Genomic DNA, 136,734 nt, shown 5'->3' with positions numbered 1-136,734 from the left:
GTAAGCCTGATGTGGGCTGTAAACCTGATGTGGGCTGTAAACCTGATGTGGGCTGTAAACCAGAATATTCCTAACGCCACTGTGTTACATGCTGACCAAACCGGCCACGTTACGGGCGCGAGCGTTGCAAAATAAATATACACCGTAGGAGGCTGCTGAAAGAAGAACGGCTCATAATATTGGTTGGAACGGAGGAAATGGAATCAAAACACCTGATGTATTTGATACCATTCCACTCTAGTCTTTACCATGAGCCCATTCTCCCCAATTAAGGTGCCACCAACCTCCTGTGATTTACACATATTCAATAATTTCATCCAAACTGCTAGCGGGCATCTGCGTAGCCAGGTGCTAAAATAGAACTTGGTTATATGAGCCCGTTCTATTTTAGACGTTTGACTCGCTGTAAGTACTACCTCTCTTATATACTCATTCATTTTTACGAGGATATACCCATGTGGATGATTGAAAGATGTACAAGGTCAACACTCCAGTCCCGTTGGTAGCGGTAAATGCACCTTAAATTTGGTTGCCAACCACCATATAAAATCCAAAGATGAAGAAGAGATTAACCAAAGAAAACAAACTAGGTTTCCCTTTTTATCTGTGGATTAATTGTCAAAGTAGAGAACACACAATTTTCTATGACTCAAAATTACAAAGCACCATATGCATTTTAGGTAAAAAAAAAAAAAAAAAAAAAAACACCCAGTGTTTCTCCCAGGACAAATTAGCTAGCAACAGCAAGATAGCTAAATGGCCATGAATGTTAATTTACCACTGACAAGTATGGACCCGTGTAGGCACGGGCCCAGTGTTAAATTGAACACTGTCAGTGTTGATTTAACACTGGAGAATTTGCTAGGTCTATGCTTTAAATTACATTACTAATAAAATATGATAAGAACTTTGAGAATACTGTGACTCACCTTACTGTAGGCCTATTAGGATATCTGGATTTATGGGAGAGACAGAACTCCCCAAAAATTTAACACAGATAATTTAGTAGATATCAACTCAAACATAGATTTAAAGAAACATTTAATGTCATTTGTACAAATTATATTAGCGAGTGGTTCCTAATCCGTGACCAGATCTTTTTTCGATGGCTCCGTATCCGTGAGTGTGCATTAAAAAAATGTAAGGAAGGAATTTTGAAATGCTTTATACTTTAACTTTTGATACTTATGTATATTTACTTTTGATATATAAGTATATTTAAAACCAAATACTATTAGGCTTTTACTCAAGTAATATTTTTACTGGGTGACTTTCACCTGAGTCATTTTCTATTAAAAATGTATCTTGACTTTTACCCAAGTTTGACAATTGGGTACTTTTTCCACCACTGCCTGTTTGAGATTACCATGAATTGTTTGAAGTTTAACGTTTGATTCGTTACGTTAAATAATTCAGTAATGTCTCGAAGAAATGATGGTAATCATCTGTTTTTATCACCAGAAAGAAACTGCTAGCCATTGGTTTCTAACAGCTGAGAACGGCTAGCTAACTGGCAAGCACAAAAACACTTTGGGAAACACAAAAACTTTGGGAACACAGACCCCTAGAAATCGTCTTGTGGCGAAAGTAAGAACTGCCGAAAATGCACAGCAAAGTGGAGAAAAATGAAAGTTTTTAAAAAAGTTGTATTTATAGTGGAATACTAACACAAAATAAACATGACACCGTTTGTAAACGATAACACTGGAAGTGAATGCTGGAATTAGACAATTAACTATGCAAATTTGCAAAAATTGTGCGCATTAAGGAGATAGATGCCCGGCTCAAATAGAAGCATGTTCTAATAAAAGGCAGTTGTGTTCAGTGATTTAAGAAAATAAACACCCCAGCTATTAATGGAAGTTTAATGGTTTCTCATACAATTATATTTTGTTTTAGTCAATGACAATATATGTTGCAATGTAAATGTAACAGTATAACTTTAAACCGTCCCCTCGCCCATACCCGGGCTCGAACCAGGGACCCTCTGCACACTTCAACAACAGTCACCCACGAAGCATCGTTACCCATCGCTCCATAAAAGCCGCGGCCCTTGCAGAGCAAGGGGAACCACTACTTCAAGGTCTCAGAGCAAGTGACGTCACCGGTTGAAACACTATTTAGCGCGCACCACCAACTAAGCTAGCGTTTCACATCCGTTACATAAATACCTGCGTCATTGCATGCTAGTGCATCAATGCTTTGCTTTTTTGCATAGGAAACATCAAGCTTGTGAAGGAGGGATACACAATTATGATAGCTAGTGACTGAGGATGAAAAACCTGCTGACCAGGAGATGTCCTTGTATACCTATATTTACATCAAATGCACTTGATTTCTCATCAGTACTGTGTGAATTACAAGCCCATTCAATCTAATTTGGGGCATCTATAATAATTTGTAATTGTTTATACTCCATAGGGGTGTACTTCAAATCATTTGTCTTCATGAATGGTTTCATGTGTGCTTGAAACCATGCTTGGTTGCATACCCCATCTTAAAATGTAAGAAGGCATTTGATATCACAAAGCAGTCTGTATTTCCATTTGTCCTGGATTGTCATTTCTTATTTAGTTAGCCCCACCTCACCCAAGAAATACAAATCCGTTGACAGAGAAAATACATAGATGTGTCTAACAGATCCATAAGTGTTCTCCAAAATGTCAATATACGTAAATCACGTGCAATAGTAATAGTTTACACCAGTGCAGCAAGTTAGTGGACTCTATTAAGTACTGTTGAAATCAAATTGATCTGTGGGGATACATTGACACCTACTAGCGGTCGTATGGTTAATTTCTCCCTAACTATAATTTCACTGTTTGTTTTGATTGGGTAGGTCCCTGAAAACGGTCTCTTCTTTGTTGTGCAATAACTACAAGCCAAATGTCAGAGAAATTGTGGACTAAATATGCAATATATTGAGAAATATTTCTTATTGTTATCCGATACCTGTGTATGTGCAGGAATGTTTGCGTCCCATAGGTTGCAATTTGGTTGTAATGTTGACACATCACCAGAGACGATCTACCATCTTGGACAACACTGGTCCTACCATGCATGCAAAGCTAGTTAACTGGTATACCTTCTTAGCTAACTTAGCTAGCTCATCAAACAGTATTTTATGTGCACGATGGCACTTAGAGCCTTGACTCTCATATGGACCTTACTGCCACTACCGGTCGTCTAGCTAGCCACGTAGCCACCAGGGTTGCATCGGTTTCCAATGGACTTGAATACAGCTTGCTAGCTAACACTAGCATCACTAGCATGCTAACGTTAGCTAGTTAATGACGATAAACCTTCGTCATGGGTCCGCAAATCAAGCAAATGGTACTGAACTCATGACAAAAATCATTGACATTGTAGTGGTTTTGTTTTTTCTTAGTGACATTGCGAATACCATATTTTTGCAATTTAATAACTAGCCATGTATCTAATCTGGGTTCGGCATGAGAAAATGAATGAGACATACTGCGAGAATTTGCGCACTCACGGATACGGAGCCTCAGAAATAAAAGATCCGCTCACGGATTAGGAGCCACTCCCAATATATTAAGATACATCAGTGATTTCAAAAGACTTAAAAGGCATTTCTCCACCTTGTTTTGATTTAAGGAAATCTAGGCAAAGAAGGACATCGATCAGTCTTTCTAAAATACCAGTCCAGTGTGTGTGTCCATAAATTAATAGCCATCGCTATGGTCACTCCTTCCTTTTGTGCTTCCATCCAGTCAGAATCAGCTGGAAGAGCATGCCACAAAGACAATGCTCTCTCTCTTCCCATCGTCACCGAAGCCATTCAAACGCACTCTGTTGTCAGACTTCCACAGCGAATAGAACTCTGCCAGGTCTCCAAAATTCCAGTCAACCAGAACTCGAGGCATGTGACGATGTAGTTTCTCTCGTGTTCCACAGGTGGCAAAGCTAGTACCAAGAGTCTTTTTTTAACTTCAATTAAATAAATAGCTTTAAAAAACGGTATATTTCTTAGTTAATATACTGTATATTTGCTCTGTAGTTATCTATATACAAAATCATCTACTTGAATTGATTCATGAAATCAAAAAGCAGTGTCGTTAAATATTAGAATCAAATACAGTGTCTGTTAGATAATGAATTGTAACAACAAGGTACTAAAATGGGGAGTTTTTTTCGTATTGAGTCGGCCATGGTACTGTAGATGTAGCTGTTTTCTGGTAAGCTAGGCAAAGATCTTAGCAATGAACTCACGGAACCTCTTTGCGTACTGCTCAGGGTGAACGGTGGAGATTTCTGCTCCAGACTAGGAATCACAAAAACACAACATGTCAAATACAGATATTGATAAATCAACAACTAACTTTTCAGATAGAAAACATCTTGAAAAACAATTGAAAAATGTGGGTATTTCCTACCCCCTAAAAGTTTCCAAAGTACAGTTCAGAATTTATACTCAACTCGATTGCAAGCATGCACGCATCCGTGTGTCACTCACCCCATGTTTGACGGTCTTGGCAGCATGAGCGGCTTTCTTCTTGGTGTCATAGTGAGTCAGGACGTCAATCAGACCCATGAAGTACACCTCCCTCTGGGGTGCACCTACAGCAGCAAGACAAGGCTATCACACAGTGGATAGACCATCACTCCCCCACTGACTGCGAGGTATACATGTACTGTATTGTATACGGCTTAATATAGTATGAGACCAATCCTAACTGTATTTGGATGCATATGATACAAATATCACACAAATCTCTCATTGACACATTGATGCAGTATCAAGTAAGTAAGTCATGGGTATCTCAGGTTAGGATTGTGCCCACAAGTTCATTATTCCTCATCATCACTGTGTCTAAAGGATAATCAACAGGAGTCTATGCGTTCTAAATAATGAACGACGTAGAAGGATCTGCATAGAGCCACAAGTTAGCTAGCAGCATACCACCCTGAATCCTACTGCTGGCTTGCTTCTGAAGCTAAGCAGGGTTAGTCCTGGTCAGTCCCTGGATGGGAAACCAGCTGCTGCTGGAAGTGGTGTTAGGGGGCCAGTAGGAGGCACTCTTTCCTCTGGTCAAAAAAATGCCCCTTGGCAGTGACTGCCCTGTGTAGGGTGATGTCTTTCAGATGGGATGTTAAATGGGTGTCCTGACTCTCTGAGGTCATTAAAGAACCCATGGCACTTACTGTAAGAGTAGGGGTGTTAACCCCAGTGTCCTGGCTAAATTCCCAAGCTGTCCATCATGGTCACCTAATCATCCCCAGCTTACAATTGTCTCATTCATCCCCCTACTCTCCCCTGTAACTATTCCCCAGGTCGTTGCTGTAAATGAGAACGTGTTCTCAGTCAACTTACCTGGTAAAATAAAAAAGTTGATTATACCATGGCTATAATATAACACATTTGCCGGGCAATTCCTACAATGCGGTGGCATTTGGACCTCAAATTTAGGAAGAAAGAATACAAAAATATCAGAAAAACATATTGGTCAAGCTCAGGCGGTGAACATTTGAACAGGATTTTAACTTCTCTATCAAACATATTTAGCCTAACAGGGTGGACATTTATGAGTGGGACATACAGACTAACAACATGAAAAATAGATACAACTAAATGTTTCTAGTTATCTAGCTTTGCACCATAGTTTTCCCACCAAAGAAATTATGACACTTCTTGAATGTGGTGCCATTGTAGGAAAAGGTCGTTTTCTCAGACACAAGAGGCATGTGGCAGGGTCTACAGTCAATCACGGACTACAGGAAGAAATCCAGCCCAGTCACGGACCAGGATGTCTTGCTCCCAGGCAGACTAAATAACTTTTTTGCCCGCTTTGAGGACAATACAGTGCCACTGACACGGCCTGCAACGAAAACATGCGGTCTCTCCTTCACTGCAGCCGAGGTGAGTAAGACATTTAAACGTGTTAACCCTCGCAAGGCTGCAGGCCCAGACAGCATCCCCAGCCACGCCCTCAGAGCATGCGCAGACCAGCTGGCCGGTGTGTTTACGGACATATTCAATCAATCCCTATACCAGTCTGCTGTTCCCACATGCTTCAAGAGGGCCACCATTGTTCCTGTTCCCAAGAAAGCTAAGGTAACTGAGCTAAACGACTACCGCCCCGTAGCACTCACTTCCGTCATCATGAAGTGCTTTGAGAGACTAGTCAAGGACCATATCACCTCCACCCTACCTGACACCCTAGACCCACTCCAATTTGCTCACCGCCCAAATAGGTCCACAGACGATGCAATCTCAACCACACTGCACACTGCCCTAACCCATCTGGACAAGAGGAATTCCTATGTGAGAATGCAGTTCATCGACTACAGCTCGGCATTCAACACCATAGTACCCTCCAAGCTCGTCATCAAGCTCGAGACCCTGGGTCTCGACCCCGCCCTGTGCAACTGGGTACTGGACTTCCTGACGGGCCGCCCCCAGGTGGTGAGGGTAGGCAACAACATCTCCTCCCCGCTGATCCTCAACACTGGGGCCCCACAAGGGTGCGTTCTGAGCCCTCTCCTGTACTCCCTGTTCACCCACGACTGCGTGTCCACGCACGCCTCCAACTCAATCATCAAGTTTGCGGACGACATAACAGTGGTAGGCTTGATTACCAACAATGACGAGACGGCCTACAGGGAGGAGGTGAGGGCCCTCGGAGTGTAGTGTCAGGAAAATAACCTCACACTCAACGTCAACAAAACTAAGGAGATGATTGTGGACTTCAGGAAAGAGCAGAGGGAACACCCCCCTATCCACATCGATGGAACAGTAGTGGAGAGGGTAGTAAGTTTTAAGTTCCTCGGCATACACATCACAGACAAACTGAATTGGTCCACTCACACAGACAGCATCGTGAAGAAGGCGCAGCAGCGCCTCTTCAACCTCAGGAGGCTGAAGAAATTTGGCTTGTCACCAAAAGCACTCACAAACTTCTACAGATGCACAATCGAGAGCATCCTGGCGGGCTGTATCACCGCCTGGTACGGCAACTGCTCCGCCCTCAACCGTAAGGCTCTCCAAAGGGTAGTGAGGTCTGCACAACGCATCACCGGGGGCAAACTACCTGCCCTCCAGGACACCTACACCACCCGATGTTACAGGAAGGCCATAAAGATCATCAAGGACATCAACCACCCGAGCCACTGCCTGTTCACCCCGCTATCATCCAGAAGGCGAGGTCAGTACAGGTGCATCAAAGCTGGGACCGAGAGACTGAATAACAGCTTCTATCTCAAGGCCATCAGACTGTTAAACAGCCACCACTAACATTGAGTGGCTGCTGCCAACACACTGACACTGACTCAACTCCAGCCACTTTAATAATGGGAATTGATGGAAAATGATGTAAATATATCACTAGCCACTTTAAACAATGCTACCTTATATAATGTTACTTACCCTACATTATTCATCTCATATGCATACGTATATACTGTACGACTGCATCCTTATGTAATACATGTATCACTAGCCACTTTAACTATGCCACTTTGTTTACATACTCATCTCATATGTATATACTGTACTCGATACCATCTACTGTATCTTGCCTATGCTGCTCTGTACCATCACTCATTCATATATCCTTATGTACATATTCTTTATCCCCTTACACTGTGTATAAGACAGTAGTTTTGGAATTGTTAGTTAGATTACTTGTTGGTTATCACTGCATTGTCGGAACTAGAAGCACAAGCATTTCGCTACACTCGCATTAACATCTGCTAACCATGTGTATGTGACAAATAAAATTTGATTTGAAAATTACAACAAACTTACAGGGTGATAAGTGATATCAGAGAGATACAGAAAATCTGAAATAAAATAATAAATACAATAATCATAAAAAACACTAATGACGAAAAAGACTAACTAGGACTATAAAATAATGAAGAAAGATTTGAAACATTTTATTTTATGGCTTATATTTCTTGTAGAAGTAAATAACATCTGGAGACATGGCAAAAATGCCTACATTCACTGACAAAAAGTGTTTAAAATGCAGAAAATTCCCTTTCAGGATCCATATTTTGGTGTTAAGGTAAAGAACACCTGATCTTATATTTAAAGCCTTTTGGCATCCAAATTTGACCCTGCCGCTAGAAATGTGAAGTAGCTAGCAAGTTTACTAGATAGCGACAGTAGTTAGTAACCAAACAGACTTGCTAGTTTAGCTAACCGAATTATCACTCCTAGTTTGCTATTATTAAAATCTAAATCAACAAGGCCAGTAATGTTTTCAATTTGATTTTTGCTTTCAAAAGCACCTCAAACATTGAACATAAGAATGAACTAGTGTCACTGAATTCTACCATGCAAATATACTGTGTGTTATTTAAGTGCTAATGCCCGAGAAGCCAGTGTTTTTAGGATATATTGGCACAGGTTTTGTTAGGCCCGAGACAAAATCGGCAATATATCCTCCAAACACCAGCTTCGAGGGCATTATCACTTTTATACAACGGATTCCCAACATATTCAAATAATGATTGACATATTTTCATTAAAAACGTTATATTGATTAATTTATTCATACTCTTTCATCCTTCCACAAGATATAGTCCCAACACAAATCTAGGGTTGCTACCCAAGCCAGCTGGTCATTTGTTCTATCAGTTCGGTTTCCAGAGACGCGACCCAGTCGTTCAGTCTTTTTGTTCTCCATCTACGGACGCGACCCAGTCGTTCGTTCTAAATGTTCTATTGCCATACTGGCTGGCAACGTTCTTATCCCATGCTTGCTAGCCAACTTACAGTCACGTCAAACAGTGCAGCCAGAATAACAACAACAGCTGCATTTGCATTTGTTTAAGCTGTTTTCTAGTGACATCTATTTAGATACATCCATAAGAATGAGCAAATGAGGTATGTTTTCACCTGGCATAGAACATGTGCTCTCTAACACAGTTAACACAATCACTTCAAACTGAAGCAGGAAAGTCTGCAAACTTTGTTTCTTTTTACCTTTTTTCAATTGACATCTTTGTATACATCCATAAAAATGATGCCAGCTGATTCATTATTTCAACTGGCTGAGAAACGGTGCCTGCCTGTCTGTATCTTCCCGACACGTTCATTACTATGGGATGGCTAGAGATCGAATTTGATTACTGAAACAATGTTGCAAATGTCAGAGAGACAGACAGCAAGGTTTATACAAATGTCCACTGTTGAAAACTAAATGTTAGTCTAAAAGAAATGTGAGATAATGTCTAGATACGTTTTAAAGTGATGATCAAGTTTAGAAATGGTCTGGCTTGGCTGATGAGACAATGGATTGCGCAGTCAGATGGAACAGAATAAATAGGCATTTAATGTCATAGATGTAGCCGGTGGTAACTCATGGTATAGACACCGGCTAGAATGAGGTTAACCAATCAGCATTAGAACCACTATTTGTATAAAAGGAAATAATGCCCTTCAAGCGAATCAGAATCAACTATTCAACAATGCCATGGTTTATATCAATGTATCCAATAGTTAGATCATCAATGACCATACAAAACATTAAAAAATCCTCTTTGAATCATTGTTCTGATCAGCTACAAAATTCACTTGTTGGGGCTCAGAACTAAATAGAACGTAATTTGTCATCCTAGCAATATGCCTAAAAATCAGCCATCTTGGTCAGGAAAACTTTAATTCTAGAAGTTAATTATAGGATCTCTATGGGGACTCACCCACAGCACTCTGAATGGCGTAGACGTCTACATAAGGGTCAAACTCCCCAGGCCCCAGGGGTTTAAAGGAGTTCATGTAGCCAGCGATGCCCTCAGGGGAGGTGCCATAGGAGCCCACAGCAGGAGCAGGAGTCAGGCTGTTCTCCTCCTCCTCCTCGTCCTCCGAATCATAATCATCATACGACTCCTCCTCCATCTCCTCCTCCTCCACCCGGCCCACATCGTGGATCCCCAGCAGCAGGCTGTAGTCCATGATCCTCAGATGCACCAGGAACTGGAGAGAGAAAAAGAGCGAGAGAGAAAGGGTGACAGACACACACAGAAGAAAAGACAAACATAGTACAGTTAGCCAATTACAACAGTCACATTTGTCTGTTCATCTTTCCTCCCTCTCAACCCACACTGTGGCATCCCTCTCAGCCAGCTACTCTGCACTGATGCATATTGTACTGCTGTGCAAATGATGCTGTGCCATGTCTTGGACACTCACCTCCACATCTCTATTGAGCTTGTCCATGATCCTCTCCTTCTCCTCCTCACTCACATAAACCTTCTGCATGTTATTCCTGAAGTCCACATCTTTGTACGTGGGCAACTCTTTCTCCTGAAAACACAACGAGAAAGAGGGGAGAGGGAGCAAGTCAATAAGAGAACCAATTTGGATCTACATGTTGATCAATTTCAAAATATCCCACAACTCCCTTTTGAAAATAAATCCATTTGCTATGATCTTACCTTTTCCTTTAAACTCGCTTCACGGGACACCAGAGACCCCTGATAAAAGAACACATTCTGTTTACAAACCTGCCTGTTACCAATTATCCTGCCGAGGGCGCTGTAGGACTATTTTCCAGCTTGTGTTACTTGTTTATGTCTGGCTGACACCGCAGAGACTGGCTCGCTGCAATTATTAGTGGCTATTTACTTGTTTCCTATTTACTATCTATTTGATACTTGTTACTGTGTTATAACCTTCACCATCTACTGGTCGATTACAGTCATTGTTGTGCCTTACTTTGTAATAGCCTACTATATCTATTATCATATACAGTTATTAGCTATGGTTGCTATTGCTCATCACTGCAATGTATTATCATATACAGTCCTTCATATTGAGCTATTCCAGTTCTATGCCATTACAGTGTTGAAGCTCATTCATACCCATTTGTAACTCTGCTATAGTCATTGTAGCCTATATGTTTATATTCATTATTCCCTTTCTGTACCTTTCAGAACCAACCCCATGTACCTATGTTCTAGTGTGTGTAAATGAAGTTACCCTGTGTGTGTGTGTGTAACTTTGTGAGGCTGCCTTATTCTCTAACCAGGGGCGGAGAGCCGGGTTGCTTTCTTTCACTGCAAGTAATTACATCTATGGTGGAACTAAGCAAAACTACTGTGGACAGAATGGGTAACGACACCAGTATACCATCTAGTGGTCCGTCTGTGTGAGAGCACAATCTCAATATAAGCACATTATTGTAATTAGACTAACTTTATCCTGAGCCCAAACCAGTAACATACCTCATATCCACAACATGGAACATCATAGAACTGATGATGAGTGACCGGAATATATGGGCTAAATGTTGTTACATAATTTGAAAAAACCCAAATGTGGTTGCACTCAAAATATCCTAATCATGATGTATTGAAAAAGTGTATAGGACTTTCTTTATGACTACTGCTGATGCAAAAAGCTATTTTATAAAATAATGTGATTGATTGATACCTTAAGGTCGTACTTCCTGTGAACGTTGAGCCTGTGGCTGAACATGTTCCTCATAACGATGAGGTAGGTGTCCTCACTCTCCACGGTCACCCGGTACATGGCCAGAAACTGAGGCAGCAGCGTGCTGCCGTGACACGTCACTATGTGCTGGCAGAGAGGGAGAAGCAGGGACGATGTGGGTGAGGTGATCAAGAGCTTAATAAAGTATGCAGTTATTTTATTTAAGTGTGATGCTGCATCTGTATTTGAGATTGCTTCTCAACTCCAGTACAGGACGTGCAGAGCATTGTTCCAGGACTACCTTGCCTGATGACTCCTTGCTTTCCCCAGTCCAGCTGGCCGTGCTGCTGCTCCAGTTTCAACTGTTCTGCCTGCGGCTTTGGAACCCTGACCTGTTCACCGGACGTGCTACCTGTCCCAGACCTGCTGTTTTCAACTCTCTAGAGACAGCAGGAGCGGTAGAGATACTCTGAATGATCAGCTATGAAAAGCCAACTGACATTTACTCCTGAGGTGCTGACCTGTTGCACCCTTGACAACTACTGTGATTATTATTATTTCACCATGCTGGCCATCTATGAACATTTGAACATCTTGGTCATGTTGTTATAATCTCCACCCGGCACAGCCAGAAGAGGACTGGCCACCCCTCATAGCCTGGTTCCTCTCTAGGTTTCTTCCTAGGTTCTGGCTTGCTGTTTGGGGTTTTAGGCTGGGTTTCTGCACAACACTTTTGAGATATCAGCTGATGTAAGAAGGGCTTAATCAATAAATTCAATGATTGAAATAATCACTAATTGAATCAGCTGCATAGCATGTTAGCAGACACGCATAGAATTCAAGTCCTTGTGCTAATGCTAGTTAGCATTGGCTCGCAAAACTACATCCAACTTTCTTCTTACTGGACACAAAGACATAAAAATGGTATCCACGAGTTCATCTGACCGGGGGAGTAGATAAAGGGCCTCATTGCCGAAATATCACTTTTAATGCTGAGTTGGAACAAAAGCTTAAAACACCCATCTCCAGAGTCTCCAGGACCAGCTTTGCACTCTCACTGTTGCACAGTTGTGTACTAAAAGGAATAGGTTGCCAGATGGGAATAGGGTGTCAGTGTTGTTACCTGGTGATATTCAGATAGGATGTTGTGCATGTCCTCCACTTCCTCACTGGAGATCTGTTTGAGTTTCAGGGTGCGATCATATGATGTCAGCAGCAGCCCCACTCCGTGACCATCCCCGTCCTTCACCGGAGGGCTGCGTGCCAGAGAAGCCTTGGTATCAGAGGGGATATGGAGTTAAGAGAAGTGCAACAGCCACCAATAATATCTTCCTTTGGTTTTGTTATGGAAAACATTTTAAATCTCGGTACATAAAGGGTATGGTTAACCACAAAATCTAACTTTGACAGATGTTTTCATGACTGAAACATAAATGAATGTGGAGTTTGTTTTTCTAACACAGCATCAAAACAGATGGTAGATGCATCTCTTAGAAGAAAATTGGGATATGACTGATTAAACGGACATCGGACCAGTAAAATTCCATCACCTTTGAATGGCAACTCTCCCCCAAAATCACACGAGTCCCTATTAATGCCACATAACCTGTGACAATGAAAATCGACAGACACCACTATGTGAGAACATGCAGTGAACACACAGGCCTTACCTACCAACCAATCCATGCAAATATTATGCCAACCTCATGCAAATTATTTAAAACTGCCCCATTCAATCCTACCCCCTTTCTAGTAGGCCATCAAAGCCACAGAGCTTATAAAGACTCACCATGTTGGCCTGTGTGTGGGTATTCATACCTGATAATCCAGATCCTCGATTCCAAAGCGCTCTCGGAGATTGCGGAACACCTGTGGACAATACTCTTTGAACTTGAAATGTCCTGGAAGATTCTCTCTGTAGAGAAACAAATAAGAGATCAAAAGTGTAAATATTGATGTTTATTACAGCTTTATATTATTTTGGGGGATTTCCGATCATACAAGTAGAACGAATGGGGATGCCTCTTCTACTCATTCTAATTCTAAGGGTTTTATAAGGTTAGGCCTATATGAATTCAACATTCACAAACATAAGGACTATAATTCTACATCTTGTAGACAAACATGAGAAACACCAGAACCAGACTTCAACTTAATGACCTGATGCACTACACCTATTAACCACGAGGACATGGATATCATTTGGCCTCTATTCTGCATGTTGTTTTGCATCTCCCTCTTTCCCTCTCCTCTCCCTACTTGAGGCAGGAATTTCACACTTCATTGTTCAGAAACGGGACAACACGCTTCTAATCATTCTCCCAAGTGCTTTCAGCTGTGTACTACAACTTAGGGAGGAAAGCAGAGAAGAGAACAGACTGTAAATACAAGGATCGGAATGTGCAACTTGTACAACTGAGCTCAATAACTGATTAATATTATGAATAGTGTATTGAAGAATAATCTGAGGACAAGCTCAAATCAATTATATTGTTGCAACCACCACCGTGTAATAACCATTTTGGATGAGTAGGATTTGCAGTCCACGGGCTACTGTAAAAATAGCATTGCAATAATAATTGGATTAATAATAGAGGACGGCATTTCTGAGGACATCTGATTGATATTACGATATCTGAACCACTGTGCCTATCATTCCAAAATGATTTCAAAGGACTTTCTCATTCTTGTGCAAATGAAAAAGAATCCAAACAAAGTAAAGTGGGAGCAATCCTTCACCAGGGCCTGAATTCCTGACCAGATTAAAGGATTGGAAAACTCTACCAAATCTCATTGAGGTTTAAACAGTTTACAGTCTCTGCCTAAGAAACATGCAGGACCCCACTGTACAATAACAACACAAAATGAAACATCAGAGCAGCCAATCTCTGGCCTTTGACAAATACAAGAATACACTTTATTTTTATTAGACTCATCTCTGTCACTTCTGTGTGTGTGTCTCTCACACACACACACACACTCTGTGTCCGATTCCTTTCACATTCCTTTCAGTGGACATGTCATCGTGAGTCTAATTGCGCTGTCTACTTAGCCATTGAGCGTCATGGTGTTTGTGTGAGCTGAGCTGCACCGAGAGATTAAACAATCTCTGCTCTGGTCCACACACAGAACATTTCTTTCTCTTTTAGAATAGTATGAGCACTTTACTGTAAATCCTCCTTCTTAAAAACCTGCAAGACTCCAAAGCTCTCAATAATGCTTTAGGTAGCAGTGTTTCCCACAAACACTCCCTCTCACATCTCTGCACAGAATGCAGCTTCATAGGTAGTGCTCGCCTTTGACATTCAGATAAACATAGGTTTGTCTATCTTCTAATATGCAATTATTGCGAGAACAGAAAATTGGTTTGTGGCAAAGATCAGGGCCGGTTCCAGGCATAAGCAACATAAACAATCTCTTAGGTCCACGTTGCGGCCGGGGGCCCTCGACCAATTTTTTTTTAAACATGTTTTTTTTTTTTAGGAACTCAGTCGGGGTCTCATCTTACTAAGAATAGTAGAATAAACCGTGAATAGAATAGTAGAATAGTAGAATAAACCGAATAAACCGAAATTCCAAAATTTGGTTGTGCGTCACTAGTTTCTCTCTTGTTATGTCAGTCACTGGCTGTCACTCAATTAGCCATGTCAGCAAACAATGTTTAGACTGGTAGTTATCTACATTTGTAGTAAATATGACCGAAAACCGACTGAACAAGCAGCACACGTGCTCCAGGGGGCTCCCATTGATTTTGTTCATCATTTTCACTCAGATATCATAATAACATGGCACAAGACTCTACAAAATTTGTAGAATTGCAGGAAATTAGCTTTAAAAATGCAAAAATGTATCCCACATCATGGCAAAATTGGTATATTTGCAGGAAATTAGCAGTAACTGCAATTGTATGCTCTCTGCCCCTTGGCAAAATGTGTATAATTGGGTAAAAACTTGAGGTCCAATGCTTCTGTTTTTTATTTATTTTTAATCTCACTATCAAATAATTTCAGGGTAACTATTAAGTACCTTACTGTGATTCTTTTTACCATTTTAATTTAAAACATTGAAAAAAGCTTAGTAAAAGTCATTGAGAGCATCCTGATTGTTGCATCACTGCCTGGTATGGCAACTGCTCGGCCTCTGACCCGCAAGACTCTAGAGGGTAGTGCGTACAGCCCAATACATCACCGGAGCCAAGCTTCCTCCCATCCAGGACCTCTATACCAGGCGGTGTCAGGGGAAGGTCCTAAAAATTGTCAAAGACTCCAGCCACCCTAATCATAGACTGTTTTCTCTGCTAACGCACGGAAAGCGGTACCAGAGCGCCAAGTCATTGTCCAAGAGGCTTCTAAACAGCTTCTACCCCTAAGCCATAAGACTCCTGAACATCTAATCAAATGGCTACACATACTTTACCACCACAGACAGCTGCTGGCACTAAGACCACACTCAGTCAGCTGTATAAGGAAATAAACCAACAGGAAACCACTCACCCAGAGGGAGCATCCTAGTGGCCGGAGACATAATGCAGGGAAACTTAAATCAGTTCTACCAAATTTCTATCAACATGTTAAATGTGCAACCAGAATAAAAAAATCTAGATCACCTGTACTCCACACACAGAGATGCGTACAAAGCTCTCCCTCGCCCTCCTTTTGGTAAATCCGACCACAATTCTATCCTCCTGATTCCTGCTTACAAGCAAACATTAAAGCAGGAAGCACCAGTAACTCGGTCTATAAAAAAAAAGTGGTCAGATGAAGCAGACGCAGGACTGTTTTGCTATCACAGACTGGAACATGTTCTGGGATTCTTCCAAATCAAATCAAATTTTATTTGTCACATACACATGGTTAGCAGATGTTAATGCGAGTGTAGCGAAATGCTTGTGCTTCTAGTTCCGACAATGCAGTAATAACGAACAAGTAATCTAACTAACAATTCCAAAAAAAACTACTGTCTTATACACAGTGTAAGGGGATAAAGAATATGAATATAATACATAAGGATATATGAATGAGTGATGGTACAGAGCAGCATAGGCAAGATACAGTAGATGATATCGAGTACAGTATATACATATGAGATGAGTATGTAAACCAAGTGGCATAGTTAAAGTGGCTAGTGATACATGTATTACATAAGGATGCAGTCGATGATATAGAGTACAGTATCTACGTATGCATATGAGATGAATAATGTAGGGTAAGTAACATTATATAAGGTAGCATTGTTTAAAGTGGCTAGTGATATATTTACATCATTTCCCATCAATTCCCATGATTAAAGTGGCTGGAGTAGAGTCAGTGTCATTGACAGTGTGTTGGCAGTAGCCACTCAATGTTAGTGGTGGCTGTTTAACAGTCTGATGGCCTTGAGATAGAAGCTGTTTTTCAGTCTCTCGGTCCCAGCTTTGATGCACCTGTACTGACCTCGCCTTCTGGATGACAGCGGGGTGAACAGGCAGTGGCTCGGGTGGTTGATGTCCTTGATGATCTTTATGGCCTTCCTGTAGCATCGGGTGGTGTAGGTGTCCTGGAGGGCAGGTAGTTTGCCCCCGGTGATGCGTTGTGCAGACCTCACTACCCTCTGGAGAGCCTTACGGTTGAGGGCGGTGCAGTTGCCATACCAGGCGGTGATACAGCCCGCCAGGATGCTCTCGATTGTGCATCTGTAGAAGTTTGTGAGTGCTTTTGGTGACAAGCCAAATTTCTTCAGCCTCCTGAGGTTGAAGAGGCGCTGCTGCGCCTTCCTCACGATGCTGTCTGTGTGAGTGGACCAATTCAGTTTGTCTGTGATGTGTATGCCGAGGAACTTAAAACTTGCTACCCTCTCCACTACTGTTCCATCGATGTGGATGGGGGGGGTGTTCCCTCTGCTGTTTCCTGAAGTCCACAATCATCTCCTTAGTTTTGTTGACGTTGAGTGTGAGGTTATTTTCCTGACACCACACTCCGAGGGCCCTCACCTCCTCCCTGTAGGCCGTCTCGTCGTTGTTGGTAATCAAGCCTACCACTGTTGTGTCGTCCGCAAACTTGATGATTGAGTTGGAGGCGTGCGTGGCCACGCAGTCGTGGGTGAACAGGGAGTACAGGAGAGGGCTCAGAACGCACCCTTGTGGGGCCCCAGTGTTGAGGATCAGCGGGGAGGAGATGTTGTTGCCTACCCTCACCACCTGGGGGCGGCCCGTCAGGAAGTCCAGTACCCAGTTGCACAGGGCGGGGTCGAGACCCAGGGTCTCGAGCTTGATGACGAGCTTGGAGGGTACTATGGTGTTGAATGCCGAGCTGTAGTCGATGAACAGCATTCTCACATAGGTATTCCTCTTGTCCAGATGGGTTAGGGCAGTGTGCAGTGTGGTTGAGATTGCATCGTCTGTGGACCTATTTGGGCGGTAAGCAAATTGGAGTGGATCTAGGGTGTCAGGTAGGGTGGAGGTGATATGGTCCTTGACTAGTCTCTCAAAGCACTTCATGATGACGGATGTGAGTGCTACGGGGCGGTAGTCGTTTAGCTCAGTTACCTTAGCTTTCTTGGGAACAGGAACAATGGTGGCCCTCTTGAAGCATGTGGGAACAGCAGACTGGTATAGGGATTGATTGAATATGTCCGTAAACACACCGGCCAGCTGGTCTGCGCATGCTCTGAGGGCGCGGCTGGGGATGCCGTCTGGGCCTGCAGCCTTGCGAGGGTTAACACGTTTAAATGTCTTACTCACCTCGGCTGCAGTGAAGGAGAGACCGCATGTTTTCGTTGCAGGCCGTGTCAGTGGCACTGTATTGTCCTCAAAGCGGGCAAAAAAGTTATTTAGTCTGCCTGGGAGCAAGACATCCTGGTCCGTGACTGGGCTGGGTTTCTTCCTGTAGTCCGTGATTGACTGTAGACCCTGCCACATGCCTCTTGTGTCTGAGCCGTTGAATTGAGATTCTACACCAAGGGACTTGACGCTCTTCTTCCGATGGCATTGAGGAGTACACAACATCAGACCTTTAAACAGGTTACACAAGGCCAGAAGGATTACCAGGTCGTGTACTCCAGGCATGTGCTGACCAACTGACATTTTTTCTTTTCTTTGTGTGTGAATTTTTACCCCTTTTTTCTCCCCAATTTCGTGGTATACAATTGTTAGTAGCTACTATCTTGTCTCATTGCTGCAACTCCCGTACGGGCTCGGGAGAGACGAAGGTTGAAAGTCATGCGTCCTCCGATACACAACCCAACCAAACCGCACTGCTTCTTAACACAGCGCTCATCCAACCCGGAAGCCAGCCGCACCAATGTGTCGGATGCCAGCCGCACCAATAGCATTCTCACATAAGTGTTCCTTTTGTCCAGGTGGGAAAGGGCAGTGTTGAGCGCAATAGAGATTGCATCATCTGTGGATCTGTTTGGGCGGTATGCAAATGGGAGTGGGTCTAGGGTTTCTGGGATAATGGTGTTGATGTGAGCCATGACCAACCTTTCAAAGCACTTCATGGCTACGGACGTGAGTGCTTTGGGTCTGTAGTCATTTAGGCAGGTTGCCTTTGTGTTCTTGTGCACAGGGACTATGGTGGTCTGCCTGACTATGGTGGTCTGCTGATCCTCAACACTGGAGCTCCACAGAGGTGCGTGCTCAGTCCCCTCCTGTACTCCCTGTTCACCCACGACTACATAGCCAGGCACGACTCCAACACCATCATTAAGTTTGCAGATGACACAACAGTGGTAGGCCTGATCAACGACAACGACGAGACAGCCTATAAGGAGGAGGTCAGAGACCTGGCCAGGTGGTGCCAGAATAACAACCTATCCCTCAACGTAACTAAGACTAAGGAGATGATTGTGGACTACAGGAAAAGGAGGACCGAGCATGCCCCCATTCTCATCGATGGGGCTGTAGTGGAGCAGGTTGAGAGCGTCAAGTCCCTTGGTGTCCACATCAACAACAAACTAGAATGGTCCAAACACAACAAGACAGTTGTGAAGAAAGGCACAACATAGCCTATTCCCCCTCAGGAAATTAAAAAGATTTGGCATGGGTCCCGAGATCCTCAAAAGGTTCTACAGTTGCAACATCGAGAGCATGGTCGCATCACTGCCTGGTACTGCAATTGCTCGGCCTCCGACCGCAAGACACTACAGAGGGTAGTGCGTACGGCCCAGTACATCACTGGGGCTAAGCTGCCTGGCATCCAGGACCTCTACACCAGGCGGTGTCAGAGGACGGCCCTAAATATTGTGAAAGATCCCAGCCACCCCAGTCATAGACTGTACTCTCTACTACTGCATGGCAAACGGTACCGGAGTGCCAAGTCTAGGACAAAAAGGCTTCTCAACAGTTTCTACCCCCAAGCCATAAGACTCCTGAACAGGTAATCAAATGGCTAGCCCCACTATTGTTATTTACTGCTGCTCTTTATTTGTTATTCTCATCTCTTACTTTTTGGGGGTATTTTCTTAAAACTGCATTGTTGGTTTAGGGCTTGTAAGTAAGCATTTCACTGTAATTTCACTACACCTGTTGTGTTTGGCGCATGTGACAAATACAATTTGATTTGATTTGAATTTCTCAAGCAAGAATTTTGCTAGGACTGTCTGGGAGTGGTCTGCATGGGGAGGGGAAAACTGAAAATTAGCTATTGTTGTCAGAGAGGTTTGGAACTCTTATTGGTCTATTAACTAATTTACCGCATGGTGCTGTCATAATGGAAGGCCAATAATCCATCCCACCAAAACAGGCTGACATTTCAGCTGGTCTTTTCAAACAGCTGTTACACTAATAGGCCATTATCATCATGTTCTCAGTTACACAGTATTATTCCAACCTCAGTGTGTAAAATAACATTTTTGATTGAGGTAGGCCTTTAAAACAACACCATTCACTCTACGCCCCATGGAAAAATGTGTACAATTCAAGGAAATGAGCTTTAAAACTAAAAGGGCCACCAAATCTTGCTTAGGGCCCCCGAAAGGCTAGAGCCTGCCCTGGCAGAGATTGTGTGACAAATTTGGAACAATTGAGTCAAGAAGGGGATTTATAAATCAGATGACATGATTAACTCTCCACTTGAGCAAGGATCAATATATCTATTTTTTACAGAGTTGTATGGAGTCTAGTAAAGTAGCCTACTTGTTGAAGAGATGGTTGTTGACTTTGATCTTGGTATTGGCTTTGAAGTCATCAGGAAGCAGCATGACGGGGACAGGCACCTGGACCAGGTCATTAATCTGCAGATAGTGGATACGTTACACTGTTAGAACACACACAATAATAATAATAATAATAATAATAATAAATAATAATAACAACATCAACAAAAACATTGATTTAATCGACGTACCGAGTGATTGACTCCCCACATAAGGACGCTTAGAATAGGGTCACTGGCTCGAAACACCTCCACTTTCTGCTGTACAAAATGTTTCTTCTTTGTCTTCGTTTTGGGAGCCAGGATACTCAAAGGGCTCGAACTGGCACCCGGAGAAGCCATTGCGCGCTTAAAGTACAATAAACAATAGTCTGAGTTGGCTGCAATGAAGAGCAGCGGACAAAAAAAAAGTTGTTGATTTTGTTTACATGAATTCACCTTTGGTTTGGTGTTGTTATTCGGTCCCAAGTTTGTTACGCTGCCACGACAAACTCCTTCAATGACTCCCTGGTTTTATTATTTTCTTTTGCCTTCTTACGTGTCTCTGTTGCCCCAATAGTCGCCGAAAAACAAACTCAGATCACATTATTAAAGACACTCGCCATCATCTAGCATCACCTACCCAGTGCCCAGTTGACAGGTGCGCAACGATTTCAGCGCTCGCACACTCCGCCCACAAATGCAGCAACATCAAATCTAATTTTATTCGTCACATGCCTCGTAAACAACAGGTGTGGACTAACAGTGAAAAGTTTGTTTTACGGGAACTTCCCAACCATGCAGAGAGAAGGAAACTAGAGAATGTAAAACAAGCAATAATACATGTAATAATAGATACACCATGAGTAACAATAACTTGGATACAAGGGGTAGCCGTACCGAGTTGATGTTTCAAAACAAATTATTGCAAAAAGTTTCACTACAGATAGTCAAGGTAGCCATTTGACTAATAACTATTTAGCAGTCTTATTGCTTGGGGGTTGAAGCTGTTCAGGGTCCTGTTAGTTCCATACTTGGTGCAGTCTATGACTTGGGCGCTGGAGTTTTTATTTTATTTTTAATTTAGGGCCTTCCTCTGACACCGCCTGGCAGGGAGCTCCTTCCCAGTGATGCCAAGTAGTTGCCATACCAAGCGGTGATGCAGCCAGTCATGGTACAGCTGTATAACTTTTATTTAGATTTTTTTATCCTTTATTTAACTGTTTTACTTTCTTTTTTGAGGATCTGATGGCCCATGCCAAATCTTTTGAGCCTCCTGAGGAGGATGAGGAGTTGTTGTGCCCTCTTCGCGACTGTGTTGGTGTGTTTGGACCATTCTAGATCCTTAGTGATGTGGACACCGAGGAACTTGAAGCTCTCAACCCGCTCCACTGCAGCCCCGGGGCGTGCTCGGCCCTCCATTTCCTGTAGTCCACAATCAGCTCCTTTGTCTTGCTGACGTTGAGGGAGAGGTTGTTGAACATCTTGGCCATGTTCTGTTATAATCTCCACCCGGCACAGCCAGAAGAGGACTGGCCACCCCACATAGCCTGGTTCCTCTCTAGGTTTCTTCCTAGGTTTTGGCCTTTCTAGGGAGTTTTTCCTAGCCACTGTGCTTCTACACCTGCATTGCTTGCTGTTTGGGGTTTTAGTCTGGGTTTCTGTACAGCACTTTGAGATATTAGCTGATGTACGAAGGGCTATATAAATACATTTGATTTGATTTGATTTGTCATGGCACCACACTGCCCTCCTCCCTATATGCTTCCTCATCATCAACTTTGAACAGGGAATACAGGATGAGACCAAGCAGGCACCCCTGAGGGGCCCCCTTGTTGAAGGTCAGTGTGGCAGATGTTTTGTTGGCTACCCTCACCACCTGGTGGCTTCCTGTCCAGGATCCAGTTGTAGAGGGAGGTGTTCAGTCCCAAGTTCCTTAGCTTAGTGATGAGCTTGGAGGGCACCATTGTTGTTTAACGCTGAGCTGTAGTCAATGAACAGCATTCTCACATAGGTGTTCCTTTTGTCCATGTGGGAAAGGGCCGTGTGGAGTGCAATAGAGATTGCGACATCTGTGGATCTGTTGGTGCTCTATGCAAATTGGAGTGGCTCCAGGGTGTCTGGGATGATGGTGTTGATGTGAGCCATGACCAGAATTTGAAAGCATTTCATGGCTACAGATCAGATGTGAGTGCTACAGGGCGATAGTCATTCAGACAGGTTACCTTTGCGTTCTTGGGCACAGCGACTGGTGGTCTGCTTGAATCAGACTGGGTAAGGGAGAGGAGGAAAATGTCAGTAAAGACACTTGCCATCTGGTCAGCACGTGCTCTGAGTACGCGTCCTGGTCATCCGTATGGCCCTGTGGCTTTGTGAATGAGCCGGTGTAGTAGGATTCGATCTCAGTCCTCTATTGAAGCTTTTCCTGTTTGAATGTTCGACAGAGGGTGTCCCGCACAGGAGGTTGGTGGCACCTTAATTGGGTAGGATAGGCTCGTGGTAATAGCTGGAGTGGAATTGTACCAAATACAGCAAAAACATGGTTTACGTGTGTTACATGCCATTCCATTCACTCCATCCCAGCCAATATTTATGAGCCACCCTCCCCTCAGCAGCCTCCACTGGTGTCCCGCTCAGTGTGGATGTTGGCTGTAATCCATGACTTCTGGTTGGGGTATATACAGTGGGGAGAACGTGTATTTGATACACTGCTGATTTTGCAGGTTTTCCTACTTACAAAGCATGTAGAGGTCTGTAATTTCTTATCATAGGTACACTTCAACTGTGAGAGCCAGAATCTAAAACAAAAATCCAGAAAATCACATTGTATTCCGTCTCTCACAGTTGAAGAGTACCAATGATAAAAATTACAGACCTCTACATGCTTTATAAGTAGGAAAACCTGCAAAATCGGCAGTGTATCAAATGCTTGTTCTCCCCACTGTACGTACGATCACTGTGGGGACGTCGTCGACGATGCACTTATTAATGAAGCCGGTGACTGATGTGGTAAATTCCTCGATGCGTCCCAGAATATATTAGTCTGTGCTAGCGAAACAGTCCTGCAGCTTAGCATCTGCTTCATCGGACCACTGCCGTATTGAGCGTGCCACTGGTACTTCCTGTTTGAGTTTCTGCTTGGAAGGTGGAATCAGGAGGATAGAGTATGGTCAGATTTGCCAAAAGGATGGCGAGGGAGAGCTTTGTATGCGACTCTGTGTATGGAGTAATGGTGATCTCGCTTTTTCGCCTCTAGTTGCACAGGTGACATGCTGGTAGAAATCAGTTAAAACGGATTTTAGTTCTCCTGCATTAAAATCCCTGGCCACCAGGAGTGCCGCCTCTGGGTGAGCTATTTCTTATTTAGTTATGGCCCTATACAGTTCATTGAGTGTGGTCTTAGTGCCAGCATCGGTTTGTGGCAGTAAATAGACAGCTAAGAAAATGATAGATATATTATAGATACTCTCTTGATGAATAGTATGGTCTACAGATTATCATGAGGTATTCTAACGCAGGCGGGCAGAACCTCGAGACTTCCTTAATATTAGAGATTGCGAACCAGCTGTTGTTAACAAAGATACACACACCACCCCCCTTGAGCTTACCCGACGCTGCAGTTCTGTCCTGCCGATGTATAGAAAAACCAGCTAGAATATGATCAAGTTTCCGAGAAGCATAGGATATTACAGTTCTTTAGGTCCCATCTTCAGGTCTCCAGTGATTTGTATATTTGCCAATAGAACAGATGGTTGTGGCTGTTTATTTTCTCCTCTGCGTAGTTTCATCAGGGTACCCGCACGTTGTCCTCTATTTCTCTTCCACCTGTCGGGGATTGGGCCTGGTCTGGGGTGAGCAGTATGTCCTGTGCCGCCAACTTGTTGAAATATAAATCTTCATACAAATTGAGGTTAGTGATCGCTGTTCTGATGTCCAGAAGCTTTTTAAGGTTATAGGAAACAATGGGCAGAAACATTATGTACAAGAGGTGTTAAGATCAGCGCAAACAAAACACACAAAACCGCAGAATTGGTCAGGATCCCGAAAAATGGCCTCTATACATTCCAGAGCCATTGAATATCAAAACAATCAACTTCTCATTCAACTACCTTAGATTTGTACATAATGAGTCCGTAACAATTGTTTGATATTGTTGACCTATTTTTAGATTATCATAGAATACTAGAATATGGTTCAAATGTAATTACTTCAATGAGACTTATATACAGTAGATTCCCAAAAATACAAACATTTGTTTTGTGACATTTAATTCTAATTTCCCCTTTATTCCAGAATGGAGTAGAGTTACATGAGTTCAGGTCGTCCTTTTTCAATCTCCTAATAACATTTAAATGACTAAAACAAAGCAGTCTTTGTGTGTGTGTGTGTTTGCATGTGTGTGTGTTTGCATGTGTGTGTGTATGTAAAGTCACAAATACCAACTAATTCACTTAACATTCCTGTCTCCTGCTGTTTGAAAAATGTGTTGTGTATCTTTTTATAAGACTCAGATTGTGCTTTTGGAAGATGAAGAACATAAAAATAAAAAAAACACACTTTGAACTTTTAAGAGCAAACTAACTCCAAACCTCTTTGGCTTTAGATATTGTCATGGTAACTGAGAGCCAGTCCTGTTCTAAATCTTCCTGGTCATATGAGAACGATTTCTGGATTAAGGGCACACTGGCCAGCCATTACAGCAATCGCAAGGTTATTTTCAATCACAAACAGGTTTTTGTTAAACTGTAGACCACATGCTGTTATTCCAGGCTGTTATGAGGCTCACATGAAACCTCTAAAACATATATTATACAGCAGGTAAGTATCTTCACCAGACATCTGGGAAAGATACCCATCAACATAAATGTGCTTCCAGTGTGTTTCCACTCAGAGGCTTTTATTGATAAAATGTCACATTTACTTAAGTATAAAAGATTGTCAACATAAATAATTACATCAATAAAATATGTTCAGCAGGTACAGTACAAAATACAATGTTTTGTCATGCCCAATAGAAGACAAAAAAGCACTTAAATAAAATGTACAATTTGTTATAAAAAATACATACTGAGAATTAAATAATACATCAGGTTTTAATTTATATATGTATATAAAAAGACTATATCTTATACTCTAAAAACATGTCTGCTCAGCTATAATGTCAGTAAAAAGATTGGAGGTGCTCCAGTAGTTCTTGGTCCTGGAGTTTGAAAATCAGAATGTCAGATTTAAGTGCATAGTTTCAGAACTATAAGAGCGACAGTGGTAACATCATCAGAGACAATCGTCATCACTAGGCCTAGACACCTCAAACTCAACTCTGGACTTCGAAGCAAGTTCCACTGCATTTTTTAATTGTTCCCCTATAATCAAGGATTGATTTAGACCTGGGACACCAGGTGTGTGCAATTAATTATCAGGTAGAACAGAAAACCAGCAGGCTGTCGACCTCGTAGGGTAAGAGTTGAGTACCCTGGCCTAGACTGTCATGGGACGCAGCGGGTGAATGGGATTGGGGATGTAGTCTACTACAGGTCTACCCACTTTGAGTTAGGTTATAAAATGAACTCACAACTCTGCATATTTATAACACAGAGTACAGATATTGAAACTAAAAAGTGCAATAATTCCATACCCATCCAGTCTAAACTCAGGTGAAGCCTACTTAGTAAATAATCTCTCTGGTTTGAACTGTATCACAACTCATCACTAGAGGGTGCTGTGAGACCAAACTAACAGGGATGGATAAAGCGAATGACCTGCCCGAGAAATACAATTGGAAAAATGTGCTTGTAGGTAGTAGGGAATGCATCTGAAATGGCACCCTATTCCCTACAAAGGGTGCCATTTGGGATGCAGTTGGGTGAATTTTGCATGTATTGGCCATTTAGTGTCCAGCACTTTGGGCAGCTCTTCTGTTCTTCTTCTATCCTCCTCTTTTCTCCTCATCTTGCTTTTCCTCTCGATCCTCACCCATTGGTCAATATTCCAGACTTCAGGGTGTGTTGGACTGGGCAGTGCCCTCTCATACATTGTCACAGATCAGGGTGCCCTCTGGACTTGTATGTGATGATGTTGGCATGCCACTCTCATTCACACACCAGCAGTGACCGCGGTGCATGCCCCGAGACGACCGACACTGCCACACAGAGATAAAGCCTATTAGAGATGTGCAGTTTTGTATGGGACACAACAACGACACTCAAACACATACACACAAACATTTCTGACCAGGCATTGACTATCGAGTCCAGCCTGCAACTCAAGATTGAGTTGGTCCACTGATCTCCTACTCAGGCAAGGTTACTCATCATGCAAGCATAGTTTGGCGAACCACCTCTGCTATACATGCATAAACCAGTCTGCTTCTAAACATACCTGTTTCTTTCTGAAGAAACCACGCTTGTCACAGTTGGGCATATAGATATCGCCACGGTCTGACTGGAAGACCACGGGCTCAAGACCTTTAAGTACAGTGTTCAGCAGCCTACGACACGGAGCCTAGAGAGAGAAGGAGAGAGAAAGATGGAGAGAGAGAGCGGGTTTTCGTTATTAAAACCCCCGCCACTATTTCAGGTGCATGTTTTATTTTCTTTCAATTCTGTCGCTCAACACAGTCCTCCACACATTTGGAAGCACAACATGTCCTCATTATGAAATGTCTTAAGGAAAGGATTTTACCTTCTCCAGGTCTTCAGTCAGTGTCAGGTGTGTGGCTGGAAAAAATACATGACAACAACTTTAGCATAGTAATGGATTACATTACCACAGTAACTGATTACTGAAATATCTGATGAATGCAGTGGCAGAGACAAACCAGTAGGTAGAGTCACATATCATGTTCACAGATTGGCATTAACAGGTTGTTGAGTAAAATTTCCAGCTGCTGGTGATTTGAGGTCAACATGACATAATTGGGATTATTTAAGAGAAGAACATTTCCCACACACAAAACAATTTAATTCCTGGTGGAGTCTGAGCATAGATTTATTTGAAAGAAATCCTAAGTCTTGTGGCTGAGTTTGGAGCACTGCATACTGATCTTGGCTCTGTCTCCAATGTAAACTACTGTCAGTGCCAATTGTGTGCTCCATTACGACCTAGCTGTATTTCTTACTTCTGATGAAGCTACACATTTTCCACTTCCACAGGCCAATACAATCTCACAATCGGGACCTTTCTTATCACAACAAAGTCATCAGAGCAACGTTTATTTATTTATCTAAGATATGGCGTCATATCCATATCCTGACAAGGATCAACTCTGGGCCCTTGTTATACAGCCCATAACTAGGTCAAGTGAACTATCTGCAAAAGCTAAATTTAGTATTGATTTTAGTTATAGTTTACAGTACCTCCTCCTCCACCCCACCAGATGTAACTGAGTGGCGTCTCCCTCTGTGCTGTAGTAGGTGTCTTACCTTTTGGCTGGGGACTCTCAGAAGGGCTGGGTTCACTGGTGTTGCCGCAGACTCCCCTGCCCTGCAGAAGGGCCTGGAGGGGGCTGGGGTCTCCCAGTGGTGGGGCGCAGCGGAGTCCTCGGGCACAGCTCAGGGTGTAGACCCCACAGGGCTCCCCCAGGAACAGGACAGTGGTGCTGAGCTCCCCAGACTGTTGCCTCTGGTTGGGGGCCCTAGCCCCCTGTAAGCCCTTACTGGAGGGACTCCTTCCTCTGAGAGGGGGCAGCCGGGAGGCTAGCGTCCACGGGCTGGAGAGGGCAAGCTGGAGGAAGAGCAGGGCCAGAAGGTCAGGGTACAGAAGCATGTTTCCCTCAAAATACACGTGGTCCACCAACAAAAGTTAAGTAATAGTCCAGGAGGTTCCTATTTGTTTCAATGCCAGATATTCAATGTCAGGGTAGGCTGTTGTCTGAGGTTTGTTCTTATTCAGCTCAGTTCCAGTTGTTGGTTGGGAGAAGCGAGGCAGAGTGGATAGGAATCCCCTCCAGCTACAACAGAGCGATAATGAAGCAGACAGACACCACGGACAGCGGCTTTTAAAGAGCCAAAAGGTGGAGGGAGAGGGAGGGGGAAGGAAAGAGGGAGAGAGGAATATTAGTCTCCCCTCTCATTTCCAGATTGCTGAGCACACCCCCACTTCCCCTTGTCTCTGACACACACACCTTTCCTTTACCAGTGCCTGCTGGTGAAATAGGGTTAGCCGTAACCCCATCATGAATGTGTCATTATTGCTGTTTCAAATTCGGCATTATTGTTTTTCCACCGGGAATATATTTGATTTATGTGTTTTACAAGTAAGCATTACTGACACATTTAAAATGACAGGCTGGTGAGGAGAACATTTGTTTATAGAAAACATATATGTTTGATTAAGTGTCCTCTTCTGTGTATACAAACTGAGAATAACCCTTGTACATACTTCACCTGTGCTTTGATGGTTATTGATGAAGAAGCCTGATAATGAATTTGGACAGGTTCCAACAGCAATCTTGTTAAACCGTTGCATCAGGCACTGGTCTAAATCCTATTCCTTTACTGTACTTTACGACTGCACACCTGAGCTGTTTAAAATGTGGGCTACCGTCTTTGGAACTTTGGAATGTACAGTCAAACACCAAAGGAATTCTAATCAAGGCATTAGTCACTCACATCCAAAGTTTAATGACCCCATTAAATGGAATGTTTGCATTTGCAGTTGCCATGGCTTAGCTTAAAATAACAAATAATGAACACAAAAGAGTAGCTTGATGACGTAAAAGTGCACGTTCAGACTTTGATCAGAGAGACATTGACGGAGAGGGTGCCGGAGTGCCACTTAACATAGGGGACTTTGGCTGACTAAGCCAAACATGATTCATTCTTCCATGACAGGAAATGCATTCCTCTGCGTGTGTGTGTGTGTGTGTGTGTGTGTGTGTGTGTGTGTGTCATGATAATGGACTGGTGAAGAATTTTGTAGGAGGACCACCTCTTTAAAAATGACTTATTTTAGAAAAATTAAGGGGAAAAACACTGCTGTTTAATGCTGAAGCCAATCTGGCAACGAATGTGTAAAAGCAAGAAACATTTGCTGTCAGTCCTGTATTCCCAGTTCACGATCCGAACGCTGTTCGGTTCAAATGTTTCACAATCCAGATGTATTTTTATGTATTTTTTTTTTAGCTATGGAAGCCCTCCCTTTCCACACCTAACAATTAGTAACCCACCCCAAAACTCAGGATTCATCCTTCTAAAAAAAAAAGACACGGCTCCGCCCCATAATTAGGCTCCTTTATTATTTTACTGTCATCTCAAATTCTATCTTGCTCACTCACACACAAGTTTAATTTATATCCTGTCAAGTGTCGCCAACTCAATTGAGATAATAATGCTCTTTGAAAAATAGCCTATAGCCTAAAATAAACAGCTACAGTAGAGTACTTTATAGATTGCCGGAAACAAATGTTATTGGTATCATGATGTCATTAGAACGCGCCATTTGCACTAAGCGGAATTTGTTTTGATGGAGCTGGAGAGCACGTACGGGAAATTTGTAAACAACAAGGAATTTGGCCACAGATGAAAGACAGTAGCTTAACAATAAGGTGTGCAACTTTTAGTCGGTGTGTGTTTTATAAATAAACAAAAAGTTACCGGACGTGTGAGAGGATGTCCTGCGTACGGACAGAACTCTTCCTCACTGTATGTGTGGTTGAGAAGTGCTTGATGTGGATAGCTAGCTAACGTTAACCTACGGCTACAGTAGCTAACAGTATTTATTTCCCTGCAGGTGTTGGCAGCTGGAGCTAGATAGCTGGCTAGTTCGCTCTAGACTAGTAACATTTGATATGTTCTTAAATTGCTAACTAACTAGGTATATTGTGTATTAATTAGGTAATACGCCGAACATTACATGTTATTATTTGACACCCTCGTACAAGCTACTTTGGGCATTTTTATATATATTTTTAGTTTGATTTAGATCCAACTGAACCGAACAAATGCAAAACCGACATCCTAGTTCATAACTATTCAGCCTGCTATTCATATGCAGCTGCCACTTCAAAAACGTATATGAGAGTAGGGTAGAGGATCAACACCTCAACGTTCCTGTTTCTGTCCTCAGGTAAGCGATGGACGACATCAACCTCCATTACCGTTTTCTGAACTGGAGACGGAGGATCCGGGAGATTCGCGAGGTAGGGGCTGTGCGGTACCGTGAGCGGTTCAAGAGGATGCTGAGAGACGGAGACGTGCTAAGGTGGGGATGAAAACTGTCAAGTGTAGGATGATGAATGAGGGATTGAATTTTATTTATTTATTTTCCAGAAGGAATATCAGTTGTGGTAAGTCAGATAAGATCAAGATACATAGTGTATAAACATATAAACAGCAACATTCATACATAATAATATATAATGACACTAGCCAAAACAGTGTTCCTCTATCCTGGTTCTGGGCAGGGAATGTAAAGAGACGGAACAGTCAGAGCCTGGTTTCCCAACAATGGCAGAAGATGTAAAATGCATTTCCAAAAACACCACGCAGAGAGAACGGTCGCTAAGTGCGTTGTTGGAGCATGTGTTGATACTGATAGAATCGAAAGAAAGGGAGCGCTGCTCCCGGATCAGCTTTATCCATTAAAATCTTACCTTAACATTCACAATACTGAAAACGGATCAGCTCCTATTACAACTTACAGCTGCAAATATTGAGGCGGCTTATTCTAATGCTTAACCAATGCAAATTCACTAAATCACCAATTTGGCACATCATTGCACACATGTTAGGCCAGTGATTCCCAACCAGAGGTACTAGGACCCCTGGGGGTACATGAGAAGACTCATGAGACTATAGGCTTACTGGTAAAATGCACATGAGAGGCTACTTTTACCAGAGCGAAATTCAGTTGGTAGTACAGCATATATATTGAGACAAATATATATATATATTTATATATATATATAGAGAGAGAGGAATTAGACAGTATCCTATAAGTAGTATATATAATTCGATTGAACATGAAACATATTTCAATATGATTGAAATAGGCCTATAGCCTACTGTTTAAATGCAGTCATCTTGGTTTTTATTTGAAGCATCTTTTTATACGTCCCTTGTTTGTATCATTTGCAAAGACATTGGCAGCTGTTTATTTATTGTCAACTTTGTTCTGAAGTTAGCAGCGGTCAAAGAGAGATAGAATCACATGGTGTATCAATGTTTAGCAGAGATCGTCTGTGTATAAAGGCAAAAAAGCATTTAACGACGCACTTAGCTGTTCTACGAGTTGTCTGAGGCAGGCTTTAGATTAAGAGTTATTTCAAGTGCAACGTTAATAACAATGGTTTTGGGAATAAGCTCAGAGATTTAACAATGCTCCTACGAAGGTTCTACCGATTAACTTATCCTGAAGATGCTTTTTGGAAACCGGGCCCAGATCAGTCAGTCAGACACAATTTACTCACAATGAATCACGGCCCTAATATTCTCAAACACAGCCACCCTGTGGCCCTGTCCACAGAACCAAGGAATGTAAAGAGAAAGCACAGTCAGATGCGTCATAATATCTCTATCCTTGGTTCTGGGGACCCACAGGCATGGTGGCCTTCTTCGAGAACATCAAATCTTTGATGCAATGTGGGTAAATTGTGACTGACTGATCTGCAAATAATGATAGGTAGTTATTATTCAAGGTGAATTGTAGATCAGGCAGTCGATGACTGCAAGGCAGTCGAAGCCAAACAAGCCCACTGTGAGTGAAGTCTTTTGTTGCAGCCAAGTAGTAACACCGGATTCAAGTCCTTGATGAGCTGACTCAGGTGTGTTCGTTTGTACTGGGTCCTAGGCTGTATCCTCAAAGCATCTCATAAAATGTCCTAGGAATCCTGTTAAAACCTATTTTAAGACTTAAAAAGCTCCCAGCTCAGAGTAGGTTGATGTTAAGACACTGCTCAGACATACTCTTAACCAGGAGTAAAATCAACTCATAAAAGTTTATCTCAGCTGGTAATCACAATCACGGCAGTTTGAGGTACAGCAAAGGAAAGATAGTGATGACACTTATTGACATTGTTGCAAATGATGGGGAATAACCATCATAACCATGAGGCATCGCCAGCTGTGAATGGGACTGTACATCAAATGTTGAAATGGTAAAACATTTGATATCATTTTTGCCTGACACGATCACTTTGCCTAGGCCTACTATTAATTGCTTAATATATATATATGGCATATATATATATATATATATATATTTTAACAAATTCTGATGGTTGTTAGAAGCAGAATTTTAACAATATCGTTATATCAACACACTCGCAATCCCGTTTAACATCTCTAAATAGCTTTTACAAAGTAGGTATCAAGTCACTCGACAATAATGTTGCATACAACATTGTATACTTTTGAAAAGTCTATCATTTTCATTGAAAACAATCAAAGTTAACATAAGCCAGCTCTTCCCACACCTTACACTTGCTTACAGCTGCACTACACATTTCTCATCCCTACACATTTCTCATCCCTGGATTGAGGTACGTTTTCCAAGCCATATCTTGCGCCGGCTCCGCAGTTTCTTAATACATTTTTTGGGTTAACTGTAGCCAAGCATAAGGTGTCGGATCAGCTGGCTAAAACCCTAGATGCTTTCAATTGCCAAATTTATATGCGTGCAGAATAGATCTGTTCTATGCGAGCTATTTCTATGTTTCCCATTCTTTTGTTTTTGAGTCTTTTACTTTCGGTTTTGTACACCAGCTTCAAACAGCTGAAACAACAATATTTTTGGTTATGGAAAATATATTTCAGAGCTGTTTAGATGGTATAATGGTATACTAGCTTCTTTTGTCACATAAACTGAAATTAGGCGAACTATTAGAGTATTAGCAAACAGGAAATGGCAGAGCGATTTTTGCATAGTGCAACTTTAACAACTGCAATTTCTTGTGGTGCAGGAACCACTGACTCACTGCATTTTTCTATTATCAAGACACCTGCTGGTAATTCTTAACTGGTTAGGACAGCTCATGAGGTCTCCTAAATATATGTTGACAAGGAGGGACTAAAGAGGCTTCATGCATAGTTTTCCATTTTTACCCATAAGAGTAGGAGTAAAATGTATATTCTCAGCACTTATGACTCATTTTCTACTTGCTTTGTGGATACGACCCCTAGATTGTTTACTTTTAGACTCATACTGTCTTTCACACTGTCCTCCTAGCCTCTCACTGTCTTGGATGACCAGTACCATCCACAAGTTAAAGAACTACTGTATGCTGTGTAGCATACGCTTGTATGTTCGTTGCATACTTTCAAATACTTTTGCAAATACGATACGATTAATATAAAGTAATTTCTGAAATTCTTTTACAGTTACCAAGGGAACTCGGATGAGGTTGGCTGCTACGTGGCTCCAAGGCCGTTATCCAAAGGAAACTGCTACTTTGAGGTAAGCTCCAATACAGATTTAGTTAGGTATCCCTGACTCAGGCATTGGTGGTCTTGTAGTTAATTTTCGTCCATTTATTTAACATTACCAAGCTATTAATCAAAATTGACAGACATATCACACAAGTTGTCAAGTCAAGATGTCTCTTGCCTCTATTGTGTTCCCACACTGTTGTACCCTGTTGTTCCCACACTGTTGCCTACTGTCGTATAGGCGAGTCTTTTGACAGTTCAAGTCAAGAGCATCGTAATTCTGAGCCCATCGCCAGTCACACCCTGTAGATTAACTGCTGTCTGCCCTCAGAGAACTGCACAGCTGCTAAATTTAGCTGACACATTTAAGTAAAAATAGTTTTCAGACCAACCCAAACTGTTATTTTTGGACCCTTCTTTTTTTTAAACAAATGATCTGACAAATGGATCAAACATGGTCGTTTTTCCAGTGTAAAAGTATGCAGTGTGTAACATAACTCCCCAGTTATTCACCAGTACCTTTTTTTAATAGGAGTCCCTCCAGACTAAATCATAAAGACAGCAGACTCGTAAAAAAGCATCCTGGGTTTTGGTAAAGCTCAGGAAAGGAGGACTTGGCTGTACATTCTGGGATAGGGAGAGGTCTGGTTCTGGTGTTTAGTGTTGGCTTCCTGAGCCTACTGTATGCTATGCCAGGACAGTGAGTGGGTAAGTAGAGTGATTCCTGAAGGAGTCCTGCTGGTGTCCATATGTGAGTCCCAAATGGCACACTATTCCCTTTATAATGCACTACTTTTGACCAGTGCCCATAGTAGTCCACTATATAGGGGAATAGCGTGCCATTTGGGATGCACACTATGGCGTTGGAGGATTGACTGGGCAGACATAATGAGTGTCTGACTGAACGCCCGCGCCTGCTTTAACTTTCATGGAAGGGAAATCATATCCCGCTTTTCATTAACGGACACACCTTAGAGTGAATTAAACACAACCTTGTTTATGGAAACAGAAGACTGAAGCCATGCAATTCTTTTTCTTATTGTCTTATCTACTTTTTGACACATGAACTGAAATATTCCCGTTTTCAGGATGATCATTGCCAAAACTCAGATTTTATTAATCAATCATGTAACTGCAAGTTACATGGTTCTTATATGAAAATGTTTGGTTTTTCAGGCTTAGACCATTTAGCAGTGGGCAGGGGGGGCTTTCCCAACCACCTATCAGTCAGTTGTCACCTCAGTCGATCATCAGCAGACCTGTGTCCATCTCAGTTCAAGTGTCTTTATGTCCCAAATGGCACCCTATTCCTTTTAGAGTGCACAACTTTTGACTAGGGCCCATAGGTGCCATTTGTGACGCAGCCCATACCAGTCTGACTGAGGATTAAGGAGCTCTGAAAGGGATTAAGAATGTGATACAGAGAAACAGACTACTGCGTATTCCAGGGGCCGTGCTAGTGAGGTCATGGGGAAGGACTTAATGCTTTCCCCTTTTCAGCGCTCTCGATCTTTCAGTGTTCTGATTGCACTCCTTCTACTTAAGCGGCCCTCAGGTATGATGTCATAATTAATTGCTGTCGGTAGGAAAGTGTGTAGTTGCAGGTGCTCGTGAACAGCTGTCTGACTGCCACCCCCACAGGGAAATATGAACTTTTAAGCATGTTAGGACCTCTTGCTCATGCTATGGTTTTTAAGTGAAGTGGTCTGTGATGTTTTCAGGTGACCATCGTTGACACAGGAGTGAGGGGGATGATTGCTGTTGGCCTGGTGCCTCAATACTACAAGCTGGACCATCAGCCTGGCTGGCTCCCGCACTCAGTGGCCTACCACGCTGATGATGGCAAGTAAGTTAATTGAATTGAACTTTAATTGATGTTCGACAAATCAGACTCGCGATGCATGTGGCAAGAACAAGAGACTATCACAGACTACAAAGGCAAATCCAGCTGTGTGGTGCCCATCGAAGCCTCCCTACCAGACGAGCTTAACATATTCTACCCTTGATTCGGAAGACTCGCTGCTCCGGATGACCAGTGCTTTTGCTCTGAGGCTGACGTGAGGAAAACTCCCAAAATAGTTAATATTCACAAAGCTGCCGGCCCAGATGGCACCCCTGGCCGCATCCTCAGAGTGTGTGCTGGACACCACCCTCTGCAACTGGATCCTGGACCTCCTCATGGGCAGACCAAAGGCTGTGAGGATTGGCAACAACACCTCCTCCACACTGACTCTTAACAGAGGGGCCCCCCAGGGGTGTGTCCCCAGGCCTCTACTATTATTATTATTATTATTATACCTTTATTTCAACAAGGAACACAGACTGAGACCAATGTCTCTTTTACAGCTGGGCCCTGCGTATACATGTTTACACATACAGTTTAGGTACAATGATTTAAAAAACTAAACAAGACAAACAAAACGATCACAGATAATAAAAAATACAGCAACAGTTTTCATTTACACACAGGTTATTCTACTAACAGCACAAGAACTTGCATTACCCGAAACAGTTACAAGCAATACAAAAATAAATGCTCCAATAAATATTTAAAATGAGCAAGGGGGACAAGAGTCTCAAGTTTAAGTCAAGTCTGCAGGATATTCCATAGGCAAGGAGCGTAACAGGAAAAGGCAGCCATCCCCAACTCTGTGGAAATCACATGGGCCTCAAGTGTAATCCATGCTTGAGACCTGGTTTTAGGAATTCTAATTCTAATATATCTTTTCACCCACGACTGCGTGGCTTTGCACGACACCAACTCCATCATCAAGTTTGCTGACAACACAACTGTTGTAGGCCTGATAACCAACTATGACGAGTCAGCCTATAGGGAGCAGGTAAGTGAACTGGCATTGTGGTACCTCTCCCCCAATGGCATCAAAACAAAGGAGCTGATTGTTGACTTCAGGAAGCAGAGGAGGGAACATGCTCCAATCCACATCAACGGGACTGTAGTAGAGAGAGTTAACAGTTAAGTTCCTCGGCGTCCACATCACCGAGGACTTGTCATGGACCAACAACCCCACCAGTCTTGTCAAGAGGGTGCAACAGCGTCTCTAAGAAATTTGGAATGTCACCCTGGGTCCTGTCCAAATACTAACTCTGCAGCATCGAGAGCGTCCTGACTGATTGCATCACGGCCTGATATGGGAATTGCATTGTCCATGACTGCAAGACCCTCTTGCGGGTGGTGAAGACGGCACAGTACATCACTGGGGCCCTGCTCCCACCCACCATGCTCCCGGGCTCCCAAGTGGTGCGGTGGTCTAAGACACTGCATCTCAGTGCAAGAGGCGTCACTGCAGTACCTGGTTCGAATCCAGGCTGCATCACATCCGACCGTGATTGGGAGTCCCATAGGGCTGCGCACAATTGACTCTGCGTCGTCCGGGTTTGGCTGGGGTAGGTCGTCATTGTAAATAAGAATGTGTTCTTAACTGACTTGCCTAGTTAAATAAAGGTTAAATAAATAAACAATCCAGGACATCTACCTGAAACGGTGCCTGGGGAAGGCCCGCAGCATCATCTAGGACCCCACACACCCCCGCCACGAGCTGTTTTCTCCCTTATCGTTGGGCAGATGGTATCAGAGCATGAGGTCTGATATAAACAGGCTCAGAGATAGTTTTTATCTACAAGCCATCAGACTGCTGAACACTTGAACTGGACTGACCACCTACTCTGCTTCTCCGCACTGAGCCATTTATTTATGTTTGTATTTATGTTTGTCCCCCATTATGAAACCGGGAAGGGACTATGGATCTGTCTTCGTTTGTAATTTGTATTAGTCACACTCACACACACACACATTCAAACCCCTTCCCCAAAACACGTGTAAAAGCTACACACGCATCATTACTGCAGCTACGGGAAGGGACAGACTCTTATTATGATTGGTAAATACTGACAGCACTGGGTCGAGTTTGAACAAAGTTTTGAAAAGTTTTGAATGAAGCTATAGTAATTAACTGAAATGTGTTAGTTACCGATATCTATTGGCCCATTCTGGGGCACTTTTCAGTTTGCATTTTCGAGAAGGAAGAATGCATTAGAGATAATTTCTAAAAATTTGGTTTTGAATGTTCTAGCATCAGTTTGGGAATAGAGAAATAGGCCAATGTTCCTCAACAGATTTATTTTGAACGGGCCACAGCACCACTTTACGAACATTCAACCTAAGTTGAGAAACACTGCTTGGTAGAGCTGGGCGGCAATACAGACAAAAATCCATATCGCAATAAATTGCTTGAATTGATGCGATAACGATAAATAGAACGATACGTTTGTAACATTAATGTGCACCACTTTTTTTTATCCTTTAAACTACTAATACTAAATACATACTAATACTTAATTATGGTTATAACTATCAATTGTCCCATTAACAATCACACATTTAGCTAACTTATTTCATTTCAAACTTCACATTTCTCTAGTGTAGGCTACTTATGGTGATGACAATATTAGCAAAATGCCTGCGATAAGTGATTGGTATGGTCGGTGTCGATCATTTTTGGTTTATCGTCTCAGTTCTACTACTTTGTCTACTGTTGTGAAGGTTGAAGTATGTGAGACCTACAGGTAACTGCCAAAATAAAGGAAGGAAACAAATCATGGATACAAAGTATATTGAAAGCAGGTGCATCCACACAGGTGTGGTTCCTGAGTTAATTAAGCAATAAAACATCCCATCGTGCTTAGGGTCATGTATAAAATGCCAGTTGCCAATTATTTTGGCTACCATGGCTAGAAGAAGAGATTTCGGTGACATTGAAAGATGGGTTCAAAGGAGAATAGGAAGTTTAAAGTGTGTGTGTGTGTGTGTGTGTGTTTCTGTCTCAGTCACCAGATCTCAACCCAATTGAACACTTATGGGAGATTCTGGAATGGCGCCTGAGATAGCATTTTCCACTGCCATCAACAAAACACAAAATTATGGAATTTCTTGTGGAAGAATGGTGTCAAGTCCCTCCAGTAGAGCATCAGATACTTGTAGAATTCATGCCAAGGCACATTGAAGCTGTTCTGGCGGCCCGTGGTGGGCCAACCCCCTAGACACTTTATGTTGGTGTTTCCTTTAGTAGTCTGCCAGCTATTGCTCAGCCAGCACGCTCACATCTCACCTCTCTGCCATTCAACAGGCTGTACAATGGGAACACTGTTGGACAGCAATTTGGGCCCAAATGTAACCGTGGCGATCGTATCGGCTGTGGGATCTACCTAGAGTCGTTGGAGGATGGACGAACAACAGTCCTCTTCACCAAGAACGGAAAAGAAGTAAGCTAAGCTCTTAGTCTTATTCTCTTCCACACACCTGTAGGCCTACAACATACAATCAAGATATTGCTGTAATTGGAGAAACATTACCCTACTTTCGTCTGGTATTTATATTTTCTATGATATGTAACGCCTCCATATGCCATGAATGCAGATTGGGCCACAGAGATTGAGTCTTAATTTCGTAGTCTTACTCGTGAGACCTTGTGTGCAGTCAGGATCAAGGCTTTGGTCTTAGACTGGGTCTAGTACTCAATGGTCCTGGACTGGTTCAGACTCCATCTATCTGTCACCCATCGGACATAGTAACATTGTGTTTGCGTCCAGGTGGGCACGGTCGTGGTCCCAGGGTCTCCAGAGGCACTCTACCCTGCTGTGGGGATGCACTCCTTGGGGGAGGAGGTGCAGCTGGATCTGCAGGCTGAGTGGGGGATGGAGGAGGACGGACTAATGATGGTTGACAGCCACGAGGACGAGTGGGGGCGTCTCCATGACGTCAGGGTCACCGGGACGGTAAGGACCTGGTCTTGCCTGTTGTCTTCTAGGCTACATACTGAATTAATGTTATTCACATGATCTTCTTGTAGTGATTATGTTACACCTCATCTTCTCAACATACATATTATTTAAATTGTGTATGACTATGAATAAACAACCTTTGTATGAAGAAAGAGAGGGTATGATTACGTTCCAATGTCCATACCAGCATACCACTTAGAATTAGTGATGTCACGGTACCAGAATATTTACTGGTAACAAGGTTTAGTATCATGATACTCGCTACCATCACGGTACCTGATATCATAACGATATCACTTCAAAATGGCACTTGATCCAGACGGATCTTTTGAGTTCAATATCATGACATTTTAAATGTTTGAAGTCCATTTTTCAGAGACAGCCATGTATGCATTAATGAATCAATTATACAATCATGCAATCAATTTGACTTTGCTTTTAGCAATCTAACTACAGTGCCTTCAGAAAGTATTCACACCTCTTTTTCCACATCTGTGAACGACCATCTCGATTCGGTCCTATGTAGCAACGTTTTCAATGGTATTTTTGACATTGGATAAAAGTAGAGACTCAGAGCTAGAAAATGGTACATCATACACGGCAGTTGAGGAACAACGGGAAAGTAATTCTGCTTTGAAAGTTGCTAAACGTGTAACCCCACTTTTGAGAAAATGGCCCTTGAATGTTTTGGTATACCTACTGGAGAGCTCTTCTACACCCATTCAGCATCATTCACACCCTCTTAAGCCCCAACCATCTTTTTAATGATTCACATGTGAGGCCATGCGCTAAACAGAGTAAGGTAGTGTAGTAAACAACCAAAGATGTCAAGACTAAAAGTGGTGAAAGTAGAAGCAAAAATACACGTTATCTAGTCTTTGGCCTATATCCTAATCTGACTTTGGTGCAGGTCATGTTGTTCATCACACTACCGTCTCTGGTAAACACACTATATGAAATAAAATCAAAGTTTATTTGTCAGATGCAGGATACAGAAGATGTAAATGGTACAGTGAAATGGTTACTTGCATAGTAGCAATATCACAAATAGAAAGTGTCCAGATAAATATTTTATAAATATTTTATAAATATTAGTTGTCTAAATTGATGGGTCATGTGAAAGAAATGCTATAACCACCTCGCAGCCACATCTAACTAAGTGGATGGGTCATTATTGTGGATGGGTCACCATGTACACATGTTCATGAAATACAATTGATGACTGTAATCACCCCCGGACACACCCGGCTAACTTGGTGGGTTTTGTAATCATCTGTCAAATAGTATTTTTTTAGACCTGTAGCTAGCTAGCTAGCTAGCTAAACAATGAACCTAATGGTGCTTTCAAAACAACTGGGAACTTGGAAAAATACAAGGTCAAATCATGAAATCAGTGGTTTTCGGGTCAGAAAGTCGGGGCTCCCAAATTGGAATGCTGAGTTGTTTGACTGTTCAAAACAAATTTTTAGTTGGAGCTAGTTTTTTTTCTTGAGTTTCCAGTTGTCTTAAAAGCACTGACGTTGGAAGTCAGTTCCCAGTTGTTTTGAATGTGGCAATAATCCCAACCCATACTACTAGCAATACAAACTGACTGTCATAGCTGGCCATCATGCATGAATCTGTAGGTAGCTAAAGCTAACCAACTAGGTTCAATGTTAGCTAGCTAACATTAGGCAATAACTAGCAATGATTTCTGAGATACAAATAATATTACTACACATTTCATACACAGAAATTTAACTAGCGAGCCAGCCAGCTAACGTTAGCTAGCTAGCTAACAGTATGCTTTAACTTATAATGAAAACAACATTCTGACAGAATTCAAAATGTTTAATATCTGAAAATGTAGCTAGCTAGACTCTCTTACCTGTATACATGGATGGATGCTTCTCCCTCTCTGTCACGGATGCCAAGGTTGCCCTTAGTTTGAAGATGTAATCCGTAGATACGTGTTTTATACAACAGCCTTCTATGTGTTCTCTTTGACTCCCTATGCATATTTGCCATCAAATGCCAGAATTGTATCCCTCCTTCACTTTCATACTCTGCTTTCATCGGGCATTCCACTGATTTCAAAGCATGGTCAACTTCTTCCGTGACAACAACACTGTTGTTCGCTATTTCTGAAGACTCTACAATGTCTGGTTCAATGAAGATGTTTTGACCTAAATCAGGAATTTCCCCATTGTACTGTTCATTTTTGGAATCGGAGAGAGTCAGCATGGCACGATCGTCCTCCAGAAAGTGGAGAGCATTAGCAACACTTTTGGAGTTCTTCATGATATCTTTCAAAAAAGATGCGGTAGAAAGTATTACCTACACATACTGAGCAGCTCATGTTATATAAAGAAACATACTGCATGGCAGACCAATCCGAACTCATCTTTCAGCATGTCCAGCCCATCCATTATCTCAGCCAATCACGGCTAGCGGGAAGTCCGTCTTTTTCCATGGCTAACCAAATAATTGACATTTTTTTGTCATATTTACAGATGGCATACAAGTGTGTCACTAAGGTACATGAAAGTTCACATGTTCTAGAAGGCATTTGTGTTTACGTTCAAATGCCTCTCCTGTGAAGTAGTGACGTGCAACATACGCCTTGTCCTGAAACGAGTCACATTTTGGTATGTTGCAGCCTGAATTTAAAATGGATTAAGTTTGTTGTATCACTGGCCTATACACAATACCCCATAATGTCAAAGTGGAAATACGTTTTTCAACATATTTGCAAATTGATAAAAACTGAAAAGTCTTGGGTCAATAAGTATTTAATCCCTTTGTTATGGCAAGCCTAATAAATTCAGGAGTAAAAATGTGTTTAACAAGTCACATAAGTTACATGCAATTATAGTGTTTAACATGATTTTTGAATAACTACCTCATCTCTGTACCCCACACAATTATTTGTAAGGTCCCTTAGTCAAGCAGTGAATTTCAAACACAGATTCAACCACAAAGACCAGGGATGTTTTCCAATGCCTTGCAAAGAAGGGCACCTAATGGTAGATGGATAAAAAAAGCAGACATTGAATACCCCTTTGAGCATGGTAAAGTTATTAATTAAGCCTTGGGTGTATAAATACACCCAGTTACAACAAAGATACAGGCGTCCTTCCTAACTTAGTTGCCGAGAGGAAGGAAACCGCTCAGGGATTTCACCATGACGGCCAATGGTGACTTTAAAACAAGAGTTTAATGGCTGTGATAGGAGAAAACTGAGGATGGATCAACAACATTGTAGTTACTCCCCAATACTAACTTAATTGACAGAGTGAAAAGATGTAAGCCTGTACAGAATATAAATATTCCAAAACATGCAACCTGTTTGCAAAAAGGGCATTAAAGTAATATTGCAAAAAAATGTGTCAAAGCAATTAACTTGATGTCCCAAATACAAAGTGTTATGTTTGGGGCAAATCCAATACAACATATTGCTGAGTACCACTCTCCATATTTTCAAGCATAGTGGTGGCTGCATCATGTTATGGGTATTAGGCTTGGGCGGTATCCAGATTTTCATATTGCCATATGGGATTTACAGTTTTACCGACATTATAGAATTTGCACAAACTAATAGTGAATCACATAGACACTTAGCTAAATGCCAATGAGCAAAAATTAACATAAATGAATTGCAAAAACAGGAAAATCCAGCTCATAAAGTTTTAGAAGCATAGCTAGTAGCTACCGAATGTCATTTTCTGTGAGTGTGGATATTTATAAGTGAAAGTGAACGAGAGAAATTGTGCAAATGAACAAAGTTGTCATGCATGCTTTTCTGAAGGAAGAGCAGCATGTGTACATGGGAAACGAACAGAGAAAAAAAACGTTAGTAGAAAGCGCAGGGGGAAAATAACTCATTGCGGAAAGCCATTATAAGATAACTGATGGCAAACATTTAGTAGTGAATTGTATATAAGTGTAACTTCATTACCTCATGTGCGCCACACAACAGAGACTCACCGATAGATATAGAACGCTATGGACTCACCAGCTCCGGTTGTGCTATTTACGAACAAACACGTGACTGGCGTAAATGATGTGACAGGTGAAATGAAAAACACAATCTGCTAAGGTATTACACGAGTTGACTGCAGGTAATAACTAAAACATTTGCAATCAATATTCAAATGTATTGGAAAAACTTTGGGGGGAAAAAATAGTTTTGACGACGTTGGAAAAACATTTTGTGGCTGTTTTCAAATACCTCGGTATATGGTATATATGTTAATAGAAGGAAAACGACCAAAAAATCAATCAAACAACTTTTCTGTTAAAAAAATAAAAAATAACAATACAACATCTGATCCCTACACAGGCTCAAGAGGAACCTTGGAGTGTGGGTCTTCCGGCGCCAAACATTTCTGCCGCAGCCACAATAATGTCCAGTTTTTTTTCAACTTCTTTGAGACTTGTGCCGTACAGTTTATAACTGTGACAATGAACGCAACAAAATCCATCTTTTTAACACACAGGGTATCTTTTGTCTGGCAGCAAACATTTACTACAGGCTGTGGCGTATCCACTACCATATTTTCACTAGCATCACTTATTTTCTCAATTCTTTTAATCGCCTCCACATTGGAGATTAGATTTTAAAATAGTATTTATGCGTATTGGGTCCGGGTGGGAAAGACCCAGGTCCATTTCGGAACGGGTCCAACTTTTTGAACCTGTGAAGACCTCTAGGCTAGAGCTAGCAATGAGTAAGTGGAACATGCTCAGTGCTATAAGGGGACATCAGCTGCTCTGGCAGACAGACTCGATCCGCTCAATCAGTAAAGATCTGAGACACATACTGTATGAAAGAAGTACCAAAAGTTTTAAAAAATTATAGCACTGAACCGTTTTTTTTCAGTATCTAAAAAGTACAGAAGTTTCGGTTTAACTTACAACACTACTTAGAAAGCATGCCCAGTTCATTGCTTTATTCAAGTAGTATGCCATTGTTGATATCGGAAGATTTTCCTTATGTGTTTGTATCTGTCTCTGTTTCAGTCTGTGTGTCTCTGTGTGTTTGAGTGTTTATGTGTGTGTTGGTAACTGCTGAGTGGAGACCTGCCTGGTGGTGTTGCCAATGGCATGCTTGCTGAAGGCTGCAGTGTCTCATCTGTCTGGCCCCTCTGGTTCTGTGAAAGCAGCCTTCATACTGTAGCTACACCTGGGATTATGTTAACACACCTGTAGATTACTACTGTCTGTTTAAATAGGAAAACTGATGTGGGTGGCCTGGAATGCTTGCTGCTTCAGAAGGAACTTTGACATGAGAGCAAGGAGTCTTCCTCTGTTGACTGAACCCTTTACCATGTCCTTCAGAACCAAGAGAAACGTTGTGGGTTGTCAAGGTGTGACCTAATTGTGCACATTGTTTCATCATTGTTTTCTTATCATTGACACTAATAAGTGATTAATGGTGTTTAGTGTGGTTGTTTAGTGTTCACTTTGGGTGCCTGGTAACAGCAGGGCTGGAGGTTTTGTGGTTAGGTTGACAGACTGTTAAAGATTTCCCTGGAAAACCACAACATTTTCTCATATCATTAGGATGTCTTCCTCATATCATTGGGATGGTTACTTTGCTTTTTGAGAAGAAGTGGAGTGGCTGGCAATAGGTATTTTCCCTTAACTCACGTAAAGGGATAGTTCACTCCAAAATCAGCGTGGACTCCACATTTTGAGGTTTGAAAATGTCAGAAAATGAACTTGAAGCTCTATGACCAGAATAACAATGTAAAACAAGTCAGTGGAAATCTAAGTAGCATAATAACAAAATAGAGATATCTTCTGCATCGGATGCGCCACAATCCACTGTATCTGCCGATGTCGCACTTCCGCATTTGCGGTGAAATGCGACAGAGCGGTGTCAAACTATGAGACATGCCAAAAATCGAGATTCTCACGAACATGTACATGTCAGTTGTTTTGCTCTAGTGCGCCCACAGGTCTCACAAGACTCGTCTGAAGGTCCCCGGTACCAGTTGAAAGAATGAATGGAAGTACAGTTGAAGTCGGAAGTTTACATACACTTGGGAGTCCTTAAAACTCGTTTTTCAACCGCTCCACAAATTTCTTGTAAACAACTATAGTTTTGGCAAGTCGGTTAGGACATCTACTTTGTGCATGACACAAGGATTTTTTCCAACAATTGTCTCCAGACAGATTATTTCACTCTTATCACAATTCCAGTTAGTCAGAAGTTTACATACACTAAGTTGATGGGGCCTTTAAACTGTTTGGAAAATTCCAGAAAATGATGTCATGGCTTTAGAAGCTTCTGATGGGCTGATTGACATCATTTGAATCAATTGGAGGTGTACCTGTGGATGTATTTCAAGGCCTACCTTCAAACTCAGTGCCTCTTTGCTTGACATCATGGAAAATCAAAAGAAATCAGCCAAGACCTCATGTGGATATATTGAAGCAACATCTCAAGACATCAGTCAGGAAGTTAAAGCTTGGTCACAAATGGGTCTTCCAAATGGACAATGACCCCAAGCATACTTCCAAAGTTGTGGCAAAATGGCTTAAGCATAACAAAGTCAAGGTATTGGAGTGTCCATCACACAGCCCTGACCTCAATTCTATGGAAAATTAGTGGGCAGGAGGAATTGGCCAAAATTCACCCAACGTATTGTGGGAAGGTTGTGGAAGGCTACCCAAAACATTTGACCCAAGTTAAACTATTTAAAGGCAATGCTACCAAATACTAATTGAGTTTATGTAAACTTCTGACCCACTGTGAACGTGATGAAGGAAATTAAAGCTGAAATAAATCATTCTCGCTATTATTATTTTGACATTTCACATTCTTAAAATAAAGTGGTGATCCTAACTGACCTAAGAAAGGACATTTTTACTAGGATTAAATGTCAGGAATCGTGAAAAACTGAGATGTATGTAAACTTCCAACTTCAACTGTATATAAGGAGATAGTTTAGACACTTCCTTTAGATTTTTTGGGGGGGGACTATCTGTTGTTCCATGTAGTGAATATGTTATTCAATGCATTTGTATGAGCTAATAGCAGTAAGGCCAAATACACATTTTCATCAAATAATACATTTCAAAAAAGTTGTTTGATACTTCAAGGGGTCTTAAAATTCCAAATTAAATAGCAGTTATCCTTGTTATGACCTCCTTAAAACAATTCCATATAGCTTAGTGGAACCACCACCCCTGGCTTAGCCAGGGCTTAGATTGTAATGGGTTAAACAAGACTGATTTCTTTAGCACACTAGTTCAAGGGAGTCATTCTAATTTGGTGAAACGTATATCAGTTCTCTGAATTGGCCTTCCCTATCCTTTCCTCTCTCATTCTCTCTCTACCTTACTCTTTTCCTGCCATGTCGGACGTGGTTCCAGGAATCAGTGAATCTGACACCAATGCAACAGAGCATGCAGGGATACAGTAACAGTACAGGGGGGGCCATTCACTGCAGATTCAGTGTGTTGGTAGAACGCAGGGCTGGAAAAGCTGCCCTCATTCAACACAGTCTATAAATAGACAAACTACTCAGAAAAAAAGATCTGAGGATTACCTGTTGACGAACAATAGGGGTTTGCTGTTGTTTTCTTTCGCTAAGTTTTACTACAGAGTGAGGAAAATAATGAGGCGGGAAATGCAGGCTATGAGTAAGGCTGTGACGGTCATGTAATTTTGGATGACGGTAATTGGCCAGCCAAATGACCTCGGTCATCGTAATAACCGTTCGAATAGCAAAAATAATGCCTGTTCACCCCGCTATCATCCAGAAGGCGAGGTCAATACAGGTGCATCAAAGCAGGGACCGAGATACTAAAAAACATCTATCTCAAGGCCATCAGACTGTTAAACAGCCACCACTAACATTGAGTGGTTGCTGCCAACATACTGACTCAACTCCAGCCACTTTAATAATGTAAAAATTGACGTAAAAATGTATCACTAGCCACTTTAAACAATGCCACTTAATATAATGTTTACATACCCTACATTACTCATCTCATATGTACAGTGGGGCAAAAAAGTATTTGGTCAGCTACCAATTGTGCAAGTTCTCCCACTTAAAAAGATGAGAGAGGCCTGTAATTTTCATCATAGGTACACTTTAACTATGACAGACAAAATGAGGAAAAAAATCCAGAAAATCACATTGTAGGATTTTTAATGAATTTATTTGTAAAATATGGTGGAAAATACGTATTTGGTCACCTACAAACAAGCAAGATTTCTGGCTCTCACAGACCTGTAACTTCTTCTTGAAGAGGCTCCTCTGTCCTCTACTCGTTACCTGTATTAATGGCACCTGTTTGAACTTGTTATCAGTATAAAAGACACCTGTCCACAACCTCAAACAGTCACACTCCAAACTCCACTATGGCCAAGACCAAAGAGCTGTCAACGGACACCAGAAACATAATTGTAGACCTGCACCAGGCTTGGAAGACTGAATCTGCAATAGGTAAGCAGCTTGGTTTGAAGAAATCAACTGTGGGAGCAATTATTAGGAAATGGAAGACATACAAGACCACTGATAATCTCCCTCGATCTGGGGCTCCACGCAAGATCTCACCCCAGCAACAGTGTGTGAAAACCTTGTGAAGACTTACAGAAAACATTTGACCTCTGTCATTGCCAACAAAGGGTATATAACAAAGTATTGAGATAAACTTTTGTTATTGACCAAATACGTATTTTCCACCATAATTTGCAAATAAATTCATTAAAAATCCTACAATGTGATTTTCTGGATTTTTTTTCTCATTTTGTCTGTCATAGTTGAAGTGTACCTATGAAGGAAATTACAGGCCTCTCTCATCTTTTTAAGTGGGAGAACTTGCACAATTGGTGGCTGACTAAATACTTTTTTGCCCCACTGTATATACTGTACCCTATACCATCTACTGCATCTTGCCATCTTTATGTAATACATGTATCACTGGCCACATTAAACAATGCCACTTTTATGTTTACATACCTTACATTACTCATCTCATATGTATATACTGTACTATATACCATCTACCGCATCTTGCCTATGCCGTAATGTACCATCATTCATTCATATATTTTTTATGTACATATTCTTCATCCCTTTACACTTGTGTGTATAAGGTAGTTGTTGTGGAATTGTTAGGTTAGATTACTCGTTGGTTATTACTGCATTGTCTGGACTAGAAGCACAAGCATTTCGCTACACTCGCATTAACATCTGCTAACCATGTGTATGCAACATAAAATTTGATTTGATTTGAATACATTTTTGTCACATGTTCTCCTCTTCTCCGCTCCTGACTGCATGTGCTGCCATAAAAAATCAAACGAAAAGACCCCATTGAAGTCAGTGATGTTATATTTGGCGGATTGGCAGCCATTGCGAGTGTACCCATAGGACTAAAGTAGGAAGTAAAAGCAAGAAGTGTAACCATCAATAAGTGCTGTGATTTGTGGATTCAACACAACTGACATTACAAGCCACATCAGTTAACATCATTTGAATGAACATTCTACATTTCAGCAAGGAACAACAAAGTGTCATCACATTGTTAAGAGTCCATGTTACCGCAGAAACGGACTCAACCACACGAATGCACACCGTCCCGTCTTTAGTCAGTTACACGTAAAAAAATGAATATATAGTACCAGTCAAAAATTTGGACACAATCAAGGGTTTTTCTTATTTTTTAAAATATTTCTACATTGTAGAATAATAGTGAAGACATAAAAACTTTGAAATAACACATATGGAATCATGTAGTAACCAAAAAATCTAAATACATTTAATATTTTAGATTCTTCAAAGTAGCCACCCTTTATGTGATGACAGCTTTGAACACTCTTGGCATTCTCTCAACCAGCTTGGCATTTTTTCCCAACAAGAATTTCCCAATTTTTTCTTGAAGGAGTTCCCACATATACTGAGCACTTGTTGTAGGCTTTTCCTTCACTCTGCTGTCCAACTCATCCCAAACCATCTCAATTGGGTTATGGTCAGGTGATTGTGGAGGCCAGGTCATCTGATGCAGCACTCCATCACTCTCCTTCTTGGTCAAATAGCCCTTACACAGCCTGGAGGTGTGTTGTGTCATTGTCCTGTCGAAAGAAAAAAGAGAGTCCCACTAAGCGCAAACCAGATGGGATGGCATATCGCTGCAGAATGCTGTGGTAGCCATGCTGGTTAAGTGTGCCTTGAATTCTAAATAAATCACAGACGGTGTCACCAGCAATCACCTCCTCCTCCAGGCTTTACGGTGGGAACCACACATGCGGAGATCATCAGTTCACCTACTCTGTGTCTCACAAAGACACGACGGTTGGAACCAAAAATCTCAAATTTGGACTCATCTGATGAAAGGACAGATTTCCACCGGTCTAATGTCCATTGCTTGTGTTTCTTGGCCAAAGCAGGTCTCTTCTTATTGGTGTACTTTAGTAGTGGTTTCTTTGCAGCAATTCGACCATGAAGGCCTAAAACACACAGTCTCCTCGGAACAGTTGATGTTGAGATATGTCTATTACTTTAACTCTGTGAAGCATTACTTTGGGCTGTGATTTCTGAGGCTGGTAACTCTATTGAACTTATCCTCTGTAGCAGAGGTAACTCTGGGTCTTCGTTTCCTGTGGCGGTGCTCATGAGAGCCAGTTTCATCATAGCGCTTGAAGAAACGTTTAAAGTTCTTGACATTTTCCAGATTGACTAACCTTAATGTCTTAAAGTAATGATGGACTGTCACTTCTTTTTGCTTATTTGAACTTTTCTTACCATAATATGGACTTGATATTTTACCAAATAGGGCCATCTTCTGTATACCACCCCTACCTTGTCACAACACTGATTGGTTCAAACGCATTAAGAAGGAAATAAATTCCACAAATTAACTTTTTACAGGCCACATGCGTTAATTGAAATGCATTCCAGGTGCATACCTCATGAAGCTGGTTGAGAGAATGCCAAGAGTGTGCAAAGCTGTCATCAAGGCAACGGGTGGCTACATTGAATGATCTCAAATTTAAAATATATTTTGATTTAACACTTTTTGTTGTTACTACATGATTTCATATGATATATTTCATAGTTTTGATGTCTTCAGTATTATTCCACAATGTAGAAAATAGTAAAAATAAAGAAAAACCCTTGAATGAGTAGGTGTGTCCAAACTTTTGACTGGTACTGTATATATACAGTGCATTCGGAAAGTATTCAGACCCCTTGACATTTTCCAAATTTTTGTTACGCCACAGCCTTATTCGAAAATGTATTAAATCGTTTTTTGTGTGAAATTCTGCCTATTTACTCAGTACTTTGTTGAAGCACCTTCTGCAGCGATTACAGCCTTGGGTATTCTTGGGTATGCCGCTACAAGCGTGGCACACCTGTATTTTGAGAGTTTCTCCCCTTCATCTCTACCTCGGCTAACATTTAACCCCGCACATTGACTCGGTACCGCTACCCCCTGTATATAGCCTCATTATTGTTATTTTATTGTGTTACAAAAAAAACATTTTTTTTTAAACTTTAGTTTATTTAGTAAATATTTTCATAACTCTATTTTCTTAAAACTGCATTGTTGGTTAAGGGCTTGTAAGTAAGCATTTCATGGTAAGGTCTACACCGGTTGTATTTCACGCATGTGACAAATACAATTTGATTTGATCCTCTCAAGCTCTGTCAAGTTGGATGGGGAGCGTCGCTGCCCAGCTATTTCAGGTCTCTCCAGAGATGTTCGATCGGGTTCAAGTCCGGGCTATGTCTGAGCCATTCAAGCACTCTGGAGTAGGTTTTCATCAAGGATCTCTCAGTACATTGCTCCATTCAACTTTGCCTCAATCCTGACTAGTCTCCCAGTCCCTGCTGCTAAAAAATACCCCCACAGCATGATGATACCACGACCAGGCTTCACCGTAGGGATGGTGCCAGGGTTCCTCTATACGTGAGGCTTGGCATTCAGGCCAAAGTGCTCAATCTTGGTTTCATCGTGGTCTGAGTCCTTTAGGTGCCTTTTGACAAACTCCAAGTGGGCTGTCACATGCTTTTTACTTAGGAGTGGCTTCTGTCTGGCTACTCTACCATAAAGGCCTGATTGGTGGAGTGCTGCAGAGATGGTTGTCCTTCTGGAAGGTTCTCCCATCTCCACAGAGGATCTCTGGAGCTCTGTCAGAGTGACCTTCGGGTTCTTGGTCACCTCCCTGACCAAGGCCCTTCTCCCACGATTCCTCAGTTTGCCCGGGAGGCAAGCTCTAGGAAGAATCTTGGTGGTTCCAAACTTCTTCCATTTAAGAATGATGGAAGCCACTGTAATGCTGTAGTAATGTTTTGGTTACCCTTCCCCAGATCTGTGCCTAGACACAATCCTGTGTCAGAGCTCTATGGACAATTCCTTCGACAACCCATGGCTTGGTTTTTGCTCTGTTTTATTTAATTTAATCCATTTTAGAATAAGGCTGTAACGTAACTAAAAGTCAAGAGGTCTGAATACTTTCCGAATGCGCTGTATATATGGTTATTTAAATTTGTTAATGGTTATTTTATTTTCATGGCTGGCTTCATCCATAACCTTAGGCAACATGGTAATACGTAATTGTGCCAGTCCTAGCTAAGAGACGGACATGGCAGGAGTCACGTAGTAGGGACAGACACCTGTATAAGTTGGAGCATGTAGCCAGCCTACTGTATATTAACTGTACAGTACTTGAGTGAGACTGTGTCAGAAATACTGTAATGTTTAATGGTGTGAATTTCTGTTGTTTTTGGATACTGTTGGTATAAGAAAGAAGGGATGCCATGGGGGTGTGATTTTCGCTTCGTGGTCATTTTTCATGTCTCATACACACTCAACAGGCTACTTCTCTCGGCAGCCCTGTTTCTCCCCTTTTTCTGTCTGTCTGTCTGTCTGTCTGTCTGTCTGTCTGTCTGTCTCCCCACCCGTCTTTCTGTCTGTCTGTCTCCCCACCTGTCTTTCTGTCTGTCTCTCTCCCGCTCTCCCTTTCCTGTCTTGATTTCTCACCCTCTTTAGGTCTCTTTGTCTTTTGTTCTGATGGAGATTTATGATGGGGGTTGCCTGTCTGGCAGTATCCGTGGTGAGGCACGCTGTAGGGTTGGTGTCTGACTCAGTAGGGAGACACACCATACCTGCTTTAGCATGGGTAGGGGTGGTTGTGCAGGGTTAGGGCGTGCAGCTGAAAGGCCCTGGGACAGGCAAGGCAAACCTACATACCTCTTTCACTTTTAATTATAACCCACATCCCCAAATACGCCCCAATACTGCATCACTAGGGCTGTGACAATACCAGTATGGCAATATTTTTTTCCATGGCAAAAATGAAAACACGAAGCAGATCAAACTCTTTGGTCTTTTAAAATCCTGCTGTATGTCAAATATTGTGTGCTATAGCTTGGAAAGTAAATAAATGTGACTCTGAATGACATGACATCATAATGATGTTTGTTTCCAATATTAGGGCCGTTTTCCTAAAGAAGTCAAATCCGCTTTGTGTTTTGTTTCCTTGCCACAATACAAACCATATCGCAATACAGGTATTGACCCAGCACTACGTGTCACAGCAACACCCCAAAAACCATCCGTGCATCCAGTCGCTGTCCCAAACCCCTTATCCACTCCACATTGACCCTGGCAAGGGGCAATCCCAGCCACACCACTCACACACTTCCAAAATGTGGAGACAGCAGCCAGGGCCTTTTTTGGCAGGCTAAATCCAAAGCCAGGACAGGAAAAGGGTGATTCCATGCCAGTATAGCCCAAAACATTTTGGGTAACTCAGATTGTTCTGGCAATTCTCACATAGAAAATGAATTGGGAGGAAGGAGGTTTTACATACTTTTTACATTTGGATCACAAACAATTTGTGAGATAATCATTATGAAAGTGGCCATTTTAGGCCTTTTTTTAAAACAGGCCCTTTGATCCATGAACAGTACATGATACATACAACATATTATATCATTATACTCCTTATTGTGTGCTCAAACATATGAAGTATATCTAGATTCTGAAATACAATTTTTCACATACATAAAAAATATGAATATCTCAGATGTACCCTTTTTGATTTGGCCTGTTTTCAGACATATTTTTTGGAACAATATACTCTTTAAACTTGTTTTTTTTTAAGCCCCTAAACCTTGCATGTGCCAGATTTCCCACAATGGTTGGTATTTAACAAATTTGAACTTGACGGGAAAGTATGAGTATCTCCACGCACGTCTCTGACCATGCGTACGCAAACCTTGTAGAATGGTATTGCAAGCAAATATGGTTATTTTGTGGAAATGGAGGTGTTTGTTGACGGGATTGATTCATAACAATGGTATTGAAAACCATGCGTTTGCAGTTATTGAGGAGATCGCATAACTGGGCATGCAGGCCTAATATGTTTTTCATACGTTTCCTGTAGTTCTTGACCAGGTTTGCACACACTGCAGCAGGGATTTTGGCCCACTCCTCCATACAGACCTTCTCCAGATTCTTCAGGTTTCGGAGCTGTCGCTGGGCAATACGGACTTTCAGCTCCCTCCAAAGATTTTCTATTGGGTTCAGGTCTAGAGACTGGCTTGGCCACTCCAGGACCTTGAGATGCTTATTACGGAGCCACTCCTTAGTTGCCTTGGCTGTGTGTTTCGGGTCGTTGTCATGCTGGAAGACCCAGCCACGACCCATCTTCAATGCTCTTACTGAGGGATTACAATGCTCTTACCAAGATCTCGCGATACATGGCCCCATCCATCCTCCCCTCAATACAGTGCAGTCGTCCTGTCCCCTTTGCAGAAAAGCATCCCCAAAGAATGATGTTTCCACCTCCATGCTTCACGGTTGGGATGGTGTTCTTCGGGTTGTACTCACCCTTCTTCTTCCTCCAAACACGGCGAGTGGAGTTTAGACCAAAAAGCTATTTTTGTCTCATCAGACCACATGATCTTCTCCCATTGCTCCTCTGGATCATCCAGATGGTCATTGGCAAACTTCAGACGGGCCTGGACATGCGCTGGCTTGAGCAGGGGGACCTTGCGTGCGCTGCAGGATTTTAATCCATGATGGCGTAGTGTGTTACTAATGGTTTTCTTTGAAACTGTGGTCCCAGCTTTCTTCAGGTCATTGACCAGGTCCTGCCGTGTAGTTCTGGGTTGATCCCTCACATTCCTCATGATCATTGATGCCCCACGAGGTGAGATCTTGCATGGAGCCCCAGACCGAGGGTGATTGACTGTCATCTTGAACTTCTTCCATTTTCTAATAATTGCGCCAACAGATGCCTTCTCACCAAGCTGCTTGCCTATTGTCCTGTAGCCCATCCCAGCCTTGTGCTTGTCTACAATTTTATGCCTGATGTCCTTACACAGCTCTCTGGTCTTGGCCATTGTGGAGAGGTTGGAGTCTGTTTGATTGAGTGTGTGGACAGGTGTCTTTTATACAGGTAACGAGTTCAAACAGGTGCAGTTGATACAGGTAATGAGTGGAGAACAGGAGGGTTTCTTAAAGAAAAACGAACAGGTCTGTGAGAGCCGGAATTCTTACTGGTTGGTAGGTGATCAAATACTTATGTCATGCAATAAAATGCAAATTAATTACTTAAAAATCATACAATGTGATTTTCTGGATTTGTGTTTTAGATTTTGTCTCTCACAGATGACATATGAAGTGTACCTATGATAAAAATGACTGACCTCTACATGCTTTGTAAGTAGGAAAACCTGCAAAATCGGCAGTGTATCAAATACTTGTTCTCCCCACTGTATTTGGACGGCACTGTAACTTCAAAATTGTCAGAGAGCCCACTCTGGTAATGTTACATACAGTCAGGTACAAATTTTGAGCAAAAAATACTGTATAAAATAAATAACACAAATACTGAGCAATTAAAGTGCCTTCAGAAAGTATTCACACCCCTTGACTTTTTCCACATTTAGTTGTGTTATAGCCTGAATTTAAAATGGATTCAATTGAGATTTATTTGTCACTGGCCTACACACAATACCCCATAATGTCAATGTTTCTTTTTTTCTTTTTACAAATTAATAAAAAATGACAAGTTGAAATGTCTTGAGTCAATAAGTATTCAACCCCTTTCTTATGGCAAACCTAAATAAGTTCAGGAGTAAAAATGGGCGTAACAAGTCACAAAATAAGTTGCATGGGCCCAATGTGTGCAATAATAGTGTTAAACATGATTTTTGAAGGACTACCTCATCTCTGTACCCCACACATACAATTATCTGTAAGGTCCTTTAGTCAAGCAATACATTTAAAACACAGATTCAACCACAAAGACCAGGGAGGTTTTCACTTATTGGTAGATGGGTAAAAAATAAAAAGTAGTCAATACATTTTTTGTCCTGAATACAAAGTGTTACGTTATGGCAAATCCAATACAACACATTACTCAGTACCATGCTCCATATTTTCAAGCATAGTGGAGGCTGCATCATGTTATGGATATGCTTGTAATAGTTTTGTAAACAGAACTTCCAGGAGGCAGTCAGCTGTTGCGTACTTTAGTAGCTCAAGTAGCTATCTTGCTTGCTCATTTGCAAAGCATCATCATAACACTTGCGAATTAAATGTTTTCGGGCGGCAACAATATTTTTGGGGAATTCTGTCTTCCCTTGGCATTCATAAGTACACGGCACTGTTCGGCATGCAACATTAGATCAATGACTGTCAACACAATTACATTCTTAGTTTGACATTGAAGGAGAGACGTAGTTGTCACAAAATATGAGGTATTTTTTCGTAAGGTAGAAAGAAATTTGAGCAACAACAAAACTATTTTTGGCCAGACTTTTTGGCTATTGAATTCAATGCTTCGGGTGGCAACAATGTCATACTCTTTTTGTCCAGACAGCATCAGATACTTGGGCTACACATACTGAGACAGGGGGTTCTGTTGCGCTCACTCGGATGCTTTCTCCGGTGAGATACATTCAGCCACTTGCGAATTGAAGGATAATTATGAAACAGAGAGACAAAAGATACATTATTTTATGCGTTGTTTTATTTGTATGTATTTGGGGGGCTGGCTTCCCTTGGCATCCATAATTACACGCCACTGTTCGGCATTCAAAATTTGATCAATGACTGTCAACACAATTACATGCTTAGTTTGACACTGAAGGTGAGTTGTCACAAAAGATGAGAGGTATTTTCGGAATGTAGGAAGAAAGTAATTTGAGCAGCAATAAAACGTTTAACAGGCGATTCGTAACGTTTGAATCAATTTCCTAAACGGTGCGTTCTAATGTTGGATCGGGCCCTGTGGTCCGATGAACTTATATCTCAAGCATTTGAATCGTTACGTCCCTAATAACTCACTATATGGATTAATTTATTTCATAGTCATTTTTGCTAATCTTTATTAAGGATGTCAATCATTTCTGGCCCCACTGTATAGGTATAAAAAGAGCCTAAAAATACAATTTTCATCATGTTAAAAAAAGAAATGGGTGATACAAATGTAAAAAGCATGTCAAACGTCCTTCCTTCCAATTAAGTTTCTATATGATAACTGACAGAACAATCTGTGATACCAAAAATATTTAAGGCTATCCTGGTGTGGAATTGCTCTAAAAATGGATCCTGGCATCTGATCTTAAAGCAGGATCTCACACCTTGTGAAGTATAGTGGGGACCATGATTTGTAGCCATATTCATGCTAGGGTTGGAACTCTGTGACTGTTTGCAGTGCTTGCCCGTGTGACTGGGGGTCTTTGGCTGGATGGCTGCCTATTCTGCATCCAGCCTATGTGTAATGTGTATTGCATATGTGTGTACGTGTTGGCTCCAGCGTAGCAAAGTACTGGGGTTAAGGCTAAAACCTGCCTAGAGCGTTTAAAACAATTATTGTATTAAGAGGTGTTGACTTACCCGAGGAATGAAGGTGTCGACACAGGGCTGCATGGTTATGTTTTGCTCAGATGATGAAACCGTCTCCCACATAACATTTCTGCTGTGGCAGCCTGCAAAGGTAGCCTAGATGGTGGCTTGACATTAACTTTTTTTTAGCTACTCGTCCTTTGGACAAGTAGGATCAATTTTGTACTTGTCCTATAAAAGAAAAGGTGTGTAACACCATGGGCCAAAAAGGTGACTGTAAATTGTGTTGTATGATTCAAGGAACCACTTCACGGCAGGTAACCTAGCGGTTCAGGGTGTTGGGCCAGTAACTGAAAGGTCGCTGGTTCGAATCCCCAAAACTATGTGACAGATCTGTGCCCTTGAGCAAGGCACTTAACCCTAACATCCTGTAAGTCACTCTGCTAAATGACAAAAATGTCAAACAATTAGTATTGAATAAAGGAGAATCTCAGCTTTCCAACTGTGTTAGAATTATTTCTCAACACCCAATTTTGAGTGGTTGAGATACGGTTTTACAACCGGAGTATGTAGCATCGGTTTCATCAACTGCGCACCCTTATCAACTCAGTGTCGGCTATTTGCAGTTTTACACGAGTGCCGGTGGAAAGTTATTTTAGAAAATCGTACTTGACAATGCATTAATACATGCTATTAGGTAAACAGTTAACTAGCGAGATAACCTGCCAAACTACACTATGTTTTGGATTGGCAATCTAGTTAATCTGTTGTAGGCTATATCATTATTTTAGCTGCTGTGCAATGTCTCTCTCTCTCCTCTGACAACTGCCCACTCACACTGGCTATAACTGGGCAAATAACTCAATAATTAGACATCAATATCCAGAAATGTGTACATGCAGCTAGGCTCGCGTTGATCTAAAAAAAAACGCATTTCGCGACTGCATGATTGAAACGGTTTCTGCCTGTCAATGCAGGCCTACAATAAGATATTGGGAAGACCGTGCGTAACACATTGCACAGTGGAAACGGATCAATTTCTGATCAGGTTCTGAGCCGAATTGTTTGATTGTGTGATTGTCCATTCAGACAACTTAAATCTATAATCTGCTTGTCCGACAATTTTCTTTATTTTCCCCGGGCAAGCGGACATGCGTTAATGTCGAGTCCTGCCTGCCATCTCCATCTCTTCATTGTCTCCAACCCCACACCTACCCTCAGGATGAGCTTATTTGCTCTGGTAATGACTGGGTGTTCACTACGGACTGGAGTGATCAGTCAAGCTGACGTGCTAAGAGACATATTTATGGGAACTCCTTAGAAACCTGGACAGAGCAGGTGTTACAGGCACGACATGTACCTACACTCGGAGAGAGAGAGAAATAGCATGGAGGACAACAAAAATCAGATTCCACTCTGCAGAGCCATGGGTAAACTTGCAGCATTTCTTGGTCATTCTCTAATGCTAGAGATGCTTCTACCTGTCATGATGCCTATGACCTTAGGGGGATCTGCTCTAATCTGCTCTAATCTTTGCTCATTGTTTCAACAGGAATGTTATTTTCCATCAAAAAATGTCATCTGAAAGCTGTGCCCGTACCAGGTTCATAGTGCTTTATTCTTATTTTTTATACATGTGTGGTTGGTTCCATTTAAATGTGCATTGGAATAACTATTGAAATTACACAAAATGTTGGATAAGCTATTTGCAGTGAGTCATGATTAAAGTTTACCAAGGTCAGCCCTGCCACTGCAGACAAATTGACACAGATAGATAAGTAAACGGCCATCTCACTGCACCTGTTGCTGGGGCAGCGAGCAGGTCCAAAAAAAGAATCCCTTTACCTTGCCTTACCGACATCCCTTTATATACACACACGCACACGCACACGCACACACACACATCATGAGGATCAGAGAGAGAGAGATTTAGGGATGTCATCACACCCACCGGATCCTGCTGACTGCCACAGGGAGAGCCAGCTACGGTAAATCAGTGACCACACACACTATTACTCAGCATCAGGAAGGTGTCATTAGACTGTACCTAGGAGCCCTATTTGGTCTTCAAAGACGCAGGCATGATAGATGGAAAAAACCATCACAACCATCAATATTGTATTTTTCTTTTTTATTCAAAGTTCAGGAGGTCAAGGTGAAAGGGGGAGGAATAGGAAGAGAAAAGTGAAAGGCCAAAAAAGAGCTATCTGGTAAAACGGTAATTGCTCTACAGAGAGGAAAGAGAAAATGTGGCGTTGACAGATTGTCGTGAAGTAATAATAATGATAATTATTTTTTCCCTGCGTTTTATTTACAGTACTTGTCTGCTCTCTTTGCTAGTCAGGGCAGAGGGAAAGGGTCACACAGTGTTCCTGGCATAAATCACACACACACACACACATACCATGTACGTTAATCCTTTTACACCTCACAAGCACACATGTCACGGCTGTTCTTGTCAAATTGTTATTTTTCCTCCCTCTTGATATGAAGTATTTGTTTGAGGTGGGAACCATGGTTCTCTGGCAGACCTAAAGCATGTCTAGAGAGTCGGGCCTACCCATGACTGATTCAGGTCACATTGGAGTAATTATCAGTTATATATGCTGAATGTAGTTAGCGAACGACAAGGAAACTAAGCTATTACAGGATATGAGGTCATGAGGCAGATAGACTACCTGATTGAATTGTGTTGATATGACCGGGACCTCAGTGTGACCTCGGATAAATGTTTGTTTATGCTTGTTTTGTACTCTATCAATGAGATGAGTACCTCAGTCACCTTTGACCTCATAGCTCCTCTGTTTTGTCATCTGGACTGGTAAGTGGTTGTTTTCTTTATGGCCACCACATGTTCGCTAGTCGACCATTTCATTCGTCACATTAGCTTTAACCTGCGAACACTTTCCTGGACAATTACAGTACTCTACTTTCTACGCTGATGTGTTCCTGTCAGCCCTACAGATTCTGATCAAGTCACGCCAGAGGGCTCCAGGCCCACAAGTCTGGTTGCAATCAGAGAGACTTTCTTATGTTTGAGAGGGTTTTACCTGGTGGGCCTTATGCCTGTTCCAATTGGATTGTCTTTATGATAAATGGTTATAAAAAGCACTTTAGGATGAGTCAAGCGGAACTGTTAAATTTAATAGATAGTCGAAAAGATTCTCATGTCTCTCACCCTCATGACCTGGCCCTTAAAAGCCTTCAAGAGCCCATGGCCCCATCAACCTCTCCTGCTGAAATATTCCTATGTGATAAAATTAAATCAAATGTTATTTGTCACATGCGCCGAATACAACCGGTGTAGACCTTACAGTGAAATGTTTACTTACAAGTCCTTAACAAACAATTCAGGTTTAACAAAAATAAGTGTGAAGTAAAAAATAGAGAAATAAAAAATACAAGTTTTAAAAAATTCAAGAGCAGCAATCAGAGTCAATGGGTACCGGTACAGAGTCAATGTGTGGGGACACCGGTTAGTCGAGGGCATATGTGAGGGTATATGTGTGAGTGTGTCTGTACATGTCTGTCTGATTCTGTGGTTTTATAAACACCACAGAGAGAAGATCTATTGTTACCTAAATCCTAAATTCGGCCAAGGTACAAATGTTACATTCACCCTGAAAACTGTTTTGAGGTATTGTCTTCATTATAACTGAGCATAGTTTAAGGTAATTATTACAACTCTATATCCTGGTTGTTTTTCTTTCTTCCTCAGATTAAATGAGAATAAACACATAGATTGCAGACCAATATTTACAAGTTTGTAATTTTGAGTCAAGAGTGTGTTTTTACCTTTCAGTAGAAAAGGACAGAGGGAAAGGGTCACACACAGTGCATCCTGGCACAAATCACACACACACACACACACACACACCCATACCAGGGCAGCAGGTTGGGCCAGTAACCGAAAGGTTTCTAGATCGAATCCCCGAGCTGTAAGGTAAAAATCTGTCGTTCTGTCCCTGAACAAGGCAGTTAACCCACTGTTCCTAGGCCGTCACTGTCAATAAGATTTTTTTTTCTTAACAGACTTAGTTAAATAAAGGTTCAATTAAACTTTTTAAAATTAAAATATCTTAAATTGTCTATTGTTCTTGTCCTGGGGTTTTGTGTGTTGAGGAGAACGTGCTTATTCTCTTCATCCCGGGCCTGTATCATTAATTATGTTAAATGGTACTGAATGTACTTTGTTGAGCTAGTGGGTTTGTGCAATGTTAATTTCAATGAGTTTATTTATTTGTAGATACAGTATTTGCCTTATTGTGATGTGCGATGCCATCCTCCTCCTCAGTTGCTGGAGTACGTGGGTAAAGGGAAGAGCATTGTGGATGTGGGTTTGGCCCAATCCCGTCTACCACTCAACACACGCTGCCACTACTACGAACTGGAGATCACCGACGCAGGAGAGAAGTGCTACATCGCCCTGGGACTAGCACGCAGGGTATGTATCCTTATCATAGTTTTATTTTTATGTCTTTTCTTGGCAGTAAAGAGCAAAAGGGAAGTAAGGAAGAGAAATGGTGTGCTAGAACGGCAGACATCATCTGGATTCGAACCCATTCCAGAGTACTGGCATACATGTGTGCTCTGAAGGCAGCGGCAGTAACCGCTAGATCACCTCAGGCCACTTCCTCATACATTATCATCATCATTGTCATCATTCATTGCTATTATCACTAGTCATTATCACCAGCATAATGAACATCAAGAACACTATTATTATCATCATTAGCCAGCCTATAATGAGTCTATCAGAGTTTGTGAAACATGTTATACTTCCATAGCATTCTACGGTTCTTAATACAGAAATATCTACTTTACATAAGTATTCACACCCTTGAGTCAATACATGTTAAAATCACCTTTGGAAGCGATTACAGCTTTCTGGGTAAGTCTAAGAGCTTTGCACACCAGGATTGTACAATATTTATACAAAAACTCTTCAAGCTCTGTCAAGTTGTTTTTTGATCAGTCATTTTCAAGTCTTGACATAGATTTTGAAGTCGATTTAAGTCAAAACTGTAACTAGGCCTCTCAAGAACATTCAATGTTTTCTTAGTAAGCAACTCCAGTGTATATTTGGTCTTGTATTTGAGTTTATTGTCCTGCTGAAAGGTAAATTCATCTCTCAGTGTCTGGTGGAATGTAGACTGAACTAGGTTTTCCTCTAGGATTTTGCCTGTGCTTAGTTCCATTCAGTTTCTTTTTTATCCTGAAAAACAAACATAACACTTTGTATTCAGAACAAAAAGTAAATTGTTGTGCAATATTATTTGCAGTATTACTTTAGTGCTTGTTGCAAACAGGATGCCTTGGAATATTTTTTATTCTGTATAGGCTTCCTTTTTTTTTACTCTGTCTATTAGGTTAGTATTGTGGAGTACCTACAATGGTCTTGAGCCATCATCAGTTTTCTCCTATAACTGTTTTAAAGTCACCATTGGCTTCATGGTGAAATCCCTTAGCTGTTTCCTTCCTCGCCGGCAACTGAGTTAGGAAGGACACCTGTATATGTGTAGTGACTGGGTGTACCATCCAAGGCTTAATTAATAACTTTACCATGCTCAAAGGGATATTTAATGTCTGATTTTTTATCTACCAATCTACCAATAGGTGACCTTCTTTGCGAGGCATTGGAACACCTCCCTGGTCTTTGTGGTTGAAGCTGTGTTTGAAATGTACTGCTCGACTGAGGGACCTTATAGATAATTGTATGTGTGGGGTACAGAGATAAGGTAGTCATTCAAAAAGTCATGTTAGACACTATAATTGCACACAGAGTCCATGCAATTTATTATGTGACTTGTTAGGCACATTTTTACTTCTAAACGTATTTAGGCTTGCCATGAAAAAGGGGTTGAATACTTATTGACATTTCAGCCTTTCATTTTTAATACATTTGTGAACATTTATAAAACATAATTCCACTTTGACATCATGGGGTATTGTGTGTAGGCCAGTGACAGAAAATCTAAATTCAAACAAAATGTGGAGAAAGTCCAGGGGTATGAATACTTTCCTAAGGCACTGTGTGAGCCCCCCCCCCACACATCTGTTGTACAAATTCTGGATGTGCATTTGAAGATATTTGCAGGCCTCAATCCCAAAGGAATGGGTACCAACTGAAAAGATGGAATTAGGCTAGATGCCAATTAAACCTTAATTTTGGGGTGAAAAGGAGGTTAAAGGAAAGGCAGGGGTAGGTTAGTTGTTTAACCAGTCAGTGTCTTTGGTCAAATGTTGCTGTCATGTTGCTTATCTCGTTAGCCAAGCCATGATGATCCTATCCTCTTTCAACTATTTCTCCTCCGCTTCAGTACCTAAAGTGGGGCAAAAAAGTATTTAATCAGCCACCAATTGTGCAAGTTCTCCCACTTAAAAAGATGAGAGAGGCCTGTAATTTTCATCATAGGTACACTTCAACTATGACAGACAAAATGAGAAGAAAAAAAATCCAGAAAATCACATTGTAGGATTTTTAATGAATTTATTTGCAAATTATGGTGGAAAATAAGTATTTGGTCAATAACAAAAGTTTCTCAATACGTTTTCTGTAAGTCTTCACAAGGTTTTCACACACTGTTGCTGGTATTTTGGCCCATTCCTCCATGCAGATCTCCTCTAGAGCAGTGATGTTTTGGGGCTGTTAATGGGCAACACGGACTTTCAACTCCCTCCAAAGATTTTCTATGGGGTTGAGATCTGGAGACTGGCTAGGCCACTCCAGGACCTTGAAATGCTTCTTACGAAGCCACTCCTTCGTTGCCCGGGCGGTGTGTTTGGGATCATTGTCAAGCTGAAAGACCCAGCCACTTTTCATCTTCAATGCCCTTGCTGATGGAAGGAGGTTTTCACTCAAAATCTCACGATACATGGCCCCATTCATTCTTTCCTTTACACGGATAAGTCGTCCTGGTCCCTTTGCAGAAAAACAGCCCCAAAGCATGATGTTTCCACCCCCATGCTTCACAGTAGGTATGGTGTTCTTTGGATGCAACTCAGCATTCTTTGTCCTCCAAACACGACGAGTTGAGTTTTTACCAAAAAGTTATATTTTGGTTTCATCTGACCATATGACATTCTTCCAATCTTCTTCTGGATCATCCAAATGCTCTCTAGCAAACTTCAGACGGGCCTGGACATGTACTGGCTTAAGCAGGGGGACATGTCTGGCACTGCAGGATTTGAGTCCCTGGCGGCGTAGTGTGTTACTGATGGTAGGCTTTGTTACTTTGGTCCCAGCTCTCTGCAGGTCATTCACTAGGTCCCCCTGTGTGGTTCTGGGATTTTTGCTCACCATTCTTGTGATCATTTTGACCCCCTGTGCGTGGAGCCCCAGATCGAGGGAGATTATCAGTGGTCTTGTATCTCTTCCATTTCCTAATAATTGCTCCCACAGTTGATTTCTTCAAACCAAGCTGCTTACCTATTGCAGATTCAGTCTTCCCAGCCTGGTGCAGGTCTACAATTTTGTTTCTGGTGTCCTTTGACAGCTCTTTGGTCTTGGCCATAGTGGAGTTTGGAGTGTAACTGTTTGAGGTTGTGGACAGGTGTCTTTTATACTGATAACAAGTTCAAACAGGTGCCATTAATACAGGTAACGAGTGGAGGACAGAGGAGCCTCTTAAAGAAGAAGTTACAGGTCTGTGAGAGCCATAAATCTTGCTTGTTTGTAGGTGACCAAATACTTATTTTCCGCCATAATTTGCAAATTAAATTCATTCAAAATCCTACAATGTGATTTGTTGGATTTTTTTTCTAATTTTGTCTGTCATAGTTGAAGTGTACCTATGATGAAAATTACAGGCCTCTCTCATCTTTTTAAGTGGGAGAACTTGCACAATTGGTGGCTGACTAAATACTTTTTTGCCCCACTGTACTTCCACCCCATTCCGAGCGATGGATGATGGAAAGGGGAAAGTGAACAACAAATAAATAATGTGTCATTTGAACCCCTCATTTGGTTTTCCACAGAAAACACAGGCTGTTCCATTTACATGCTAACCCACCGTGCTAACATGACAGCAACACTGATTGAAGTGGAGTGTGGGAAATGTGCTGTATCGGACCAAGTCTCCACCTCACAAGATTAGACACTTATCTACCCTTTTTCTTTTTTCTTTCTCTTTTTCTCTGTTCTCTCTAATTATCCATGTATCTCAGCTTTTTTCTTCTTCTGTTACTCAAGGCATGCATTGTTTATTTCACTATTTCCAACTGAATGACAACTTTCACGGTGTGACAGTTTTCTAACCATGGCTATTTAGCCGCTAGGTAGCTGGGCATTTTTGTCTGTTGAGGTGGTTACCACTGAGTTTCACCATAAAAAGCAAAGTATGCAGCAAGTGTTTGCGTCCTCTGGGTTAGAAAGATCAAGTTGATAATATCATAGAAAATTCTTAAGTTAATATCCTAAATTAATTAATTCGGTCCCTTTCCAACGGTGTGTCTCTCTTTGTAATGTTATTACAGCGTTTATCTCCATATTGTGGAAATATCATCTGCCAGGCCGTTAAGAGTGGGCTTGTGTAATGACTGTCTGCTCAACACAGAGATACCTGAACTTGTTATGACATCAGAGATTTAATCAACATGGAGATCTTCACATCCTGTTTAATGTAAATTAATGTCTTCCTACTTCAGATATGTCAGTTATTTGATCAGATAAGAGAACCTGGAAATAAGAGCCCTTAGATACTGCTGGATTCTTGTGGAACTTTTTTTGACTGCATCTGGATCTCCCATTCTTGCAACATCATGAAGAGTTTCAAATAGGTTACAGTTCAAATAGCCCTCCCCATTTCAGAAAACAAAGGAGAGTAGGGCTGCTCAACAACAAATGTCAGGAATTCCATAATAGGGCTTACCCAGGAAAAACCACAAATTACTTACTCAGAGGAGAAACGTCAGGATATCTGTGCTTCATCAGAATATGGAACAAAGCCTGAGGGTAAGAAGTAAATCTCAGTCTGTTTTTTTGAGTGCTCCAACTCCTGTTTGTCATGAATTAGTCATTTTGGAAGTTTGTTCCATGTGTGTTGTAAGGATGTGTTGTACCCAGACAATGACAATGACTGTAAATCATCCATTGGGTGTTGCGGCAAAACCATCCTGATGTTACGTTTGGCCATCTCATCTACCTTTGATCAAGTCCACACCCTGAGAAATGCCAGAGCAATGTTCATGTGGACGAGGGCAAAAGAATAGAGCTCTGTGATTTCACTGATTAGTTTTCCTAGGAAATGTTTTCTGGCGCAGTTTGCTGTTCTGGTGGGGGATCTTAAATCTATCAGTCTGACAGAGGTGGACGTCATCCCCGTTCAGAAACCATTTACATTTTAGTAATTTAGCAGACTTTAATTTCCAGGACAACTTGCAGTAGTGCATTTGGAAAATATTCAGACCCCTTGACTTTTTCCACATTTGGATAAATTATAGCTTTATTCTAAAATTGATTAAATAAATAATAAATCCTCATCAATATACACACAAAACCCCATAATGACATAGTGAAAACAGGTTTTTACAAATTTTTGCAAATTTACTAAAAACAGAAATACCTTATTTAAATACAGTAAGTATTCAGACCCTTTGTTATGAGACTCGAAATTGAGCTCGGAAGCATCCTGTTTCCATTGATCATCCTTGAGATGATTCTAGAACTTGATTGGAGAGTCCAGCATTGGTAAATTCAATTGATTGGACATGATTTGGAAAGGCACACACATATCTATATAAGGTCCCACAGTTGACAGTGCATGTCAGAGCAAAACCAAGCCGAAGGAATTGTCCGTAGAGCTCCGAGACAGGATTGTATCGAGACACAGATCTGGGGAAGGGTACTAAAACATTTCTGCAGCATTGAATGTTTGGAACCACCACGACTCTTCCTAGAGTTGGCCGCTTGGCTAAACTGAGCAATCGGGGGAGAAGGGCCTTGGTCAGGGAGGTGGCCAAGGCTCTGACAGAGCTCTAGAGTTCCTCTGTGGAGATGGGAGAAACTTCCAGACGGACAACCATCTCTGTATCACTCCACCAATCAGGCCACTCCTCAGTAAAAGGCACATGAAATCCCACTTGGAGTTTGCCAGAAGGCACCTAAAGGAGGTGTGATGGTGTGGGGGTGCTTTGCTGGTGACATTGTCAGTGATTTATTTAGAATTCAATGCACACTTAACCAGCATGGCTACCACAGTGTTATGCATTCAGCATTCTGCAGCGATACGCCATCCCATCTGCTTTGCACTTAGTGGGACTATCATTTGATTTTCAACAGGACAATGACCCAACACACCTCCAGATTGTGTAGGGGCTATTTGATCGAGAAGGAGAGTGATGGAGTACTGAATCAGATTACCTGGCCTCTACAATCACCCGACCTCAACCCAGTTGAGATGGTTTGGGATGAGTTGGACTGCAGAGTGAAGGAAAAGCATCCAACAAGTGCTCAGCATATGTGGGAACTCCTTCAAGACTGTTGGAAAAGTATTCCAGGTGAAGCTGGTTGAGAGAATCCCAAGAGTGTACAAAGCTGTCATCAAGGCAAATGGTGGCTACTTTGAAGAATCTAAAATATATTTTGTTTTGTTAAACTATTTTTTTGTTAACCACATGATTCCATATGTGTTATTTCATAGTTTTGATGTCTTCACTATTATTCTACAATTTAGAAAATAGTAAAACAAATAAAAACCCTTGAATGTGTCACTCCCTGACCATAGAGAGCCCTTGGTGTTGTAGGTCAAGGTGTGACTAGGGGGGAGTTCTAGTTTTCCTATTTCTATGTTGGTGTACTTGTATGGTTCCCAATTAGAGGCAGCTGATTATCTTTGTCTCTAATTGGGGGTCATACTTAAGTTCTCCATTGTTCCCACCTGGGTTGTGGGATATTGTTTGTGCGTGTGCACTACGTAAATCACGTTTTGATGCTTGTTTATGGTTTTTGTTTGAAAGTTTCACTTCAATTAAAGATATGGAACTCAACATACGTTGCGCATTGGTCCGACCTTTTCAACAACCGTGACAGAATGAGTAGGCGTGTCCAAACTTTGACTGGTACTGTATTTGTAATAAATTAGCCAACATTTCTAAAAACCTGTTTTTGCTTTGTCATTATGGAGTACTGTGTGTAGATTGATGAGGGGAAAAAAACAATTTAATATGTTTTAGAATAAGGCTGTAACGTAAGAAAATGTGGAAGAATTTTACATTTTTGATATTGGTCCCCTGTAGTAATTGAACCCACAACCCTGGCGTTGCAAGCACCATTCTTTGTCAACTGTGTCATATGGGCCCACTTCTGGTAAAGGCAGATCATTGACAACTTTGCCTCCTCTTTTTATTAGAGAATGACGGGATGGTGTGATACGCATTCCTGTGTCACTCTCTCTGTCCCTCTGATTCTCTGTGAAGATTCTGTTGATTTGCACTTGCGCAAGGATAAGACTGTCTGCTAACTACATGATAAAAAAAATTATATTTTTAATCCCTTGGATCATAATCTCACTCAATCTTCTCTTCCTCCCATCTCTCCATTTCTCTATCTTTTTCCCTCAACCTTCCATTGCCTCACCTGTCCATCTCCATACGTCTCCACTATTTTACCCTCTCTTTATCAACTGTCCTCTCCCCCCTGTGTCTATCTTTCCATCTCTACCAGTAAAGCCCTTGGCACAAAAGCAGCTCTCTTCTCATTCTTCGCAATAAGAGTTAGCATTAGTCATTACTTAGTGGCTCCACAGTACGTCTTTGTTAGTGTGTGTTACAGTGAACAATACCAGCATAGAGGATAGGGCTGTTAGCTCCGGTGTCGCCATCCCCAGGTGAGGTTACCCACTGTGTTAAAGATTAGCATCTGAGTGTTTTGAGAAAGCTGTTTTATCAATGGATAGTGGTTTCTGTTAACGCTTATTTAAAAAAAAAAAAGTGTTTTCAGAGTTGCAGTGACTCATCAAAGTGTTTTATGGCTGCAAATCCAGACCCTTTTAATGGCTATCTGTATCAAAATATATTGCAGAGATAGAGGTGGAGTAGAGTGGGATGGGGGAAGAACTAGAAAGAATGAAGTGTTTCAACCTAATCTAAATGTTCTTATCGGTCCTGTATGAGGACATCCTTTGTATGGGCTGATGGACAGGGTGCACCCTGGGACTGGGAAAGACTGTGCCCCATTAAGTGTGACTCATCCTCAGATCTTATCAGAAACAACACTTAGCCTCTGTAGGGATTTCTGTTAAATCACCTGGGGGCTCAATGGAGCATTTGCAGGAAACTGAATCAATGAATCACACACACACACTATTAATCAGTATCAGGAAGGTGTCATTAGACATACAGTACGCATACATAGTATGAGGGTCGTTCCACCTCAAAAAGCGCAAGAAAGATTTCAACACCCACCATCTCAGATTGTTCTGAAATTGTTTCTGTAGTTAGTAACATATGATTAGCATTCTTGAAACATTTTGTTTACATTTTATTTTCTGAGAAATTAAGCTATCCAATGGCATCCATTTTAATATATTGGATACAGATAATTGTTACTCCCTGACCTTAGAGAGCTTTTTATGTCTTTTGATTTGGTCAGGGTGGGATTTGGGTGGGCATTCTATGTTAATTTTTATATGTTTTTGCCGGGTATGGTTATCCATCAGGGACAGCTGTCTATCGTTGTCTCTGATTGGGAACCATACTTAGGTAGCCTTTTCCCACCTGTGTTTTGTGGGTAGTTTTCTGTTTTGTGTCTGCACCAGACAGAACTGTTTTGTTTTTGTTCCATTTTGTTATTTTGTCTCAGTGTTCAGTTTAAATTATCATTAACACGTACCACGCGGCGCTTTGGTCCACTCCTTCTTCATGCAACGACGAGCGTGACAATATTCAATAAATATAGTACCCAAGATCTGATTTGGACCAAACTTCTTCCTACCAATGAATAAGACATAAGGAATCCCCCCCCAACAATTCAAAATCCACCTACGGAATCCCCACACCCCATGCCAATCCCACCCCAACAAACAGTATATAATATCAGTTCTCTGTTTTGACAAGTAGTATGAAGCTGTGGCTTGGAGTATTGCTTCGCCATACTATGTCATGAATCTGGAGACATTTTTTTCCCCAGCTCAGAAAAATTAGTAATTGAAGTCACTTGCATTATTTACCATAAAGTAGTGTGAATGTACCAGGTTTTGACCACTAAATGCCACTGATCTTACTATACCGCCACACTCTTTTGTCCATTTTGCTGGTCTCTTATGTTTATGAAATAGATCACAACATTTCCTTTGCAACTTGGGCAGAAAACCAATAGATTTGTCTAATTATTGAAAGAGCTTGTGGTCGTCCTCACAATTCAAGCCAGTCCTCCATTCAAGCAAATCAGTTTGTCTTTTACGCTTTATCTGTGTCCAGGAAATGGCCCCTTGGGTGTGTTTAGTTTAATATAACAGAATACACCCCTGATCACATGCAAACACAGTTCACTTTCATAGCAGCCACATACAAAAAGCACAATCCCTTTGCTTGTTGTAATTCCTTCTCGCATCTACGTGCTCTCCTTCTCTCTCACCTTTTCTCTTTGCTTGTGGGCTTCAGTGCAGAACACATCAACAAATAAACCTTTCCAAGCCAAACCTTCATATCATAACCGCTACACACAGCCTACATTGTTTTCATCATATCTTACATCATAGTCAACATCAGTGCCTTGCGAAAGTATTCGGCCCCCTTGAACTTTGCGACCTTTTGCCACATTTCAGGCTTCAAACATAAAGATATAAAACTATTTTTTGTGAAGAATCAACAACAAGTGGGACACAATCATGAAGTGGAACGACATTTATTGGATATTTCAAACTTTTTTAACAAATCAAAAACTGAAAAATTGGGCGTGCAAAATTATTCAGCCCCCTTAAGTTAATACTTTGTAGCGCCACCTTTTGCTGCGATTACAGCTGTAACTCGCTTGGGGTATGTCTCTATCAGTTTTGCACATCGAGAGACTGAAAAATTTTTCCATTCCTCCTTGCAAAACAGCTCGAGCTCAGTGAGGTTGGATGGAGAGCATTTGTGAACAGCAGTTTTCAGTTCTTTCCACAGATTCTCGATTGGATTCAGGTCTGGACTTTGACTTTGCCATTCTAACACCTGGATATGTTTATTTTTGAACCATTCCATTGTAGATTTTGCTTTATGTTTTGGATCATTGTCTTGTTGGAAGACATCTCCGTCCCAGTCTCAGGTCTTTTGCAGACTCCATCAGGTTTTCTTCCAGAATGGTCCTGTATTTGGCTCCATCCATCTTCCCATCAATTTTTTGTGCTCCTTGGGATGTTTAAAGCTTGGGAAATCTTTTTGTATCCAAATCCGGCTTTAAACTTCTTCACAACAGTATCTCGGACCTGCCTGGTGTGTTCCTTGTTCTTCATGATGCTCTCTGCGCTTTTAACGGACCTCTGAGAGTATCACAGTGCAGGTGCATTTATACGGAGACTTGATTACACACAGGTGGATTGTATTTATCATCATTAGTCATTTAGGTCAACATTGGATCATTCAGAGATCCTCACTGAACTTCTGGAAAGAGTTTGCTGCACTGAAAGTAAAGGGGCTGAATAATTTTGCACGCCCAATTTTTCAGTTTTTGATTTGTTAAAAAAGTTTGAAATATCCAGTAAATGTCGTTCCACTTCATGATTGTGTCCCACTTGTTGTTGATTCTTCACAAAAAAATACAGTTTTATATCTTTATGTTTGAAGCCTGAAATGTGGCAAAAGGTCGCAAAGTTCAAGGGGACCGAATACTTTCGCAAGGCACTGTAGCTAATAGAACTAACGGATTAGTAAACCTGCTACAATCATGTAGTACAGTGTACAGTCATCAAGCACTTTAGAAGTTACACCGACGGGTCCTGGTGGCAATAAATTCATTAAACCAAAAGCTGGATTTAAGATGGTGCCGAAGAGGATGGCTGATGTTTTACATGCTCCTAACCAACTGTGCTATTTTGTTAGTGTTTTTGCATCGTTATTTTGTTACTTATTTTGTACATAATGTTGCTGCTATCGTTTCTTATGACCAAAAATAACTTTTGGACATCAGAACAGCGATTAATCACCTCAAACTGGAAGAAGCTTTTACCTTTAACTAGTCCGACGAGAAGGATATACTGCTTTCCCAGGAACAGGCCCAAATCCCCATCATTTGCGTGAAGAAAAGACGGAAGAAAAAGTGGTGCAGGTCGGGCTGCCTTGTGAGAATCCGTAGGCGAACGTGTAAACCTCCACTGCCATCCATTCTACTGGCTAACATGCAATCATTGGAAAATAAAATTAATGACCTACGATTGCAATTATCCTACCATCCTATTAATAACTATAATATCTTATGTTTCACCGAGTCATAGCTGACGAAGACACGGATAATATAGAGCTGGCGGGATTTTCCATGCATCGGCAGAACAGAGAAGAAGCATGCAGATGTCTGGTAAGACGAGGGGTGGGGGTGTGTGTCTATTTGTCAAGAACAGCTGGGGCGCAATGTCTAATATTAAAGAAGTTTCGAGGTATTGCTCGCCTGAGATAGAGTTCCTTATGATAAGCTGGAGACCAAGACTATCTACCAAGAGAATTATATTATTATAAGAGTTATATTATAATTATTATATTATTATTATTATATTATACTCGTTTATATTATTCATAGCCGTCTATTTACCACCACAGACCAATGCTGGCACTAAGACCCCACTCAACCAACTCTAGGCCATAACCAAACAAGAAAATGCTCATCCAGAAGCGGTGCTCCTAGTAGCTGGGGACTTTAATGTAGGCAAACTTAAATCAGTTTTACCAAATTTTTGTGCAACCAGAGGAAAAAGAACTCTACACCACCTTTACTCAACACACAGGGCTCTCCCTCGCCCTCCATTTGGCAAATCTGACCATAATTCTGTCCTCCTTACAAGCAAAAACTAAAGCAGGAAGTATCAGTGACTCTTTCAATACGGAAGTAGTCAGATGCCGCAGATGCTACGCTACAGGAGTGTTTTGCTAGCACAGACTGGAATATGTTCCAGGATTCATCCAATGGCATTGAGGTGTATACCACCTCCGTCATCGGCTTCATCAATAAGTGCATCAACGATGTCCCCAACCAGAAGCCATGGATTACAGGCAACATCTGCATCGAGCTAAAGGCTAGAGCTGCCGCTTTCAAGGAGCGGGACACTAATCCGGATGCTTACAAGAAATCCCGCTATGCCCTCAGACGAACCATCAAACAAGCAAAGCGTCAATACAGGATTGCGATTGAATCCTACTACACCTTCTCTGACGCTCGTTTGATGTGGCAGGGCTTGAAAACTATTACGGACTACAAAGGGAAACCCAGATGTGAGCTGCCCAGTGACGCGAGCCTACCAGATGAGCTAAATGCCTTATATGCTCGCTTCGAGGAAAGCAACATTGGTTCATGCACGAGAGCACCAGCTGTTCTGGATGACTGTGTGATAACGCTCTCGGTAACCGATGTGAGCAAGACCTCTAAACAGGTTAACATTCACAAACGGATTACCAGGACGTGTACTCAAAGCATGGTGCGGACCAACTGGCAAGGGTCTTAACGGACATTTTCAACCTCTCCCTGACCGAGTCTGTAATGTGTACATGTTTCAAGCAGACCACCAAGCGAAGGTAAACTGCCTAAATGATTACTGCTGCATAGCACTCACATCGGTAGCCATGAAGTGCTTTGAAAGGCTGGTCATGGCTCACATCAATAGCTTCCTCCCGGGTACCCTAGAACCACTCAATTCATATACCGCCCCAACAGAGCCACAGATGACGCAATCTCAATCGCACTCCACACTGCCCTTTCCCAACCGAACAAAAGGAACACCTATGTGAGAAGGGCCCTGGGACTAAACACCTCCACCACCTGGATTCTGGACTTCCGGGCCGCCCCAGGTGGTAATGGTAGGCAACAACACATCTGCCACGCTGATCCTCAACACTGGGGCCCCTCAAGGGTGTGTACTTAGTCCCCTCCTGTATTCACTGTTCACCCATGACTGCGTGGCCAAACACGACTCCAACACCATCGTTAAGTTTGCTGACAACACAACAGTGGTAGGCCTGATCACCGACAATGATGAGACAGCCTATAGGGAGGAGGTCAGAGAACTGGCAATGTGGTGCCAGGACAACAACCTCTCCCTCAATGAGAGGCGCAGGAGAGCAGAGATGAGTGAAACAATGCACTTTACTCGACAGCAGAAGGTAAACAATTTACAAAGTGCAAAAAAGAACTGTGCCACAAAGCATGGGTGATAAACAGCACCCGGTACAAACCACCTGGAACAACCCCACCTGAACAAATAACAATCACACACAAAGACATGGGGGAAACAGAGGGTTAAATACATGACCAGTAAAACGAGACAAAACAAATGGAAAATGACTAATGGATCAGCAATGGCTAGAAGACCGGTGACGTCGACCGCCGAACACCACCCAAACAAGGTGAGGCATCAACTTCGGCCGAAGTCGTGACAGTTTGATAGCCGTAGTCAGCTAGCTAACATAGCAGCCATCTCTGTTTGAGTAGGCTAAACTAGCTAGCTAGCTAATTAAGTAAAAGTGAAAAAATACTATGAAATATAGCTAGCTCTCTTTTTTCTCTCCCTTTCTCTTGATTCTCCTTCATTTTTTAAGAAATGTAAACTCAGCAAAAAAAGAAATGTCCTCTCACTGTCTACTGCATTTATTTTCAGCAAACTTAACATGTGTAAATATTTCTATGACCATAACAAGATACAACAGCTGAGACATAAACTGAACAAGTTCCACAGAAATGTGACTTACAGAAATGGAATAATGGTCCTTGAACAAAGGGGGGGTCAAAAGTAACAGTCAGTATCTGGTGTGGCCGCCAGCTACATTAAGTACTGCAGTGCATCTCCTCCTCATGGACTGCACTAGATTTGCCAGTTCTTGCTGTGAGATGTTACCTCACTCTTCCACCAAGGCACCTGCAAGTTCCCGGCCATTTCTGGGGGAATGGCCCTAGCCTAGACCTGCTCAATGGGATTGAGATCCGGGTTCTTCGCTGGCCATGGCAGAACACTGACATTCCTGTCTTGCAGGAAATCATGCATAGAACGAGCAGTATGGCTGGTGGCATTGTCATGCTGGAGAGTCATGTCAGGATGAGCCTGCAGGAAGGGTACCACGTGAGGGAGGAGGATGTCTTCCCTGTAACGCACAGCTCAGTCCTATGATGCCCCAGACCATGACAGACCCTCCACCTCCAAATCGATCCCGCTCCAGAGTACATGCCTCGGTGTAACGCTCATTCCTTCAACAATAAATGCCAATCCGACCATCACCCCTGGTGAGACAAAACCGCGACTCATCAGTGAAGAGCACTTTTTGTCAGTCCTGTCTGGTCCAGCGACGGTGGGTTTGTGCCCATAGGCGACGCTGTCGCCGGTGATGTCCGGTGAGGACCTGCCTTACAACAGGCCTACAACCCCTCAGTCCAGCCTCTCTCAGCCTATTGCAGACAGTCTGAGCACTGATGGAGGGATTGTGCGTTCCTTGTGTAATTCGGAGAGTTGTTGTTGCCATCCAGTACCTGTCCCGCAGGTGTGATGCTCGGATGTACCGATCCTGTGCAGGTGTTGTTACACATGGTCTGCCACTGCGAGGATGATCAGCTGTCCGTCCTGCCTCCCTGTAGCGTTGTCTTAGTTGTCTCACAGTACGGACATTGCAATTTATTGCCCTGGCCACTTCTGCAGTCCTCGTGCCTTCTTGCAGCATGCCTAAGGCACGTTCAGGAGCAGGGACCCTGGGCATCTTTCTTTTGGTGTTTTTCAGAGTCAGTAGAAAGTCCTCTTTAGTGTCCAAAGTTTTCATAACTGTGACCTTAATTGCCTGTAAGCTGTTAGTGTCTTAACGACCGTTCCACAGGTGCATGTTCATTAATTGTTTATGGTTCATTGAACAAGCATGGGAAACAGTGTTTAAACTCTTTACAATGAACATCTGTGAAGTGTTTTGGATTTTTACGAATTACCTTTGAAAAACAGGGTCCTGGGTTCTTTTTTTGCTGAGTTTAGTTGTTCAAAACTGTTCAACTATTGTCTTTATCTCTTTGAGTCAACTACCCACAACATTTTATGCACTGTAGTGCTAGCTAGCTGTAGCTTATGCTTTCAGTACTATATTAATTCTCTGATCCTTTGATTGGGTGGACAAAATGTCAGTTCAAGAGCTCTGATTTGTATTGAAGTCAATGCATCCAGAGGAGGACGGAAACAAGCTGTCCTCCGGCTACACCATGGTGCTACCCTACAGAGTGCTGTTGAGGTTACTGTAGACCTTCATTGCAAAACAGTGTGTTTTAATCAATTATTTGGTGACGAATATATTTAGTATAGTTTTATCAAAACATAGCTTTTAATGTTTCACTATTTTTATTTTTTATGAAATTCCCTGAGGAGGATGGTCCTCCCCTTCCTTCTCTGAGGAGCCTCCACCGGTTGTTGAGCTGGGTTTGGCATGGTTTTTTTTAGGGTCTGTGGGTGGCTTTTTACAATTTTTCCAGGGTTCCTCTTGTTTTACTCATTGGTAGGAAAAAGTTTTGTCCACATCAGCTCTTGGGTACAATATTTATTTAATATTATCTGAATCCTATCAATTAAAATGCCCATTTTGGGTGCAATCAATTAGCTTAATTTCCCAGAGATAAAATGAATGCCAGTCTTACCATCTCAGATTGTTCTGAAATTGTTTCTGTAGTTAGAAATAGTTAAGTGTCATAGCTTGCTGAAATGACGATTCATGAGTAAAATGAGACCTCCTTGACTTTGTATTGACGTGTTATATTAATTTCACAGAATTATCCCAAAAACAGACACCCTGGCTGGAGCAGGGGTTCCATAGCCTATCATGCAGGTGAGTGTCCTGAGTCATGTAGCGTCTGTTTGTCTGTCCTTTGGCAAATGTTCCTGCATGATGGCTTGGTTGGTTGTTTTTTTTAATGCGTCTGTCTCTGTACCTGCTTGCCATACACTAAACATGTGACTACTGTAGTTTATAGCATGATTCTAATTATTGGTCAGACAGACTCCTGCTTTGAGACATGTGCACATAAGTCAAACTGTCATACAAATATCCCATAAACCAAATTGTGACACAAATCTCCCATTGATGTCAATGTATGTCGTCTCTAAAGCTATCTTATCCTGGTTTATCTCAAGTTAAAATTCGGCCCACAGTGTTATAGTAGGATGAAAGCGTTCAGTTCATAGGGAGGAAGCAGTCAACCTCATACTGTATAGAACAGAATGTATCCTTCCCAAACTGTATGAAAGGCCTGTGTGGTGTATCCCTTGGCTAACCTATAGAGGGAGGTGGAAAGACAAAGAGAAGTGGTCAAACTCAAAATATATCCTACAGTACATAGTGCACTACTTTTGACCAGAGCCCTATGAAGGGAATAAGGTGCCATGTGTGGCTCAGCCAGAGACTGAGAGAGGAGTTGTTCAGCATGTATGGTAGGATACCCCGATCAGTGTGTTTCTCTTATGATAAGCTTGTGTGTTTATCACTGCTTCTCTGCCAAAGTGGTGATTAGGTGAAACCCCACCTAGTGATCTCTTCATGTTTCATGTGTTCCATGTCATTGTTTCCATGGGGATACGCCCTTTCTCTTCCTATAATCCACCCTAAGGATGAGACACATTCCCCCTGACCTCTGGTTGATAGTCATCCATTCCACTGGCCAGGGAGGTTGAGATGAGGACAAGTGGAGTTTAAGTACATGTTTTGAGGCCAGGCACACCACCCTAATAAGTTATTTTTTTCTCTTAATCATATCACAATCAACTTTTACCAGTTGAATGTACACACAAATATAATACTTTTTTTGTATTAAAATTGTTCTGAAATATTGTATAAAATATGCAAATAATGTCATATCTCATTAATAATGCACATACTGTATTTGCATATACCACAAATACATGTTTCTCGACACTGGATGAAGTCAGCCTTAAATATTTGGGTATAAATTTGGTTAAGAAACTCCATGACCGGATTATGGATAAATACTTTTAAAATCTTTATCTGTAAAATACTTTTTTGGCACATTTTACAAGAACAATTGCTCTATAATCTTTGGAGAACAACATATCAACAATTCCCATTGAATAATTATGGAGAATATATCTAAGGATAACACACAAACTTTTGTCAATGTGTAAATGCTTCTGAAGTTTTTGTTGGCATGTGGGAAGAGTGGTTTTCGGGAAACGGCAGTTAAAGACAAGTACACTGAATTTAGCCTACCAATCATCAAACATCTGTTTTGACCCAAAACCATCTTTTCAAAGTAAGTTACTAAATATAGTCCAGTTTGTAACATTCTCTATGAAATGGGCTTTACAATTATGTGTGAAATTATGGATGTGTTATACTGATTATACAAAATATTAAAAACACCAACTCTGTCAATGACAGACTGACCAGGTGAATCCAGTTGAAAGCTATGATCCCTTATTGATTTCACTTGTGAAATCCATTTCAATCAAAAATGGAGATAATTAAAGAAGGATTTTTAAGCCTTGAGACATGGATTGTGTATATGTGCCATTCAGGGTCAATAGGCAAGACAAAAGATTTAATGGGGTATGGTAGTAGGTGCCAGGCATACCGGTTTGTGTCAAGAACTGCAATGCTGCTGGGTTTTTCACACTTATCAGTTTCTCATGTGTATCAACAATGGTCCAAGATCCAAAGGACATCCAGCCAACTTGACACAACTGTGGGAAGCATTGGAGTCAACATGGGCCGACATCCCTGTGGAACGCTTTCGACACCTTGTAGAGTCCATGCCCCAACCAACGAATTGAGGCTGTTCTGAGGGCAAAAGGTGTTCCTGACGTTTGGTATACTCAGTGTATGTCCATTTAAAAGTGGTTAAAATTCATGAACACAGGAGTCTCACTCATTTTCAAGTTCTGGGTTGGATTCACTTCCTTGTCAATGCAGGTGATTCATAGAAATAGGACTTTTCCTTTTGCCCTGAACTGACTGAATTTGCATGGAAATGCAGAATGACGGCTCACTCACACACATGCTCTCTCATTCACATACATACGCTCACCCTTTGCTCATAGATCTCTCATTCCTTCCTCTCTCTCAGATGATGGGAAGCTTTTCCAGGGTAGTGGGGTGGGAGACGCCTTTGGTCCTCGCTGTTTTGAGGGGGACGTCATGGGCTGTGGCATTATGTTCCCGCGGGACTACATCCTGGACAGTGGAGGTGAGTTGAACAATAGGCTGCTGCCATCTTATACCGTAAAAACACAACACTCACATTTGCTGCTTTCTTTTATTCTCCAAAGACATTGTTTTTTTTCATGGTTGTCTGTCTCCTAAGTTATGTCTCCTCATCTCCATGTCTATCAATCTGTCTGTGTCTGTCTGACCATATCGGTGTGGTTCCCTCAGATGACAGTGACGACGGGGACTTGGAGGTCTGGCCCAAGCAGCGGCGTGTCCAGAACGAACTCTACATGAACGATGAAGACGAGGAGGAGGATGGGGAAGAGCAGGAGGGGAGTAAAGTCATGGTGAGCAACGTATATTTTGTCTACATTAGCAAACCTTCAAACAGGGCCAGGTCATTAGCTCATTGGGAAGCAGGGGAGAGGAGTTATGACAAATTAGTTATGGGGTTTTAATGTGATACTTGGTTTGATATGGGAGTTGTCAAACAGTAGGCACTGAAGTGGAAATTGGCGATTTGTGTTGCACTCCTCAATTGATTGAAATGTAGCCCAACCCTGGTGTGAATATTAACTCACTGTCGCCCCCTTGTGTTGTGCCAGGTGTTCTTCACTAGGAATGGGAAGGTGGTGGGCCGTAGGGAGGTGGCAGTGCCAGCAGGAGGGTTCTACCCTACCATCGGCATGATGAGCACCGGGGAGAAAATCAGGGTTGACCTGCACCCCCTCAGCGGCTGAGAGAGGGTAGCGACATGATGATGATAGACCAATCCCAAGTCTGCTGTAGGGGAGTGTTTGGAGTTATCACTCTAGTGCAGTATCCCTTCACATCACTCCTGGATCCAGCATGTTGCCTGGGATGTCCTACCACGGTTTAGTTTACTCTGGTTGACTCCTAACATAAAATTAAACTCATGCTACTATATGGTAGGAAGATGGATAATATAATACTGCATGGGTGCCTCAAGAAAGTGCTTACTGTTATCATGGCAATAGAAAATACTATAAACGGTTCAAAGGGAGATCATTGGACCAATCCCAAGTCTTTAAGCAGCAATCAGTCAAATCTTATTATCTTAACTCTATTTTGAGATTATTAGAGGAATTCATTCAAAATGCTGTAACATAAAATCCGCAGCCAAGAAATGCAACTCTCAGGTATGCCAAAATCCAAATGACTGTAACGCTGTGTTGTGTTTATTTTTTCTAAGACTCATGATGCCATATCCTTTTGTCAAAAGCACTTTATTCTAGATATAGGGGATTATGATGCACTACTTTTTGTTTAGCATTTCTCTGTTCTTTCGCTTTTGGGTTATTTTATTGACTAATGAATGACAGGTTAAATGAAATACTTGATCAACAACATTTTGTATTTGTTTTGATTCATCATCTGTAATAAGAGAACTGTACTCAAGAAAGCAATATGCTAAATGATTGCATTTTATGGTTTCAAAAGGGAAGACCATGCACTGTTCTCACAACTGTTCCTTACAGAGTACCATTTCATTTCATATTAATCACCAATTAGGTTCATTTAATCTTACAGATCATAGGTATGAATGTGTCACCTATAAATTGTGCAATTGAATACAATGTTTAAATACCTAACTAAAGATGAGAATCTATTTCTATACAACGGCCCACTTTGTGTGATTTTTATTTTCACAATTTGGCTAATTGAGCCCGGGATTGAATTGGGACTGTTACATCCTTACTGTGATTATTTTTGACTATTTTAATTGAAAGCAAACAAATATGTAGCTTCTAAGCAAAGAGCAATTTCTCAAGCAAGAATTGTGCTAGGACTGTTGGAGTGGTCAGGGTAAAACTGAAAACTAGCTGTTATTGGTAGAAAGGTTTGGAACTCTATCTTATTGGTCTATTAACTAATTTACCACCCGACGATGTCACCAGGCAGGCCAAAACTCCATCCCACCAAAACGTCAAGCAGTCTTTTCAAACAGCTCTTACACTGAAAGAGCATTATCATTTTCACAATATTATTCCAAACTGTGGATATATATAGTACCAGCCAAAAGTTTGGACTGGTACTGTTTGGGTTTTTCTTTATTTTCTACATTGTAGAATAATAGTTAAGACATCAAAACTATGAGAACACATATGGAATCATGTAGTAACTGAAAAAGTATTAAATCAAAATATATTTTATATTTGAGATACTTCAAAGTAGCCACCCTTTGCCTTGATGACAGCTTTGCACACTCTTGGCATTCTCTCAACCAGCTTCATGAGGTAGTCACCTTGAATGCATTTCAATTAACAGGTGTGCCTTGATAGTTATTTCTTAATGCGTTTCAGCCAATCAGTTGTGTTGTGACAAGGGATGGGTGGTATACAGAAGATAGCCCTATTTGGTAAAAGACCAAGTCCATATTATGGCAAGAACAGCTCAAATAAGCAAAGGGAAATGACAGTCCATTACTTTAAGACACGAAGTTCAGTCAATCTGGAAAATGTCAAGAACCTTGAATGTTTATTCAAGTGCTATGATGAAACTGGCTCTCATGAGGACCGCCACAGGAAAGGAAGACCCACAGTTACCGCTGCTGCAGAGGATAAGTTCATTAGTTACCAGCCTCAGAAATTGCAGCTCAAATAAATGCTTCACAGAGTTCAAGTAAACAGACATTTCAACATCAACTGTTCAGAGGAGACTGCATGAAATCAGGCCTTCATGGTCGAATTGCTGCAAAGAAACCACGAAAAGGACACCAATAAGAAGAGACTTGCTTGGGCCAAGAAACACGAGGACATTAGACCGGTGGAAATCTGTCCTTTGGTCTGATGAGTCCAAATTTGCGATTTTAGGTTCCAACCGCCGTGTCTGTGACACAAAGTAGGTGAACAGATGATCTCCGCATGTGTGGTTCCCACCGTGAAGCATGGAGGTGGTGGTGTGATGGTGCTTTGCTGGTGACACCGTCAGTGATGTATTTAGAATTCAAGGCACTCTAACCAGCATGGCTAGCGCAGCGATACGCCATCCCATCTGGTTTGCGCTTACTGGGACTATCATATGTTTTTCAACAGGACAATGACCCAACACACCTCCTGGCTGTGTAAGGGCAATTTGACCAAGGACAGTGATGCATCACTGGCCTCCACAATGACCCGACGTCAACCCAATTGAGATGGTTTGGGATGATTTGGACAGCAGAGTGAAGGAAAAGCAGCCAACAAGTGCTCAGCATATGTGGGTACTCCTTCAAGACTGTTGGAAAAGCATTCCAGGTGGAGCTGGTTGAGAGAATGCAAAGAGTGTGCAAAGCTTTCGTCAAGGCAAAGAGTGGCTACTTTGAAGAATATAAAATATATTTAGATTTGTTTAACACTTTTGGTTACTATTCCATGTGTTATTTCATAGTTTTGATGTCTTCTCTGTTATTCTACAATATAGTCAAAAAATAACTCTTGAATGAGGGGTGTCCAAACTTTTGATTGGTAATGTATATAAAAAAAACAGGAAAATCAAGTTTTTGACTGCACTGGGCCTTTAAAAAGCTGCACCGTCTACAAGGTCGATCGGATTGAAACCCAGCCTTAGGTCATGTACTGAAACAAGACAACAGATGTATCAATGATAGACCATTTTATTTATTTCAAACATACTTTGATTTAAAATTCCAAGATACGAAAAAGGTTTGGTCCTCCTTAAAGTAAGGTATAAAACATAAGGGTAAGTTTAACAATTGTGCATTTATCCAATTTTCAAAATTCATTATAAAATAGGATGCTTTTAAAACCATTCAAAACATGCACTGTGTCAAAGGACAACTAAAAACAATAAATCTAGGAAGGTAAAGGACCCAAAGTACACTGTTGGTTTACTCGGCCAGGATCAATTTACCACATTCTATCACAAGACTTTTTTGATTCTCAAGTATTATCAAAGAGATGAAGCGACTGCTTGTGATCATTTTAGAACGTCTCTTCTCCTATTATCCATCTGGCAGTGGTATGGACTAGTCCACTTAAGTACCTGTGAAGCAAAGGCTATATAAGCATCTGATTTGCAAATACAAACATGTATATTTATTTGACAGGCTTTTCTGTCAAAAGTCCTTAGTCTTTCTTCATCAACAAAAGAAATAAAATGTTGACAAAAGATAATTTCCAGTTTAGAGAATGATATGGCCGATGTAACCTTTCCTAGATTATATAAAAGATGTCATATATCGTAACTGTACTTACTTCCAGTTTTAAAAAAGACAGACCAGCCTGAACCAGTGTAAAAAAAAATGGCTACAATCTACCGCTCCCTTCTATCAGGCTCCCTCAGAAAACAAAAGAATCAGGCTTGGTTTTTGGTTTTATGTAGTGTAGTAAGACTGATTTATTGCTAACTTTCCTATTGTGAATGACACAAACAAATCAAAATGGTCACAGATTGCACCCAAGCAGAGAGAAATTCAACAAGTGGGTCCCCATGGTTTTATCCCTGCACTTTTAAAAACTCCCTGGGTTATATATGGTGGACGGGGAGTACTGGGGACAGAATGTGTTGGTGTGTATCCAGTCTAAATCCAGCCAGATTCAGAGTGGAGTGTCTGTTCAGACATCATCTTCCTCCTCTTCCTCATAGTAGCGGTTCCTCTTGATCATCTCCTCTACGGTGAGCTGCTCCCCCTCGCCCCCCTCCTCCTCGCCCTCCCAGAAGCCCACGTCCTGGGAGCTGCGGTTGTGTTTGGGCTGCGGGGACGGAGAGGGAGATGCTGGGATATCCGGAGAGGCACTTTGGCATTTCAGAGAAGCCCCTTCTATTTCCTTTCCTCTCTCCATCGGCTCTTCTCTCTCCTCCTGTGCCGCCGGCAGACTCTCTACCTCCTCCTCGGAGCTGGTCTCTCCATTCACCACACTGCCGCTGGGCGGGGCGGGCTTGCACTCCTTTTTGTCCTCCTGCCTTACCTCCCTCTCCCTCTGGGGTTTGGGTTCTGGTTCCTTAGGCATGGAGTGGCTGTCTTCCAGTGACCCCCTCCTATCCAGCAGGGATTTGAGGGGCCGGCGGGGCTCTCGTGGCCCGAGGGCATTGGTGGTGAGGCTGGGGGCCACCGAGAAAGGCCGACTTCGCTCCTTCAGAGACGAGCTCCTCCTCAGGCTCTTCAGCTCGGACCTGTCGTGGCTCAGGGTGGACGATGACACCTCGCCCTCTGGGGGCCACTTGGCTCTCCAGGGCCGGCTCACACCACTACCAGCCTCCAGAATTTGAGAGGTACCAGCATCGCTGTCAGCAGGAGGGGGCCAGGCAACCCTCAGCTTGCGGGCCTCTGGGACTTTCTCGGCGCTGGAGAGTTTCTCAGTGGAGGTGGTGTGGCTGCGTGTCTCCAGAGAGGCAGTCAGGTCTGTCACCTTGGCCAGGGGAGACTCCTCCACTGTGGGGCTGGGCTGCTTGTCTGACGAGGCTGGACGGGACACCACCGCCACTCTTTCGGCCTGCTCCTTTGGCTTCTTCTCCACCTCCCGGTCTACTCCCTCTTCCTCCTCCTCCTCTCCCTCAGCACGGGGTGTCCACAGTTCCTTGTGGGGCCGGTGGCCGAAGCCTTCGTCGTAGTTGCCTTTGGCCTTGAACAGCTGGCTGAAGTGGGGCTTGCAGTAGACATTGCCGTGCAGAGAGGCGTAGTTTCCCAGACTGAACAGCAGAGGGCAGCAAAGAACCAGACAAATATACTTTAGATACATGCAGACACAAGACACCGGTTACTGAAAGCAGTACTGGATTTACTTGACATTTCATACAAATGTACATTCAAAAGTAATGTTCCTCCAATTGATACGGCTTGTGATAATTTTTATTAAAAAGCATTTTGTAAATGTACTGTATTATGATGCATGATACACAACTGTTTTGGCATGTTCTTTCTCCTATGGTTTCTAAATGTTTTGGAATGAGAAATTTGTATAATGTTATTTGAAGTGTCCCGTGGGGTGCGAGTGTCACAAGTACCTGAGCTTGGTGTTGCAGTGCAGACAGCGGAAGCAGGAGGTGTGGAAGATCTGGGTGTTAGCCACCAGCCTCTCCAATGGGTACACCGTCTTCAGGCATGCAATGCACGTCTCCCTCACGGGCAGGCAGAACTTCTACACACAGACACTAAGAATTTACCTTTCATACACTGCATTGTGTTTGTCAGTAACAAGTCTTGTCAGATTTTATAGCGGTCCTATCGATTTCCTTGATTGAATACATGTTGTACGTGTCATTGTGATGGAGGTGATGGAGGGGACTCACCCTGGCTGCCTTGGGCGGGTCACTGTGGGCTGAGGATGGAGAAGAGGTACTATCCTTAGAGGTAGGTGTGTCCATGCCATCACCTGAAAAAGACCAAACACACAACATACCAGTGAGACTACAGGGACTCCATCTTGGCTGCAGAGGAAGTCAGTATCACAGTTGGGCAGAGCAATATAACAAAAAAAAGGGAGCCTGGCTTTTCACAAAAAAATTCTTGAGACGAGCGAGATGCCTAGACACAGAGCAGTAACTCAGGGTACCAAGCCAGTCGGGGTTCCACCCCGATCTGCCCTTTAACACAGAGGACCAATCAGAGCAGCTGGGTGCGGTTCTGTCCTCAGCATCCCCAGCCGAGAGCTGTGGGGGATGACATCATGGGAGATGGGGAAATTAAAGCTGACTCACCATTGGTCTCTTCTACAGCAACTTTTCTGCTGTAGGACTCTAAAGCCTGGCTCTGAGAGAAAGAGAGAAAACCCATCAGCAAATCAAATATACAGTACATAGCTTGTTCACCCATGTACAATTGTACATAAAAAGCTATATGAAAGAGTTTACTGCCACTGTATTCATGTTTTAAAGCAGGATCTTTAGGGCACTTCTAGGAGTTTATTTACTTACTGCACACCAGCTTTCATTGGTTTACAGTTTTTATCAGTTTAAACGCTGCTCCCCTATCCAATTAACTAATCTTCACACACAGTGTGTCGTTTATTTCACAGACTCACACTGCATGTTCTCTCGCTACACACCTCAACACCAAATTTCTCAGACGCGCCACAAGCACGCACACAGACACGCGCGTAGGTACTGACCACAGCCACACCACTAGGGGGCACATTCTCCTTGAGGCTGCCGTCCTCTCCCTCTGACTGACTGGCCTGCAGACGAACAGTGACAAAATGATGTTTTAGGATATAGAAAACATATTTAGCAAAATATGTGAACTAAGATCTGTCTTTCTTTGACATTACACTTTTCCCATGTACACTATCCTTACATTAGCCTTGGATGTGGTGAGACCAAAACTTCTGGACTATTAAACAAGAGGATCACTTTCTAAAAAATAATTTTTAGGTCTGGTGACTGAGTCCACAGCGTCTCTAGCTTCTCCTAAACAAAGGAGACTAGACAATGTAAGGAGAGAGGAGTGTTTAAAAGACAACCGACCAAAATCCCACTATTTTACCATGCCTGCTTTTTTATACCAGCTTTCTGGTATGCATCTGAAAGGGGTAGGGGTCAAAAAAAGTCAATTAACACCCACCTAAAGACCTAGTCATGATTCCTGCATTTGCACAGACCCTGTAACCAAAGTACAGGTATTGGGTCTGTGTGAATGGTTCTCTGCTTTTTTGCACTTCAATTGTTTAACACCTCCCTAATTTGACATCTAAACAGCCCCCATAGTTTAACACTCCCCACACCTTACACTGTGCCAGTTACCCACTGGTATGTTTAAAAGGGAAAAGTGGTAAATAAGGCTGTTTGAAAGGGGGCCATATAAAACATTGCCGTATATATATTTTTTTACAGGTAATATACCACATCTTCTGTACGAAATGGGTATAATAAATACAAACACACACAAACTCACAGTGCGTGCTAGTGGGCCCTTTTTGGTAACGGCTGACTGGTACTTGGCCATTCTTTCCTTCAGGGAGGTGGTCTCCAGAACTCGGTCAGGGGATAACACTGCGGGGGAAAACAAAGCAAAAATCACACACACACACAGACCACACACACACACACAGAGGTTAGCATCTAGAAAGTTTCTTGATCCGGATCCCCCACCTAGCTCTGCTGCAATGTTGTCAGAAGTCACTAGCCTACATTAGCTGCTATGAAGAAGAAAAACAGGGGTAACGATATATAAACGCTGCCAAAAGTTGACTTGAGTAAATAAAGCTGGTCTTTTTAGATGAAGCAGTGTTGGCACTATGAATTGACACACTGTTCTGCCTCAATTCAAGCACGGCCGTTATCATGCACCCGTGAATGTACACATTGTGTTCTCATCTGTAACCTTCGTGGCTATTATAACTGCAGTGGGCACCTCTCTGCATGGGATCCTTTTGTCAGTTTAGTGCCTAGTAGTGATATCAGACACTGTGCCCTCAGAATGTGATTGCACTATATGGGTCTAGTGCAAATGTGTGTGTGTGTGTGTGCCCATGCTCATGTATTACCTCCTATTCTCTGGTCCATGTCCTCGGAGGAGCTGCTGTGTAGTCCCGTGCTCACCTGGATGATAACACAGGGGTCAAGGGTCAGGGTTCAGTTTATTACACAACGTCAGACAAGGACTGTCCAATGTCCTCACCGCCACCCCAACAACCACAGTCTCCTCCTGCTTTCTCTACAACTGTCTCTCTATGCCTTTGTAGTTAGTCAGCCTCTGCTTTTATTTTTTTAGCCCATCTCTACACTCAGACAACCCCATCATTGGTCACATTTGACCACCCCCACGACTCATCACAACTTCCCCCTATCTCACAATGGTTTGGCCCATCGACATCAAAACCAGTTCCTGCATATCCTTTACATTACAATGAGCCATTGATGGTTGCTTACACAAACCCCTATTCACACTGGCACAAACACACCCATTGGGGCATCTGCCATTTCCCTGACACCTTGCTCTAGACCTAATCAAATAACAAGCATTCACATCAGTGATGAATGTAATTTGCCCAGAGAGACTCTGAAAGCAGTAAGGAACACTTTACTGTTAAACACCAAAACAAATTCACCAAATATCTATGGTGTCCAGGTTTCAGAAGAAGCTCAATTGTCTCAAGTTGCTGAAATGTTTCTAACTTGAACAAGATGGTGAATTTACTGCAGTCGGCTAATCTTGGACAGCAGATGCAATGAAATTCTACAGCTAAAATCAACCCGTCTGTTTTAAAGAAAGCATTAAGCATAATATGTAGTTCATCATGGAAAAGAAACAAATATGACAAGAAAAAACTTCAGACATTTTCCAGCTAAAATACTTCTAGCACCACCCAACGGGTCTGTTAACCATGTAACCAACCACATCACGACTCACCATATGGTAAAGGGAGACACACACCCCTACACACTACTGCAGGGATCATCAACTAGATTCAGCCGCGGGCCAATTTTTTTCTTGAGCGGATGGTCAGGGTGCCGGAACATAATTACACTTCATTTGTAGACTGCAAATTGACTGCAGGAAGCCCAAAACGGATATATTTGACTAAAACATCATCATTTCAAACCTTGCTTATATTTGTATAGGATCACACATATAGTATCTCTCTAATATATGTGTGAGAATACTTTGGAACAGATTTCCTAAATTAAAATCACTTGAAGATAATTTGCTGGTGTTTTTACAGTCTTGCATCCATCAACAAATATATTTTTTTTAAATAAACAGTTGCACAGAAAACTTGGGGGGCCAAATAAAATCCCATATGGGCCAAATTCAGACCGCAGCCTGCCAGTTGGGGAACCCTGCACTACAGTACACATTAGCGTGCGGACACATGTACACAGCGTTAATCCCCTAATAAGCTCAAGAGGCAGAGCCATTGTCAGACAGGACCGTCTGTCCCCCCACCAACTCCACCATGACACAGCCATTTTACTCACCAATACACACACAACTGAAAACACATAACAAGCAGGCTATACACATACTTAACACACTCCCCTCTCACCTTAACCTACAAAACACTGAAGATGCCCTATTACAATGCCATAAGAATGTACAGGCTAGTCACCACAGGGGGGCTAGGGAGAAGGGACACTTCAAAACACAGACAAACGGCCCAGTGAGGGGATCAAGGTTAAAGGGATACTTCAGGATTTTGGCAATGATGTCCTTTCTCAACTTCCCCAGAATCAGATGTGGATACATATAGACTTCCAGTCATTGCATTAACACTAGTTAGCATCGGCTTGTGAAACTACCTCTAACTTCCTTCATACTGGACACAGAGACATAAAAATGGTATCCACGAGTTCATCTGACTCTGGGGAAGTAGATAAAGGGCCTCATTGCTAAAATCCCGAAGTATCCCTTAGAGTCGAAGTTACACAACAACAAAAAATCCCCATCAAAATCCGTCAGTTTAAGTTAGAGATGTTTTTTGTTGCATTGGATGCATTTCAATCCACCACATCCACCTGTGTCGCACTTCTGCATCTGAGGTGAAAGGAGGTTCAATCCACCACATCCACCTGTGTCGCACTTCTGCATCTGAGGTGAAAGGAGGTTCAATCCACAACATCCACCTGTGTCGCACTTCTGCATCTGAGGTGAAAGGAGGTTCAATCCACCACATCCACCTGTGTCGCACTTCTGCATCTGAGGTGAAAGGAGGTTCAATCCACCACATCCACCTGTGTCGCACTTCTGCATCTGAGGTGAAAGGAGGTTCAATCCACCACATCCACCTGTGTCGCACTTCTGCATCTGAGGTGAAAGGTGGCAGAACTAGAGCGGTGTTTGTCAGACCATGAGACATCCCGAAAATCCGTCTAACACAAACGTCTGTAGCGTCCGAATGGTTTAACGTACAAACTACTACTCTATGGACTAACTACTACTCTATGGAAAGGGTAGGCTCTCACAATGGTGTTCTCCGTTTTGCTCTACGACCCCCACAAGTGTCACGGGCCTCGTCTGAAGATAACCGGTATTGGATTTTTAAAAATTTTAAAAATGGAAGTAGAAGGTTGTTTTGTGCCTACCCCCCAAAAAAGTGGTTAAATGTGTAAAAAAATAATAATAATTTAAAAGTGTTTTTTAATTATCACCAAGATTTCAGACAGACACTTCAAAATCTTGTTTCTTATTTCTTTTTTGCCATTTATGGATGTTATTCAATGCGTTTCCATGGGCTTTAGTAGGTAAGGTCAAAATCATTTGTATTGTTTTTTGATACCTAAAAAGGGTACTCAAATTCTAAATAAAACATCTAAAAGATCCATCTTAAACCAACTCCATCTGTCAGTTTAGCCCCCCCCCCGCCTTACACTCTACAGAATTAACAAACACGAGCGTGTGTGTGTGTTTATTACAGCCCACTGATGTGTAAACCAGATGGCCAGGCTTAAGCAGTAATCCTGGATACAGATGAGTGGAGGAGGGATCTGGCCAATTAAAACAGACGGGGCCTTCTGGAGTCAGCCATAGCCCAAGTCAATAACTTTTTACATTGTACTTGCGGATTGAAGCTACAAGGTGTCCATAATGTTATGTATTGAAAGGCCATTTCCTAGTTCACTCAAAATATTGCTCATACAAAATGTTTTACAAGAGAGTTTGATGTTATGTTAGAGCAGAGGACAGCGATACGGCCTGTAGTTCACCGAGGACAGGTTGAGACAGGACCAACTGATTCCACTGCAAATCTAACTGTGTGCCAGCAGCTAAATGTTGGGCTAAATCGACCAAAACAACAGCCAAGCAGAGAGGCATGACTCATTTTAAAGAGAGGACAAGCATGTAATATACATAATTGATCAAACAGGCTAAAGCTCCTACCTTTTTCAAGCAAGCGTGAATTGAATGTGTAGTCTACACAATGTGCTGTAGTCTCAAACTGTTCTTTGCATGTGCAAATGGTCTGCGTCTAACCAAGTAACTATGGTAACTAGAATCATTTTTAAAAAAACACCAAGCCATGTTTTGAATATTGTGGTAGTAGAGAAGGCTAATGCCAGTGACAAGCAGTACAGGGTGTAGTTGATTTGGGTGACAGCCAGGTAGAGAAACAGAGCCTTATCTGCTCCATCTAAACCTTTTGTGCCCAGGACCCATTACAGCTCATACAGTTACAAATGAGGGCTATCGAAAAACAGGAGAGACAAAGAAAAGGTGGAATAGAGAGTAAAAGAGACCTAGAAACAAGGAGTGTGTAAGAGAAAGAATGACAGAAAAAGAGGCGTAGAACTAAGGAGAGAGAGAAGGAGAGAGAGAAGGAGAGAGAGAAGGAGAGAGAGAAGGAGAGAGAGAAGGAGAGAGGGAAAACGTACTGCGAGTCTTTTGATTGGAGAGAGAGAGAGCGAGAGAGAGAAAGGAGTTTGTGTTCTGTAGGAACAGGGTTTGTTGGCCTCTAGTGATTTGGTTGGGGGGGGGGTGCATACCACTTCCATGACATCACTGCTGTAAGATGGTATCAGCCCAGAGCATGCACTGAGCTAAAGCTGGGGCAGGGCAGGGGGGACACAAGCTGAGGCAAGGCCGGGGGGACACACACTAGTGTGTGTGTGTGTGTGAGAGAGATGGAGCATGTGTGTGTGTGTACACCTGGAGACGCAGCTCCTCCACCCACGCACGCACAGCCCCACCTCCGCTCTAGTCAGCTAAAATGCACTGGCGTAGCGATAAGGGCTTTTGTGAGCATGTATAGAGGAAACACACCGAGTAGTGAGCACCGCTCTCAGACCAAGACGAATCGAGGTCGACCTCCTACTGTCTGTCACTCCCCTCTTAAAACCCTGCCAGTAAATTCAGCAGAAGTCCAGAAGCATGGCCATTGTGGCAGGCCTCGTCTGACTGAATGGCTAAGAGGACAAAGACTACAACACTACCACTGTTCTCAGACCAGTCTCCCTGAGGTGACACTGGGGCGAATTTCCAACATGTAGAACTAAGTATTGCTAGTGGTCATCATGAACACACTTAACAAAGAGATGAACACCAAGGCGTGGTGGCAAACTCAATCCAGTCTGAGTCGGACTCCACAGTCTTGCTTTTCCACCTGGACCATGCATCAACACCAGGCTGGCTAAGCTAAGGTAGCCTACACCAGAGACCACCAGGAATATACAAAGTATTATGGTCTCAGAGTCACACATCTTTACTCAACTTTTACCAGATGAGAAAACTGAGGAAACTGAAAATAGGAGAAGCAGAAGTGCACAGAGGAGAGCAATCTTGTGTGATGCTGAGAGAAGAGGTGGGGTGGGGGCCATGAGGGGTGAATACCTAACTGAAGAGGTGGGGTGGGGGCCATGAGGGGTGAATACCTAACTGAAGAGGTGGGGTGGGGGCCATGAGGGGTGAATACCTAACTGAAGGAGAATGACAGGACACAGAGTGGGAGGGAGAATTCCTATGGTGGGTCTTTGAAGAGAAAGACGAGGAATGCGGGTACATTCGTGACCCTGGGGTATTATGGCATGTGTGTACACTAAAGAGGAGAAGGTTGTTTAGGAGCAGATAAGGGCAGTGTGGAGAACTGAAACATAGAAACTTTTTGAGGGGACAGAAAGAGTGTGACTGAAGGGTTGAGTTAATTAGACAGTAATGGGACAGAGGGCCGGGTCGTTAATATGGCCACTTAATGGCTGACTTCTCTCTGCTAATATCAGAGGAGCCACAGGAGACCCTCCCTCAGTGTCTGGCGCAAAGTATTTCACTTCTCAACTGGGACGGCGTCTTCGTCAGGTCAGTGCATGTATGCATGTTGAGTTTATTGGCCTCTAATATGAGTAGGTAAGCTAGTTTTAGCAAGTATCCTCTACACGTGTGTGTGTGTGTGTGTGTGTGTGTGTGTGTGTGTGTGTGTGTGTGTGTGTGTGTGTGTGTGTGTGTGTGTCTGAGTGAATGGGTGTTCTGTCTGTACTTAGTGATGCGCACTGAGACACACAGTAGTCCTCGGGGTGCCTTTATGAAGTCAGACGGGGCTTGTTGAAAGGCACGAATGCATCAGGTACCAAGGCATGTGACTGCTAGCATGACTACACTCCAAAGGAAGGCACCATGAAACTGTCTGGCTGTGCAACAGACCAGGAGTTCAGCTGCATCCCAGCTGGATATGGGGGGGATGGGGGGGCTAACCAATCACACACAGTCAGATGACTGACCTGACCCCACAACCATAATGAGCAGCTACATGTTGAGGAAGATGCCAAGAGATTGGGTGAGAGAGAATCCATAGAGCAGAGAGGGGGAGATACTGTGTAGAGCAGTGGTTCCCAAACGTTTTCACTCAGGGCTCCCCCTTCCATCATTGATGCCGATGTACTAGCCAATTTCGAGGTTGCACCTTGTGCATTCTACTATTACCCCCCAACCCAGGGGAAATACCCCACAGTTTGGGAACCACTTTTGTAGAGGGATACATACCCACAGTGTGTGTCTGCCTGAATGAGAACGTTTTTGAGTAAAATGTGTGTGTAAGTCTATCAGTCTTACCCTTCTCTTGGCGCCCTCTCCCTTCTCAAACATCATCTTCAGGCTGTTGAGAGGCACGCTGGGTTTCTCAACGGGGCTGCAGGGGCTGGGTGGCGCCACCTTATCTTCCACCTGCATCAGCCCTTCCTCCTCCTCTCCCCCACTTGGCCGCTGATCTTTTCTCTCCATCCTTCTCTCCGCTCCTTCCTTGGCTATAGCTGCTGAAGGATACTGGATACTGTCTTGACTACCCTGAGTGCCCGGGGATCCTGGGGATTTGGCTGGGGGGCGGTGCTCAGTCGGTGGCACTGGTTTGGGCACAGCTGGGGGGATAAGGCGGGCGCGGGGTGGGCCGGCTGGTAGCAGGGAGGGTTTGTCTTGGCGAGGTGCTGGCTGCTCCCAGCGCTTCTTCAGAACACTCAGGTTCCCTGAACGCAGAGTGGGAGGCAGGCTCTCCACCGACTGCCAGGAAGACAAGAGAAGATTAGAGAATGGTCAACTGGAAGAATGTCTTGAAGTTACTGACTGACTGATGCAACGTCCTGAAATGGGTTACATCGACCGAAAAGTTAACCACCATGTAAACTGTACTGAGGTAAGTGTGTGTAAGAGTAGTCTCGTATGAGAAACTGTAAGAATGCCAAAATACAGTACCATTTCGCAATAATACAAATAGTCACAGTCTAATCTTTCAACCGTGTGGAATGAAACTATGATCAACTAAATAGTCATCAACAGTTGCTTCCAACATTCTACTTCTACCAGTCAATCATGTCCAGTATTATGTCACCCAACTTCAAGCACCCAGACTGCAACCAAATTAAACAGGAAAAAAATAGGAAAAATCTCAAGTTCATAACTCTGTCAGAGTTTTCTTCCCGAGGCCACAGTGGGAAAAGACTGCGGACAGTGGTAGTTACTGACGTGGAAGGAAAGCGAGATTAGATGAGCAGCTGTTCAACCAGCCACGAGAGTAGCTGGCTGGTGGCTGAAGTCAGAGCAGGCAACTATCAGCTGCTTCCTCCTCCACAGTGGCATACAAAGTCTTGGCTCAAGATGGAGTCAGAGCAGGACTGAACACGGAGATCTCGTTCTCAACCATATTCCATTCTGTGGAAACCTACCTCAACTTTCCTGAAAGTACAGGAAGTGTTCTCTGCTCTGCTAGGCTTAACCGTCCATTAAGCTCCCAGCTCGTAACTTACGGCGAGCAGCTAGCTGAACTACTATGGGACAACAATACTCCACTATGTGATGTCATTCACTGATCTTCATTAGAAGATATGGAAATGAATGTCCGCTTGTAAAACGGTCTGTTTAATACGGGGAACTTCTGAAAGGTATATGAAACAATACGGCCCTTTGAAAGCAGAACAGAGACAACTAATGAACTTAGTTTACATGGGGTACTTAATGTTCCTTTCAAGGAACCGCACTAGGCTATGGTACACAGAGCTCAACTCAGTACAAAGTATCTAGTCACACCCATGAAGAAGAGTAACAATATGTCATCTATATGGTCAAAACGACATCCATGAGACGAGCTCCAATCAGTAGGTAACCATCAACATTCACAACACCCCTAACGAAGAACAAACCTGATTTGTCCCTTCAACGTGATAATGAGGTGGTCAACCATATAGCAGTGGATATCCATGCAAACTTATCACAGCAATAAAATAAAAAACTGACTCCACTTCCTACTGTCATCACATTGACCACACTTCAACCAAGCAGCAACTCAGAAAAACCTAGCCTGCACATCAAGCCGTGCTTCACCAACAAAATATGTGACAGAAACAAGATGGAAACACACATGGAAAAGGAGGAGATCAGAATATGGGAGGAACAAACAAAGAGAAAGGAGGAAGAGAAACCCAAAGCTGAAAGAACTCAGACAGTAGAAGAAAAAAAAATAATAATAAAATCGTTCTCTGTATGAAAGTATGTTCAAGAAGTACAAGGAAAAACGAGCAACAGGCAATGAAAAGTTGGTTCCCTGTTTTTCTAAAAGAAGTGGTGAAACCTGTGAGAGCGAGGCGAGGCGTAGTGGGGAGTCTAGGTTGTAGACAGGGAGAGTCCTGTAGCTGGAATCAGTCTGCCGTCCTTCCCTCTGGTCTCTGTGCTGAGTAAGGCTGATCAAGCTCTCCCAGATGTTAGCAGTTAGAAAAACTCGAAGTAAGAACCAGCCCACCCCCCATCAAGACCAGGAGAAAGAGAGAGAGATGGAGGCAGAGGGGGGAAAAAAAGATCCCAGGAAACAAGAAAGCAGGAAATGATACATTTGGGAAATGTTTAACTCTTCGCTGACTGAGTCTGGTGTTCTTTACTTGTCACTTCTCAAAGTTTATTCCCAAATAAAAATGGTAAATATGTGGTTATTTGTGTGTGTGAATCTAGCAGACACATGGCTGAAGTTTCAAGTATTCCGTTGTTGTGTGAGCCAATGTCAGAGCCATACCAATGCACTGAAGTCATGGCATCACCTAACATGTACCATGTGTCATGTTACGGAACCTCATGCTGTCAGTGTTGAGATCTGTGATCGCCAATCACATCAAGACATTCAAATTGCAGACAGTGTTGTACAAAACCAAACTCCCTTTAAGTTATTTATTTCCCTTGAAAACTGGATTATTAAAAGTAAGGAGTCAAATCAACAATGTCACTGCTCCTCCCATTTTACCCCATGTCCTCAAGACACAGCGTAACCTACAACACATGAAGTCCCGTTTAACCTATTGAGACATCTCAGCCATTCACCACCATTGAACGAGAACACACACACACACTTCTAGCTTCTACCACCAAGCCATAAGACTGCTGAGAAATTCAGAAAATTGCTTTTTTTGTACACTCACTGCTCAATTTTTACCTATGCACAGTCACTTCACCCCCACCTACATGTACACACTACCTCAACTAGCCTGTACCCCCGCACACTGACTCGGTACCGGTGACCCCTGTATATAGCCTCGTCATTGTTAGTGTTTCTTTTATTATTACTTTTTATATTTTAGTCTACTTCGTAAATATTCTCTTCTTGAACTGCACTGTTGGTTATGGGCTTGTAAAGTCTACACCTGTTGTATTTGGCGCATGTGACAAATCAAATTTGATTAGATTCCTGATTAGAACACTAAAGGTGACTCAATCTGCCTGACTCAGCAGCAGTAAGAGGGAGGACCTCATGTTGAAAGTTAAGGAGTGGCCATTTATTCCCCTATAAAACTGTCATTAACTTTTGCATGTCTTTTGCGGTTAGAGAACATAATAGATGTGATTAAGTAGGAATAATCATACCTGTAATTATATACAGAACCATTACTGATAATGGCCACAGTTGAAGGGGGAATTATACTGAACAAAAATATAAGTGCAACATACACCAATTTCAAAGAGTTACAATTCATAAGGAAATCAGTCAATTGAAATAAATACATTAGGCCCTAATCTGTGGATTTCACATGACTGGGAATACATATATGCATCTGTTGGTCACAGATACCTTCAAAAAAATATATATATTAAAAAAATAAATGCATCAGAAAACCAGTCAGTATCTGGTGTGACCACAATTTGCCTCATGCAGCGCAACATCTCCTTCGCATAGAGTTGATCAGGCTGTTGATTATGGCCTGTGGAATGTTGTCCCACTCCTCTTCAATGGTTGTGCAAAGTTGCTGGATATTGGCAGAAACCGGAACACGCTGCCTTACACGTCAACCCAGAGCATCCCAAACATGCTCAATGGGTGAGATGTCTGGTGAGTATGCAGGCCATGGAAGAGCTGGGAAATGTTCAGCTTCCAGGAATTGTGTACAGATCCTTGCGACATGGGGCTGTGCATTATCATCCTGAAACATGATGAAACATGAGGTGATGGTGGTGAATGAATGGCACGACAATGGGCCTCAGGATCTCGTCACGTTATCTCTGTGCATTCAAATTGCCAATCAATAAAATGCAATTTTGTTTGTTGTCCGTAGCTTATTTCTGCCCATATCATAACCCCACCATGTGGCCCTCTCTTCACAATGTTGACATCAGCAAACTGCTTGCCTACACAATGCCATACACGTGGTCTGCGGTTGTGAGGCCGGTTGGAAGTATTGCCATATTCTCTATAACGACATTGGAGGTGGATTATGATATATAAATGAACATTACATTCTCTGGTAACAGCTCTGGTGGACATTCCTGCAGTATTCATGCCAATTGCATGCTCCCTCAAAACTTGAGACATATGTGGCTTGTGTTGTGTGACAAAACTTCACATTTTAGAGTGGCCTTTTATTGTACCCAGCACAAGGTGTACCTGTGGAATGGCCATGCTGTTTAATCAGTTTCTTGATATTCCACACGTGACAGGTGGATGGATTACCTTGACAAAGAAGAAATGCTCACTAACAGGGATGTAAAATAAGCTTTTTGTGCATATGGAACATTTCTGGGATATTTTATTTCAGCTTTAGGAAACATGGGACCAACACTTTACATGTTCCGTTTATATTTTTGTTCAGTGTAGATTCCACACAATCAACACAATGTTAAATAAGACTGCAGGAGCCTCCTTAGCGCTCATTTGTGGACCATCATGTAATAATTCATTATGATAATGTTGCTGGTTAACCTGACCAGGAAAAACTCAGGGACCAAAATAAACCTGAAAAAAAACCTAGTTAAAACTCCTGGCCCTGATTCTCATACCGCAACACAGAGGATTGCATCTCAGAAAGCTGAGACCTCTTTTCCTCCTATGACCCAAATTTACAGCCCACCCTTTAGGACTAGTGCTGCCTGTGGATCCACGCATACACACAGCATTGTGCTGACTAGACATTGTGCCCGACTGTTTAACTCAGCACAAACAGGAAGACTGGAGGAACAGCATACACCACACACAAATACAACCAGCGTGTGTGTGTGTGTGTGTGTGTCTTCTCCTCGCTCTGAATGACCTTAAGGACCTTGTGTGTAAACAATGTTTGTCTACAACTACTTGAGCCTCTCCAGAATTCCACAATGTCACGTCACGCAGAGTCCTGTGCTACAATCTTGGTCCAGATTCACTGGCAGCAAGGTACCCAATGATCAAAATACATTCCCCATCGATGAGCCATTGGAAATGTTAGGTAGTTACCTTGTGCTCCTGCATGACATCGGCCGATCACTTATTCCCTATTCCCTTGTCCACTTCTCCAGCACTTCCCAACAAACAAAGACCATAACCAACAGAGAAGACAACTATCCCAACAGACAAAGACAACTATCCCAACACAGGGAATTACTTTGGGATTAGTCGACTGAGTCAGGATTATGGGGCTGACCGCCTGCCCATCACAATAAGTGGCAGGCAGAACAAGGCATGGAATTGTTCGGTGTTCTCCTCAGACGAGATGAGGATTATAATGGGTGTGTGGGAGGTGGAAGTTTTCGAAGGCTGTCATTTTACCATGTGAATGACAAAATGCTTTATCTCATCTAGTCACTGTCAAAAATAAGTAGCCTGAGCAGAGAAGAGAGCACAAAACCACTTAGGCATACAGACGGAGCAGCCTACTGGTCAGACTTCGAAGGCGAGCACATCAGACACCGCTTCCGAGCATATTACTCGCCAATGTCCAATCTCTAGTAAAACCAGGTTGATGAAATTAGGGCACGATTTGCCTTCCAGATAGACATCAGAGATTGTAACATTCTCTGTTTTACGGAAACATGGCTCACTCGGGATATGTTGTCAGAGTCGGTACAGCCACCCGGTTACTTCGCGCATCGCGCCGACAGAAACAAACAACTCTGGTAAGGAGGGTGTGGTTGTATGCCTTATGATTAACGACTCCTGGTGTGATCATAACAACATACAAGAACTTAAGTCCGTTTTGTTCACCTGACCTAGAATCAAATGCCGACCGCATTATCTACCAAGAGAATTCTCTTTGATTATAGTCTTCGCCATGTATATGATTAGCAAGTGCATCAGTGATGTTGTACCCGCTGTGACTATTAAAAACTTCCCTAATCAGAAACCGTGGATTGATGGCAGCATTCGCGCAAAACTGAAAGCGCCTTTAATCCTGGCAAGGCAACTGGAAACATGACTGAATACAAACAGTGTAGCTATTCCCTCCGCAAGGCAATCAAAAAGCAAAGCATCAGTAGAGAGACAAGGTAGAGTCGCAATTCATCGGCTCAAACACGAGACGTATGTGGCAGGGTCTACAGTCAATCACTGACTACAAAAAGAAAACCAGCCACGTAGCGGACATCGACATCTTGCTCCCAGACAAATTAAAATAACTTTTTTTGCCCGCTTTGAGGACAATACAGTGCCACTTACACGGCCCGCTACAAAAGCATGTGGGCTCTCCTTCACCGTGGCCAACGTGAGTAAAACATTTAAACATGTTAACCCTCGCAGGGCTGCCGGCCCAGACGGCATCCCTAGACACATCCTCAGGGCATGCGCAGACCAGCTGGCTGGTGTGTTTACGGACATAATCAATCCCTATTCCAGTCTGCTGTGCCCACATGCTTCAAAATGGACACCATTGTTCCTGCTCCCAAGAAAGCAAAGGTAACTGAGCTAAATGACTATCACCCAGTAGCACTCACTTCTGTCATCATGAAGTGCTTTGAGAGACTAGTCAAGGATCATATCACCTCCACCCTACATGATACCCTAGACTCACTCCAATTTGCTTACCACCCCAATAGGTCCACAGACGACCTAATCATCATCACACTGCTCTATCTGGACAAGAGGAATACCTATGTAAGAATGCTGTTCATTGACTACAGTTCAGCATTTAACACCATAGTACCCTCCAAAGTCGTCATTAAGCTCGAGACCCTGGGTCTCGACCCCGCCCTGTGTGACTGGGTCCTGGACTTTCTGACAGGCCGCCCCCAGGTGGTGAGGGTAGGAAACAACAACAACTACCCCGCTGATCCTCAACACTGGGGCGTTCTCAGCCCCCTCCTGTACTCCCCGTTCACCCATTACTGCGTGGCTATGCACGTCTCCAACTCAATCATCAAGTTTGCAGACAACACTACAGTGGTAGGCTTGATTACCAACAACGACGAGACGGCCTACAGGGAGGAGGTGAAGGCCCTTGGAGTGTGGTGTCAGGAAAATAATCTCTCACCAAACATCAACAAAACAAAAGGAGATGATCATGGCTTCAGGAAATAGCAGAGGGAGCACCCCCCCATCCACATCAATGGGACAGTAGTGGAGAAGGTGGACAGTTTTAAGTTCCTCGGCGTACACATCACGGACAAACTGAAATGGTTCACCCACACAGATAGAGTGGCGAAGAAGGCACAACAGCGCCTCTTCAACCTCAGGAGGCTGAAGAAATTTGGATTGTCACCTAAATGCACAATCGAGAGCATCCTGTCGGGCTGCATCACCGCCTGGTACGGCAACTGCTCCGCCCACAACCGCATGGCTCTCTAGATGGTAGTGCGGTCTGCACAATGCATCACCGGGGGAAAACTACCTGCCCTCCAGGACACCTACAGCACCCGATATCACTGCCTGTTCACCCCACTATCATCCAGAAGGCACGGTCAGTACAGCTGCATCAAAGCTGGGACTGAGAGACTGAAAAACAGCTTCAATCTCAAGGCCATCAGACTGTTAAACAGCCATCACTAACAGAGTGACTGCTGCCAACATACAGACTCAAATATCTGGACACTTTAATAAATGGATTTAATAAAGCTATCGCTAGTCACTTTAAATAATGACACTTTAATAATGTCTACATATCCTACATTACTCAACTCATATGTATACACTGTATTTCAAACCATCTACTGCATCTCACCTATGCCGCACAGCCCTCGCTCATCCCATATATATATATATGTACATATTCTTATTCATCCCTTTATATTTGTGTGTATAAGGTAGTTGTTGTGAATTTGTTAGATTACTTGTTAGATATTACTGCATTGTCGGAACTAGAAGCACAAGCATTTCTCTAACCGCGCATTAACATCTGCTAACCATGTGTATGTGACTAATAAAATTGGATTTGATATAGTTCAATGGTGACAGAGTCAAAGACTTGACCAAGAGGGCAGATTCACAAGCGTATCATTGAACTGGTGGCTGTGTCTGAGGTGATGTCACATCCTATAGTTCCATGAGTGAGTCTCCTGTTGGGGAGCTGAATGGAGATACTCACTGCTTTCTTCTTCTCAGCATTGGCCTCCTCAGCAGCTCTCTGGTACCTATGGAACAGAGGAGCAACACTGACCTCTGCTGATCAAGAACAGAGGTGCACACAGTAAAGTAGACCAAAGCATTACACTGGGAATGGAAGTTTGCACTGATATTCAATCAATAATATCTGAACATGTTTTGAAGGTCTGAAGAGATCAGGGAAGTGTAAGCAATATTAAAAAAAAAGGTTTTGGGCTATTTCTGACACAGATCTGGTTTCCTCTGGATCTGCAGACACTATGCTGCTTTTCGACTAACACCACTGTTACACTGGTTTTATACACCCTTGTGTTATACTAGGGAAATTGTGATTCCATAGCTAGAGCTGACAGAGAGGACTTGTGACGAGCAGAATCAACAACCTCTGCATAGTCAAAACAGTTGCTTTGTGAGTTGTTAAAGTTCACAGTTAGCCATAGCTATGTAAATGCCAGCTGAAATGTACGAGTGGCACGGTAGGTCAGGATTGTTGTAAGGTAACAGTTACTTTACATAGCAACAGAAGAAAATTACCTGTACATGCAAGGTGTATGAGGAAATAGGTCACGGTTGATACTGCCTACGATTACAGTTACGACAATGTGATGAAGAGGTGACTTTTCAACCAAAAGGATAAGTGTGATTGGTACAGTAGATGCGTAGAGCTGGGCGATATGGAGGATTCCCTACAGATAGATGCGTGTTTGGTATGATGCATTTGGAAGAGAAGTGTCCAAGGTAGTACACTCATACAGACAGAAGTGTCTAGTAGAGAGCTGTGCCTGTCACTCACTTGGAGAAGCGCTCTGCAATAGCGTTGGTCTTGCCTCGCGTGCTGACCAATGAGAGCTCCCTGGCGGTGACCCGTAAAGACTGCGACGCCCACGACTTTCTGCTGAACGAACTTCCGCCTTCCATCTCCGCCTCCTAACACACACACACACACACACACACACACTAATTAATGACAGAATCAAAATGTCTACTTAAAAAATTTTTTAAACTACATCTCCTGTTTTACATGAAATACAAGTCCCAAAATTCTCCAACACCCATCTTATAGAAATGACCTTATACAGTGTATAATACACACAGCGTGTAGAGCTTGGATTCAACAACCAACACTGGCACTGTTGGATGACATCATCCAGCTGTTTGTCCATGGTGTGCACAGTGCACTACCTCACTGCTCATTCATCATGAATCAATCAAACCACAACATAGACAATACAGGGTGACACCTTAATTGAAGGGTAATGAATAACATGTTAATAACAATGACAACTTGTGTAAATTGAAACAAACACATTTGTATTTTTGTTTGGGGTGTAATGGCCCAGGAGTTATCCCATGAAAACATTGCCCTACCAGGTAGCCTACAGCCCATTGATTATTACCAATATAGGCATTTTGTATGCTTTTATTGCTTTATATATACACAGTAAAGTTATGCCAGTAAAGTGTTCTCTTTAATAGGTTCATAGTCTATTTCACCCAGATCCCCCAGAATAATAGCAGAGTGTTGACAGACAGGGGGGGATCAATGCAGCACTGTCTCTGTACAAAGAGGTACTGTCTATCCCTCAGCTTCCCCAATGGTGAGGTCATTGATCTGTATGTCAATCACCTGCTCTGCTCTCTGTCTAGGAGTCAGTCCGCCCCCGAGATATCATCTACAGCACATACCCTGCCCTGCTGCTATGAGCTCAGTCAGGAGGCCTGCTCCGAGACAGTCAGGAGGCCTGCTCCGTGACAGTCAGGAGGCCTGCTCCGTGACAGTCAGGAGGCCTGCTCCGTGACAGTCAGGAGGCCTGCTCCGTGACAGTCAGGAGGCCTGCTCCGTGACAGTCAGGAGGCCTGCTCCGTGACAGTCAGGAGGCCTGTTGACAGTCAGGAGGCCTGTTCCGTGACAGTCAGGAGGCCTGTTCCGTGACAGTCAGGAGGCCTGTTCCGTGACAGTCAGGAGGCCTGTTCCGTGACAGTCAGGAGGCCTGTTCCGTGACAGTCAGGAGGCCTGTTCCGTGACAGTCAGGAGGCCTGTTCTGTGACAGTCAGGAGGCCTGTTCTGTTCGGAGGAGAAAACCAGCACTCCGACTGCCACTTATCTCAGCCTGATCTTCATAATCAACAATTATAGAGGGCCAGAGTATAACATACACCCACATGCCTAAATGCACACAGGAAGTTAGTTACTATAGTTACTGTGTTTTCCGATAGACACGTACACTAACAAAAAAAAACGGTCTCATTACACAGCTGATAAGCCAGTAAAATAGTCATTTGTCTGGAAGGGAGGGAATGATGAGAATCGACAAAAGCATTTATCAGTTTATACATGGACCCACCTTTGGTATACTGCATGGTGTGTATTTGTAGTCATTTTCAGATAAATTCATATCAATAGGCTGTCTTGGGCCAGCCGGAAGGGTGTATGGACCATGCCCTTTCATCTGGCCATTTTCATTAAGGTGTGTTTTGCAGGTATTACATCATTACCCGACAAAGAGACTGAATTGAATTAAGCATTGTCAGAGCAGCTAGTTGTGTGTTGACTCAGACATGACCAAGCACACGCATAAACATAGTAGAGGCAATTCCATGATAATGGAATTACAGACTCAGATCTTTCACTTTATAATGTAGACCAAACAAAAAACATCAATTTCAAAGCTTACCAAACCATAGAACTCTATGCACAGGTACTAGTTTTAACCATTTCCACTGACAAATTTACAAAAATACATTTGCAGGAAGAACTGTGCAGATGAAGTTCAGTAACAATAAAATTGAAGGAGATTTTACCATAATTCTGACCAAACTTAGCATCTGCACAGATTTTCAAGTACATTTATATATTTTTTTGTTGGTGTAAATTATTCAAAGTAGCCACTGTGCATAGAGTTCAACTTTGAAATCAATGATTTTGTTTGGCATACATTTTAAAGTGAAAAATCTGTCTCAGCGTAATTCCACTACCATGGAATTGCTCATAAGCTCCACAAGCAAACCAGCACTACGAGTGTGACCACGACGACAACCATAACAAATTACCAATTCCAAAAGAATCTCCAACACTTCCTGTCTACAAACCATGGGATCCAGGAAAATAATAATCTAATCCACAGAGACAGACATCACATGGACTTCTCATAAAGACCGTATTTAGCATGGCCACAGGGGTGGTTTAAAACTCGGGCCTTGCATCTCTGTCATATTTCATGAGAAAAACTTTGGAAAATAGGGCAAAGCTTAAACCTTAGCTTAAGAAGTGCATATTGGTTGAAAGCCTGTGCAACCCTGGAGGTATGTGTTCAGTGGAAAAGGGATAAAGTGTGTGTGTCAGAGGCAACGCATCATATTCATGTGCATCAGCACAGCAGGCCAGACCAGGAAGCCAAAAGGCAGAAATCCAGTGGAATTCCTCAAAAAAAATCCTCCTCAGCCTTTCCTCCAAGCTGCTTCCCCAAGCTAAGCACAGGGGAAACTACCTAACAGTAGAAACCAAGATGCAGGGATCGAAGAACAAACTGGATGAGCAGGAAATAAAAATCAGTCACCCTTGGAGGAGAATGGAAGTTGAATATAAAACACTTTATTTGGGGTGCTTGTCTATTCAACTTCCATTGTACTCTTATCACCTGCAAGCTCAGCCATCTCCTGACGTTGTGCCTTTGAGCAAGTTGCTTAACCCCTATAATTTCTCCAGGGACGCTGCACTCTACCCCATCCAGGGCATGTTTTATCTGTCCTTCTGAGGGGTTGGGATAGAACAGACAACAAATTGCCGATGGACATTTGTGCATATTGGACAATAAAAAGGAATCATCTTCCTCTAACCTTGCAGAAGTAGTAGAGGTAGCAGCATAGCTGTAGTAAGTGGTCATGATATGTAGAGGAACAAGTAGCCTAACCAAACAGAGACGAGGCTTCCTTTTCATTTGACATTCCACTTCTTGGAAGCAAACTGCAACAGAACAAGTTTAGTTGATCTGGCCCAGTCTAGTCTACTCTCTCACCATATCTGAATAGCACTTGTATGTAGTGATGGGGGATATTATATCATATTGACAATATGGTAATATTATTTTTGGCGCTAGTTTGCTATGCCTGCACCAAAACTCCTGTATTTTTACTTCATAGCACTTTTTTAAATTTACTTCTTTATTTTTTTAAATAATAGGGAGCTAATTTGTTTTCAGCACTTTTATTTATATGACTGATCAAAACTTGTTTTCTCATGTCCCTCTGCAGCAGACATATGGTGAGCAATATGTTTGGAACATCGAATCGCAATAAAATCACAGTATCAAATCGCAATACATTTGTATCGTGATAATATCTTAGCGCGAGTTCCCTGGCAATTCCCAGCCCTACCTGTATGGTGAGCAAGTATATTGATAAGAAATCAAATCTTCACTTCAACATACTTGATTGTGACTGTAAACTTGACATGATATGGGGACCGGATGTTGGGAATAACTTTTGAACATAAGTGACATTGCCAGATCCTGCGGACGCGCCTTTCCTGAGGCAATCATTATCGTGTTTCAGTCAACGAGGCCTCTGTGTCAATTTCACTAAAGCACAAAGTGGAACGGCCTTTGAACCTTCACTTTCATCTCATTGCAATGCTGTATCCACAACAAACCCAACACAGGATCAGTCTGTATTGCGCAATATAGCCATTTTATCATCGTCAGTGCCTTGAGTGACATGGAGGTACATCAGTCCTGAACAGCTCAAATGTAGGAAGGGGTTTATAATTTGCTACCCCCCCCCCCCCCACACACACCCACCACACACACACACACACAAAAGACATGCAGATAAAACATTTTTTCTCAAATGAAAATATCTTTGCATCTAAGTAAATGCCAGGGACTTCAACCAGACACATTGAAATAACACAACATCAGGATCACATTGACTGCACCAACAGACAGATATGGGGCAGGAGGGTACACAGTGACTACAGAAAGTCTACACCCCTTTCAACTTTCACATTTTGCCTCCTTAAAATATACATCTGAAAAGGATTCAAGTAGATATTTGTCCTACACAACCTACTCCACATTTTCAAAGTGAAAGAAAGTCATAGAACATTTTCCAAATTAAGACATTTTAAATATTTATATAATCATAATTGGATCCGTTTTCACCCTCTGAGTTAATACAGGTTGAAGCGGTTTTGGCAGCCATTACAGCTGTGAATCTTTTTAATTCTATCAGCTTTACGCAACATATATCCATTGTTTTTGTTAAAATTGCACAGGCTCAGTAAATTTGGTTGGATATCATTGATGGACAGCGATATTTCAACCTTTTATCAGATTTCCTTGAACAGATTTAAGTCAGGACTGAGACTTTCAGAAAAATGGGGTGGATTTCTCTCTAACCTTTTACCTGGGCTTTGCTCCTTTCATATTTATTTTGATCTTAAACTCCTCAGCCCCTGGTGGTGAAAAGCATACCCATAGCATGATGCTGCCACCATAATACTTGAAAATACAAAAGGGATCAACAACATAGTTTGTACTCCCAAATTACTGGCCTGTATGACAAAGTGAAAAGAAAGAAGCCCATGTTAAAAATTCCACTCCAAATCATATATTCTGTTTTCAACAAGGCTGTTAAATAATACTGCAAAGACAACAACAAATAGACTTTTTGGACTAAATTAAACTACAGGGTTGGGTCAAATCCCAAAGTAAAACCCTCTCTATTTTCAAGTATTGTGGTGGCAGCATCATGTTATGGGTATACTTGTCAAAAATCTAATTGAATCCCTTTTTAGATCATTTAAGGGGGTGCAGAAATTCTATTGGCACTGTAGCCTAATTTAAACTGTGCTCTTTACGTCATACCATTACCAACCATATGACACTGGTAACACTTGTGACAAACTCGATTTGCTTGTTACTCTACAATTTGATTTGCAGGTAATGACACTATGTAATTAAACTGAACCATAGCAAAACAAGTACCATGCGGGTTAAAAGCTACTTGAAGTCCGTCTCTAAAACAGACTTTGAAAAAATAAAAATCAATAGTCAATTCTGCCTGGCTCTGAACAAAGAATCATTAAACACAAAATTATTCAAGCTAAACTAGCAGATTGAGTCAGAAACTGAAACACAGGACTCTCCCTGACTTGGCACCCCTCAGCTCATGGGACTGATCCGATGTCACAAAGCCGCCATCCTTGGTTTAACCCGTGTTCAGACAATAGGTAGGAAAAAGTCACATCCATGACATGGATACTGTTGGACTAGCCTTACTACAGTAACACTGGGAGTTATGGTCAATTCTCTCAGTGAGAACAGAGATAATGATTTTTGAAACGCTATACACACACACAGTTACAAAAACAATGGCACAAGGGAAGCGGTAACTTAACTTCTCCCCAAAGAGTTCAAGTTAACCGTGACCTTAAACATACCTTTTTTTAATGGATTATTTTTCTGTTTTCTTCTCGATATAAAGTTACTGTCTTATCTATATTATAGCACTCCAGTTTCGGTCCAGCCTTTACTTTAAGCACTTCCGGTTTGTCACTCTCCCCTGGTGAAACCTTGCGACACCCGACACAATGCGTATGTGCATGTCTCTAGTGTGTAAGAGTGTAAGGGGCGGAGTGAGGAGAAAGGTGTCATGAGAGTGGAGGAAGCAGGTCACATGATTTCCTGTACCAATGACCTTAGAGATTGGATTCCACCTGCCAGGTACATAGGGTGTGTGTGTGTGTGTGTGTCTTCAGCAGAATTTCTAGGAAATAGTCTATACAACTGCTCTACAGTTAAGTGTTAACAACCTGGTGAAAAACTCAAAACTGATCTAAATTGTGTGATTCTATGGCACAACTTGATCCCCTTCATGAAGGTGGTAAAGAAGGGGAGGTGGGTGGTTGCGGCAAAGGACAGCTGGAGGAGAGAGGTGAAGAGAAAGGAGGAGGGGGACAGAGGGGAGAGGAGACGAACAGAGCGAGAAGCTCAGGTTTCTCTGTCCTGTTTGAAAGGTTGAAGCGTGTGGTTGGGCCTGCGTGGTGCTGCGGCAGGGAGAGAAAACCCTGGCTCTCAATACACTCAACACATTGCGACTTCACAGGCCCTGTCTAACCAGTACCGATCCTTGCCTCACACCTGGAGGTGCGCACACACACACGCAGTCGCGCCTTACACAGCTTTGTCTGCACCAAGACTTCAAAAACCATACAATTGTACACATTTTTCACAAGAGCAGTTTACCTATATCAATTTCTGTAGCAATTCATTGGCTTGGCAGAGAAATTGACAACTGAATCAAAATGTTGCCCATTTCTGTGTCTCATTAATAAATCAACTTTAGGAGCATGTCAGAGTTGAGAAAATGTATAGTTTCTGTCATGGTTTTTTTTCTGCCCAGCATCTGAACCAGTGGGATGTGTGTAGCATATTTTCTATTTTATTTACACAGGAAAGTCCCCCAATTGGCATTGTGAAAATGGCTGACGAACCAAATGATCTGACATGGGTAGCATCATCAACGCATTCCACTGAGTCATCTTCACTGGGACATCACCACCTGCCTCCTCTGTGGGCTATCCTTTTCTTTTCGCAGAGAGAGGATGAAAAGGCGACATGGTTTGGCAGCGTTTTCTAAGTCTCAGCTGTGCAACTTCCAAGACAGAGAACTGCATAAATAGCACCGTTAAATAAGCATGGAGCTGCATTCAAATGGCCTGTTCAAATGGCCACACGGTGCGGTTAAGGTACCAAGCTGGACAGTCGGCATTGTGTGACAACTGCTGGCACTGAGGTGAATACCAAAGTAGACTACTCATTTCTCCAGGGACAGCCACTGAATACCCAGCTCGTAATACTCAGCAGGAGTTTGAATAGAATATATCCTGGCTATCAGGCCAACAACAAGTAACCTACTTTGAGTAGCCCAAGTCACCAAAATGGCTGTGGTGGTATCAGCTGAGTTTTAAAGTAATAGTTCACTCCAAAATCACCATTTGTTCAGATGTTTTCAAAAGTGGTCTAATGTCAAGATGAGTCCATGTCTCGCATGCCATCTGTTGTGCAGATCTAACTATATTCCTCAACCCCATAGGAAAGAATGCCTAAGCACCATTTAAAATGATTAAATGGTGTCTATCTTTCCCCTTAATTTGGGTTTGTGATAGCTGAATCTACACAACAGATGGGGTTGTTGGGAGTACACTTATTTTGAAAATGCTCCACTTTTGAGTTTTGAAAATATTTACACACTTTGGAATCATTTTGTAACATATGGTCATGCAGGCATACTCATAAAAAGTGTCATAAGCAGGAAGATATCTTCCTTGGTAGATGGATTATTATAACAATAAACAAGTAGCCTATAAACCTTCTGTACTATCAAAACGAATGCACTGCGTCTCACTCCAGTCCTCCATACCCTGAAATAGGTTGGCCAACTGCCATAACTTCCCATGCAACCTCCACCACCAGTAATAATGGTGCAAAATTGGAAGTACCTGTCAAATTGGCAACATTAACCAGCAAACATTTGACTTAGCCTTGGCTAGAGCAAATTCACCATGTGAATACTCACACCACAGCCTAAACTAGCATACTAAAAACGCACACATTAAGGCTAGAAATTAACATAGCATTATAATAACTGTATATATCAAACACAAGTTTATGACAAAACTCCTGTAACCTTGCTTTGGCCTTACGTTTATGATGTTGCCTACCGCAGTTCCCCCGACAGTCCCACAGGTGCACAATAGAAAGAGAGACGTTGGTTGGAGTCGATTAATCTACTAGTATCTGAGATTTTAATTACATTGTTAAACGAACATACTTGACTTGTTTTAATCTCTTGCTGCTAAACCAGATACGTTTTGTATAGCTAATGTAAATGGCTTTGGTTAATTACACTCACAGCAATGAGTTTTTCGTCTTCGTGCGCTCCTCAAAGTATGTGCATCTCACGGGGCGGGACAAATCTGTCACCAAATCAAGAGTTCTTTTCCATCTCTTAAAGTTGCAGTTCGCAGGGAATAACCATAAAATACTGTTATTCTTCAAAAAAAAAATGTCTCCGCTCAACATCACAGACATACACTCAGTGTATAAAACATTAAGGACACCTTCGTGACCCCCCCTCCCCCCTTTGCCCCTTAGAACAGCCTCAATTCGTCGGGGCATGTACTCCGCTGACACATGAAGTTAGCTGGATGTTCTTTGGGTGGTGGACCATTCTTGATACACAATGGAAACTGTTGAGCATGAAGAACACAGCAGCATTGCAATTCTTGATACAAACCGGTGTGCCTGGCACCTACTAGCATATCCTGTTCAAAGGCATTTAAATATTTTGTCTTGCCCTTTCATCCTCTGAATGGCACACATACACAATGTCTCAATTGTCTCATGGCTTTAAAACCCTTCTTTAATCTGTCTCCTCCCCTTCATCTACACTGATTGAAGTGCATTTAACAAGTGACATCAATAAGGGATCATAGCTTTTACCAGGATTCATCTGGTCAGTATATGACATGGAAAGACAAAAAGCACTACAGGGGCACCATCGAGAGCATCCTGACAGGTTGCCTCACTGCCTGGTATGGCAACTGCTCGGCCCCCGAGGCAGGGCATTACAGAGGGTAGTACGTATAGCCCAGTACATCACTGGGGCCAAGCTTCCTGCCATCCAGGACCTCTATAACAGGCGGTGTCAGAGGAAGGACCTAAAAATTGTCCGACTCCAGCCACCCTAGTTATAGACTGTTCTCTCTGCTACCGCACGGCAAGCGGTACCGGAGCACCAAGTCTAGGTCCAAAAGGCTTCTTAACAGCTTCTACCACCAAGCCATAAGGGGGGGGCACTCTTTCCTCTGGTCTAAAAAAATATCCCAATGCCCCAGGGAAGTGATTGGGGACACTGCCCTGTGTAGGGTGCCGTCTTTCGGATGGGACGTGAAACGGGTGTCCTGACTCTCTGATGTCATTAAAGATCCCATGGCACTTATCGTAAGAGTAGGGGTGTTAACCCCGGTGTCCTGGCTAAATTCCCAATCTGGCCCTCTAACCATCACGGTCACCTAATAATCCCCAGTTTACAAATGGCTCATTCATCCCCCTCCTCTCCCCTGTAACTATTCCCCAGGTCGTTGCTGCAAATGAGAACGTGTTCAAAGTCAACTTACCTGGTAAAATAACGGATAAATAAATAAGACTGCTAAACAGCTAATCAAATGGCTACTCAGACTACTTGCATTGTCCCCCCCCTTACTGACATGCTTACTTTTACACTGCTGCTACTTTCTGTTTATTATGCATAGTCACTTTAACTCTACCTGCATGTACATATTAGCTCAATTACCTCGACTAACCTGTGCCCCCGCACATTGACTCTATACCGGTACCCCCTGTATATAGCCTCGGTACTGTGATTTTACTGCTGCTCTTTAATAATTCTTTATTTTTATGTTTTACTTAACACTTATTTTTCTGAATTTATGGTTAAGGGCTTGTAAGTAAGTCTTTCACTGTAAGCTCTACACCTGTTGTATTCAGCGCATGTGACAAATACAATTGTATTTTATTTTATTTTATTTGAAAGAGCAGGTGTCCTGAATGTTTTGTACACTCAGTGTATATCTAGTAGTGAGTCTACACTACAGATGTAGAAAAGATTTCCATCTGCATCCCCGAGCCTTGCAATGAGAGTGTTATTTTATGCTGGCCATTGTTGCACCGGGTAATGGCCCGTCACATCATCGAGCGAAAGCCGGGAGGGAGGAGCACCTTCTCAAATCCAACAGTAATCGCAAATCAAATCAAATTTAATTTGTCACATGCGTCCTAAACAACAGGTATAAAGGCCTCCCAAGTGGCACGGTGGTCTAAGGCACTGCATCGAGGTGTGAGCTGTGCTACTAGAGATTCTGGGTTCAAGTCCAGGCTCTGACACAGCCGGCCACGACCGGGAGACAAATGGGGAGGTGCACAATTGTCCCAGCGTCGTCCGGGTTAGGGGAGGATTTGGCCGGCAGGGATGTCCATGACCCATCGCGCACTAGCGACTCCTGGCGCAATGCATGCTGACACGGTTGCCAGGTGTATGGTGTTTCCTCTGACATATTGGTGCGGCTGGCTTCTGGCATTGTGTTGAGAAGCAGTGCGGCTTGGTTGGGGTGTGTTTCGGAGGACGCACGGCTCTCGACCTTCGCCTCTCGTACAGGAGTTGCAGCAATGAGACAAGACTGTACCAATTGGATATGAAATTGAGGAGAATAGGGGGGTAAAAAAAAGCAGGTGTTGACAAACAGTGACATGCTTACTTATGGGCCCTTCCCTACAATGCAGAGAGATAGAAATAATAGAAAAGTAAGAAAAGTAATAATAAAAAAAGTTAGTGCGAAAAGAGGCACCACACTGCCAGGTCTCTGACCCCCTCCCTGTAGGCTGTCTCATTGTCGTCGGTGATCAGGCCTCCCACCGTTGTGTCGTCAGCAAACTTGATGGTGTTGGAGTTGTGTTTGGCCAGGCAGTCGTGGGTGAACAGGTTGTACAGGAGGGGACTAAGCCTGCACCCCTGAGGGATCCACGTGTTGAGGGTCAGCGTGGGGATATGTTGTTGCCTACCCTCACCACCTAGGGGTGACCCGTCAGGAAGTCCAGGATCCAGTTGCAGAGGGAGGTGTTCAGTCCCAGGGTCTTTAGCTTAGTGATGAGCTTTGATGGCATTGTGGTGTTGAACACTGAGCTGTATTCAATGAACAGCATTCTCAGATAGGTGTTCCTCTAGTCCAGGTGGGAGATGGCAGTGTGGAGTTCAATAGAGATTGTGACATCTGTGGATCTATTAGGGCGGTATGCAAATTGAAGTGGGTCCAGGTTGTCTGGGATGATGGTGTTGATGTGAGTCATGACCAGTCTTTGAAAGCATTTCATGAAAACAGATGTGAATGCTATGGGGCGATAGTCATTTAGGCAGGTTACCTTGGCATTCATGGGCACAGGGACTATGGTGGTTTGCTTGAAACATGTGAGCATTACAGATTGGGTCAGGGCAAGGTTGAAAATGTCAGTGAAGACACTTGCCTGCTCTGAGTACGCATCCTGGTAATCCGTCTGACCCTGTGAATTTGTGAATATTAACCTGTTTCAAAGTCTTAATCACATCGGCTACAGATAGTGTGATCACACAGTTGTCCAGAACTGCTGGTGTTCTCATGCATGGTTCAGTGTTGCTTGCCTCAAAACGAGCATAGAAGACGTTTAGCTCGTCTGGTAGGCTCACGTCACTGGGCAATTCACGGCTGGGTTTCCTTTTGTAATCCATGATAGTTTGCAAGCCCTGCCACATGCGATGAGCATCAGAGACAGCGTTGTAGGATTCAATCTTTTGTCTGTTTGATGGCCGTCAGAGTTCGCAGTGGGACTTCTTATAAGCGTCCGGATTAGTGTCCCACTCCTTGAAAGCGGCAGCTCTAGCCTTTAGCATGCTGCAGATGTTGCCTGTAATCTATGGCTTCTGGTTGGGATATGTACAATTGAAGTCGGAAGTTTACATAACCATAGCCAAATACATTTAAACTCAGTTTTTCACAATTCCTGACATTTAATCCAAGAAACAATTCCCTTCTCTAAGGTCAGTTAGGATCACCACTTTGTTTTAAGAATGTTAAATGTCAGAATAATAGTAGAGAAAATTATTTATTTCAGCATTCATTTTTTTCATCACATTCCCAGTGGGTCAGAAGTTTGCATGCACTCCATTAGTATTTGGTAGCATTGCCTTTAAATTGTTTAACTTGGGTCAAACCTTTTGGATAGCCTTCCACAAGCTTCCCACAATAAGTTGGGTGAATTTTGGCCCATACCTACCTGAAAGAGCTGCTGTAACTGAGTCAGGTTTGTAGGCCTCCTTGCTCGCACACGCTTTTTCAGTTCTGCCCACAAATTTTCTATATGATTGAGGTCAGGGCTTTGTGATGGCCACTCCAATACCTTGACTTTGTTGTCCTTAAGCCATTTTGCCACAACTTTGGAAGCATGCTTGGGGTCATTGTCCATTTGGAAGTCCCATTTGCGACCAAGCTTTAACTTCCTGACTGATGTTTTGAGAGGTTGCTTCAATATATCCACATAATTTTCCCTTCCTCATGATGCCATCTATTTTGTGAAGTACACCAGTCCCTCCTTCAGCAAAGCACCCACAACATGATACTGCCACCCCGTGCTTCACGATTGGGATGGTGTTCTTCGGCTTGCAAGCCTCCCCCTTTTTCCTCCAAAAATAACGATGGTCATTATGGACAAACAGTTCTATATTTGTTTCATCAGACCAGAGGACATTTCTCCAAAAAGTACGATCTTTGTCCCTATGTGCAGTTGAAAACCGTAGTCTGGCTTTTTTATTTGGGTTTTGGAGCAGTGTCTTGTGCCTTGCTGAGCGGCATTTCAGGTTATGTCAATATAGGCCTTGTTTTACTGTGGATATAGATACTTTTGTACCTGTTTCCTCCAGCATCTTCACAAGGTCCTTTGCTGTTGTTCTGGGATTGAATTGCACTTTTCGCACCAAAGTACCTTCTTCTCTAGGAGACAGAACGCGTCTCCTTCTTGAGCAAAAGGACGGCTGCGTGGTCCCATGGTGTTTAGACTTGCGTACTATTGTTTGTACAGATGAACGTGGAACCTCCAGGTGTTTGGAAATTGCTCCCAAGGATGAACCAGACTTGTGGAAGTCTACAAAAAAAAAACTGAAGTCTTGGCTGATTTATTTTGATTTTCCAATGTCAAGCAAAGAGGCACTGGGTTTGAAGGTAGGCCTTGAAATACACCCACAGGTACACCTCAAATTGACTCAAATTATGTCAATCAGCCCATCAGAAGCTTCTAAAGCCATGACATAATTTTCTGGAATTTTCCAAGCTGTTTAAAGGCACAGTCAACTTAGTGTACATACACTTCTGACCCACTGGAATTGTGATATAGTGAATTATAAGTGAAATAATCTGTTTGTAAACAATTGTTGGAAAAATTACTTGTGTCATGCACAAAGTAGATATCCTAACTGACTTGCACAAACTATTGTTTGTTAACAAGACATTTGAGGAGTGGTTGAAAAACGAGTTTTAATGACTCCAACCTAAGTGTATGTAAACTTCCGACTTCAACTGTATATTCAGTCACTGTGGGGACAACGCTGTCAATGCACCTATTAATGAAGCCAGTGACTGATGTAGTAAAGACCTCAGTGTCATCGGATGAATCCCGGAACATATTCCAGTCTCTTCTAGCAAAACAGTCCTGTAGCTTAGCATCCGCTTCATGGAACCACTTCCATTGATACTTCCTGTTTGAGCTTTTACTTCGAGGGCAAGGCAGAGCTTTGTATGCGTTTCTGTGTGTGGACACAGGTGACATGTTGGTAGAAATGAGGTTAAGGATTTCAGTTTTTCTGCATTAATATCAGCAGCCCTATGCAACTCTTTGAGTACGGTTTTAGTGCCAGCATCGGTTTGTGGTGGTAAATAGACAGCTATGAAAAATATAGATGAAAACTCTCTGTAGTTAAAAATCCGAGCTGCTCTCTCATGTTGTCAACAAGGCAGAATGGTGCATTGTCCAGAAACATACAACATCTCTTTTCCATAAAATAATTGTTTGAATTTTCAGAAAAAGTATTTTTAGCAAAAGCAATCACTTTTCCATGGGAAAACACAGAATCCTACTAATTACTACATGCTTAATTATGTCACTTTTGTTTTGATTTTGCCGTTGGACAGCCATGCTTTCTTGCCTGTCCAACATAGCCTCATCTCCCACCCCTTCTAATGCGACTTGCCCCAATGCGCCTCCTTCTTTTCTCCCTGCCCCACTACAAAGTTTCTCCCTGCAGGCAGTCACTGAGTCCAAGGTGCTAAAGGAGCTCCTTAAACAGTGTATGAAGTCAGAACATCTGCTGTCTCAGCCACTGCCTGTCACCAATGGTGTACCCTACGGCTCGATCCTAGGCCCCACACTCTTCTCAATTTCCTTTAAAAAAAATTGTAACCCTATTTCTCCTCAATTTGTAGTTACAGTTTTGTCCCATCAAATCAAATCAAATCAAATCAAATTTTATTTGTCACATACACATGGTTAGCAGATGTTAATGCGAGTGTAGCGAAATGCTTGTGCTTCTAGTTCCGACAATGCAGTAATAACGAACAAGTAATCTAACTAACAATTCCAAAAAAACTACTGTCTTATAACACAGTGTAAGGGGATAAAGAATATGTACATAAGGATATATGAATGAGTGATGGTACAGAGCAGCATAGGCAAGATACAGTAGATGATATCGAGTACAGTATATACATATGAGATAAGTATGTAAACCAAGTGGCATAGTTAAAGTGGCTAGTGATACATGTATTACATAAGGATGCAGTCGATGATATAGAGTACAGTATCAACGTATGCATATGAGATGAATAATGTAGGGTAAGTAACATTATATAAGGTAGCATTGTTTAAAGTGGCTAGTGATATATTTACATCATTTCCCATCAATTCCCATGATTAAAGTGGCTGGAGTAGAGTCAGTGTCATTGACAGTGTGTTGGCAGTAGCCACTCAATGTTAGTGGTGGCTGTTTAACAGTCTGATGGCCTTGAGATAGAAGCTGTTTTTCACTGCAACTCGCTGCAACTCCCATACGGACCCGGGAGAGGCGAAGGTCAAAAGATGTGCGTCCTCTGAAACAGGACCCAGCCAAGCCGCACTGCTTTTTGACACAATGCCCGCTTAACCCGGAAGCCAGCTGCACAAATGTGTTGGCGGAAACACCGTACAGCTGGTGACCGTGTCAGTGTGTATGTGCCCGGCCCGCCACAGGAGTCGCTAGAGCGCGATGGGACAAGGACATCCCGGCCTGCCAAACCCTCCCCTAGCACTCCCTGGTCGCGGCTGGCTGCGGCAGAGCCTGGACTCAAACCAGGATCTCTAGTGGCACAGCTAGCACTGCAATGCAGTGCCTTAGACCACTGTGCCACTCGAGAGGCCCTCTTCTCAATTTACATCAACAACATAGCTCAGGCAGTAGGAAGCTCTATCATCCATTTATATACAGATACCCAGTCTTATACTCAACTGGCCCCACCACAGATTTTGTGTTAAACGCTCTACAACAAAGCTTTCATAGTGCCCAACAAGCTTCCTCTGCCCTCAACCTTGTTCTGAACACCTCCAAAACAAAGGTCATGTGGTTTGGTAAGAAGAATGCCCCCCTCTGAGGGTTTAGAGCTTGAGGTAGTCACCTCATACAAGTACTTGGGAGAATGGCTAGATGGTACACTGTCCTTATCTCAGCACATATCAAAGCTACAGGCTAAAGTTAAAACTAGACTTGGTTTCCTCTATCGTAATCGCTCCTCTTTCACCCCAGCTGCCAAACTAACCATGATTCAGATGACCATTCTACCCATGCTAGATTACAGAGACATAATTTATAGATCGGCAGGTAAGGGTGCTCTCGAGCGGCTAGATGTTCTTTGCCATTCGGTCATCAGATTTGCCACCAATGCTCCTTATAAGACAAATCACTGCACTCTATACTCCTCTGTAAACTGATCATCTCTGTTTACCCGTCACAAGACCCACTGGTTGTTGCTTATTTATAAAAACCCTCTTAGGCCTCACTCCCTCATATCTGAGATATCTACTGCAGCCCTCTTCCTCCACATACAACACCCATTCTGCCAGTCACATTCTGTTAAAGGTCCCCAAAGCACACACATCCCTGGGTCGCTCGTCTTTTCAGTTCACTGGAGCTAGCGACTGGAACGAGATGCAACAAACACTCAAACTGGACAGTTTTATCAGAATCTCTTCATTCAAAGACTCGATCATGGACACTCTTACTGACAGTTGTGGCTGCTTCGCATGATCTATTGTTGTCTCTACCTTCTTGCCCTTTGTGCTGTTGTCTATGCCCAACAATGTTTGTAAACTGTTTTGTGCTGCTACCATGTTGTGTTGCTGCCATGTTGTTTTGCTACCATGTTGTTGTCATCATGTTGTGTTGCTACCATGCTATGTCGTCTTAGGTCTCTCTTTATGTAGTGTTGTGGTCTCTCTTGTCATGATGTGTGTCTTGTCCTATATTTGTATTTAATTTATTTTTATTTTGAGTCCCAGCCCCCATCCCCGCAGGAGGCCTTTTTACGTTTGGTAGGCCGTCATTGTAAATAAGAATTTGTCCTTTACTGACTTGCCTAAAGGTTCAATAAAAAATTAAAAAACAGAAAGGGTCACCGGGCTCACACATGAGTGGCAGCCTGGTTCCAAATCAAATGCAATCAACTTTCAGCCAGTGCAAAACACACCTACACGGGCACCCGTGCGAGATTAATCAAACCACCTCAATCACAAGCTCTCAGGTGAAAAAGATCTTGGAAAGGTTCTTAGTACCATCTAGTGGTAAAAACTTAAATGGATAGTTCATCCAAATGACACATTGGATTCCTTACCCTGTAATGTCATGCTTTGGACAAGGTATGGCAGCAATTCATGCTTTGGTTTAGTTTCCCTGGCACTGCTAACGTTTTTAGCAAATGCTGCACAAATCACATTCAAGTCATGGGACTGATATTAGCATTTCTCACATCATGTCCAAATCATCCAAAAGTATCTAAAAATGTATTGCGAAGCTCAAAAAAGTAACTTATAGATGATTTCAAAAATGCTAATATCATTCCCATGACTTGTACCACATTTGTGCCACATTTGCTAAAACTTTAGCATTTGGAAACAGTACCAGGGAAACAGACCAAAACATGAATTGCTGTCATACCTTGCCCATAGACTGCTTACATGAAAGGAAACCAATGTCATTTTGTAATTTGGGTGAACTATCCATTTAATAAAGACAATAAAGCTGGGCAGTTATAAAGCTTGACAGAGATATTTATTTCAACAGTTTTCAGACAAACAGAGAAATAAACAAACACGCTTCGAAAGAGTAAAATTAATAATAAATTATAAAATTAGAATTAAAAATAAATAACTTGAAAGACAAACCAAATTGTATCCCATCTTTGATGATGTAGTAGGCTATGGCAGTAGGCTATAGTAAAACAATTACTACAATTCATATAGGACTATAACTTGAACTCTAACCCTTGCAAAAACAAAGTGTCGTACAGACAAATACACTATCTTAGTAAAAGCGGATGCTTAAGCTACTTTGGGAGTACGCTATCCCTATTAGGCCAAGATCGCTTCTCGGCCTTTTGGCTAAGATCACGTGCAGTGTCCCTGACAGTGCTGCACTTGATCAGAGAAGCGATCGCAGGCCGGAGGGCGCCCGGGAGTTGTGCTATTTATTTTTGTTGAAAATTATTATTCTTGTATTGTTTCACTATTGTTTTTGTCCTGGGTTAGGTGGTGGTTCTGGTGGTGGACTACAGGTGCACCAGCACCTGTAGGGTGAGTTAAAGGCCCTCTGGTCCTTTTTTCTTTCTTATTTTATTTCAGTTTTCCCCTTGTTTGTCCTGTTTTGTACCTCTCCTCCCCCTTGTACCCTACCCCCCTTCAATCACTCCTACTGTTTTGAGTTTCGTGTTGCCGGCTAGCCCTTTGGGCGTGGCAGGCATTGCATTGTTGCGTGTTTGTCCGGTTGTATTTTCCCTGTCCCCATCCACCTTATACTTGTTAGTTCACCCCCTAATACTGCCTTTGTTTCTGTTTTTTTGTTTTGTGTTGTCAACTGGGGGACCTTTGCTGGCCGGCTCGCTAGCTGGTTAGTTTGGCCTGGTCTGCTGGTGAGGCTCGCTAGCTCTCCCGGCCCTCAAGCTTGGCAGGGTTTGTGTTAGTCAGTGCCCCTTTTGTTTTCCCCTTATTTCCCCTTACCTAAATTTGTTTGTTAGTCCCCCCCCCCCGTTCCTTGGTTGGTTTTTGTTTATTTTTGTCTTCCCCCTTCGTGTCATTAATTGTAAAAAGAAATTGCACACAAAAAAAAAAAAAAAAAAAAAAAAAATCCCTCCCCTTGTGTCCCTTCCCATCGTTGATAAGATTAGTTTGGTGCTGTGCTAGATAGCTTGTTGTGTGTCCCGTGGTACTGGTAGGCCCTGTTCAGCACAGCCTGGCTGAGCCTGCTAGTTCCTTGGCTGTTTTACCTTCTCCCCCCCCTTCTCCTCTTCCCCTTCCCCCTCCCCTCTCACTGGTGTTGGGCTGTAAAGGGAGTGGGCCTCCATCATGTCAGCAGCACAGGCTGGCATGAGGAGGCACCATGCAGTGCGCCTCCTTCTAAAGGAGAAGGGAGGAAAAATAATGGAGTTATCCCGATTGGATTTCTCCAGAAAATTCCTCCAGAAAGAGCTCGGTTTTCATCCCGCGCAGGTAAACTGCATCTTAGCCCTCCCCTATAGGAAGGGCTTCGATGTCAGTTTTGCCAACGCCAGCTACCTGAGGGAGTTCTGGGGAAACTCCAGAACGCCCTGAACACCCAGGGGTCCCTCACAGCAATGTTTGAGGTGACCAAGCTGACGGATAATAGCATTAAAACCGTTATTATCCGTATGTACAATGAAACCGTACAGCCGGAGGACATTGCAGTATGGCTGGGCAGGTACTGCAACGTGAAGGGTCCCCTGATCCATGTAAAAGACCTCGATGGGATCTGGACAGGGGCCTGGAGAGTCACTGTCCAGCAAAGGGAGGACCCTGGGGGCTATGGTGGGTTGAAAGCCATCCCATCCACCATAGTCCTCGGAGAGAACAGGGGCCATGTTCACTACCAGGACCAGCCCAAGCTGTGCCGTAAGTGTGGTGAACATGGCCACCTTGCAGACGCCTGTCAGAAGGTTGTCTGCATGAAGTGCCGGGAGGTGGGCCACCGCTACGAGGAGTGCACGAACGGAAGGTCGTGCAACCTCTGTGGCGAGCGGTCCCACCTCATCCGCGACTGCCCCTCCTCCTGGGCCAACAGGGCCAAGGCTGGAAGGAGGGAGTGGGCGGCCGCGGACCGGGCTTTCGAGCGCCAGAGGGCTGGAACGGCAGTTGCCGAGGTGGTAGTGGAGGAGCCGGTGGTGGTGGAGGAGGAGGCAGTAGTGGAGCCGGTAGTGGTGGTGGAGGAGACAGTTGTGGAGCCGGTGGTGGTGGTAGTGGCAGTAGTGGAGGGCGCGGAAGGTGTAGTGGTGGAAGAAGTGGGAGGAGAGGACAAAACCCTCCCCACCCCAATCCCCCTGCCCCAGACTAATGTGACCCCTGAAGGAGAAAGGGCCGAGAAAGACGGCTCCGGAGAGATGTTCAGCGAAAGCTCCCCAAGTGGGTCAGATATTATAGGGTCGGTGTCGGAAAGCACCATGGAGACTGTGTCAGAAGGTACGGGAGAGGAGGGGGAGATTCTGAAGGAACACCTCCCCCTACGTAAAAGAAACGCTGAAGAGCTCTCTGACCCCGAACAGGGTGAGGAGAAAAAGGGAAAGGTGGAGTGGGAGAGCTCTCAGGGGGAGGAAGAACCCAGAACCTTCCCCTCCAACTCCCCCAATCAAGTTTCCTTTTTAAGTCCTATTTTAACCTCCTCTCCCTTCCAAACTCCCTTACCCCGGAGGGAGAGAGAGAAAGTCCCGGAGAACTAACCCCCTTTTAACTGTTCAATGCTTCTTCTTTTAGCACTGTTTTTACTCACCCCTTTTATGGCTTTTAAAATCACCACTATAAATGTGAGGAGTGTAAGAACAGCAACAAGAGCACAGTCGGTTTTATCCTTTTTAGAAAGGTTTAACTCTGATGTGTTTTTACTACAGGAGTGTGGTCTACCCTTTTTATCCTCTTACAGGAAATGGGGGGATAAGTGGCAGCACGGGCCCTCCATTTGGAGTGGCTCCAATTTTAACAAGAACGACGGTGTTGCCATTTTAATCAAGACCCCACAGGTGGTGGTGAAGGGAGCACGGTGGTGGTAGGTGGGCGTGCTCTTTTAGCCAATTGTACCTTTATGGGGAGGGATTTTAACATGCTAAATGTGTATGGTTTTAATGACAAACATGACCGGTGCACACTTTTAGAAGACCTGCAGTCCCACATGCTAGGGAGGGATCCTCTAGTGGTGGGTGGGGATTTTAACTGTGTTTTAAGTAGAGCAGACAGGAGAGGGGCAGGAGGGGATTTTAAGGTAGACAGGTCAAGTGTTTTATTGCAAGGGCTGTGCAGAGATTTTAAACTGACTGACTGTTTTAAAACCCTGCATCCAAGAGAGGAGGGCTTCACCTGGACCAGTGGTGATGGCACCAGAGCCTCTCGCATTGATTATCTGTTTACCCGGGACTGTCCCCCAACTGATGCTAGAATAACCCCTGCTTTCTTCTCAGATCACGTAATGCTGACGTGCACCCTTTCACTATCTTCGGGGTGACTGTGGGAAGAGGGCCCTGGAAATTGAACTGCTCCCTTTTAGAAGATGATAGAGTAGTTAGTCAGTACAGAGAGCAGTTCAGCCAGTGGCAGACGCTACAGGACTTCTTTGACACGCGAGCACAGTGGTGGGAAATGGTGAAGGGAAGGACGAGGACCTTCTTTAGAGAGATAGGAAAGAAAAAAGTAAAGAAAAAGAGAGACGCATGGTGGGACTGCAAAAGCGACTGGAAAGGTATTTTAACCTTTGCCAACAGGGCCTTGATTTTAACCAAGAAATTAAAGAAGTAAAAAAGGAAATGGCACTTTTAGCAGAACAGAGAAGCAAGGGGGTTATTTTAAGAAGCAAGGAAAGGGAATTAGAAGAGGGGGAGAAGTGCACCAGGTACTTTTTAAGAAAATAGTTAGTAAGGGTAGGATTATGACAGGATTGAGAAACAAGGACGGGGTTTTAAAAACAGACACAGAGGGAATAAAGGAAGTGGTCGAGGACTTTTATGGGGAACTGTTTGGGGTAAAAGATGTGTGCGAGGGAACAATGGGGGACCTTTTAACATACATCGACAAGACCTTACCCAATACAGACGACCTGAAAAAAGACCTGACGAGGACAGAAATAGACCAAGGACTGAAACGTTTTAAGAGGGGTAAATCACCGGGGAGGACGGCCTCCCTTGGAGTTTTATCTGACCTTTTGGGATGTTTTAGCCGACGAACTTCTGACTGTTTTTACTGACTTCGAACACCTTGACAGACTACCCGACAGTTTTAGAGTGGGGATCGTGACTCTTTTATACAAGAAAAACGACAGGACGGACCTGAAAAACTGGAGACCGATTACCCTTTTAAACTTTGATTGTAAACTTTTTACCAAGGTTTTAACACTCAGAATGTCTTCTGTTTTAGGGGAGGTGATCCACCCGGACCAAACCTGTGCCGTGCCCGGAAGGAAGATCACGGACAGCCTGATACTGATCCGAGATGCCATCTGTTACGCGAGAGACAGAAACATGAGGCTTGTAGTCCTAAATTTAGATTTTGAAAAAGCCTTTGATCGGGTCTCGCACCAGTACCTCTTTAAGGTGCTGCAAAAAATGGGTTTCCCGGACAGGTTTTTAGCTTGGGTGGGACTGCTGTACGGGGACATCACCAGCAAAATCCTTGTAAATGGGCATCTGTCAAAAGCAGTGGGAGTACACTGCGGCGTCCGTCAGGGCTGTCCGTTATCTCCTCTTCTGTTCGTGGCCTGTATTGAACCACTGGCACAGGTCTTGAGAAGGGACCAAGGGATCAGTGGGGTGGGTATCCCGGGGAGTGGGGGGATGACCGCCAAGTGCGTCTTTTACATGGACGACGTCAACATTTTATGTACCGACCTTTTATCCGTCGACAGGACTCTGGACAGGACTGACTGGTACGGACGAGCCTCTGGGGCGAGACTGAACAGAGACAAGACAGAGGCCCAATTCTTCGGACCGTGGGCAGACCCAGACTTGACCAGACTACCTCTGACAGTTAAATTGACGGACATAAGGGTACTGGGGGTAAAGTTTGACCGGGGGAGGAGGGAGCGGTAACTGGAGTGGAATCCTGGGGACTGTAAGACAGAGACTGGGTTTTTGGGGACTACGACAGCTGACTTTTGAGGGCAAGGTTTTAATCTATTAAAGCAGTGATTTTACCTGTGCTTTTATTAATCAGTTCTGTTTTTATCCCCCTCGAAGGAGTATTTTAGACCTGGAGCGAATGCTTTTTACTTCCTGTGGGGGGCAGGTGGGAGAGGCTGAGGAGGGAGGTGGTCAAGAGGCCCAGGTCCAAGGGGGAAAGGCTTGCCTGACCTCTACTTGTTCCTGGGCAGCCGCTACACAGCGTTACATCTGACTCTTGCCACCTCCCGGTCAACAACAAGACTCAGGCCCTCGCACGGTTCTGGCTGGGATCTTACCTCAGGACTCTGAGGCTGATCCCAGTCGACCTGCGAGCCCCAGTCTCTTTCCTGCTACCCCCGCCCTACGTCCAGCTCCAGAAGTTTTTAAGACATTTTAAACTGGAAAAAGAAACAGTCACGGTCTTAACAAAACACCGCTCTCTTCTCTCTCTTGTGCAGGATCGGGAACCAGTATGTCCAGTGCGCGGGCTCGCTATAGGTGAGCCCACAACGGTTTGGCGCAACGTGGCCCACCCTGCTCTCCTGAATCGGCATCGGGACCTGTCCTGGATGGTCGCCCACGAGATCCTCCCGGTCAGGGCCGTTATGCACTCACGGGGCATGGCGAGGACATCCGCGTGCCCCCGACCAGGCTGCGGCCAAGAAGAGTCGGTGAGGCACATGCTCTGGGAGTGCAGAGCCGCCAGGGACCTGTGGAAGGAAGCAGGCCCCCTGATCACCTCGTGTCTGCCAGCAGGGGAGGACCTAACACCTCAGCTCGTGCTGTATGGGGTGGGCCGAAGGCCCATTTCATCGAAGACCTTCACCAAGCTCTGGCCCACCCTCACGTGCCTGAAGGAAGCACTGTGGTCCTCCCGTAACCTGCTGGTAGCGAAAAACGTAGAGACCACCCCCAGGCAGTGGCCATGGTAGCCACGGAAGCCCTGGGGTGGTACGAAAGGAAGGGGGCCTCGACCCCAGGCGAAGGGTCCCCCACAACACCCTAGGTCCCGGCGGCCACGGCCTGACAGCGCTGCGGCGCCTAGGGCGATGCGCCTAGGGGAGGGATCTCCTCTGGGCCCCGAAGGACGGGACGATGATCTATTCAGAAGAGCAGGATGAGGTGAGCTTGATAATGACTCACCCCGCTCCTGTACAAGGGACTGAAGACAGCTTTTTAACAAAGTGGCTTTTTAACATGTTTTTCATGTCTTAAAAATGTTTTACCCTTGTTAGATCATTAGTACACATTTTAAATGGCTTTACAGATTTGATGTTTTTACAAGGAAAGTACTTTTATTAATGGTTGTTTTCATTGGTTTTAACAACATGTACTTTTTAACAAATTTAAATGCAACTTTCAAATGCTGTGTTTTATGCCTTGTTGCTGTTTTTATGTGTATAAATGATGTAAAAAATGTATGAGCTTTTAAAGGAATTGTGCCAATAAAACTTTTCCAAAAAAAAAAAAAAAAAATTGGGATTCCTTACCCTGTAATGTCATGCTTTGGACAAGGTATGGCAGCAATTCATGCTTTGGTTTAGTTTCCCTGGCACTGCTAACGTTTTTAGCAAATGCTGCACAAATCACATTCAAGTCATGGGACTGATATTAGCATTTCTCACATCATGTCCAAATCATCCAAAAGTATCTAAAAATGTATTGCGAAGCTCAAAAAAGTAACTTATAGATGATTTCAAAAATGCTAATATCATTCCCATGACTTGTACCACATTTGTGCCACATTTGCTAAAGCTTTAGCATTTGGAAACAGTACCAGGGAAACAGACCAAAACATGAATTGCTGTCATACCTTGCCCATAGACTGCTTACATGAAAGGAAACCAATGTCATTTTGTAATTTGGGTGAACTATCCATTTAATAAAGACAATAAAGCTGGGCAGTTATAAAGCTTGAAAGAAATATTTATTTCAACAGTTTTCAGACAAACAGAGAAATAAACAAACACGCTTCGAAAGAGTAAAATTAATAATAAATTATAAAATTAGAATTTAAAAATAAATAACTTGAAAGACAAACCAAATTGTATCCCATCTTTGATGATGTAGTAGGCTATAGTAAAACAATTACTACAATTCATATAGGACTATAACTTGAACTCTAACCCTTGCAAAAACAAAGTGTCGTACAGACAAATACACCATCTTAGTAAAAGCGGATGCTTAAGCTACTTTGGGAGTACGCTATCCCTATTAGGCCAATGTAGTATAACAATGACTACTTTTAAAATAGGCCTATACCTTGAACAACATAACAGTTGCAATACAATATGTCATAGACATAGATATATACTCCAATTCATCAAAACATCTGATGCTTAAACTACAGGAATATGTTGCAATATATATTTTTTTACAAATATATGTAATCTACCTCTCGCCTACCTAGGTTTAATTGAAAACATTTAATACTTTTGAAGTATTTTCATTCTAATACTTTAAAACTTTATTCACATTTGAGTGCTTCAGCTTAATACTGTAAAGTTGAGACACAAATTCTACGAGAGGCTACTTGTGAATTGCACTCAACACTATTTTCCAAACCATTTCTTCATTGTACTGGACAGAAAAACTGAAGAATGAAAGGAGAATGCATCATTACCCTCTTTTCCATACCAGATACCTTAAAAGTGGTCAAGCAACTGTTTGGAAGGCATATGCCATTGCAAGGCATAACAAAAAAAACTATTTCATAAAAAAGCTCATCCTCCCCCTTGTCTTAGGAAGCAGGACTAACACCCATACCCATACACGCTTGATAAACACAGATTGGATACAAACATGTACGTAAAACTCATATTAAATAGTATACAATTCCCACATGCAATTGGCCCTTGATGTTCTAAGATATTAGAATAGGAAGTACACTGCCAGATATAAAATCTTATTTTTTGAAGTGATATGCTGTTGGTGTGTTTACCCTGCTTCTTGTATGAGGGTGTTTTATGTTGTTGACAGAGGAGTTCTATCATTTTGCTTTTGTAAAATAAAAACAATACCTAAAAGGTGTGAAGCACCAAAGTACAGGCTGGAAGAGAGAGACCTCAGGTAACAAAAGTATCCTCTGTGTTCTAATTCGGATTATCTTTGCTATCCCAAGGGTTTTTTGTTTTTTCCAAAGTTGATCGGAATCCTGGCTCCAACTTCCAGCCTCGTTCATGTGACATCACACACTCTGTGGCAGCTTTTGGTGTGCTCCTGAGAGAGGAAACATGCAGTATTGCTTTTAAGTAAAGAGTGAGATAATGTCCCAAATAAAACAACACAATTGTGGCATCCCGTGCAATGTATAGATTGTTGCCTTTTGACGTCCGGACAGGGGGGTGCCTCACCTGAGCACCTATGAGTGCTGCAGTAATTGCCTGATAAGATAAATAGTCCAACTACATACATTATACTATACATGTGGTTGAATGAGCTCTTTACCTGTTTGGTACACCTTTTTGCGAAAGCAAATCAAGGCCATGGACAGGATCGAGATAATGAAAACAAGGACCACAAGGGTCACGATGACACTACAGAAAGACAGGCACACAAAAAGACAGAAAGTTAGCTAAGCATTTTTGGATCACTTTATTTTAAGGTACACACACACACGCACACACACACACAAATGAGTTGTTTATAAGTGTGTATATAACGTGCCTTCGGAAAGTATTCAGACCAGTTGACTTTTCCACATTGTTAGGTTACAGCCTTATTCTAAAAGGTATTAAATTGTTTTCATCCCTAATCAATCTACACACAATACCCCATAATGACAAAGCAAAAAATTTAGTTTTTTTTGTTTTACATTTTTTCTAATTTATTACAAATAAAAAAACTTAAATATCACATTTACATACAGTAAGTATTCAGACCCTTTACTCAGTACTTTGTTGAAGCACCTTTGGCAGTGATTACAGCCTCGAGTCTTCTTGGGTATGACACTACAAGCTTAGCACACCTGTATTTGGGGAGTTTCTCCCATTCTTCTCTGCAGATCCTCTCAAGCTCTGCTAGGTTGGATGAGGGGAGTTGCTGTACAGCTATTTTCAGGTCTCTTCAGATATGTTTGATCTGGTTCAAGTCTGGGCTCTGGCAGGGCCACTCAAGGACATTCAGAGATTTGTCCCGAAGCCACCCTTTGTTGTCTTGCCTGTTTGCTTAGGGTTGTTGTCCTGTTGAAAACTGAACCCTGGTCCTGAGTGCTCTGGAGCAGGTTTTCATCAAGGATCTCTCTGTACTTCGCTCCATTCATCTTTGCCTCGATCCTGACTAGTATCCCAGTCCCTGCCGCTGAAAAACATCACCACAGCATGATGCTGCCACCACCATAATTCACCTTAGGGATGGTGCCAGGTTTCCTCCAGACGTGATGCTTGGCATTCAGGTCAAAGAGTTCAATCTTAGTTTCATCAGACCAGATAATCTTGTTTCTCATGGTCTTGAGCTGCCTTTTCGCAAACTCCAAGTGGGCTGTCATGTGCCTTTTACTGAGGAGTGGCTTCCGTCTGGCCACTTTACCATAAAGGCCTGATCGGTGGAGTGCTGCAGAGATGGTTGGGTTGTCCTCCTGAAAGGTTCTCCCATCTCCACAGAGGAACTCTAGAGCTCTGTCCGAGTGACCATTGGGTTCTTGGTCATCTCCCTGACCAAGGCCCTTCTTCCCCGATTGCTCAGTTTGGCCAGGCGGACAGTTCTAGGAAGAGTCTTGGTGGTTCTAAACTTCTTCCATTTAAGAATGATTTCCAGTGTGCTATTGGTGACCTTCAATGCTGCAGAAATGTTTTGGTTCCCTTCCCCAGATCTTTGCCTCGACACAATCCTGTTTCGGGGAGCTCTACGGAATATTCCTTTGACCTCATGGCTTGGTTTTTGCTCTGACATGCACTGTTTGCCTTCCCAAATCATGTCCAATCAATTGAATTTACCACAGGTGGACTCCAATCAAGTTGTAGAAACATCTCAAGGATGATCAATGGAAACAGGATACACCGGAGCTCAATTTCGCGTCTCATAGCAAAGGGTCTGAATACTTATGTAAATAAGGTATTTCTGTTTTTTAAATTTTTAAATAAATTTGCAAGAATTTCTAAAAAATCTGTTTTCCCTTTGTCATTATTGAGTATTGTGTCTAGATTGCTGAATAATTTTTGTTATTTAATCCATTTTAGAATAAGGCTGCAACATACATTTTTGGAAAAAAGTCAATGGGTCTGAATATTAGGCCTTACTCCAGTGATTTGTTATTCAAACAATTTAACGTAGTTATGTATTACTGGACCATCCTTAATAACCATATTGTTAGCCATAATAAAGATAAAGAAGCAAGTTACATAACAAACAGATTCTTAGTAAGCAGTCTCAGTGTGGGCGTACCTTAAAATGTGTTGTCTATTCTAAAGTGTGACCACATTTTTACTTGCAGTTAGTTAACTTTCTCCGGAAAGGGGCAAACCTCTCCACATATATGCAATACAGACACATTTCAAGTTGCAATTTCATGTAAACAATTAGCAACTAATTGATCAGAGGCATGCAGTCTTACATTGCTATAGATCTCATGCACCCAACAGAATCCAATGGAGGCTGAGTTGAACCTGAAAAAAAAAGACAGTGTGGATCAAAACATGACCAATAAACATAGAATGGGGCAGCTGTCAGACACGACGTGAAATCTCTCAGTGGTACGTGGGCAATGAATGTCATTTGTGGGCACACAAACCAAGTGAGGCATAATACAGAAGGAGTCGGGACTCGGGATAAGAATGGAATTTGTACTGTATGGGCTGTATTTCTAGTCATAGTGTAACGGATGTGAAACAGCTAGCTTAGTTAGCGGTGCGCGCTAAATAGCGTTTCAACCGGTGACGTCACTTGCTCTGAGACCTTGAAGTAGTAGGGCCGCGGCTTTTGTGGAGCGATGGTTAACGATGCTTCGTGGGTGCCTGTTGTTAATGTGCGCAGAGGGTCCCTGGTTCGAGCCCGGGTATGGGCGAGGGGACGGTCTAAAGTTATACTGTTACAATAGCACATACAATCTCAGACGACACAAGACAACCAGTCTTGTTTACTCAGTAACCATAGCAATTTTAGGCAACTGAAAGTAAACAACAGAACTGCAAAGTCTGGTACAATATTAAACTGGAAATTGCATTTCCGTGTCCTTGCGGCTGTATATAGGAAAGACATTTAAAAATGTATTATTTTAAACTACAACTGCATAATCACCCAATGCATAATTACCCAATGATTCATGTTTCTGGCAATCACCCATTGAGGCCATGTGGTATCCATCCTTGCAGCCACACACTGTGTCTGAGAAGGTTGAGCAGAAACTAAAAGTAATCTTTCCTTCACCTGCCATGGGTCAAACAGACATATAAATACACTTAACAAGAGATTGACCAGTCTGCAAGCACATAAGGAAGTGAGCAAACAAAGAATGAATGGAATAAAAAAAATGTCAAGTAATCTGTATTATCCAGCTCTTCAGTACTGTGTCAGATATATACGTACATTTTAGATTTTTTTCAAGTCATCTGTTGGGCATGCCAGTTAGAATACCAGTTAATTTTCTCCATCAAGTTATACATTCGGCAAAATAATGATGTTATTTCAATATTTCACAGATGTTGTGTGTTTTTTACCTTTACAGTCACTGCATAGAACACAGCTAGGTCCTGTCCACCCCCCATGCAGCTGGCTGCAGTTCTTGACGGTAAATCGTCCTAAATGAGAGGACATATCATGAATAAACATAAGCATGAGAGGGACTGTGAAGAACAAAACAGATTGAAATGATGATTGAAACATAAAACCATAATTTGTAGGACAATAAAGCTTAGATGAAATGTACCTAGAGGGCAGGATGGACAGTGCTGTCCAATGCAGAGATTTACATATGCTATGGCCAGCAGAGAATGCAAGAGAATCTAGAAAGGGGAAGACAGGGTTAACCCAGTGGCTTTAGTAACAGGCAGTAGAAGAGGTGTGTGCCTGGCTACAGGTAGCCACTTTACTGTCCACTATCAGCAACATGCAGCATTGTAAAATATAGAGGGGCATCTTTAGGCAATTAACATATTTGGGACTAGGACCTAGGCGTAGGGCCCTCACAATCGGCTGATAACCTACTGCAACTACTGCATGTGCACTATTAGCCTTATAGTACAAAACTGGTAATACTAATTCAGCCTACTGTTTTACTACACTATATTTTATAGACCTGTAATTACATGGTTTTTGATTGAATGTAACAAAACATGGGAGGAACAAATGAAATTCAACAATTATTAAAATAAACAGAAGGAGAGGGAAATGTAACTGAACTTCATTTCATAGACAGAGCTATAGATGTAAGGTTGCCATATTTTTTAAACTATAGCCTACATTGTTACACAGTATTGACAACAAAAACATCAACAATATTACAAAATGCAGCCGTAGATTGGGTTATGATAGGATAAGACACTTAATTGTATACATAAGTTAAACATGATCAAATATCTATGTATGACCATTGAACAGCAGGACTGTGGATTTATTTTGGTTTGTTATGAGCAGCAGAATGCAGGCTATAATATGTTTTGTTCTGAGCAGCAGATAGGCTATAATAAATTCGAGAATCAATTATGTAGGTTTTGTATGTACTTACATTTCTGAAGATCGACATTATTCCGTTGACATTAAAAACGATTCAAATGATTTGCACCTTGAAATGGTCAGGGGTGCACTGTTGCTGACAACCTGTAATGTCCAAATAACTGTATCTCTCTGTAGCCAAAGCGAAGAAGTCCGATATGCTCAGTCTTGACGCACAGAAGTTATATGAGCTCAGACTTGCTCAGATATGAGGAAGTAGTTCAAACCAAACCCAGAGATTGTACCTCATTGGCCAATTTGAGGGAGAAACGACACACGTGGTTTTGTTCATGGCAATGACATGTGAGTGTATTTATAGTTGTATTGTGCTATGTGTATGGTTACACTATTGCTTATTAAGTGTGATTCAATTATGCTTGTAAAAAGTTGGCACATTTTTATTAGTCGACACTCCTATAAATTCGAACCCACTTTTATTTCTTATGAATACATTTTCACAACTTATACTTGTGACACATTAGGCTATACCTGTTTTTGGACCGTTTGGAATACATTTTTTGGAACTTCAACTACTGCAATACTACTCATTTTGCCCAAGAAAAAATATCTCACAGTGAAGGGCAACAAATCATATAATCCTTTAGTATGGATAGGTTTGTAGAATGACACCAAGACATTTGAAACCCTAAAATAGTTTCGTTTCACTGTTTGTAGGGAGCCATGTAAACAAACTGCTTGAAATGCAGGTCTACATAACATCCGTAAAAATAGTTGTGGCCATGGCAACCACAGTCGTTATAATCAGGGTGCCCTATGACCACTTGGTCACACCCAGAACCATATGCCTACACCTAGTTGGAATGTATTGTGCAAGACATTGGGGGCGTTCAAGCATTATGGGTATAAACATTTTCTGACTTTCAACTACATTTTGACTGCATGACCTTTACAACAACCATGTGTTTAAAGATCATTAACTTTCAACTGCAGTCGACTGGAAATTTCAGCAGTTGCTCCTCATTAAATGCAACTTGAAGTCGAAACCAAAGTATTATGGGAGGAAACTTTTTTTCTGTTTATTATGATTATTTTTTATGGTTGATTTTGCCACCTATCTTTGGTTATTATCAATGCATGTTTACTCTTTTAGGTGGATGACTATTTAGAGCATATTAAATACATCTTCATCCTTACATCCTCACGATTTAATTACATAGGCCTGCCTACATGTGAACCAAATGTTTAACATAAATAAATAAAATATCCTACTTGAGACAATATAGTTAATGTATTTATCTATGTTACTGTAATGTTGTGTCCCATGTTATAGCCTACAATTTGTCTTGTCTGTGATATTGTTGTCACCAAACACATTGTTGTTGATTGTCTATTAAGTGTGAATAAATTATTTTAGGGGATTTCTAGTAGGTTACGGAGAAGTGCATGAGGAGGCAAGCAACACACTACTGAAGCTGTACTCGGGAGGGTTAATGAGATCAATTGGGTGATATCATGCAGACTGTGTCATTAAGGGGTTAAGCGCAAACAAGTCTTTGAAGTTGTTGAGATATACCAAAATCCACTACTCTGTGGTTCTACACGTGAGCGCTTAGGACTCATGACTGTCACAATACCAGCGTAGCTAAACAAAGTGGAGCAGTGCCTCAACGAACAGCTGCTGAGCGCATATTAGGATGTTTTCGAAGATCCAGTGGACTCTGTGCTTCAAACTGGACACAAGTTGCACCACGGAATGTACCTGTAGCCTTGAAGACATGAGTGAAAGCCCAACTTGAGAAATATGAATGTGATAGACATATCACCCCAGTCACTGAGCCGACGCCCTGAATAAGCAACATGGTCGTAGTTGCCAAGAAAGAACATATCAGATTATGCATGGGATCCAAAACCCCCTAACAAAGCACTGAAAATGTCTACTTTATGGCAACATTAGAGGATGTGTTGTAAACACGGCCTAAATCACGCATATTTATGCTGGTGGATGCCAAAGAGGCCTTCAACGACAGCAGCAGGATGATGATGGTCTGGATGCCATGGGGGAGGATGAGATGGCTGGGTTGTCCGTGGCCCCTGATATTTATCAACGTAAGCAACATGACCTGCTGGGGCACGTCAGAGGCATCGAGCCAATTGCAGATTATATTCTTGTTGTTGGATGCAGGGACTCTGATGAAGAGGCGCAGTGTGACCACGAAAACAACCTGCACGGAATGATGAATCGGTGCAGGGAGGTGAGACTCAGGCTTAGTGTGCCAAAGCTGCAGTTCAAGCTGTAAGTAGTTAAGTTTCATGGACACTTACTATCCTCCGAGGGACTGAGAATAGACCCAGAGAAGACCACGCCCACTGATGCCAAGGCAGTACAGCATTTCATTGGATTTATGACACACCTGGCCAACCTGTCTGAGGTGTGTGAGCCACGTCGCCATCTCCTGGACAAGAACAGTGTGTGGCACTGGCTGCCTAAACATGAGCAGGCTGTACAGGAAATAAAGCGTCTGGTGTCTGTCACGCCTGTTCTGAGGTGCAATGACGTCTCGAAACCGGTCACTGTGCAGAGTGACGCAAGCAAGAATGGATTAAAGTGCTGCCTAATGCAACAGAGTCAGCCCATGGCGTTTGCTGTGTGAGCATTGTCATCAACAGAGTAAAAGTACGCTCAAATAGAAGGAATTTTTTGAGTATTTTATTTGTTTGCCAGAAATGTAATAATTATCTGTATGGCAGAGTTTTTTATTTTTTATATGTTTTTATATAAGGGGTGGATCAGGTTAATATTGCAGAAAGATTGTTGCTTCCATCAATGTAATTGTCTGCATCATTTCCAATCCCCCATATATTTTTGGGGTAAATATATATATCCATTTACATACACATATACATACATATACACACACATACATACACATACCTAAAGTGGGGCAAAAAAGTATATAGTCAGCCACCAATTGTGCAAGTTCTCCCACTTAAAAAGATGAGAGAGGCCTGTCATTTTCATCATAGGTACACTTCAACTATGACAGACAAAATGAGAAGAAAAAAATCCAGAAAATCACATTGTAGGATTTTTAATGAATTTATTTGCAGATTATGGTGGAAAATAAGTATTTGGTCAATAACAAAAGTTTATCTCAATACTTTGTTATATACCCTTTGTTGGCAATGACAGAGGTCAAACTTTTTCTGTAAGTCTTCACAAGGTTTTCACACACTGTTGCTGGTATTTTGGCCCATTCCTCCATGCAGATCTCCTCTAGAGCAGTGATGTGTTGGGGCTGTTGCTGGGCAACACGGACTTTCAACTCCCTCCAAAGATTTTCTATGGGGTTGAGATCTGGAGACTGGCTAGGCCACTCCAGGAACTTGAAATGCTTCTTACGATGCCACTCCTTCGTTGCCCGGGCAGTGTGTTTGGGATCATTGTCATGCTGAAAGACCCAGGCACGTTTCATCTTCAATGCCCTTGCTGATGGAAGGAGGTTTTCACTCAAAATCTCACGATACATGGCCCCATTCATTCTTTCCTTTACACGGATAAGTCGTCCTGGTCCCTTTGCAGAAAAACAGCCCCAAAGCATGATGTTTCCACCCCCATGCTTCACAGTAGGTATGGTGTTCTTTGGATGCAACTCAGCATTCTTTGTCCTCCAAACATGAC

The 136,734-nt window shown here is 42.6% G+C and overlaps 5 protein-coding genes across 13 annotated transcripts; 2 read left to right on the top strand and 3 right to left on the bottom strand.

The window, feature by feature from the left end:
* Positions 1-2,052: 2,052 nt before the first annotated feature.
* On the bottom strand, positions 2,053-21,563 carry LOC112216371 (phosphatidylinositol 5-phosphate 4-kinase type-2 gamma). 3 transcript variants are annotated; one of them, XM_024376335.2, is made up of 12 exons: positions 20,971-21,562; positions 20,725-20,880; positions 20,514-20,611; positions 13,220-13,316; positions 12,525-12,674; positions 11,402-11,548; positions 10,405-10,443; positions 10,160-10,273; positions 9,670-9,943; positions 4,478-4,581; positions 4,234-4,285; positions 2,053-3,927 (listed from the first exon to the last, which is right to left on the bottom strand). In XM_024376335.2, the coding sequence occupies exons 2-12, from the start codon at positions 20,872-20,874 to the stop codon at positions 3,803-3,805; spliced, it is 1,350 nt and encodes a 449-aa protein (XP_024232103.1). In that variant the 5' UTR covers positions 20,875-20,880; positions 20,971-21,562; the 3' UTR covers positions 2,053-3,802. The 3 variants fall into 3 exon arrangements, with proteins under 3 accessions (XP_024232103.1, XP_024232096.1, XP_024232112.1); XM_024376328.2 differs by having other exon boundaries at positions 20,725-21,563; XM_024376344.2 differs by having other exon boundaries at positions 3,798-4,285; positions 20,725-21,556.
* A 2,741-nt stretch (positions 21,564-24,304) lies between these two features.
* On the top strand, positions 24,305-81,423 carry LOC112216385 (SPRY domain-containing protein 3). Of its 4 annotated transcripts, none has more exons than XM_024376373.2 (11): positions 24,305-24,421; positions 30,577-30,711; positions 33,828-33,903; positions 35,597-35,721; positions 39,020-39,155; positions 39,483-39,668; positions 61,774-61,923; positions 77,387-77,444; positions 79,696-79,815; positions 80,004-80,125; positions 80,384-81,423. In XM_024376373.2, exons 2-11 carry the CDS (start codon positions 30,584-30,586, stop codon positions 80,516-80,518), a joined length of 1,236 nt encoding a protein of 411 aa, XP_024232141.1. In that variant the 5' UTR covers positions 24,305-24,421; positions 30,577-30,583; the 3' UTR covers positions 80,519-81,423. The 4 variants fall into 4 exon arrangements, 3 of the variants coding, with proteins under 3 accessions (XP_024232141.1, XP_024232125.1, XP_024232134.1); XM_024376357.2 differs by lacking the exon at positions 24,305-24,421 and adding an exon at positions 29,835-30,055; XM_024376366.2 differs by lacking the exon at positions 24,305-24,421 and adding an exon at positions 30,204-30,344.
* LOC112216411 (insulin-like growth factor-binding protein 3) lies at positions 25,392-28,489 on the bottom strand. The gene is made up of 4 exons (XM_024376381.2): positions 27,933-28,489; positions 27,193-27,227; positions 26,890-27,012; positions 25,392-26,650 (listed from the first exon to the last, which is right to left on the bottom strand). Exons 1-4 carry the CDS (start codon positions 28,273-28,275, stop codon positions 26,537-26,539), a joined length of 615 nt encoding a protein of 204 aa, XP_024232149.1. The 5' UTR covers positions 28,276-28,489; the 3' UTR covers positions 25,392-26,536.
* Positions 81,424-83,376: 1,953 nt separating the features above from the next.
* On the bottom strand, positions 83,377-111,459 carry LOC112216418 (LIM domain and actin-binding protein 1). Of its 4 annotated transcripts, none has more exons than XM_024376404.2 (11): positions 111,326-111,459; positions 103,206-103,339; positions 102,396-102,441; positions 94,216-94,656; positions 88,223-88,277; positions 87,631-87,728; positions 86,786-86,914; positions 86,439-86,490; positions 86,031-86,113; positions 85,746-85,879; positions 83,377-85,430 (listed from the first exon to the last, which is right to left on the bottom strand). In XM_024376404.2, the coding sequence occupies exons 2-11, from the start codon at positions 103,328-103,330 to the stop codon at positions 84,356-84,358; spliced, it is 2,238 nt and encodes a 745-aa protein (XP_024232172.1). In that variant the 5' UTR covers positions 103,331-103,339; positions 111,326-111,459; the 3' UTR covers positions 83,377-84,355. The 4 variants fall into 4 exon arrangements, with proteins under 4 accessions (XP_024232172.1, XP_024232161.1, XP_024232166.1 ...); XM_024376393.1 differs by lacking the exon at positions 111,326-111,459 and adding an exon at positions 111,117-111,319; XM_024376398.2 differs by lacking the exon at positions 111,326-111,459 and adding an exon at positions 108,852-109,007.
* Positions 111,460-121,867: 10,408 nt separating this feature from the next.
* On the top strand, positions 121,868-123,329 carry LOC121839368. The gene is made up of 2 exons (XM_042297901.1): positions 121,868-122,850; positions 123,224-123,329. Exons 1-2 carry the CDS (start codon positions 121,908-121,910, stop codon positions 123,304-123,306), a joined length of 1,026 nt encoding a protein of 341 aa, XP_042153835.1. The 5' UTR covers positions 121,868-121,907; the 3' UTR covers positions 123,307-123,329.
* The last annotated feature ends 13,405 nt before the right edge of the window (positions 123,330-136,734 follow it).

The sequence above is a fragment of the Oncorhynchus tshawytscha genome, linkage group LG02 (genome assembly GCF_018296145.1).
Source record: "Oncorhynchus tshawytscha isolate Ot180627B linkage group LG02, Otsh_v2.0, whole genome shotgun sequence".
In the NCBI taxonomy this organism is placed as follows: Eukaryota; Metazoa; Chordata; class Actinopteri; order Salmoniformes; family Salmonidae; genus Oncorhynchus; species Oncorhynchus tshawytscha.
Note: the sequence above shows the minus strand (reverse complement) of the source record. Positions and strands in the feature narration are given on the sequence as shown.

What these genes read in the sequence shown, in the direction of transcription:
- LOC112216385 (XM_024376373.2), top strand. Translation starts at nt 30,584, where the DNA reads ATGGACGACATCAACCTCCATTACCGTTTTCTGAACTGGAGACGGAGG. An exon ending in AAGGAAACTGCTACTTTGAG is followed by an intron (nt 33,904 to 35,596) that starts GTAAGCTCCAAT and finishes TGATGTTTTCAG; the next exon opens with GTGACCATCGTTGACACAGG. An exon ending in TACCACGCTGATGATGGCAA is followed by an intron (nt 35,722 to 39,019) that starts GTAAGTTAATTG and finishes GCCATTCAACAG; the next exon opens with GCTGTACAATGGGAACACTG.
- LOC112216411 (XM_024376381.2), bottom strand. Translation starts at nt 28,275, where the DNA reads ATGCTTCTGTACCCTGACCTTCTGGCCCTGCTCTTCCTCCAGCTTGCC. An exon ending in TGAGAGTCCCCAGCCAAAAG is followed by an intron (nt 27,228 to 27,932) that starts GTAAGACACCTA and finishes TATTTTTTCCAG; the next exon opens with CCACACACCTGACACTGACT. An exon ending in TGACTGAAGACCTGGAGAAG is followed by an intron (nt 27,013 to 27,192) that starts GTAAAATCCTTT and finishes TTCTCTCTCTAG; the next exon opens with GCTCCGTGTCGTAGGCTGCT.
- LOC112216371 (XM_024376328.2), bottom strand. Translation starts at nt 20,874, where the DNA reads ATGGCTTCTCCGGGTGCCAGTTCGAGCCCTTTGAGTATCCTGGCTCCC. An exon ending in AAGCGAGTTTAAAGGAAAAG is followed by an intron (nt 10,274 to 10,404) that starts GTAAGATCATAG and finishes TTGTGTTTTCAG; the next exon opens with GAGAAAGAGTTGCCCACGTA. An exon ending in GCAGTACGCAAAGAGGTTCC is followed by an intron (nt 3,928 to 4,233) that starts GTGAGTTCATTG and finishes TCTTGGTACTAG; the next exon opens with CTTTGCCACCTGTGGAACAC.
- LOC121839368 (XM_042297901.1), top strand. Translation starts at nt 121,908, where the DNA reads ATGTTTGAGGTGACCAAGCTGACGGATAATAGCATTAAAACCGTTATT. An exon ending in GCTCTCTGACCCCGAACAGG is followed by an intron (nt 122,851 to 123,223) that starts GTGAGGAGAAAA and finishes ATCCTCTTACAG; the next exon opens with GAAATGGGGGGATAAGTGGC.
- LOC112216418 (XM_024376404.2), bottom strand. Translation starts at nt 103,330, where the DNA reads ATGGAAGGCGGAAGTTCGTTCAGCAGAAAGTCGTGGGCGTCGCAGTCT. An exon ending in ATTGCAGAGCGCTTCTCCAA is followed by an intron (nt 102,442 to 103,205) that starts GTGAGTGACAGG and finishes TCTGTTCCATAG; the next exon opens with GTACCAGAGAGCTGCTGAGG. An exon ending in GAGAGGGCGCCAAGAGAAGG is followed by an intron (nt 88,278 to 94,215) that starts GTAAGACTGATA and finishes GTTATCATCCAG; the next exon opens with GTGAGCACGGGACTACACAG.